The following is a 141,618-nucleotide window of genomic DNA, read 5'->3' as shown; positions in this document are numbered from 1 at the left end:
CAAACCTGCATCATGATGCTGCAGAGACATTGACAATCCTGTTGTGCCACAGCGGGGATGCCTAGAAGAATATTTAAATATATAAGAAAACAGTCAATATAACTTAAATGGAACACACAATACAGCATATATTACATGATCTATTTTGGTAAAAAAATAAAAATATATACCTATATAGAAATAGAGGAGAGCTACTTATGTATATGATAGCAGAAAGGCTGAAAGGATTACCACTAATGTTAATAGGTTGTGGGATGATGGAAGGTTGCTATTTTCTTTTTTTCTCTAATTTTTTTTCTAAAATTTATAATAATTTAAAAATATTTAATACATTAATGCTTAATAATATCTATAATATTTATAATAATATACTTTTGTGGGGGAAAGTTATTAAAAGTACAATGTAAGTTTAATATAATTCTATTGCTAAAGATGCATTAAAGAAAATAGGAGTTCCCATTGTAGCTCAGTGGTAATGAACCCAACTAGTATCCATGAGGGTGTGAGTTCGATTCCTGGCATCACTCAGTGGGTTAAGGATCCAGTGTTGCTGTGAGCTGTGGTGTAAGTTAAAGATGTGGCTCAGATCCCAAGTTGCTGTAGCTGTGGCGTAGGCCAGCAACTGCTGCTGCAATTCCACCCCTAGCCTGGAAACATCCAAATGCTGCAGTTGTAGCCTGGAAAAAAAAAAAAAAAAGAAAAGAAAGAAAAGAAATCTTTTTTTTTGGCTATACCCATAGCAGGCAAAAGATCCTGGGCCAGGGATCAAACCTCTGCCTCAACAGTGACCCAAGCCACAGCAGTGACAATGCCATGTCCTTAACCCACTGAGCCACCAGGGAACTCATAAAGCAAGTAAAAACTTAAATTTCATTCTTTAATTTTGCCTATGTACATTAAAATTATTTAAATGAATTTTATTTAGTCAAACAAAAAACAATTTGTACTAAAATAATGAGAAATAATTAACTATATAAAAAGAATCTGGGGTAAACTTCTTTTGTGACCAAAAAGCTACCAATGTTTTAATTCTAAAGGTTAGAAGATAGGAAGCTCATTCATTCATTCATTCATTCATGGGCTAAAAACTCAGTTTTCATTTTGTGTCAATACCTGTCCTCAACTGTTTGGAGGCTTAAAGTACATGTTGCTTGTACTTGAGCTGCTTACAGTCTACTTGGTAAGAGACCAAAAATGTCCCGACAACATAGTCCTAAAAATTAGACAGAGAACAGGGTATTAGGGAAAGCAAATGCCAGTGAGGAAAAGGTTATCAAAATTTTACTCATCCTTTGAGGCTCAAAAGGCCCCTCTTCCAGAAGATGCCTCTTGCTGGGCAGTGATTTCTAGAATTATTATCCCATCTCACAGGTGAGAACTCTGGTTAGCATCTGTCACAGAGCGACCCTCATTGAGGCCCAGGTGTCCTTCCCTTCCTTGTCCTGACCTTTGTTTCCTTCATCTTGGGTCCCGATGAAGTCAAGTTTATTTTGGGGACACCAGACTATGCTCATCTCTGAAGGAATGAGGAAGGAGAGGTGTGGAGCTAGCTAACAACATAGCCCAGATTAGTTTCCTGGTGTCGGGTGTGGAAGCATGGAAAGAGGGGCGACCCTCAGCCTGTTGATGAATAGCAGGACCCCTTCTCCTGCCCCTTTCAAATGGAAGTTCACCAACACCCCATTCTTCTAGTCTGTACCCCCGAGGAGAGGATTATCAATGAGAATATCCACCAAGTATCAAACTGCTGCAAGGTATGATGGGAAAAAATTCTGAACTAGGAGCCCAGAGACTTACCCTAGCCCCCAGGGGCTCTGCCTCTAACTAGCTTTTCTCTGGACCTCAGTTTTCTCATCTACCAAGGGAAGGGGTTCAACTGTTCAATATGTGAAGTGCACACATTCCCTATCAATTAGAAACCACAAGGTTCCTGAGATTATATGCTGGGGTTTTTCCTCAATCGTGAGTCATCTGTCAATCTCTGACCTTGCAAATACAAATTCCTCCCCATTGATAGAAATTAAAACACTTAATTCTTTTACAGGTAGGTTGTACACACTGAATGCTTGAGTGCAGTGCTGTCTGGAAAGTCGAGGCAAGGGAAGCAGCTTCTAAATCCCTCCAGAGATTGAAATGGAAAACAAGACAGGCTATGACAGCAGCCACGATTTCTTCTGTGAACAGACTAATGAATACAAATATCAATGTTAAAGTATGTGTGCATACTTTTAATTTCTTGCCTTTCATGGCAAATCACAGGGAATCCTTTACTATTAGCACTAAAGTGCAAGGTTATGAAGGAAGAGCAGGAAAAACAAGCATGGAACTTCAGCATTTTAGAGCTGCCAGTGATTTTAGAGATTAGCTCTCACTCCCTCATCCTTCCAAGGAGGAACAAATGAGGTGTCCAAGACATGGAACAGCTCATTCCAGCGTTAACTTCCTGAAGTATGCTCTCTCAGTTTGCCTCACCTAAGCCTACCTCAACTAGACAATACCTCCACCTACATGCCAAACAAACAAAACCCAGGAAAAGGAAAGACAATGAAAGTATCTAACATCTTTTCATGTTTCCTCCTTTACAACTAGAAGAGCCACGAAAGGGAAGAGAGTCCTTCAGGATGAACGTCTCTGAGACAGAAACAGTTCACCTCCTAAATCGTTCGCATCCAGAACCAGTTCCTCACCCCCAAGACACAGCTACACCATATTTCCACCCACTACCTTCCAGTCTCTTTACAAGGAGGCAAGCCCCAGGCTTTTAGAGAATAATATTGCACTTTAACGAATCAGCCATTTACAACCATGTTTTCAAATAAACAGGTGTTTACATTGGATGAACGCTAAAAATCTGTGCTTTTTACCAAGAAACACGATCTTCTGTTAATTTCTTCTCTCTTCAGTTCCCTGTGAATCCAGGCAAGTTATTCAAGAGCATCTCAGTGAAGAAAAAAAAATTGGTAATTTCATTTGAGAACTGTATATCTAAACTCGGGCAACACTAAAGATGTAAGTTACTGGAATCACATAAGAACTCATTTTTTGCACATCTGCTTTGCCTCACTCTTCAGATGGATGAGGTGTGCCTTATTGTTATGTTCTTCCTACCATGGAAAACACACATAGGCTGTTTCCATATCTCACCACATTTGATAATATTTTGATGTCCATACATTCCAGACCAGAACGCCCTAGATAACACATTTAGAATTCAAATGCACAGACTGTTAGAACTGAAAGGGACTCTCAAGCGCATTTAATTACATCTCCTCCCTTTGGGAGTTCCTGTTGTGCTGCAACAGAAACGAATATGGCTAGTATCCATGAGGATGCGGGTTCAATTCCTGGCCCCGCTCAGTGGATTAAGGATCTGGTGTTGCCCTGAGCTGTGGAGTATAGGTCGCAGACACGGCTTGGATCCCATGTCTGCGGTGACTGTGACTGTGGCACAGGCTGGCAGCTATAGCTCCAATTCTATTCCTAGCCCGGGAACTTCCATATGCTGAGGGTGCAGCCCCAAAAAGCAAAGACAAAAAAAAAAAATTTGTATCTCCTCCCTTTAACTAAAGAAACATAATTTCATTCCCCGCCCCCCCCCCCCCCCCCCGTCTCCTTTTTCAGGTTCTTTCCGCAGCCCCCACTGCTTTCCACCGTCAGTGCAGGCTTTCTAAACGCTCTCCAACGGTTAGATGGAGCTATTCCTTGGGAGTCAGCCCCTCCCACTCCAGGGCTGCCTCTGCTATTCCACTGCATGAATTATAGATGCAAGAGGTTACTAAAGCCTGAATAAGCAAATGAGTTCCCTTTCTTGACTCAGTGTGTTACATTCTGTCAATCAGGAAGGCAGGGGGTGGGGGGGAAGAGCAAGATTTAAGAGTTATCTGTTGCTTCCATAGTAAATTACTGTTCAAATTTATCTAAAATCCATTGTTGCTATGCAATGTACAGTCTAGAAGGAGCATTCTGGTCTTGAATTATGTGAGCAAGTCAGTCATCTGGTTCGTGTCTGAGAATTATATATGGCTAGTTGGCATGCATAATTTGGGGCAGCAGCCTTCTAACAACTGTTTTGATCATTCCGTGACAGGAAATCTGGTTGCATTAAATTCCTACCTTCTGCTTCCAGAGATGCCCATCCAAGCAGGCACTAATAGCTAATAAAGACTAACAGAGGAACAAAAGGGTGCAGGGGAAAGAGAATTCAATTTAATATTATAATTATTTGCATTAGAACCCTGCCTCTGCCCATCATTAGTAGAAAGACTTTAGGAATTACACTGGGTTTCTAAACCTCTCTGTCCTTATCTGTAGAATGTTGAACAGATCTAAACTTGATTTATATACACTGTATCACTGGGCCAATACTGTAATTTGTGATGATCAGTTAACACTGAAAATGAGATGACAATAATAAAACGTAAAGTGTTAAAAACGATGTGTCTGAGACCCTACTGGTCTAACTAGGTACACAACCCTGCTCAGAATTGACTAGTTGTGTACCTTGAGCAAATGTCATCATCTTTGTCTTTTTATTTTAGCTCATCATTAAAAAGCTCAAAATTATTCATAATAAAAGACTGGAATAATTAACTGAAATGATACACTAATCACCACCTAAGTTATTTTCAATATTTTGCTAATATTCTTTCATCTCTCTTTCCCAACCCTTTTTTTCCCCCTGAGGTATTTTAAACACTATCTGGGCAAGTTGTTTTAAAGATCTCTGTGCTTTAATTTTCTCATCTAGAAAATGAAAATAATAATATCGAATTCATGAGTAGAAATGTACTGCGTATTTAATAAATGCTAACTATTATTATTTATGATGGTACCTAAGTGCACCACCCCCTCCAAGGCGCAAAACCACTTTGCCGCTCCACGCGCGGGGCTCAAGACAGGAGCCTGCAAGAACCCGAGTCCCTCGTCGCTAAGATGGCGTGTGCCCCCTTCAGGCCGCCCTCCTTCAGAACAAGTCAATGTAAGGATGAATTTTGTCCTTCGCAGGCTCCCGTCGCAGGAGTCGAAACCGAGGGGCGGGAACAGGAAATGGGATTGGGTCGAGTTCCGGGCGCCCCAAGGAAGCTGAGAATTGCAGAGCGCGACCACTGGAATTGGTGAGGCAGAGCTGCGATGTTCCGGATCGAGGGCCTCGCGCCGAAGCTGGACCCTGAGGAGATGAAACGGAAGATGCGTGAGGATGTGATCTCCTCCATACGGAACTTCCTCATCTATGTGGCCCTGCTGCGAGTCAGTGAGTGTCCTTTCAGGCTGTGGCTGTGAAACTAACAGGGAGCTCGCGGACACTGCCCTCCAACTTTGATCCCATTGGCCTTTGGGGGCCTTGAACTAAACTAAGCGGTCGCTGGGCGCAAGGGACGTGCGAGGGCAGCGGGCGCATGCGCGACGCGGTTTAGGATCTGCTTGTGAGGGCTGGAGTGTTTTAGGGCACGCGGCAACCTGGACCTCGAGGTTGAATCACGGTCCAGGGTAATCACCCAGCCCGACCGTTTGAAATGAAAGCGCCTCAAGGGTTATCTCCCAGAGCAACTACCTCGTTTTGCACACAGAAAAACTTGTGTCTAGAGTGGATAAATGGCAGGCTCAAGGTCACTCAGCGATTTGGTGAATGATCTTGACCTAGAATCTAGAATTCTTTACTCGCTGCCAAGTTTCCTTCCATTATTGCTGACCTCTGAAATCCAAAAGGTTTTGTTCCTTTTATTTGTATGGAGGGCGGAGTAAATAATTGCTATTTTAAAAGAATGACGAAAAAAGAGTATGAGTTAATAGATTAATTTTTTTTTCTCTTGGCCACACAGAGGCATATGGAAGTTACCCGGCTAGGAATCTAATCTGAGCCAGAGCTGCAGCCTATGCCACGGCTGCAGTAACAGCCGGATCCTTAACAACTGCTCTGGACCGGGGCTGGAACCGCGCCTCCACAGAGACAAACCCGATGTGTTAATCACTGGGCCACAGTGGAAACTTCCTAATAGGACTGATGATAATACCTGAGAGTTTATTCGATTTTACTTTTGGTAGAAACTATTTGCACTGCCTGATCTTCACAATAGCCCTGGGAGAGGCAGGACATAAATCTCTGTCCACTTTGCAAATGAGAACTCCACATTCAGAGGGCACTTATGCAAATTATCAGAATTACCAGCACACAATATTAGATCTGGATGCAGTTTTATAGATCAGTTTTCTAGTTTTACTGATATGAATTTGAGAAGCACTTTGCCCCTCCGTCTCATTTTCAGTTCAGTGTTCTTTTCCTTGTTCCTTGCTGTATGTTAGCAGGTCCTTGATGAAGAGGAAGAGACAATTCAAATAAATGAAGGCCATACTAAGATCATCTTGTAGAGGGCTCCTTTTGGGCCTAGGGCCAGAACTCCCTCAAGTCTTGTCCCCTTAATCTGCCCCCTTCGCTGTCTGTGGTAATACTGTGCTTCCCCGGAAGAGGGAGCCCTGGTGAACAGGCCACCTCAGATTGTCCAGCTCCAACAGCTTTTTACAACTCCCAATTTATTTCTTCCTCTTTTTTTGGTTGACTTAGCTGCCGGTAAAATATTTGCTTCTTTTCAATGACCTTTGTATTCGATATGAGTTGTTTTTTTAAAAAAAATACAGAATACTGTTCCTTATGATTTTTAAATTGATACAATATGCATGTTATACAAGTCACTCAAAGTGTACAATTTATTGGTTGCTAGTGTAGTCAGAGTTGTGCAGCCATCACTACAATCTATTTTAGAACATTTTATTTCCGGGAGTTCCCGTCGTGGCGCAGTGGTTAACGAATCCGACTAGGAACCATGAGGTTGCAGGTTCGGTCCCTGCCCTTGCTCAGTGGGTTAACGATCTGGCGTTGCCGTGAGCTGTGGTGTAGGTTGCAGATGCGGCTCGGATCCTGCGTTGCTGTGGCTCTGACGTAGGCCGGCGGCTACAGCTCCGATTCGACCCCTAGCCTGGGAACCTCCATATGCCGCTGGAGCGGCCCAAGAAATGGCAAAAAAAGACCAAATAAATAAATAAATAAATAAATAATAGAACATTTTATTTCCCTCTGAAAGAAACACCATGTCATTACTGATCATTCCCATTTTTTGTCTTTAGGGATTTTCCAATTCTGGACATTTCATATAAATAGAATTGTACAGTACTATGACTTTGTGTCTAGCATAATGTTTTCAGGGTTCATCTATACTTTTTTATTGCCAAATAGTATGCCAATTTCTGGATATATCACACTTTGTCCATTCTTTTGATGGCTGTTAACTTTTTTTTGTGATTAGAATTTATTGTTGTTTTTAAAGACTGGTCATACTGTTGACTTTGTCAGCTTCTGAGAGATTTCCGTGTGTTCAGTTTAATATTAGCATATGTAACCAGCACTACCAGAAAGACTATCTCCAGAACTCTTTATCTTGTAAAACTGAAGCCATAGCTATTAAACAATAATTCCTTGTTCCCCCCTCCTCCCAGCTCCTGGCAACCACCATTCTACTTTAAGTCTTTGTGATTTTGACCAAGTATCCATCTAAGTGGAATCATAACAGTATTTGTTTTTTTGTAACTGACTTTTAATTTTGCAAAATGTCCTAACATTCATCTGTGTTGTGGCATATGTCAGAATTTCCTTCCTTTTTAAGGCTGAATGATATCCATTTGTATGTATATACCCCATTTTGCTTATCCATTCATTGTCCAAGTGTCTTGGGACACTTGGGTTGCCTCTTTATTTTATCTGTTGTAAAGAATGCTGCTGTGAACGTGGAGGTATAGATATCTCTACTCTTAGTTTTTTGAGGAAACACTATGCTGTATTCTATAGCAGCTAGACTGTTTTACATTCCCAGCAACAGTGCACAAGGGTTCCAGTTTCTCTACATCCTTGCCAACAGTGTTTTGGTAACAGCCATCCTAGTGGGTGTGAGTAGTATCTCACCGTAGTTTTCATTTCCATTTTCCTAATGATTAGTGATGCTGAGCATCTTTTCATGTGCTTGTTTTGGCTGTAGCCTTTTACACAGAACACTATCACTTCCTTAGATCCCTTTTACAACCCTTCCTTGTTTTCTAGACATTTATATCTACACCACCCCACTGGACCCTCATCATAACTGAAGTAGGACTGTAGCAGGTATGACCTAGAGCACAAAAATGGTGTACAGTCAATCAGCAGGGGAACCAAAATATGTGTCCAGCTCTTCTGGATCCCTGCCTCAGTGTTTTCCCCTACCCTCTGCCTTCTTTCAAATGAGTTTTTACAAGCAAAAAATGCCAGGACTTCCTGTTGTGGCTTAGCGGGTTAAGAACCCGACGTAGTGTCCTTGAGGATGTGAGTTCGATCCCTGGCCTTGCTCAGTGGGTTAAATATCTGGCATTGCCACATTTTGACCCCTGGCCTGTGATCTTCCATATTCCATATGCCGTAGAAAAGAGAAAAAGTGAAAAATCCCAATTTGTTTGTTTCTTCGACAGTTAAATCACATCGTAAAGGCTTGTCAGTTGAAGGAGGACTGGATTTACTCTTTATGGTCCTAAGAGGGAGAACTACCTGGAGAAGAGATTTTATATAGTGCAAGAATGAACTTTATAATAGTCCGAGCTGCATGACAGGAAATGGGCTGCCTTGAAAGACAGTGCATCCATTTTGCTGGGTGTGCACTTGGAGTTGTTTTGAAAAATGTGTTGAACTAAATGTCAGGTTTATTCCCCATTCTTAAAATTCTGTAATATAACTTGTAGGCTAATAGATCTGAAAACAAATGCTGGGTTTACTTTTCTTTCAGCTCCTTTTATCTTAAAGAAATTGGACAGCATATGAAGAGTGGGCATCACGTGTGAACGCATGATGTGAAGAGCCTGGTTACAGTTTCTACTCTTGTCTGCAGATGCATAAGCCCAGAGAGATGTAAGAGACTCTTTGAATGGACATAAACATTCTGCTTGTTAAGAACAAGTTTGGCTTTGGTAACTGACGTTTAGAGCTAAAAGATAAAGCCATTTGGGAATTAGGAAAAGATGTTTTGTGGTCATAGTACACCCTTTTTGCCTGTGATAATCAGCCTTCATGAATGTTGATATAATTGTAAATGATGTCAAACTCCATTTTCTAGCAAGTGTTAATTATAAGAGAATTATATCTGCAGTGGCACTGTCTTGTGAGTCATTTCTGTGTACTTTTTTACTTTCGTCTGGAGTATATTTGTTGAAGAGTTCCCTTCAATTTGTTACGTGTTGTGGAAGCCAGCACACAGTGCCATCATTTAAGCACAAGACCATTCGTCTATATTTTAATACGTGTACCAGCCAAGACAATAGGGCTTTTATTTGGCTTAACCTATGTTTTGCAACAAACTGACAGTCACTGGTGAGGCTATTATAATGTGACTGTTACTGAGTCCTTCTTGTTTGGGACTGGAGAATTTACTAATCCTGATAAAATGCCATGGTTTTCTGCTTAAGCAGTCTTTGCAAAAGGCAGTGTTACTGCAGGATGCCAAGAATATGTAATGGCACCAAAGGGGAAAATGTTATAGTTAAGTCAGATGCTTCTTGCAGTTTGTTGGGAAAAGGGGACGGTCCTTAACCTTCTTCCCAGATGCAACTACATTCATCTCCTTTTATCTAATTCTGTTGGGTTTACGTTTTTGTCTCTCAGTAACATGAGTATGTTGTTATGTTATGATTTTTCTGTTGTAGACCTTATCTCCTGACTTTTGTAGTAAGGATTTGTGTCTTTCCTCTCCTTGACTCCATCTCTCACACATCTCATTTCTTTTTTCTTCCAGTTAATATGAGTGTGATTTTGATTAGATTGATTTCATTAGGGCTCCAAATGCTGTTTGTTGTTTTCTTTTTCCTTTTTTATTTTCCTAGTTAGAATTTTCTGTGCACTTAACACACTAGATCAGCTAAACTTTTTGCCGTATGTCTAAATTGCTTATGGCATTTAGTATCAGGAGGTACACTGTTTTGTCTTCCTGAGTAAGCCTTTCCTGATGCTTTTGGACCTGTCCCAGTCTGGACTGATAGTCTTCTGTGCCTGGTGCCTGGCTGTACTCTGGGATCTCCCTTCACCACCATCCTGGGAATGCCTTTTCCCTCTTCTCTCATGCTGAAGCTCTTGTTTTCCATATCTCGTGGCCAGCGTGTGTCACTGAATCTCTGTGTTGAGTACAGTACCCCTGCCCATAACTGTCCGGTATCTCACAACCCAGAGAACCCTCTAATTTACCCTTGTCAGAAATAAAATTCTAATTTGGGGAGGGAGGTGGGGAAGAGAGGCTGCTTAGCTTTGGAGAGTTGCATAGAGCATCTAACTACTTAAACCTACAACCAATTTCGTTTTCTTTTTACAGCTGTACCTGTGGCATATGGAAGTTCCCAGAGTAGGGGTTGAATTTGAGCTGCAGCTGCCAGCCTCTGCCACAGCCATAGCAACGTGGGAGCCAAGTTGCATCTGCAGCCTACACCGCAGCTTGTGGCAACACCAGAACCGTAACTCACTGAGCAAGGCCAGGGGTCAAATCTGCATCCTCATGGATACTAGTTGGGTTCTTAATTGGCTGAGCCATAATGGGAACCCCCAACCAAATTTTTTTTTTTTTTTTTTTAGTATCTGTTCCTTCATGGCCTACTTTTAAAAGGTACACGACGTCACTAGTTCCCAAATGTTTTAGGGATTCTATGATGTAAATTGAGTTGTTTTGCTTTTCCTTCTGCTGACTCCAAATTTGGTTTTCTTGGGTCTATCATTTATTTACTGTTTGTCCACCTGCTTTCCAACTTCTGACTTTGTTGCTATTGTCCCCTTTCCTTTTCTATCCTTTTAGGTTTATACTTAATCTTAAAACAAAAATCTTTGATGTTGTTTAATGGAATCTCAGGAGGCAGAGGAATTAGAAGCTGGTTCTCAATCCAGCGTCTTTGCCCAGAGAGCATGTATTTTACCCATGTGTCGGGAGACATGTTTCTACAATCTTTTCTTAGCCTCTTTGCTTCTATTTTCTATGCTGAAAACTCCATCTTGTCCTGCTTTACTTTACCCCACATTCCTGCTTGAAAAACAGTTGCAGTGGTGGTAAATGACTTAAGAACCAAGACCTAAAGGCATAAGTTATTCATATGGTCACCTGAATGAGGACATAATGCGTTGGTCTAGGCATGCTCGACCTGTGCAGATTGGCAGCTGCTTGCACAGCATATGTCCTGTTAAAATAAGAGAAAGAGGAACCTCACGGCCCCCGGGGGTTTATGAGTGGTTGTTAGCAGAATGTGCATCAACAAGGAGACCGAGGTGCAAACCTAGGCACACCAGGTTGCCGGGTGCCATTTGCGGAAGCACAATAATGATTCTCTAGATGCTATGCATAGACAGCTAACACCAAGCTTCCCCAAACACTAATGATTGTTAAATGCCTAAAGGTCAGAATAAAAGCTTAACCATCTACAAGCTATGTGGCTTTTAAAATGATAAAAGAACTTTTAAAAATAATTTTTAAAAAAACTATATCCTGCATCTACAACCCCCTCCACACTTGATGTAATCCTAAAGAGCACAATAAAAGCAGTGTGGTTTCTTGAGGCAGTGCTCTTGGTCCCTGAGACCTTGAGGCCCCCAGTTCCCACCTTTAATTAAGATAAATGTCTCTATGTCTTGTTTTATTTTAACCTTTTTCTTAAGTTTCACAGCACCCGTTCTTCAGCCCTCACCTGCTGAGCTGGTCTCGGCACCCATGTGATGCTATGTTTCATGCTGGTAATTTATATGTATTCCAAACTTAAGAGGGTGAGTATATAGCACCATGGTCATAAACACTGGCTCTAAAGACAAGCAAACCTGATTTTGGGTCCTGGCTCCAACACTTAAGAGATGGTTGACTTTTAGCAGCTGAATGTCTGTATCTCATTTTCTTCATCTGTAAAATTAGCAAAATAGATACATCAATCTGCTTCACTGTGTGCTAAGGGTGATATGAAAGAATACAAATAGAGCAGTTAGCACAGTAGTGGGAGTTCCCTTCCTGGCTCAGCAGTAATGAACCTGGCCAATATCCATGAGGATGCAGGTTCTGTGTCGTAAGCTGTGGTGTAGGTCACAGATGCGGCACGGATCCTGCATTGCTGTGGCTGGCAGCTGCAACTCTGGTTTGACTCCTAGCCTGGGAACCTCCATAGGCCGCAGGTATGGCCCTCAAAAAAAAGGCACAGTAATGATGTTTGGTAAACTGGTTATTAATGGTTAGTCTTTGGTATAAGGTGTTCAGAAGTGACTGTGCTTGCATTCACTGCATTAATAGGTTTTGTTCCTGTTTCCAGATGCTGTGAGATAGCATACTTGCTATCTGTATATAAACTTCAAATGTACTGAGCACATTAAATTCATTATCTAAAAAAGAACCCTAACTAATCAGTGTTAATCCCATTTTACCTATGGAGGGTTTGAGACTCTGGAAGTTTCAGTGGCCAGTAAATAGCAGCTGGCCAAGGTTTAGGGCCTTTTGATGTTTATTTATTGTACCCTATCCTTTAGTGCTTGATGGGGTGTTACCCTGGTTCTGGCACATGTTCAAGCCAGAACAAGAGAAAATGTGACAGTGCAGTTTTTTATGGCTGACTTTTAAAAATTCAGGCTGTAAACTGTACCAGAGTGTCTAATACTTGTAATTAACAGTTCTGAAACAGTATATTAGAAAAAAGTTGGAGAGATAGATATAAGTAGATATGTATGTGTTTGGTTCGAATATGTAATATGAAATAGGAAAGAACCTAGCAAATTTGAATTGTGTAAACTCTTGAAAAGTATCATTGAAAGAAATGGGGATAATTGGGAGAAAATTTTTGTTAATTCTCCCCAAACAGGTTTGCATAGAGTGAAATACGAATTTTGCGGACTTCTCATTGTGGCACAGCAGAAACGAATCTGACTAGGAACCATGAGGTTGCGGGTTTGATCCCTGGCCTCGCTCAGTGGGTCAAGGATCCTGCGTTGCTGTGAGCTATGGTGAAGGTTGCAGATGCGGCTCGGATCTGGTGTTGCTGTGGCTCTGGCGTAGGCGGGCAGCTGTAGCTCCGATTCGACCCCTAGCCTGGGAACCTCCATGTGCTGCAGGTGAGGCCCTTAAAAGACAAGACCAAAAAAAAAAAAAAAAAAAAGTAGGAATTTTGCTCCTGAATTAGGCTAGTGTCCGGAGTTCCCATCGTGGCTCAGTGGTTAACAAATACAACTAGGAATCATGAGGTTGCGGGTTTGATCCCTGGCCTTGCTCAGTGGGTTAAGGATCCCGAGTTGCTGTGGCTCTGGTTGTGAGTTGTGGTGTAGGTCACAGACGCGGCTCGGGTCCAAGTTGCTGTGGCTCTGGCATAGGCCAGCGGCTACAGCTCTGATTGGACCCCTAGCCTGGGAACCTCCATATGCTGTGGGAGCAGCCCTAGAAGAGGCAAAAAGACAAAAAAAATAAAATAAAATTAGGCTAGTGTTGTGCTACCAGTGCATTTCACTTCAGACTGCTTTAACATCGCTCTTTGTAGTTCTTCTGTGAATCGAGTTAGCATTTCAATTACAGTGTGTTCCGTGCTTTACAGCTGGGCAAACTTAGGCCTAGATTTGGAATGAAGAACAAGTAAGGAATCAACTTTTTCTCTTCCCCCTCCTTTCCTTGAGCTGAGGCATCTCTTTACCTGTAAGATCCAGGCACCAGAGAGTGTTGTAGATAGTATCAAAAAGAAATCAGCCAGACATTTTACTCTATTTTGCTGTAACTTGATCACTTGATAAATTCTGCATGTAGCTTAGGTCATCAAAGAAGCCACTAAAGAGGAATTGGCAAGCTTTCTGTTCAAGGTCAGATGGTAAATACTTTAGGCTTTGTGAGCTCTCTGGTCCCTCTCACCTCTTCAGCTGCAGAGTGAAAACAGCCATAGACAACATGTAAACAGATGGGCACGGCTGTGTTCCAGTAGCGCTTTATGAAGAAACGGGGCAGGCTGGATTTGGTTTACAAGGCACCTGCTCCAAAAGGGCCGAATTTGGCCAAGTCTGAAATGGCCTCCACCAATACAGAACTGTTTTATTATTAGGTGAGATGTTTAGTTCTATTGCAAATCATATAGGGAAAATGATTTAACATAGGATCTGGCTCTTTAAAGTCCCAGAGGTTGTAAATTGATTCATCAGTTACTGACTTTCTACTCTATGCCATGCTCTGTGCTAGAAGCCGGGAATGAACAGTCATGAGACCACACTTTGGTTGTCTACAGGTCTTTAAAGGCTGCCAGGGAACTGGATATCAGAAGGGACCTCCCATTACTAGAGGTTCAGACTTGAAGGATTAAATGACTGGTTATCTATGGGGAAAGGGAGAGAGGGGAGGGTGAGGCAGGAATCATTGGTTGAGTGTTCAAATCCTTAAACCTGGATGCACTGTGGGGACTAGACTTGAAGGGGAGATCAGGGGATAAATGAGCAGACCTGTATGTATTGAGTCAGTCAGTGCAGTGCAGGGAAAAGAAAGAATTCAGGGAAGACCCTGGAGGTGTGGAGAACATCCTAGATGATCTGGGTGGACCCAGTGTAATCACAAAGGTCTTATAAGAAGGAGAAAGAAGGTTCAGAGAAGCTGTTACAAAGAAGCAGAGATTGGAATGTGGGCAGCCTCTTTTCCAGAAGCTGGGAAGGATAAGGCACAGATACCCCACCTTGAGCCTTCAGAAGGACCACAGTGCTGCTGATCCCTTAACTTTAACCCCTTAAGACCTGTTTCAGGAGTTCCTCTCGTGGCGCAGTGGTTAACGAATCCGACTAGGAACGATGAGGTTGCGGGTTTGATCCCTGGCCTTGCTCGGTGGGTTAAGGATCCCGAGTTGCTGTGGCTCTGGTCGTAGGCCGGCGGCTACATCTCTGATTAGACCCCTAGCCTGGGAACCTCCATATGCTGCGGAAGTGGCCCCAGAAAGGCAAAAAGACAAAACAAAATAAAACAAAACAAAACCACCTGAAACCTCGGACCTCCACAACCGAAAGATAATTTGTGTTGTTTGAAGCCACTAAATTTGAATAATTTATTAAAGCAGCAATAGCAAACTAAGACATTTATAGCACTCCTTTTTTTTTTTTTTTTGTCTTTTTAGGGCCACACCTGTGGCATATGGAGGTTCCCAGGCTAGGGGTCGAATCGGAGCTACAGCTGCCGGCCTACACCACAGCCACAGCCATGCAAGATCTGAGACCTGTCTGTGACCTACGCCACAGCTCACAGCAACATCGGATACTTAACCCACCGAGAGAGGCCAGGAATCAAGCCTGCAACCTGATGGTTCCTAGTCGGATTCGTTAACCACTGAGCCACGACAGGAACTCCTAGCACTCCTTCTTTCATTTCTTCTTATCATGGCCTTATCCTCTTTATATCTAGGGTAAACCCCTTACCTGTTTTGCTACCTTTTGCAGACTTTATTATTCACTCACTGTGTGATCATTCTTGAAATACTTCCTGGTCCTGGATTACCTTCTCTTTAAAAACTTTCTCAGCCATGACCATGGCTTTAATTGCCATCTATCTAGAAGAAACTCCCAATGTTTACTTCAGGTTGAAATGTTGGCCATGTTTGGGTATCCAGGTGCCCACCGAGTATCTCCAGCTCACAGAAATTTTCAGCTTAGCAGGTCCAAAACTGTACCCATTATTATTCCTTTGAAACTTGTTGCTTAATTCAGTAATGACACCATCAACATAGCTGCTTAAACCGGACATCAAAGAGACTTCCTTGAATCCATAATCACATCTCTGAAATCCCTTTTGCCATACACATTAAAAGGTTTGGAAATTAGGACATGGAATTTTGGGGTGGGGCGTTCTGCCTACCACCTGTAATAAAGGTTTATGGAGTTCCCTTTGTGGCTCAGTGGTAACAAATCTGACTAGTATCCATGAGGACGAGGGTTCTGTCCCTGGCCTCGCTCAGTGGGTTAAGGAACCGGCGTTGCAGTGAGCTATGGTGTGGGTTGCAGATGTGGCTTGAATCCTGCATTGCTGTGACTATGGTGTAGGCCAGCAGCTGTAGCTCTGATTGAACCCCTAGATTTGGGGGTTAGGTTGAGAGTTTCCTTCTGGCTAAATCTGCTTTCTCTGGAAAGTCATTGCTGACCTCAGCCTTCCTTAGTCACTCAACCCCACGGCCATAGCCTAGATTTAATTTCTTTCCTCCAATACAAAGAATGTAGCCCCATCAGTCCCCATCCTGGATCTATTCACCCTACCACCTAGTCTCTGCTTCACCACCCTCCTGCCTCAACTTATACTCTGTTAGCCATCATTGTCATTGTTCTTGCATATGCCTCCAATTCTGTTCCCTGCTTCTAGCTTCATTGTACTTCCTTGGCAAAACCCCACCCTGGTCAAATCCAACCCTGCCCTCTGTGCAGCTGAAAGTTTCTGGAAGGACAGAAACATCCTAACAGGTTCCACTTGGAAAATGATAACTGTTACCTTCAGTTGGGTCCTGCAGGACCACCATCATTCCTTAGCTCATTCTTTCTTCTCTATTCAACAAACATTTCATACCTTCTCACACTCTGGGATCTCCCTTCATCTTCAAGCTCAGCTGATGATATTGCTTCTTCTTGCCCTGAGAAAATAGAGGAAAGCTTCCATAATCTTTTACGCTATGATACCCACCCAACAGCATTTGTACCCTTCCTCCTATTAGGAATGTTGGCCCCTATTTAAGGCCAATCACACCCTGCATCAACTACCCAAGAATTTGCTCCAGCAACTTCCCCTCTTCTCTGTCATCCACTTTTCTTACTTTCTTGGATCACTGGCAATGGTATTCAAAAGGGCTGTGATTTCTTCTGTCTCAGAAAGAATTTTTTTTTTTATCAATTACACTTTAATTAAAAAAAAAATTTTTTTTTGTTTTTGTTTTTATGGCTGCACCTGAGGCATGTGGAAGTTGCCAGGCTAGGAGTCGAATCAGAGCTGTAACTGCTGGCCTACACCACAGCCACAGACACGCCAGATCTGAACTGCGTCTGTGACCTACACCACAGCTCATGGCAATGCTGGATCCTTAACCCACTGAGCAAGGCCAGGAATTGAACCCGCGTCCTCATGGATGCTAGGTGGGTTCATTACCTCTGAGCCATGATAGGAACTCCCAGAAATAATTTTTTTTTTTAAAAAAAAGCCCTGTTACCAATCTGTTCCCCCAAGGAGATGCTGAGATTTTGTGTGGGAGGTTGGGGTGGGGGATATTTTGGGGAAGAACACTTTAGAGAGCAAGAAAAACAAGTTTGGCCAGGTAGAGAAGTGGCACTTTGATGCAGCTGCAAATAGGGCGATCAACCACCCAGGACAGGCCTGGTTTTAGCACTGAGACTCCTGCATTCTAGGAAACCTCTCAGTCCTGGGCAAACCAGAATGTTTGGTCACTCTAGTTGCAACAGCAGCTTTAGTCATTCCCACAGGTATTTGATGCTGGGTGGCCCTTCAGCAAAATCCTGAACAAGGCCAGAGTGCCTTTGGCCTCTTTCATGGACTAGCCGTTGCATGGGGGCTGCTGGGTGAGTGTGTAACATTGGAGGCAGCTTCCTTCAGCTGAGGGCAGCTGCAGCAGCCAACATTCCGAGCTGCCAGGGAAATGAATTCTGTGGTTCCAAAGTTGAGATCTGGGTGGTTCACCACAGCATCTGCCATAGTCCTCTTGAATCCTTGCCTCTCGCCGTCTCCCATCCCATTTCTCTGCTCTCCATTAAGTGCCTGCATAAGGTTTGTTTATATTTTCACTTCCTTCCTCCCATTATCTCCAGAACCCAATCCAGTTAGGCTTGCATCCCCACCAATCTTCTGAGACTGCTCTTGTCAAGGTTAACACTGGCCTATCTTACCCTGTCAGCAGCATTTAACTCACTCTTATTGTTTTAACCATCTTGTGGGCCTTCTTAATTTCCTTCCTATCCACCCGTTTATTCCACTCATCCACCCTTCCACAGATTCTTTTGTTGGTTCTTCATCTCAAACTTTTGAAACTTGGAGTACCCTAGGCTTCAGTCCTCAGACCCCTTTATACAGTATAGATTCTGCACTGACACTTGGTGATCTTCTGTGAGTCCTTGGCTTTAAGTGACATTTATGGGCTTAGAACTCTCAAATTTATATCTCTAGCCTACACCTCTCCCCTTAATTCCAGATTTGTCTAATAACAAATTCTCAGTCTTGCCCTTTCATGAAACCTATTCCTCTCTCAGTCTCAGGAAAGGATCATTCTTTTTTTTCACTTTTTAGGGCCACACCCGTGGCATATGGAAGTTCCCAGGCTAAGGGTCGAACTGGAGCTACAGCTGCTAGTCTGCACCACAGCCACAGCAACGCCAGATCTGAGCTGGGTCTGCGACCTATACCATAGCTCTCGGCAACGCCAAATCCTTAACCCACTGAACGAGGCCAGGGACCAAATCCGCATCCTCATGGATCCTACTAGGGTTCGTTAACCACTGAGCCACACAGGGAACTCCAGGAAAGGATAATTCTATCTTTCCAGTTGTTTAAATGAAAAATCTGACCTCTTCTCACCAATGTCATTGCACCACCATGATCCAATCCATCATCATCTCTCTTCTGAATTACTGCTGTAGACTCCCTGCTTCCACCCTTGCCCCTCTGCATTAACTGCTTCAACATAACAATCATTGGCTCTCTGAAAATGAAACTAGTCACTCCTGCTGAAATCCCTCCATGACTTCCGGTCCTACTCATAGTAAAAGCTGAAGTCCTGCTGCTTGCCCACAAAGTTCTGCACAGTCCGGTCCTCGTTACTTCTTTTTTTTTTTTTTTACAAAGTGAAATATTCTTTTTATTATATCTACATTTTGTGTCATTGAAATCATGTTGTCTCCTAAAATTATTTTTTTTGTGGATTATGTATGATCAGGGTTCAATTTTTTGTTATTATTTTTTTAATAGTTATTTCCCCAATACAATTTTTTTCTACTGTACAGCATGGTGACCCAGTTACACATATATGTACACATTCTGTTTTTGCACATTATCATGCTCCATCATAAGTGACTAAACATACTTCCCAGTGCTACACAGCAGGATCTCATTGCTGATCCATTCCAAAGGCAATAGTTTGTATCTGTTAACACCAAACTCCCCAACCACCCCACTCCCTCCCCCTTCCTCTCCCCCTTGGCAACCACAAGTCTATTCTGCAAGTCCATGATTTTCTTTTCTGTGGAAAGCTTCATTTGTGCCTTGTATTAGATTCCAGATATAAGTGATACCACATGGTATTTGTCTTTCTCTTTCTGTCTTACTTCACTTAGTATGAGAGTCTCTAGTTCCATCCATGTTGCTGCAAATGGCATTATGTCGTTCTTTTTTATGGCTGAGTAGTACTCTATTGTGTATATATACCACATCTTCCTAATCCAATCATCTGTTGATGGACATTTGGGTTGTTTCCATGACTTGGCTATTGTGAATACAGCTGCGGTGAACATGTGGGTGCATGTGTCTTTTTTAAGGAAAGTTTTGTGTGGATATATGCCCAAGAGTGGGATTGCTGGGTCATATGGTAGTTCTATGTATAGATGTCTAAGGTATCTCCATACTGTCCTCCATAGTGGTTATACCAGCTTCCATTCACCAACAGTGCAAGAGGGTTCCCTTTTCTCCACACCCCCTCCAGCATTTGTTATTCGTGGACTTATTAATGATGATGGCCTCATTACTTCTTTATGATTATCTCTCCCTCATGTGCTCCGGCCATAGTGCCCTTCTCCTTGCACCCTCAAACAAACAAGACATGCTACTGTCTCAGGGCCTTTGCACGGGCTGTTTCCTCTGCCTGGAATGCTCTCTTTCTTTAGATTTTCAAGTACCTCACTCCCTCTCCTTGGGTCTCTGCTTAAATAGCATTTTTCCAGTGAGGCCTTTACCAACTTCTTCAAAGGTCACAAGATATTTCAGTTTGTGAAAATCCAGCAAGTTGTACACTTAGGATATTTGCATTTTTCTATAGTAACATTATATATCAAGAATTTTTTTTTAACATCAAAAAAAATTTTTTTTAATTACAAACTCTCTGGCACTCCATACCCCCTCTTCTTTATTTTCATTCCTGGCACTTACTTAATTTTTTTTCCTTCTTTATTTTATTTATTATCTGGCTCCCTTTGTCAAATATATGCTTAATGTAGAAGAATGCCTGGCACCTAATAGGTACTCAGTATTCTTTGAATAATAGAATTGAAGTAGAATGGAGAAGTTTTTAACTAGTTATGGGAAATGTGAGAGTAAGCTAACTGAAAGAAGGTCAGATGGTGTTGGTACTACCCCCCATTAAAATTAGGTGATGATGAAGTTGCAGTGCTTGGATGTGGGCTTTTTCTGTACCACCTCTCTGCTGCCCAAGCTCAGACAAGGTAGAGAGTTGGATTCATCCAGGGGTCATGGTTGCCACATGGATAAAGCGATATGACAGGGTCAGGGAGTGGCTGAAATAATGCATGAGGCATCTAAGCTGGTTAAGGAGGAAAAGGCAGAAGGAGCGGAAGGCCAGGAAGAAAACAGAGGGGTCAGTCCTGCTGAGGGCAGCTGCAGGAGTGCAAGCACGACAATAGCCCTGATAACCTGTTATGCCCCAAATACCTTTCCTTGCCTTTTAATGGAGAGAAAGGTTCTTGTCCTGAAAAACAATCCACTCATTTTGTGTTTTCCAAAGAGAGATGTCACCAACTTGTGGCCTGTTACAAGGTCATAGTTTGCTGGTTTTACAGCTAAGCCTATATGGAGTAGTCTGACCTACCACAATTTACTCTCCCTTTAGTATCATGGACATATTTGCACTTAGCTACTAGGAGGAAAGAAAGTAGCTAAGTGCAAATATGCCCATGATACCAAAGGACTGAAGACGAATTTTTATGGGACGGTGTGGAAATAAGACTGCTGGTTATGATATGGCAATGGACGTGCATGTGGTTCTTTTCCCAAAATTCAAATTACATTGTCTCTGATTATTTGAGCTGATGGAAGAGAAGCAATATATAGATTATTTAGAATAATAAAGATATTGCAAAAAAACATTTTTAGAAATGTGGTCAATAAGAATTAAAACCAGGAAATAATCAAATAAATTGCTCAGCTTCACATCATTAGTAAAATTCAACATTTATCTTTTTATTTTTTTCCAGGGTTGTACCTGTGGCATATGGAAGTTCCCAGGCTATGGGTTGAATTGGAGCTACAGCTGCTGGCCTACACCACAGCCACAGTAATGCCAGAATGGGCCTCGTCTGCAACTCACACTGGAGCTCAGGGCAACACTGAATCCTTAACCCAGTGAGCTAAGCCAGGGATGAAACCCACATCCTCATGGATACTAGTTGAGTTCTTAACCTGCGGAGCCACAATGGGAATTCCTTTAATATTTCTTTTTTGGTAGAAAAAGGATTCAAAATAACTATGTCTTCAGGTTTATGGGTAAATGATTTTCTGTTCACATAAAATTTTAAGAGTAAATTGTGCTAGGTGTCATTTATTTGGGAATCAAAAAGTGCATAGTAGGGACTATTGCAAGGATTTTTGTGCACAGAAACTTCTTGGCAGCGGGCTCCCTGACAAAGGAGAGATTCAAGAATAATAGGGAAAGGAACACTGGCAGAGTCAGGCATCATGTGCAGAGGTCCTTTCTAAAATAAGCTGCAAACCAAATCACATAAGAGGCTTTTAAACAAGACCCACTCAATCAGAATTGCTATAAATGGAGCACAGGAATTTTTTTTTTTCTTTTTTGGCCGCCCTGCAGCATTTGGAGCTCCTGCGCCAGAGATCAGAGCCACATCCTTGACCTAAGCCACAGCTTTGGCAGTGCTAGATCTTTAACCTACTGTGCCAGGCCAGGGGTTGAACCTGCATCCCAGTGTGCCCAGGACATCGCTGATCCCTCTGTGCCACAGCGGGAGTGGGAGCTTGTAAAGCGTCCAGGTGACTTAATTGGCCCAGGATCTGTTTTGGGTAACCAGTCAGTGAACTTGCCTTAAATTAAGGGCTCTTCCAATTCTGAAATTCTGGATTGGTTTAGGAATAAGACAAGATAAAACTACAAATGAAAGTAATTTTAGGTTGCATTAGTAAAATTACAAAATTAAGGTCTCCAGATTTGATAGATGCTTCAAGAGTGGCCACCTTGCCAGGGTAGAGTTTGGCAGAGTACTGAAGGTATCTGGAAACCATGCTACTAGAGGAAAGATTGAAAAAATTAGAGGTGTTTAGCCTTGAAAAGACCTATAGTAGGAATTTAAGAGCTGTTTTTAAAAACTAGGGAGTTCCCATCGTGGCTCAGCAGAAACAAATCTGACTAGCATCCATTAGGATGCAGATTTAATCCCGGGCCTCACTCAGTGGGTTAAGGATCTGACTACCGTGAGCTGTAGTGTAGGTCGCAGACATGGCTTGGATCTGGCCTCCATGTGGCTGTGGTGTAGGCTGGCAGCTATAGCTCCGATTCGACCCCTAGCCTGGGAACCTCCATATGCCATGGGTGCAGCCCTAAAAAAATAAAATAATTAAAAAATAAAACTACTGGGAGTTCCCACTGTGGCACAGTGAGTTAAGAATCTGACTGCAGCAGCTTGGGTTGCAGTTGCAGCTTAGATTCAACCTCTAACCCAGGAACTTCCATATGCCACTGGTGCAGCCATTAAAAAGAAAAAATGAATTCCCTTTGTGGCTCAGCAGGTTACAAACCTGACTAGTATCCAAAAGGATGCGGGTTTGATCCCTGACCTTGCTCAGTGGGTTAAGGATCCAGCATTACTATGAGCTGTGGTGTAGGTTGCAGGTGGGGCTCGGATTTGGCATTGCTGTGACTGTGCAGCCAGCAGCTACAGCTCCAAATCCACCCCTAGCCTGGGAACCTTCATATGCCACAAGTGCAGCCCTAAAAAAGCAAAAAAAAAAAACAAAGAATGCATACTTAAAAAAATAAATAAATAAAAGGGTTGTTGTATCAAAGAAATAGTAATGGTCCCAGAAGGCAGAATAGGATAAAAGTTTGGTACCTGAGAGGCAAGATTCCTTCCTGAATTCATTAACAACTACTGTGGGTTGGGCCGCAGAAGGGGCAGTTCTTCACTGGAAATGTATGAGAATCTGAATATAGATACTCTACAGCAGGGATTGCCACGGGGGTGGGGGAGTTCTTTAATTGTCTCTTTCCCTTGAATACAGGTATTATCTCACATTTTTCTGCCCCACATATTATCTTTACAAGGAAGGGGCTGAATTAATGACTGCTGAATTGAAGGTGGAAAAAGATTGGCTTTTGGACACTACCTGTTGATCAGGCCGTAAGTGAGCGCTGACCTATTGGGTTGGGGAGGAAGCAGGGTGGGCTCACGAAGAGACATATAGAGTAAGATCGGATAAATAGGAACTGGCCACATAAAAGACCTGGGGATGGAGGGGAGACTTTGAAAAAGTATTAAAGCATATGTGTTTAAACACACCACTTGTGTTAAACACGCCAGTGTGACTGAAGTATGTTGAGCACAAAAGACCTTCAGTTCTTTCAGAAACTCCTGTGTGCTATGTTTTCATACTTAGAGATCTTCCTGACATCTGCTGGCTAGTATACATACTGCAATTCCAAATTATACTACACAAGAAAGCCTTTGTAACAACCTGTTTTTTAAAGACTACGATAATAAATTAGAAAGAAAGCACCAGGTCTCTTCCCTACTCTCTTATATACAGCACACAGAAGACAATGAACGGTTGCTACTTGTGTGCACTAAGCATTACACCTCTGTTTATGTGATACCATTTGCCTGCTTTTATGTGTTCACAAAAACAGAGAAATCACATGTGTAAAAGTTGAATTAAAAAAAGTTGAGGGAGTTCTCATCATGGCTCAGCGCTTAATGAACTTGACTAGCATTCATGAGGATGCAGATTCGATCCCTGGCCTCGCTTAGTGGGTTAAGGATCGGGCATTGCTGTGGGCTGTGGCTCTGGCTTAAGCTGGCAGCTACAGCTCCAATTTGAACCCTAGCCTGGGAACCTCCATATGCTGAGGGTGTGGCCCTAAAAAAACAACCAAAAAAAAAGTTGAATAGGAGTTCCTATTGTGGCTCAGCGGTAACAAACCCAACTAGTATCCATGAGGATGCAGGTTTGATAACTGGCTTCACCCAGTGGGTTAAGGATCTGGCATTGCCGCAAGTGATGTAGGTCACAGATGCAGCTTGGATCTGATGTGATGTGGCTGTGGTGTAGGCCTCAGCTGTAGCTCTGATTCGACCCCTAGCCTGGGAACTTTTAAACACAATGTCTCATGCAATATTTTCAGATTTATAAAAGGTTCTTAAATTGTTTTCATAAACATACAGCTTGCTTTAGTCTGATAAGCATTCTGCTAATAATAAATGTCTGCATTAAGCATGTCTGATAATTTTCATCTTTTTCTCAGTCACATTAGTAGTAGTATTTTTATTTTCCATACATGTCTATAAAGGACAAAAATATAAAATTATTTTTAATATTACATAAAGAGCTGTACAATGATTCTGCTGCATTTGAAACAATGTTCCACTGGCAGTTGCCTCACCATGCAATTGCTCAAAATATTCATTAATCAGGTGACATTAAAAGATAAATTTGGGGAGTTCCCCTCGTGGCACAGTGGAAACAAATCCAACTAGGAACCATGATGTTGCGGGTTCAATCCCTGGCCTCGCTCAGTGGGTTAAGGATCCAGCATTGCCATGAGCTGTGGTGTAGGTCACAGACGTGGCTCGGATCCTGCGTTACTGTGGCTCTGGCTCTGGCGTAGGCTGGCAGCTATAGCTCCAATTAGACCCCTAGCATGGGAAATTCCATATGCCATGAGTGCGGCCCTAAAAAGACAAAAAAAAGAAAAAAGGTAAATTTGCGAGTTCCCATTGTGGCTCAGTGTGTTAAGAACCCTACTAATATCCATGAGGATTCAGGTTTGATCCCTGGACTCACTCACTGGGTTTAGGATCCGTTGTTGCTGAAAGCTGTGGCATAGGTCACAGATGTGGCTTGGATCCTGCGTTGCTATGGCTGTGGTGTAGGCTGGCAGCTGCAACTCCTATTGGAACCATAGCCTGAGAACTTCTATATGCCACAGGCGAAGACTTAAAAAAAAAAAAAAAAAAAAAGACAAATTTCATGAATAAAGGGTGACTCAGAGACATTGGTATGTAACATAGAAAAATGTGGGTTCTTGGAGGGTACCCATCTGTTAGGAAGGAACACTAGAATTTGCTCAAAGTTCTCAGCTCTGCTATTAATCATGTGACCATGTGAGTTGGATTTTCTTCTTTTTAGGGCAGCACCTGCGGCATATGGAGTTTCCCAGCCTACTTACGGGTTGAATCAGAGTTACAGCTGCCAGCCTACACCACAACCACAGCAACTCAGGATCCAAGCCATGTCTGTGACCTACATCACAGCTCACAGCAACACCAAATCCTTAACCCACTGAGCAAGGCCAGGGATTGAACCTGCATCCTCATGGATCCTGCTAAACCACAGCAGGACCTCCAAGTTGGATTTTTTTACTTGCAAAGACCAAAATCCAGTTTTGATAAATTTAGGAGAAAGGTAATTCATTAAAAGGATTATAGGTAGTTTAACATCATCAAGAGACTGGCAACTGGAACATCACCCATCTGTTCACTTGGTCACTCCACACAACTGGTGCAGGGGGACACCATCTCTGCTGAGGATTAGGTGCCACCACTTATTACCAAGGCCACAGATCCCTAGACTATCATGACAACCAGTATTGCTCAAACAACTACATCTTGCTGCATTTGCCATTGTCACCAAAGAGACACTTTGTTTCAAGATTCCACTTTGTTGTGTCTCCGGCTCCCAGTTCAAAGTTTAATTTGTAGTGTTAGGGTCCCATTAGGCAGAGAAAAAAAATCTGAATTTCAGCTTCTATAGTGAAAGGCATACTCTGAGTCCCAACAAGCTCGAGATGGGAATTAACGTTGGAAAGGAGCTCAGATACTGGGCAGCCCAAAAGATGATAGACGTCTGCTATGTTGACCCTGGACAAATCACTCTGATCCTCACTTTTCTATTAAACAAGGTAAATAAGATTCACATGGCAAAGGAGATACTGTATGTTTACTTATTGATTACACAATAAATACTAACTATATGCCAGAAGGCAAAATGAGCAAGTCCTCTCTGGTCTAAAGGAGGAGAGAAATCAATAGATAGCCAGTAGTAGGATAGAGGCAGGCACAGGCAAGAAGAGGGCTGAAAGAAGAGGGAACTTGGAGTTCCCTTTGTGGCTCAGAGGAAATGAATCTGACTAGTATCCTTGAGGACGTAGGTTCGATCCCTGGTCTTGCTTAGTGGGTTAAGGATCTGGCGTTGCCGTGAGCTGTGGTTTAGGTTGAAGACTCGGCTTGGATCTGGCATTATTGTGGCTGTGGCGTAGGCCAGCAGCTGTAGCTCCAATTCAACCCCTAGCCTGGGAACCTCCATATGTCATGGGTGTGGTCCTAAAAAGCCAAAAAAAAAAAAAAAAAAAGAAGAAGAGGGAACTTAACTGGTTTACAAATGATGTTCTTATATTTTAAGTACTTATATTTAAAAACAGATTTTCCTTGTAAATGATGTTTGTACCATTAATGAGAAAGACAGCCTGCTCTTGTAGAATATGGTTGTACTCCTTTGAAAGGCTTAGCTGTTTTATAGAAATGCCAAAATAATATTTGCTGGCACAAATCCAGAAACCTGAGTTTTGATTGCTTTTTGATAGATATCTAGACTGCCAGTTTCATACAGCAGGACACTTCAAAGGATTTAACATGTTGTAGCTTTGCCAGTCATTAATAATGAGATAAGCTCATTGTACTGTGAACCTCCCCTGTTCTGATCTGACCTAAGAGTAGTCTACTATTTATATGTAGCTACTGCGTCTTTGCTTATAATAAAGTTGGCCTTAGGCTTAGGCTGTGTAGTTTTGTTTTGTTTTTTTAATTTTCCATTTATAAAAGAGAGCAGCTGCATGATAACTTAGGCCTGACCCAGAATCTGTGATAATACTAAATTCATCATATGGTAATAATAGAATGTTTTTTATAGAACAAATTCTGTAGAACTAAGGACTAATATAGGTCAGTGGGACCACAGAGGTTAGCTATTACCCCAATCTGGCAGTTATTTCTTTTCTTTTTTTTTTTCTTTTTATGGCTGCACCTGCGACACATGTAAGTTCCCAGACTAGGTGTCGAACTGGAGCCAAGGCCCGTGCCACAGCCATGGCAACACCGGGTCCAGCCGCATCTGTGATCTACACCACAGCTGTGGCAATGCAGGATCCTTAACCCACTGAGCAAGGCCAGGGATTGAACCGGCAACCTCATTGTTACTAGTCAGATTCATTTCTGCTGCACCACAACGGGAACTCCTCACAGCATTCTTAAGTTAGACTTTTGTAGTTGACATTCTCTCCTAAGATCCATAAGTCTATATCCAAATGCCTTTTGATCTCTTCATTTGGATGACACACAGGCATTTAAAATTCAATGGGTCCAAAACTGAGGTACTGATAACTCCCCTCCCCCATATGTTCCACTGAACAATAGTTAGGGTTTCACTAACGCACTTTTGTGGGCCCAGTCAGTAGGTTAAGCTTGAAGACTGGGAATACCCTCTAATATCCTACATGAAGCCAGGCTGGTTTTACCTCAAATATCTCAAATCCACTTCTCTCCACCTTTACTACCATTACTCCAGTCCAAGTCTTAACCCATCTGACTACTTCCACTCTTATTTTTGTCTATTCTTTACAGAGTAGCTGGCCTACTTTGTTTTTTTTTTTTTTAAAAAGGTATCAAATCACCCACATCCTCCACCCCTTCAACAGCTTCCTTTTACATAAAATTTAAAAATATTTATCATGGGAGTTCCCATCATGGCTCAGTGGTTAACGAATCTGACTAAAAATCATGAGGTTGTGGGTTCAATCCCTGGCCTTGCTCAGGTAAGGATCCGTGAGCTGTGGTGTAGGTTGCAGACATGGCTTGGATCCTGCGTTGCTGTGGCTCTGGCATAGGCTGGCGGCTACAGCTCCAATTAGACCCCTAGCCTGGGAACCTCCATATGCCATGGGAGAGGCCCTAGAAAAGGCAAAAAAGACCAAAAAAAAAAAAAATTTATCATGGCCTACTAAGTGCTGCATGATCTGGACCCTACCTACCTTTAACTTCACTTACACTGTTCTCTGTCAACATAAGAAGTTTCAGGCAAACTGGACATCTTCCATTTACTCAAAGAGCAGCCTTCTCTCTTCTGTTCCACCCCACCCAAGAGCTTTCACACAGGCTTTCTCTGCCTCTCTTCTATCTGGTCAACTTCTTACCTGTATCTGAAAGGTCTTCCCAGACCCCTGTCCCTTACCCCCTAGTTTTAAATATGGGTTCCTTCACTCTACTTCACACAATTTTAAGTACATATTTATTTAAATGATATCTGATGACTGTCTACCTTCTCCACTTGAGAATTAAGAAGGACAGGAACTACATCAGCTTTATGCACCCTGGTGCTGGAATAATAACAGCAGCAGCAGCAGCAGCAGCAGCAACAACTAACACTTAGATGACATTTACTACATGGAAGGCATTGTGCTGAACACTATATGTAAAACTATTTAATGTATCCTCCCAGTATATTGTTTGGCCCATAGTCAGTGGTCAGTTTGTTGAATGAATAAACTCAGCCTCTATGTACACACCTACAAAGTTGCTACCTCCTCCCAGAAAAAGCCGATTACTCTGATAGATAACTGGTGATTGGAAGAATCTTTATATTGACCGCAGCTGCCTCCCTGCAATTTCCGCCCACTGATTCTATTTCTGCCTTTGTGGGGCTACGTAGTACAAGCCTTAACCGCCCTTATTCAAGCTCGACATCGCAGCATCTTAAGACTCATCCGCCGCCTTAGCGTCCCCTTTTCCAAACCTCCCTGCAGCGACTCCTCAAGCGTTCCCTTCCGCGGTGGTCCAAGAAGCCCAGCCAGCCCCGCGCCCGCCTCTCCCGGCATCCCCCACCTTGCGCGTCACGTGATGACGCCCGCCCCGCACCAGCCCTACAAATACCGCCCCCGGGCGGGGCTCCAAACGTGTCCGCCCGCCCCTGGCCGCGCGCCGCAGTCCTTCCCCGCTAACGCTGCGGCCCGGTGCCCGCGGCCCGCACTGGTGTGGGCAAGCGTCCCGGACAGCTCCTGGCGAGGTAAGAGGGGACGGCCCGAGGAGGCTGTGGGCCAAGTCGTTCCGCCCGCGTCCCTGGGATGCCCCGGCCCCGGACCTGGGGGCCGCCCCGGGAAGGGGCTCGGGCGCCTGGGGGCTACCTCCCCCGGACCTGGGGTGCTTCTCTAGGCGCCCGGCGGAGCTGGCGCCGCTCGGTGTTACCGGAGGCTGAGCACCCGGCCCCGGCGGGACCCGGAGAAGGTGCCCTCGGGCCGCCCACGGCCCAGAGCTCCCGCACTCTGCTGGCTGCTGGAGGCTCAGCTGCGCCGAAGAACAGCTGTGCCTCGGTTTCCCCTCCTGTGAAACGATCGGGCTGGGAAAGTGCATCTCTCCGGTTGCCTTCAGCCTTGAGGTTTTCCGAGTGTGTTAATGAAGTCGAAGAGAAAAAGCACTCTTGAGATGGAATAGAACCCTCACCTAGGAACGCAGGAGCGTCTGGGGCCGGGCATCTTGTATTTTCTCTGTTTTTTTACAAGCCTCTCCTGAGACTCGGCTTCTCCATATTTAAAATAAGATGATAACCCTAGCCCTGCCTCGCTCACAGGACTACAGTGAAGAACAGATGGGAAAGTGATTTGAAGAGCCAGAAGTCTGGAGTCAGTCAGACCTGGGTTCAAATCCTAGTTCTGCCACTTACTGTGTGATCTCGAGCCAGATAGTACCCTCACCTGTTAAAACAAAATAATAACAGTAATTAGCTCAGGAGATTGTTGTGAAGATTAAGTGTAATAGGGCTCAGCACAATGTCTGGGAACAGAAATGATCAGTAATTAGTGCTCTTAGTACAAGTAGTATAAAATCAGTAAACTAGGGAAGGGTGTGTAGAATCATCACACCTCCGTTTCTATATATTTAGTCCTAAAAAGAGTGCTGTTTTGATTTCACGAGAAAGAAGCCAAGTGGGATCCTTTGCCTTCTCATTTACAGTTGGCATGTGAACCAGTTGTTCCTACCAGATGAGTCAGGCAGGATGGGAACATTAATGTTCTGAAGCAGATCAGTATCAGGTTCCCAATGAGGGGAAAGAAAAGTGCCAGGCATGTGTTGCCACCCCAAAAAAAAGTGCAATATAGTGATTGACTGTCAGACCCAGCAGATGCCTGGGAAACAATTTAATCTAGCTTTCTCCTTAGGCTGCTCCTCAACTGCACCTGTGGCATATGGAGGCTCCCAGACTAGGGTCAAAAGGGAGCTGCAGTGGCCAGCCTGCACCACAGCCACAGCAATGCGGGATCTGAGCCATGTCTGTGAGCTACACCACAGCTCGTGGCTACACCAGATCCTTAAGTCACTGAGCAAGGCCAGGGATTGAACCGGCAACCTCATGGTACTAGTCATGAGGATGGATACTAGTTAGGTTCGTTACCGCTGAGCCATGGTGGGAATTCCTAGGCCCAGATTTGAGGACAGGATTTTGATTTTTCACAAGACCAGACAAAATGTTGGCACTGGGTAGTAAAAAGAACACATAGTATTTACCAGATGCTGTGCTTTCCCTGAATTATAACCCAATTCCTCATTTATACAAGTTATTTATGAACAGCCTACTATGTGCTTGTATACCTACTAGGAGCTGGAGAAGAAATACACAAGTACTCCTCTGCTGGTTCTCAATACATCTCAAAATAACAGTAAATTCCACCTCCCCTTGAGCCTTTCTCATAGCAGCTGGCCCCAAGGGACAGAAGCACACAGAGAGGCCTGAATTGTTTCATGTTCAGTAACAGCAGTCCCAGAGCCCTTGTTGAAGCCTGGTGAGATTGTAGAGACTGGAGAAAATGCTGCTTTGTCAGGGCTTTTAGTAAAGGACTTCCTGGGGCTGCAGTGCTTGGGTTTCTTTTTCTGGTTTCTGGCCTCTTACTGTTTTTAAATTTCTGAAAAGAGCCACCCTTACTACAGTGCCTTCATTATGGTTTCCATGGTTATCAGATGAATTGTATTTTTATGATAGCACAAGTAGCTGTTGAGAAATCCATGGTCAAGCAGCCCCAGTTCCCTGTGGATTTGTTTTCTGATGGTGGTCCTTTTTTTTTTCTCAGTTGCAAGACAGTCACACTATCCTTTCTTACCTCCCAGCCTCTTTACTTTTTCTTGTTTTCTTTAACAAACATACATCGATGGCAGGGCCAGCAGGAGTGGGACTAGAAACAGATAAAAACATGTATTGACCCTGACTTAGGGATCTCAGCATCTCTGTAGGGATGATCCAGGAGCATTACCACATGCAAGGGGCAAATAAGTGGGGCTCTGAAAAAGATGTAGATTACAAGCCAGTGAGAGCTTTTGGAGATGGAAGGATAGTGTCCTGGGCAACCAAGGAGACATCACACACTGATATGCTTTTCAAGGAAGGTGTAAGAAAACAACAAATTTCTTTTATGTTTCTCAGTCACATGGTAATAATAGATGGTACAAGAAGCATTTTGTGGGGAGTTTCCATTGTGGCGCAGTGGTTAACGAATCGACTGGGAACCATGAGGTTGCGGGTTTGATCCCTGGCCTTGCTCAGTGGGTTGAGGACCCGGTGTTGCCGTGAGCTGTGGTGTGGGTTGCAGACGTGGCTCATGGCTGTGGCTGCGGCTCTGATTGGACCCCTAGCCTGGGAACCTCCATATGCTGTGGGTGCTGTCCTTAAAAAAAAAAAAAAAAAAAAAGCATTTTGTTCTTTTCAGTTTGCCTTAATGAATGAGCCTTCTCTTTAGTCACCTATCATGGGCTTTGTTTAAAATGTCTGTTTTTTTTCTCATTACTCTCTTTCTGTTAGCTTAGTGATATATTAGTTTCCTACACAGTATTGTGTACGTAAAAGTAGAGACATTTGATTAAGATTTTGTCTATTTCATTTTGGATGTTTACTAACCTATATGTCTCATTTCAGCAGTTACCTTCTAAGCAGTAACATTTTTTTATTTTTCCAAATAATCTCCCCAAGTCTTTAATGCCCTTCTAAGTGAGTATTCTGATGGTTCCTATTTCCAAGTCCCCTAAGGGCTTAAAACAGTCCAAAGAAGTCTGTTTTACTCCCACTTTCCAGAGGGGAGAGAACTGCGGAGTCCGAGCAGCCCACCCACATCGTTTATGGTGTCACCATTGAAGAGCAGTTCTGCACAATCCAAGGATGTGTGGTGACTGCTGCCCGGTGCCCTTAATGCACCAGGTTCCTGCCAGCTCCATCCCAGGCATGCATTCCAAGGTTAGAGCCTTTATAGTTTGCTCAGTTACTCAGCCATTCTTCCACAGCACCGTGCAGTGGACCCTGTGTTGAACTTCTCGCCAGGCTGGGTTCCCCCAGTCTCCTGGTGAGTTCCCTTGCGGGGACACAGAGGGCCCTTTCCTACTAGCAGCCTTGGTCAGGGTCACCCCAGAACACCCAAGAGATTTACCTATTTTCCACCTTTTATCCGGGTTTGGAGGCTGAATCCCTTTCCTTCTTAACCCTAACCCAAGGCTTTTTGGCACATGGCTTCCACTCCTCTCCAGGCTTCTGCCTACTAAGAATACACAGCCTTCACCCAGGTATTTACCCCAGGACTTGATGTGTCTCCTCCCCTCAATTTTCATATGTGAGAGGAGTACTCTGATGGTGCTTGGGAAAGCATAGATCTGTTCCCCAGAGATTCTGTCTCCACTTACAGCCCTAAGAGAAGTAGGCATTGTTGCAAATTTATTTGACATGTATCCTGTTAGGGATTCTTGGGGCAAGTTTTTAATTTAAAAATGAAGGATTTTCAGTTCTCTCAACTTGTCTAAGATTCAAACAATAATCACTATGTTTAGTTCACTCCTTTTAAACTTTTAAAAATATGAACAATAACAAGAAGGTATGCAGGTAAAATCTAGCAATGTATAGCATAACAATTCTAAGGAAAATGCACAAGAAATAGATAACATTGCCAGGAATATGGCTCAGTGGTTAAGGAACCTGACTAGCATCCATGAGGGTGAGAGTTTAATCCCTGGCCTCACTCAGTGGGTTTAGGATCTCGAGTTTCTGTGGCCATGGCGTAGGCCGGCAGCTGCAGCTCCGATTCGATCCCTAGCCTGGAAGCCTCCATATGCTTCAGGTGTGGCCCTAAAATGACAAAAAAAAAAAAAAAAAAAGGAAAAGAAATAAAACATTGCCAGTACTCAGTAGCATCCCATGCCAAATCATAACCGCCTCCCCAGAAAAAAATCATCTTGACTTTTACAATAATCATTTCTTTGCTTTTCTTTGTGGTTTTGTCACCTGTGTTTGCATTTGCAAACAAGGTTGTTTTTTTTTTTTTACTAGTTTAACTTCCTACATGTAGAATCATACTGTGTACATTTTGTGTTTGCTTTTTTTGCTCTTGTTCATGAACTGAATCCATATCACAAGCACACGTATTTTCATCACTAACAGTGCTTCTTGATATTAATATGTCACAATATAGTTATTCATCCTGTGGGTGCCAGATACTTGTGTTGCTTATAGTTTCTGAATACCAAGAAGAGTGTAGCTAAGAACATCCTTAGGTATTTTCTATTATGTATGCGAATGTGTTTCTTTGGTTATATAATACATCAAAGTAGAATTGTTTTGCTGGATAATACCAAACAATTTTCCAAGTGATTGTACCAGTTTACTTTCCTACCAGCGATATATGAGAATTCCAGTTGTTTCACATCCTTGCAAGTACTTGGTATTGTCAGTTTAAATTTTTTAAGGATTGTATCTCTGTGGTTTTCCTTTTTTTTTCCTTCATTGCTACTGATGAGCATTTTTTTCCTGGCCTCTTTTGTAAACTGCCTATTAAGTCTTTTGCCTGTTTTTCAGTTTTTCTTAGTGATTTATCAGAGGTCTTTATAAAGTTTGGTTAGTGGTTCCTTGTCAGTATGTATTTTAAAATATCTTCTATTCACGACGCTTTTCACCCTCTTAAATGTTGATGTTTTAGACCCTATGCTATAGAAGCAGGCCCTGAAATTCATGTTCAGATGATGTATTGGGGATTTGTTTTCAAATGATATATTGGGAGAAGTGCTCAGGAAAAGGAGAATGGGGGAAGCAGAATGAGGAAGGAGGGAAGATGAGAATAACTAGGTGAGGTGGCCAGTTTCTGGTACGGGTAACCTCTGTCCATTATCAGCTGGCACTTCTGTCTGGGGCATGAGTGTGCTGGCCAGTATGGAGGATCTGGGTGGGGTACCAGTAGTACTCTCTCTAGTCCTCCAGTACATCCCCTTCTATGTTATATTCACTCCATCCAGATACAACCTCTGCAGGATTCTGGTTGGTCACCATTTCTGGGGCACCTTACAAGATGAAGGTTAGTGGGACAAACCACAATCCCTGCTGTTAGAGTTAGCCCAGAGATCTAACTAAAAACCTATCTTCTTCCGCCTCTACCATCTGTTTTCATTTCCCGTCCTTTGTCCCTTGAATATTGGAGAGAACTCAGTGATGAAGCCACCCGGCCTGGAAGTTTGTTTTCTTTTGTTCTGTTGTGTTTGACCACAGATTCAATGTTTTTAATGGTGCTAGGATAATTTTTAAAAGTTCATCTTCAGTTAGTTTTAGTAAGTAATGTTTTTCTAGGAATTTTTCCCTTGAAAGCTTTCAAAGTTATTTATATTGTTTATTTTTTTTAATGCCTGTGACATCTATAGCAACGTCCCCTTTTCATTCTGATTTCATTTTTATGCTTTCTCTCTTTTTTTTCCTTCTTGAGCTTCAGTAGAAGTTCCTTTCAAAGAACCAAATTTTGTCTTAATTGATTTTTTCCATGGTAAGTTTGTTTTTACTTCATTAAGTTCTGCTCTTTATTTATTTTACATTCCTTATATAAAGGTATATTTTGGCTTTTTTTTTTCTCTAGCTTCTTGAAATGGATGTTTAGTTCATTAATCTATATCCTTTTAATTGTTATTCTTTCCATTTGAGGTTAAACGTTTTTCTCCAAATACTGTTTAGCAAGAGCTCACAAGTTTTGATACATAGTATTTTAATAATTTATTTCTAATATTTTCTATTTTCCATTGTGATTTCCCCTCTGGCTCATAGGTATCTTAGAAATGTGTTTCTTAATTTCCAAACGTGAGTATTTTCTAGTTATCTTTTATTAATTGATTATAGTCAGCAAGCTTGTTCTGTATAATATTAATCCTTTAAAATTTGTTGAAATTTCTGTAAGGGTTCTTTTCTGATTATGGTGTGCTTGAAAGTAAAGTGTATTCTACAATTATTGGATTCAGTGTTACTGATTTTTGTCCTCTTCTAGCTATTATAGAGAGTAGTATTCCATTGTGTATATATGTACCACACCTTCCTAACCCATTAATTTATCCATGACATTTAGGATGCTTGCATGTCTGGGCAATTGGGAATAGTGCTGCTGTGAAAATAGGGGTGCCTGTCTCTTTTTGAATTGTAGTTTTGTCCGGATATATGTCCGGGAGTGGGATTGCTGGACCATATGGTAATTCTTTGAGTTTTCTGAGGAACCTTCATACTGTTTTCCATAGTGGTTGTACCAGTGTATGTTCTCTCTGACAGTGTAGGAGGGCTCCCTTTTCTCCACATCCTCTCTGGCATTTGTTGTTTGTAGACTTACTAATGATGGCCATTCTGACCATTGTGAGGTGGTACCTCCTTGTAGTTCTGATTTGCATTTCTCTAATAATTAATGATGTTGAACATCTTTTCATGTGCCCACTAGCCATCCTTGTGTCTCTTTTGGAGAAATGTCTATTTAGGTCTTCTGCGCATTTTTCAGTTGAGTTGTTAGATTTTTTTGGTTGTGGAGTTGTATGAATTGTTTGTGTATTTTGGAGATTAAGCCCTTATCGGCTGCCTCGTGTCCAACTATTTTCTCCCGTTCTGTAGGCTGTCTTTCTTTCTTCCTTTTTTATGGTTTCCATTGCTGTGCAAAAGATTGTAACTTTGATTAGGACCCATTGGGTTTTTTGTTTGTTCGTTTGTTTTTTCTATTGCCTTGGGAAACCGGCCTAAGAAACGTTGATACAGTTGGTGTCAGAGAATGTTTTGCCTATATTCCCTTCTAGGAGTTTTATGGAGTCTCCTCTTATATTTAAGTGTTTAAGCCATTTTGAGTTTATTTTTCTACATTGTGTGAAGGTGTGTTCTAGTTTTATTGATTTACATGGAGCTGTCCAGTTTCGCCAGCACAATTGCTGAAGAGACTGTCTTTTCCCCATTTTATAGTCTTGCCTCCTTGGTCATAGATTAATAGACTGTAGGTGTGTGCATTTATTTCTGGGTTTCTATTCTGTTCCATCGATCCGCATGTCAATCAAGCACCACACTGTCTTGATTACTATAGCTTTGTGATGTTGCCCGAATTCTGGGAGAGTTATATCTCCTGCTTGTTTTTTTTTCCCTCAGGATTGCTTTGGAAATTCTGGGTCTTTTATGGTTCCACATAAATTTTTGGGTTATTTGTTCTAGTTCTGTGAAAAATGCCATGGGTAATTTGATAGGGAATGCATTAAATCTGTAGATTGCTTTGATAGTATGGCCATTTTAACAATATTAATTTTTCCAATCCAGGAGCATGCCCTCTTTAATTTCCTAGATTAATGTTTCATAGTTCTCGGTGTATAAGTCTGTCACCTCCTCGGTCAGATTTATTCCTAGGTATTTAAATTTTTGGTGTGGTTTTAAAAGGTAATTTTTTAAGTATTCCTTTTTAAATATGTCATTGTTGGTATACAGAAAGGCAGCCAGTTTCTTTTTTTTTAATTTATTTTTTTCCACTGTACAGCATGGGGACTAAGTTACACATACATGTTTACATGCTTTTTCTTCCCATTGTTGTGTTTCGATGTAAGTATCTAGGCATAGTTCTCAATGCTACATAGCAGGAACTCATTGTGAATCCATTCCAAGAGCAATAGTTAGCCTCCATTAACCCCAAGCTCCCGATCCTTCCCACTCCCTACCTCTCCCCCTGGGCAGCCACAAGTCTGTTCTCCAAGTCTTTGATGTTCTTTTCTATGGAAATGTTCGTTTGTGCTGTATATTAGATTCCAGTTATAAGTGATATCATATGGTATTTGTCTTTCTCTTTCTGACTTATTTTACTCAGTATGAGCACCTCTAGTTCCATCCATGTTGCTGCAAATGGCATTATGTTGGTCCTTTTTCATGGCTGAGTAGTATTCCATTGTGTATATATACCACATCTCCCTAATCCAATCATCTGTCAGTGGACATTTGGGTTGTTTCCATGTCTTGGCTGTTGTGAATAGTGCTGCAGTGAACATGCGGGTGCATGTATCTTTTTTAAGGAGAGTTTTGTGTGGATATATGCCCAAGAGTGGGATTTCTGGGTGATATGGTAGTTCTATATATGGATTTCTAAGGTACCTCCATACTGTTCTCCATAGTGGCTGTACCAGCTTCCATTCTCACCAACAGTGCAGGAGGGTTCCCTTTTCTCCACAACCCCTCCACCACTTGTTATTTGTGGACTTATTAATGATGGCCATTCTGACTGGTGTGAGGTGGTATCTCATGGTAGTTTTGATTTGCATTTCTCTAATAATCAACGATGTTGAGCATTTTTTCATGTGTTTGTTGGCCATCTGTATATCTTCCTTGGAGAATGGTCTATTCAGGTCTTTTGGCCATTTTTCCATTGGGTGGTTGGCTTTTTTGCTATTGAGTTATATAAGTTGCTTTTATATCCTAGAGATTAAGCCCTTGTCAGTTGCATCATTTGAAACTACTTTCTCCCACTCTGTAAGTTGTCTTTTTGTTTTCTTTTTGGTTTCCTTTGCTGTGCAAAAGCCTGTCAGTTTGATGAGGTCCCATTGGTTTATTTTTGCTCTTATTTCTGTTGCCTTGGGAGACTGACCTGAGAAAATATTCATGATGTTGATGTCAGAGAGTGTTTTGCCTATGTTCTCTTCCAGGAGTTTGATGGTGTCTTGTCTTATATTTAAGTCTTTAAGCCATTTTGAGTTTATTTTTGTGCATGGTGTGAGGGTGTGTTCTAGTTTCATTGATTTGCATGCAGCTGTCCAGGTTTCCCAGCAATGCTTGCTGAATAGATTTTCTTTTTCCCATTTTATGCTCTTGCCTCCTTTGTCAAAGATTAATTGACCGTAGGTGTCTGGATTTATTTCTGGGCTCTCCATTCTGTTCCATTGGTCTGACTGTCTGTTTTGATACCAGTACCACACTGTTTTGATGACTGTGGCTTTGTAGTATTTCTTGAAGTCTGGGAGAGTTATGCTTCCTGCTTGGTTTTTGTTTCCCAGGATTGCTTTGGCAATTCTGGGTCTTCTGTGGTTCCATATAAATGTTTGGATTGTTTGTTCTAGTTCTGTGAAAAATGTCATGGGTAATTTGATAGGGATTGCATTGAATCTGTAGATTGCTTTGGGTAGTATGGCCATTTTTACAATATTGATTTTCCCAATCCAGAAACATGGAATATCTTTCCATTTCTTTACATCTTCTTTAATTTCCTTGATTAATGTTTTATACTTCTGAGCATATAAGTCCTTTACCTCCTTGGTCAGGTGTATTCCCAGGTATTTGATTTTGTGAGGTGCAATTTTAAAAGATACTGTATTTTTGTATTCCTTTTCTAATATTTCATTGTTAGTATACAGAAATGCGACTGATTCCTGAATGTTAATCTTATATCCTGCTACTTTGCTGAATTTCAAGTAGTTTTGGAGTTGAGTCCTTAGGTTTCATGTCATCTGCATACAGTGACAGTTTTACCTCTTCTCTTCCTATTTGGATGCCTTTTATTTCTTTCGTTTGTCTGATTGCTGTGGCTAGGACTTCCAAAACCATGTTGAATAGCAGTGGTGAGAGTGGGCATCCCTGTCTTATTCCAGATTTGAGTGAGAAAGCTTTCAATTTATTTGCTGTGGGTTTGTCATAAATGGCTTTGATTATGTTCAGGAATGTTCCTCTATACCCACTTTGGTGAGAGTTTTTATCATAAATGGCTGTTGGGCTTTGTCAAATGCTTTTTCTGCATCTATTGAGATGATCATGTGGTTTTTGACTTTTCTTTTGTTAATGTGGTGTATGACATTGATTGATTTATGTCTGTTGCACCATCCTTGTGAACCTGGGATGAACCCCCACCTGGTCATGGTGTATGATATTTTTCTTTTCTTTTCTTTTTTTTTTTGTCTTTTTGCTATTTCTTGGGCCACTCCTGTGACATATGGAGGTTCCCAGTCTAGGGGTCGAATCGGAGCTGTAGCCACTGGCCTACGCCAGAGCCACAGCAACTCGGGATCCGAGCTGTGTCTGCAACCTACACCACAGCTCATGGCAATGCCAGATCCTTAACCCACTGAGCGAGGCCAGGGATCAAACCCGCAACCTCATGGTTCCTAGTCAGATTCGTTAACCACTGTGCCATGATGGGAACTCCCGATCTTTTTGATATGTTGTCAGATTCGGTTGGCTAGAATTTTGTTGAGAATTTTTGCATCTATATTCCTCAAAGATATTGGCCTATAGTTTTCTTTTTTGGTGGTATCTTTGTCTGGCTTTGGAATTAGGGTGATGGTGGCATCATAGAATGTCTTTGGGAGTGTTCCTTCTTCCTCAACCTTTTGAAAAAGTTTAAGGAGGATGGGCATCAGATCCTCTTTGTATGTTTGGTAGAATTCGCCTGTGAAGCCATCTGGGCTTTTATTTGTAGAGTGTTTTTATGATGTATTCAATTTTATTTCTAGTGATCATTCTGTTCAGTTGGTCTATTTCTTCTTGATTCAGTTTTGGCAGGCTGTAAGATTCTAGAAAGTTGTCCATTTCTTCCAGATTGTCAAATTGGTTGGCATATACTTGTTCATAGTATTCTCTTATGGTTTTTTGTATTTCTGCAGTATCTGTTGTGATTTCTCCTTTTTCATTTCTGATTTTGCTTATTTGGGTTCTTTCTCTCCTCCTCTTAGTGAGTCTAGCCAGAGTTTTGTCAATTTTGTTTACCTTTTCAAAGAACCAGCTCTTGGTTTTATTAATTTTCTCTATTGTTTTTTGAATCTCTATTTTATCGATTTCCTCTTTGATCTTTATAATTTCCTTCCTTCTGCTGACTTTAGGTCTTTTTTGTTCTTCTTTTTCTAATTCCTTTAGGTGGCGGGTTAAGTTGTCAATTTGAGATCTTCTTTTTTGAGGAAGGCCTGTATTGCTATGAATTTCCCTCTGAGCACTGCTTTTGCAGCATCCCACAGATTTTGAGCGGTTGTGCCTTCATTATTGTTTGTCTTGAGGTATTTTTTAATTTCCTTCTTGATTTCCTCATTGACCCATTGTTTTTTTAGTAGCATGTTGTTTAGTCTCCATGTAGTAGGTTTTTTCTCATTTATTTTCCTGTGGTTGATTTCTAGTTTCATACCATTGTGGTCAGAGAAGATGCTTGAAATAACTTCTATGCTCCTAAATTTGTTTAGGTTAGCTTTGTGCCCCAGTACGTGATCAATTCTTGAGAATTCCATGCACACTTGAGAAGAATGTGTATTCTGATTTTTTTGGATGTAGTGTCCTGAAGATGTCAATTAAGTCTAACTTTTCTATTGTTTCCTTTAGGACCTCTGTTGCTTTATTGGTTTTCTGTCTAGAGGATCTGTCCATTAATGTGAGTGAGGTGTTAAAGTCTCCTACTATGATTGTCTTCCCATCAATTTCTCCCTTTATGTCTGTTAATATTTGTTGTATGTATTTGGGTGCTCCTGTATTTGGGGCATATATGTTGCTGATAGTGATATCCTCTTCTTGAATGGATCCTTTAATCATTAAAGAGTGTCCTTCTTTGTCTTTCTTTATGGCTTTTGTTTTAAGGTCTGTTTTGTCTGGTGTGAGTATTGCAACTCCTGCTTTCCTGTCATGTCCATTGGCGTGAAATAGTTTTTCCCACCCCCTCACTTGTAATCTGTATGTGTCCTTTGTCCTAAGGTGAGTTTCTTGTAGGCAGCAGATTGAAGGTTTTTGCTTTTTTATCCAATCAGCCACTCTGTGTTTTTTGATTGGAGCATTCAGTCCATTAACATTTAAGGTGGTAATTGATAGATGATTATTTATTGCCATTTTAAACCTCATTTTGCTGTTGATTCTGTGATTCTCCATTCTTTCTTTTTTTGGTTGGATGGTCTCCATCTATTTTCTGCTTGACTGTTTTTCTTTTCATTTTTTGTGAATGTAATGTTTGGTTTTGATTTGTGGTTGCCCTGTTTTTTAAGTATGTTAACCCCTTCCTATAATTGTGTGTTTTAGCCTGATAGTCCTGTAGGTTCAAACACTTCATTACCATACTAAAATTTAAAAAAAAGAAAATTAAAAAAAGAATCTATTTATTTCCTTACTTCCCTTGCCCACATTTTATGATTTTGATGTCTCTTTTTAATTTTATTTTGTTTTAAACATGTTCATGATTAGATCTGTATGCTGGCTTATTTGAGTGACTGCTCTCTAATTGTGGTTTCCTCCATCCTAGTTCTTCCTCTCTCTCTCTCTCTCTCTCTCTCTTTTTTTTTTGATTTAAAGAAGCCCTTTCAATATTTCTTTTAGAATGGGTTTTATATTGCTGTATTCTTTTAGCTTTTGTTTGTTGGAAAAAATTTTTATCTCCCCTTCTATTTTAAATGATATTCTTGCCGGATAGAGTATTCTAGGTTGCATATTTTTTCCTTTCAGCTCTTTAAATATCTCTTGCCATTCCTTCCTGGCCTGTAGAGTTTCTGTAGAGAAATCAGCTGATAGCCTTATGGGGGTTCCCTTATAAGTGACACTTTGCTTTTCTTTTGGCAGCCAGTTTCTGAATGTTAATCTTGTATCCTGCTACTTGGCTAAATTCGTTAATCAGATAAAATCATTTTTGTGTGGAGTCCTTAGGGTTTTCTCTATATAGTATCATGTCATCTGCATAGAGTGACAGTTTTACTTCTCTTCCAATTTGGATAGCTTCTATTTCTTTTGTTTGTCTGATTGCTGTGGCTAGGACTTCCAATATTATGCTGAATAAAAGTGTTGAGAGCAGGCATCCTTTTTTTGTTCCAGATTTTAGCAGGAAGCCTTTCAGCTTTTCTCTCTTGAGCATTATATTGGCTGTGGGTTTGTCATAAATGGCTTTTATTGTGTTGAGATATGTTCCCTCTGTACCCATTTTAGTAAGAGTTTTTATCATGAATGCACATTGAATTTTGTCAGATTTTTTTTTCTCCTTTTTAGGGCCACACCTGTGGCATATGGAAGTTCCCAGGCTAGGGGTCAAATTGGAGCAACAGCTGCTAGCCTACACCACAGCTACTGCAAGGTGGGATCTAAGCCTCATCTGCAACCTCCACTGCAGCTTACAGCAATGTCATATCCTTAACCCACTGAGCAAGGCCAGTGAATGAACCTGCATTCTTATGGATACTAGTCGGGTTCATTTCCACTGAGTCACAAGAGGAACTCCTCAAATGCTTTCTCTGCATCTATTGAGACGATCATGTGGTTTTTGACTTTTCTTTTGTTAATGTGGTTTATTACATTGATTGATCTGTGTATGTCGAACCAAACTTGTGAACTTGGAATGAATACCAATTTGTTGTGATTATGATCTTTTTTATGTGTTGTTGGATTCGGCCAAAATTTTTTGAGAATTTATGCATCTGTGTTCATCAGAGATACTGGCTTATAATTTTCTTTTTTGGTTGTATCTTTGGTTTTGGTATTAGGGTGATGGTGGCTTCATAGAATGTCTTGGGGAGTGTTCTTTCCTTTTCAATCTTTTGGAAGGACGGGTATAAGTTCTTCTTTGTATGTTTGATAGAATTTGCCTCTGAAACCACCTGATCCTGGACTTTTTGTTCATAGGGAGTTCTTTAAAAAAAAAACTAGTGATGGGTCTGTTCACATTATCTGTTTCTTCTTGATTCAGTTTTGGTGGGCTGCACGATTTTGGAAAGTTGTCCATTTCTTCTAGGTTGTCAAATCTCTTGGCATGTAATTATTTCTGCCATCTTTTTTTGTTAAGTTATGCAAGGTATATCTTTTCCCACCCTTTTAGTTTCATCCTTTCTGCGTCTTTGTGGTTTTTCTTTTATTGAAGTATGATTGATTGACAATGTTGTGTTAACTTCTGCTGTACAGCAAAGAAATTCAGGTATACATATGTACATTCTTCTTTTTATATCTTTCCCATTAGGTTTTATCACAGGGTATTGAATATAGTTCCCTGTGCTATACAGTAGGACCTTGTTAATTATCCATCCGTATATAATAGTTTTCATCCGCTAGCCACAAATTCCCAATCCATGTATCTTTTTGTTGTTGTTTTGTTTTGTTGTTTTGCTTTTTAGGGCTGCACCTGCAGCATATGGAAGCTCCTAGCCTAGGGGTTGAATCTGAGCTGCAGCTGCTGGCCTATGTCACAGCCACTGCAACGCCAGATCTGAGCCTCATCTGTAATCTACACCACAGCTCACAGCAATGCCAGATCCTTAACCCATTGAGTGAGGCCAGGGATCAAACCCACATCCTCATGGATACTGGTTGGGTTTGTAACCCACTGAGCTACAACGGGAACTCCCTATGTGTTCTAGTTGTGTCTTTTATATATCATATAATTGGGTTTAGGTTTTATAGCCTTTGCCTCTTAACTTGGACATTTAGTCCATATTCATTTAATATAACCACAGATGTATTTAGGTTTAAGTTTGTCTTCATATTTTATGTTTTCAGTGTGTTTGTCCTGCTAGTACTGTTTCACTTTATCTCCTTCTTTTCTTTCTGGGGTGTTACTTTTTATCATTTGCTTTTTTCCTTCTAGTTTGGATTTTATGCATTTGTTCTTTTCTAATGGTTACCCTAGAAGTTTTAATTTAACCAAAGTTGATAAATTATGGCAGTGATAAATATCCCTACTCTTCTTTTGGGTGGTACAGTGACCTTAAGACCACTTGAACTGTTTTTTACTCTTGGCACTTAGCAGTAGACTTGTAATACAGTGTGTCAGTTTTGATTAGAGTCATTTAAGAACCCACAGATGGAACAAATGAGAAGAGAGAGGAAAAAAGTGAGAGAGCAAAAAATTTACTTGAAGACTATGTGTCTGTTAATTTGTCAGAACTCTCTTGATTCCAAGTGACCAGCTTAGGTCCTTTTTTTCTTTTTTATTTATTTATTTTTTTTTTAAGGGGCCACAACCGCAACATATGGAAGTTTCTAAGCTAGGGGTCAAATCAGAGCTGCAGCCACTGGCCTACGCCACAGCCACAGCAACAGGGGATCCCCAACCCACTGAGCGAGGCCAGGGATCAAACCTGCATCCTCATGGATAATAGTCAGATTCGTTTCCACCGTGCTGCAAAGGGAACTCCAGCTTGGGTACTCTTAACTTTGAAAAGAAAATCTTTTGGTTTATAAAACTGCATAGCTGGATCCAGGGGCTCAGAAAATATTTTTAGAGTGCTGTCTCTCTCGGTTGTTGAACCTTGCTTTTCTTTTTTCTTTTTTTTTTGTTTTTTTGTCTTTTTGCCATTTCTTGGGCCATACCTGTGGCATGTGGAGGTTCCCAGGCTAGGGGTCTAATCGGAGCTGTAGCCACCAGCCTACGCCACAGCCACAGCAACACAGGGATCCAAGCTGCGTCTGCGACCTACACCACAGCTCACGGCAACGCCAGATTCTTAACCCACTGAGCAAGACCAGGGATCGAACCCGCAACCTCATGGTTCCTAGTCAGATTTGCAAACCACTGTGTCACGACGGGAACTCCCAGCGCTGCTTTTCTTAATTTGGTTTTATTCCTCAAGTAGACTCTTCTGAGTTGTCTCCATCACTGACAAGAGGGATGGGATATTCTGATCATCTGCTTTGGGTCAAATATTCATCCTCTGTGGTGTGGACTGAGTCACTCTGCATGATGGCCTCACCAAGACTAAATGAAGTGGAAATGGTTCTAAGAAACCAAAAGAGGGAAGGTGAGCCAGGCAGACAAAAGTTACAGCTAGCATGGTCCACTACACTGAGTAATGGCCGTAAGAGATACAAAGAAAGAAGAGGGGTAGAGGGGTTGCAGTTGGAATTAACTCAGTTAATCTGTGCAAGAAAGGAAGAGGAGGACATCACCTGTTCATGAGCCCAGTGCTAGGGAGGGAGGCGGCTCATCAAACAGTTCCTTCACCCACCCACCACTGGGAACTTTGGCACTGATGGTCGAGGACATCACAGCAGCAGAAGTGAGGGGTTCTTTAGTATGGGGGGGGGTTCAACATCTCAGCCATGGTTCTTGCTTTTCCCACAGCCCTTTCTAAGAGAAACTTCTATATCCCCACTCCTATTCATGGAGGGGCAGCCCCAGACAGCCATATTTCTACCATAAAATCCTGCTCTGTTCCTACCTCCTGGTCAAAACTTACTAAAGCAGAGATGAATGTCACACCCAAGAACAGCCAATTGATGGTCACACCAGGGATCTGTGATGTGACCTAGTGGGAAAAAAAGATGCATACTCTCTTAGATATTCAAAGGAGAGACCTAAAGAAGGACCCTTAGCTACAGAAATTGACACTGAAACAGTCTATCGAGAGAAGCCATGAGGTCGAGTCAAGCCTTTGAGGAGTCCTGGCTAGCTGACCTTAGGAGGAAGCAAGAAGCAATGAAGTAGAGAACATTTTGTGTCCATTCCAGGCAAGAGGAGAGTGGAGCAGACCCTTGGAGAGTGGCTAAGTCATGTGATGAGTGAAGACCCAGGTTCCAGCTACCAAGGGCCTTGGGGCTGCCCTTGATCCAGACCTTTCTAGATTCTTTCTGGCCCTACTACGGTTCTGTTCTTGGATTCCCATAAAATCCTGTATCCTTAATACCACATGTACCCTTAGGATGGGTTTTCCCTTATTTGCAGTCAAAAGACTCACTAGAACAGACATTGAGGACTTGGTGGCAGTGCCTGTATGGGTGGATTTCTGTGGCTGCCAGTGTTTTTCCACAGTGTGGCTGCTCTGAAAACTCAATCTCTTTGCCACCGGCTGATCAGCAGCTCTGAACCTTGTTAGCTCAGTTATAGTCAAGAGTCCTCTACACCGGAGTTCCCTTCGTGGTGCAGCCGAAACAAATCCAACTAGTATCCATGAGGATGCGGGTTCAATCCCTGGCCTTGCTCAGTGGGTTAAGGATCTGGCGTTGCCGTGAGCTGTGGTATAGGTCGAAGACGCAGCTCGGATCCCACATTGCTGTGGCTGTGGTGTAGGCCAGCAGCTGTAGCTCTGATTTGACCCCTGGCCTGAGGACCTCCATATGCCGCAGGTGTGGCCCTAAAAGACACACACAAAAAAAAAAAAAAAAAAATCCTCTACACCCACCTGCTTGTTCTGCTTTGTTGTCCAGGAAGAGGGGCAGTGAGCTCCACTCCATCTCTGGTCTCCTTGTTTCCTTTTCTCACTACACAAAACCCTAACTTGTTCGATATGATTAATTATTTAAGATGTTGGAGGGTTGATTGAGAGGCAGTACAGAAAAAGAGAAAGGAATTTAGGGAAAAGAAAGAGAGAATTCATGACCATTTGTCGTGTGTTTTCTGTGTGTCAGGCACAATGTTAAGTGATTTCCATTCATTCTCTGATTTTATTCTCACAACTCCCTAGGTATTATTACCCCCTACTCTTAGAGATGAGGAAGCTGAAACCCAGGATGGTCTGACTATTGAATGTGTAATTCTGGGTGGAATTGTTTCAAGCTGAGAGTGATGAAGGAGAAATGGCTGGGAAGCTGTACGTGGCTGAGTGAGAGGCCGGGGGTGGTGAGAAAGAGACATGCAGTCAGACCTAGGCGCCTGGGAGGCCAGACAGGGGCGGATTGGGGTCTGCATAAGGACTGTATTCATTCCTCGTTCTTGCTGCACTGCTCCTTGCTGGCCAGAGATCTGCTGCCGGGTAGAGGTGCCTTGATTCTCACAAATTCTGGCTTGAGATCCTACACCTTTTTGGCCAGGCTTCCTAACACAGCACTGCTATGTCACATCCAACTCAGACACTGTGTGATACTCCAATGCATCATAAACTGCAGGAATAAATTCATTCTTATGTCGTGATCTGTGAACTTATTTGTAATGGTGAGATTAGAAGGGCCTTTACGACATCATGTCACAAGTTAGGAACCCCAGAACCTCAGGGAGGAACCCAGGAGGCAGGCTCTTATACTGGACTTTGGACTCAGTCCAGGCTGAGAATGGCTGCTGTGCTGCTTATTAACTAAGCGAAAAAAGGAGTGACTTTATTCCCGGAATTGGGTACGCGAAGACCACTATGTCCTGGGTGGTGGAACGTGCTTATTGAGATGACATATAAAAAGCACCTGGTATTTACTAAGCTCCCACCACACCTTTTCTGTCCCTTCAGTTCACCCAGTGAATTAGATTCGAGACTAAAACCCAGGTTTTGGGTTTCCTCACCCAGTGGAAAGAGGATGAAAAGGGGAGAATGAAAGAGCAGTGCGTTGAAGGAGGGCAAGAGGGCCCTCTTAGAGCCCACCCACAACTCAGCGAGCACTGTAGGTGCATCAGAACATGGCGTTCTGATCTGTGTCATCAGAGTTCCAAGCTGAAAATAACAACAGTTGGTTATTTCTCAGGCTGAAGAGAACTGAGATTTGAAGAAATGATTAAAAAAAAAAAAAAAAACCCAGATGAGATTTTTGTCATCTTCAGAGTTTTAAGTTTTGTCTCGTTTTCCAATAGTGTGTATGCATATGTGTAGGTGTAGGAATGTGTATGGGGCTTTCATGGTTCACTATATATTTTACTCTCTGTGTACTTGCAAGCTAAGATCCGCAAAACACTACAAAATGTACTTTGAGTTGAAGAAGAATCTAAAATCATTAACCCATTAAAATTCCTCAGCTAATAGTTGGTAGTTATTTGTTCTGGGGTTTAGTAAACCTCAGTGATGGGGGAGGAAAATATCTCCCCCCCCCCCCCCCCCCCGCCTTTGTTAATACTAAATAGAGTTCTGAGCTGTCCTGGCTCTTTTTTCCTTCTTTATTAAAAGCAAAATTCCCACCACTTTGATACTGATATGGCCTCCCCTAGATAGGACATAAGTGCATTTTCTTCATTATACAAACATGGGACATGACTCCAAAGTTAAGTCCTCACCATCAATATCAGCCAGGCAGAGAGAGCAGAGCCCCAACTAGAAGCCAGTTGGGTCCATTTGTGTGATTCATCTCAGCATGGGGTAGCACCTTCTGTCCTGGGACTCAAAGCAGCTCCCCACTGCCTCCCAAATTAACAAAAACTCTGATCCAGCTGCCCTTTCTCCCTGACCCTCCGGACTCTAGGAGCTTTGGCCGGACTGAGCTTCTTACTGTGTCTTCAGCCCAGCAGGAAGTTCCTACCCTGGGGCTTGGCTGCCACTTTTCCTCTCCCCCTAGTCCCCCTTCATGCATTCTCTGGATGCTCCACTCCTACTCATATCCCAGCTCAGATGCCGGCTTGTCCATGAAGTTTGGCTTAATGGTTACAACCCCAGTCTTTGGGGTCAGGCCTGGCTTAAAAAGGGGGCTCTGCTGCTCTCTAGCTGAGTGATTTGAGAGAAGCCATTTGTCACTCTAAGTTGTCTCAGACTTAGTTTCTTCATCTGTAAAATGAAGGCAATAATACTTTAAATCGGTACTTCTTAAACATATGATGCCCACAGGTTCCCTGGGGAAACTGTTAAAATGCCAATTCTGATCCCATAGATATAGAATGGTGCCCAAGCATTGGCATTTCTAAACAGTTCCTAGGTCCTGGGAACAGCATTCTGAGTTGTATGGCTTTGATGAGAAGAGATGTTGAGAGAATAAAAGGAAATAATGCGTGAAAAGTGCTTAGTACTGTGTCCTTCAGAGGGTCATGCTAAGTAAACAGTTGCTCCTCCTGTTTTTGTTGCCTTCTGTTATGACTGGCTGATTCCCCAACTGGGGGTCACGGTTGTTGTTTTTGCGTGTGTGTGTGTGTGTGTGTGTGTGTGTCTTTTTTTAGGGCTGCACTTGCAGCATATGGAGGTTCCCAGGCTAGGGGTCCAACCAGAGCTGTAGCCGCCAGCCTACGCCAGAGCCACAGCAACGCGGGATCCGAGCCACATGTGCGACCTACACCACAGCTCACGGCAACGCCGGATCCTCAACCCACTGAGCGAGCCCAAGGATTGAACCCACATCCTCCCGGTTGCTAGTTGGGTTTGTTAACCACTGAGCCACGACAGGAACTCCTTGGGGGGTCATGTTTTTATTCTTCACACAAGGGCTTTCCCTCTTTTATGGCACTAAGTACTTTCTCCCTTGTTTTGTTTTGGTTTGGTTTGGTTTTTTGGTAGAGATAACTTTGTCTCTGACCAGACTTGAAGGTGGGGTCTTATTCCTGACTCCCTTGGTTTTATTTCTTTGTTTTTTGTTTCTGTTTTGTTTGTTCTTTTTTCATTCCACAAGGATCTGTGTCACAGTAGGTGTTCTATAGCTAATGGTTTGAATAGTCTCAGCTATTGTGATATACCAGGTAATGATGGTGATTATTCATTCACTCAGTAAGCATTTATTGAGCACCTCCGGGTGCGCCCAGCACAGGTTAGGCATAATACAAAGCAGCAATACAAAGCTTCCACCTTAAGGAGCTTACATTTTACTCAGGGGAGACCGGCGATGAATAAAAGTAGGCAGAAAATGTCTAATTCGTTGCCATGAATTTCTTCACAGTAGGTGTTCAGGCACTGGGCCACCTGGCCACCCTATGTCCACATGTGCTGTCTCACTGCTCACACACGTAGTCCCTGTGCTATAACTCGGTACTTCCTCACGTCCCCTTCCCCTACCCCACAGACCTACTCACATAAAAGCAGTAGTGAGCTGCACAGACGTAACTCAAGGTTTTGTTCCTGACCTCGACTTGCCAACCCATCACGATGCTCAGTGGCCTAAATGAACCATAGCAGCCGCCCTCTCAGAAGCAGTGGCAGCCTAGCCTAGACAGCAGAACAAAGCACAGCAAATTTGGTTCCAGGACCACATGTGACCAGAGTTCTGTAGAGTTTTCTCAGGGAGTTCGTTCCCAGTCCCTCCATTGCCATGTCATGCCCTTTAGATGTTAGACCAGCAAAGCCTTGGTCATTGACTTCTCTCTCTTCACTCTCCCTCGTGACTTCATGCCATCCGTGGCTTTAAATGTCATTCAGGTCTCTGTTCAAAGATCACTTCCACAGAGACCTTCCTTGACAAGCCTATATAAAACAGCTCACATGCATACACACACACACATATACACATATGCAGGCTCGCACATACATATCCCTTAGCCTGCTTTGTTTCTTTTTATAGCATTTATGTTACTAATTTTTAAATGTATTGTCTGCCCCTGAAGGTAGGGACTTTGTCTTGTTTACTGCTTGTCAGTACTTGGCACGGCGCCTAGCACAGTGGTAGACAATTGTCGTGAATATTTGTTGAATAAATGGCATTTTCCCCCTTTGGAAGTTGTCAAAGTCCTCATGAGGTGTAGCAGGGTAGCCATCATTAGCCTGTTTGCAGATGAGGGAATAGGCTCAGGGGTTAAAGGATTTACCTCAAGTCAAGGAAGCAGTCAAGGCAGCTCGTTGAGAGCCAGGTTCCGTGGGACTCATCTCCCAAGAGGGTGACCTCTGCTTTGCCCTCTGAGGCTGGGGACACCAGGTGGCCCAGAGGCATGTGGATCCCTCCAGTGTGTGGTTTGGTGGGGGCCATGCAGAAACCCTGAGTATTCGCACACTCCTGGGAACACATTGAAAAAGGAAGCGCTTGAAGCCTGCCTCAGGACCTGCTCCCTCCCATCCAAACAAGTTGCCACTGTTGCCTTTCCAGTTCTTTGCAGGTACAGGCCCTGCGGGACATTTGTTACTTTTAATTCCATAGCTCAGAGGCCACCATGGCAAAAAGAAGGGTCACAACTTGAATACCTTTTCTTTCTATTCACGTATAATTGATGTACAATACTATGTTAACCTCGGGTGTACAGCAAAGGGATTCAGTTACATATGTTTTTTTTAGATTGTTTTCCATTATATGTTCTTGCACGGTATTGAATACAGTGTTCTGTGCTATGTGGTAAATTGCTGTTGCTTATCTACTTTATGTACAGAAGTTTGTATCTGTTAATGCCTTACTCCCTCTTTATCCCATCGCTTTTTGGCAACTATAAGTTTGTTTCTATGTCCCTGAGTCTTTCTGTTTTGTGTGTAGCTTTATTTGTATTATTTTTTAGATTCCGCATATAAGTGGTATCACATTTGTCTTTATCTGACTTCACCAAGCATAATGTTTTCTAAGTCCATCCATGTTGCCACAAAGAGCTGAGCACTATTCCATTGTATATATACACCACGATCGCCTGTTGATAGGCACTTGGGTTGCTTCCATGTCTTGGCTATTGTGAATAGTGCTGCTATGAACTTTGGGGTGCATTATCTTTCTGAATTAGAGTTTTTGGCCTTTGCCAGATATATATCCAGGAGAGGGATTGCTGGATCATATGGTAACTCTATTTTTAGTGTTTTAAGGAATTGTCATGTGGTTTCCTATGGTAGCTGCGCCTATTTACATTCCCACCAGCAATGTAGGAAGGTTCCCTTTTCTCTCCAGCCTCTCCAGCATTTATTATTTGCAGGTGTTTGGGAGTTCCTCTTGTGGCTCATTGGGTTAGTAAGACCTGACCTGTCACTGTGAGGATCGGGTTCAATTCCTGGCCTCAATCAGTGGGTTGTAGATCCTACATTGCCACAAGCTGTGGTGTAGGTCACAGATGCGGCTCGGATCCCGAGTTGCTATGGCTGTGGCATAGACTGGTAGCCACAGCTCCAGTTCGACCCCTAGCCTGGGAACTTCCATATGCCACAGCTGGGGGCATGAAGAGAAAAAATGACACTTTTAAAAATAAATATTTATAGACTTTTGATGGTCATTCTGAAAGCTGTGAGGTGGTACCTCATTGTGGTTTGATTTACATTGCTCTAATAATGAGCAATGATGAGCATCCTTTCCTACGCCTGTTGGCCATCTGTACATTTTTTGGAGAGATGTCTTCTTAGGTCTTCTGCTCATGTTTTGTTTGGGTTGTTTGGATTTTTGATATTGAGTTATATGAGCTGTTTGTATATTTTGAAGATTAAGTTCTCGTCAGTCACATCATTTGGAAATATTTCCTCCCATTCCATAATTTGTCTTTTCATTTTGATGATAATTTCTTTTTGCTGTGCAAAAGCTTTTAAGTTTAATTTTGCTTTTATTTTGAGAGGTCAATCTAAGGAAATACTGGTATGATTCATGTCAGGTATGATTCATGTCAGAATGTTTTGCCTAAGTTCTCTTCTGGAAGTTTTATGGTGTCATGTCTTACATTTATGTCATGTCTTTAAACCATTTTGATTGTTTGCTTTTTGTTTTTGTCTTTTCTAGGGCCGCTCTCTCGGCATATGGAGGTTCCCAAGCTAGGGGTCTAATCAGAGCTGTTGCCATTGGCCTACACCAGAGCCACAGCAACGCAGGATCCGAGCCGCGCCTGCACCGTACACCACAGCTCACGGCAATGCCGGATCCTTAACCCACTGAGCAAGGCCAGGGATCGAACCTTCAACCTTATGGTTCCTAGTTGGATTTGTTAACCACTGAGCCACGATGGGAACTCCGATTTTGAGGGGTTTTTTTTGTATACAATGTGAGAGTGTATTCTAATTTCATTGATTTACATATAGCTGTCTAGCTTTCCCAGCACCACTTGTTAAAGGGACTGTCTTGTTTCCATTGTATAGTCTTGCCTCCTTTGTCATAGATTGACTGTAGATGTGGCTTTATTTCTGGGCTCTCTTCTGTTCCATGGATCTACATGTCCTTGTGTCAAGACTACACTGTTTTGATTATTGTCTTTGTAGTATAGTCTAAAGTCTGGAAGAGTGATACCTCCAGCTTTGTTCTTTTTTGTCAAGATTGTTTCAGCAATTCTAGCTTTTGCGGTTCAATATAAATTTTAGGATTATTTGTTCTAGCTCTGTGAAAAATGCTATGGGTGTTTTGATAGGAATTTCATTAAATGTGTAGTTTGCTTTGGGCCATATGGTCATTTTAACAATATTAATTCTTCCAATCTAAGAGCATGGGATATCTTTCCATTTCTTGGGGAGTTTTTGTTTTAGAATTTTATTGAAGTTTAATTATAATGTGTTAATTTACTGTATAGGAAAGTGATTTAGGTAGACATGTACCTGAACTGTTTCCGTATTCTTTGTCTTTATGGTTTAATCACAGGATTTTGAATATAGTTCCCTGTACTATACAGTAGGTTTTTATTGTTTATTTTTCCTATGTATAGTAATCTGCCTCTGCTAATCCCAAACTCCCAATCCACAAGTCTCTTCTCTATATCTGTGAGTCTTTGTTTTGTAGATATGTTCATTTGTGTCATATTTTAGATTCCACATATAAGTGATATCATATGGTATTTGTCTCTCTAACTTAACTTCGCTTAGTATGATTATCTCTAGGTCCATCTCTGTTGCTGCAAATGGCATTATTTTATTCTCTTTTATGGCTGTGTAGTATTCCAGTGTATATATGTACCACACCTTCTTTACATATGGTACATATATACACTGGAATACCACTTGGCCATAAAAAAGATTGTTTCCATGTCTTGGCTATTGTAAATAGTTCTGCAGTGAACATAGGGGTTCATGTATCTTTTCAAATTATAGTTTTGTCTGGGTATATGCTCAGGAGTGGAATTGTTGGATCATATGGCAACTCTATTTTTAGTTTTTTGAGGAACCTCCATACTGTTTTCCATAGTGGGCGTATCAATTTATATTCCCACCAACAGTGTAAGAGAGTTCCCTTTCTCTACACCTTCTCCCACTGTGAGGGGGTACCTCACTGTAGTTTTTTAATCAAAAATAAGTGGAACCTAAGCAAATAATAATTAATGATGATGAACATCTTTTCATGAGTCTTCAGGCCATCTCTGTGTCTTTAGAGAAATGTCTATTTAGGTCTTCTCCCCATTTTTCAGTTGGGTTATTTTGTTGTTGTTGTTGTTGAATTGTGTGAGCTCTTTGAACATTTGGGAAATTAAGCCCTTGTCAGTCTCATCATTTGCAAATATTTTCTCTCAGTCCATAAGTTGTCTTTTCATTTTGCTTATGGTTTCCTTTACTGTGCAAAAGCTTGTTAAGTTTGTTTAGGGCCCACTTGTTTATTTTTTATTTCATTTCTATTTCCCTTGGGAGACCGACATAAGAAAACATTTGTATGGTTTATATTGGAGAATGTTTTGCCTGTTTTCTCTTCTATGAGTTTTATGGTTTTAGGTCTTTTAAGTCTTTAAGCCATTTTGAGTTTATTCTTGTGCGTGGTATGAAGGTGTGTTCTAGCTTGATTGACTTACATGTGGATGTCCAGCTTTCCCAACACCACTTGATGAACAGACTGTCTTTTCCCCATTTTATAGTCTTGCCTTCTTTGTCATAGATTAATAGACTGTATGTATGAGGGTTTATTTCTGGCCTCTCTATTCTGTTCCACTGATTGTATGTCTTCTTTTGTACTGTTTTGATTACTGTAGCTTTATAATGTAGTCTGAGATCTGGAATGGTGATACATCCAGCTTTGTTCTTTTTTCTCAAGATTGCTTTAACAATTCTGGGTATTTTGTGATTCCATATTAAATTTTAGGGATGTTTGTTCTAGCTCTGTGAAAAATGTTATGGGTATTTTGATAGGAATTGCATTAAATCTGTAGATTGCTTTGGGTCATATGGTCATTTTAGCAATATTCTTCAAATAAGAATATAGAATATCTTTCCATTTCTTTGAATTATCTACAGTTTCCTTTATCTGTGTTTTATAGTTTATTCCTAGGTTTTGGGTGGTTTTTTATATAATTTTGGAAGAGATTACTTTTTTACTTTCTCTTTCTAATGTTTAATTGCTAGTGTAAAAAAATGCAACACATGGGAATTCCCATCGTGGCTCTGTGGTAACTAACCTGACTAGGATCCATCAGGATGAGGGTTCAATCCCTGGCCTCACTCAGTGGGTTAAGGATTTGGTGTTGCCATGAGCTGTGATAGAGGTCACAGCCACGTTGTTGTGGCTGTGGTCTGGCAGTTGTAGCTCGGATTTGACCCCTAGCCTGGGAACTTCTATATGCCGTGGGTACAGCCCTAAAAAGAAAAAAAAAAGAAAAAGAAATGCAACATGTTATTGCATATTAATCTTGTATCTACTACCTTGCTGAATTCATTTATTCTAATATTCTTTTGTGTGGAAACTTTAGAGTTCTCTGTAGAGTGTCATGCATCTGCAAATTGTGACAGTTTTTCCTCTCCCCTTCCAATTTGGATACCTTTTATTTCTTTTTCTTGTCTGATTTCTGTGGCTAGGACTTCCAATACTGTGTTGAATAGAAGTGGTAAGAGTGACATTCTTGTTTTATTTTTGAATTTATCGAGACTTTCAGCTTTTCACAGTTGAATATTAACGCTGGCTGTGGGATTGTCATAGACAGCTTTTATTATGTTGCGATATGTTCCCTCTGTACTCATTTTGATGATTTTTTTTAATCATAAATGGCTGTTGAATTTTGTTACGTGCTGTGTCTACATCTATTGAGATGATCATGTGGGAATACTTTTTTTTAAGTGTTGCTTGGTTATAGAAATCCCTCTTGCTACAAGATCCCCATGGATTAGTGCTGTGAAGATACAGTAAACACCAAATGGAATAGAGGATGTGCCACTTGCATAAAAGGAAATCCTCTTTAAGCTCAGAGGGCTCTTGAGGGGACAGTTGTTGGCCTCATTCTTAATTCAGCCTTGGGGTGTTGCCTAGAGTTGGGGACATAGGAAAGTTTGGAGGAAGACAATTTCTGAAGGATTTAAACATTCCTTGCTGGGAAATCCTTCTTTTCCTGAGAGGCCAGATCCAGGCCCCTTTGCTTCTCACTATGAGGTGGACTTCTTGGAACCTCAAGAAAACTGAAGCCCCAGTAGTTTCTGTGTCAGGAAGCTTTGCCCCAAATCCTTCCTAGACCCTCATATCATCTTGAGGGAAATAAACTGCCGTTTAATATTTGCAGAATTGTGAGTTTTTGCCTTCAGTGTTTGACCCAACATACCTCTCCTAGTAGGAACTCCTTAAAATACAGCCTGTGGCAGGCCACACCCTTCCTATTGAGGAACCTACAATACACAGAGCACAAGCTTCTGAGTTTGGCATCCAATCTTATACTAAATATACAGCAGAACTCCAATGGCCCCAAGGGGACAAGATGGAGAACAACCTGAGGAAGTAACTGGGAACTAGATTTCTGCTCAGAATTGGGCAATACTATACTGAATTGGTGCAGGCGAGTCATGGAATGGAGGGTCTCCAGGGTTTTCATAGCAGTGTTCTTGAGAGTTTCACACGCCTTTATGAGTAGAAAGGGCTTGGTTATGCCAATCCAGCACGTAATTACATTTCATGCACTGTGTGTGTCCATTTTGGGTTGGCTGGGGAATCAACTTACCCTAATCACTCAAGGACCCAGGCTGCCAGAGTAGCCATCATCTCAAATGTTGCCAGTCACTGTGCCGGAAAGGAGGGCTCTCTGGATGGTCTTGCACAGGCTGTGAAGTGCTTGGGTTGAGAAGTGACCCACATCCCTTCTTCTCAAAACTCATGATTAGTGCTGGACATGTGGCCTCACCCAACCAACACAAGAGGGACCAAGACTGCCATCCTATCATGTGCCCAGAAGCCGGGGAAACTGGACGTAGTTGGTGAAGAGCAGGAATTACCGACGATATATATGCATTCGATCTTTTCATCGGCACAGCAGACTTTGAGGTGGTATCCAAGGCCGAGGAGGTTAAATGACTTGCTCAAGGTCACCTGCCACTTGATCCCAGGTCTTCTGACTTTGCATGATACCTGGAGAGCTGCTTGTTAAAAGGGTTGAAGCTGAAGAAAGCCCTTTATTGAAGGTGTGGCACCCAAGTGTGGAAAGGGGGTCCTTTTCATTGGAGTCACTGGGGAGCTTGGTAAAAATGCAGGTAATTAATGGTTCTACTCCAGACATTCTGATTCTGGAGATCTGAATGGAGCTAGAAACAGGCCCCGGGTGATTCTGAGGAAGAATGGTCAAGAACCCCTGTTATATGAAGTCCCACCAAGTCTAATGTAAAGATTTTTCTATCTTCTTGAGCTCTGTAAGCTGCAGTAGTGCTTAATTATTTCTAGCCCATGTTGTTATCAGCTGCGTCCATTTCCTGTCACTTTTATCTCATCCCAGAATCCCCCACACTCTGTAAGGGCTATGTTGGCAAAACAAATGAACTGAGAAGTAAAAGGGATTTCTAGTTATTGTTTTTATACACAGTGAAACTTGAAGAATTTCTCTGTAGATGCAGGAATCTTGTGGGGGGAGGGCCCTTCAAACTGTGTTTGTGTAGTAAATTTACATAATTTGCAAAAAGGAATTAGTCATCTAAAAATTGGGGTGGAGGCATGATGGCAGTTCATTTCCGCTTATTCCATTACTTAAAAACATGGCTAGTAAGTGTGCACTTTGTGCTAGGTATTAGATGGTGTGTTTGGTTCTTGCTGTATTCTCTGTACTTCAGTTTTGATGGCCCAATGTATTCCTTATTGATGGGCTGCTATGGTAACTGTGGGAAATTCATTTGGACATAAGTTGGCAGTGCAGGGTGCCTAGGAAGGTCACATGGGGCACACAGAAGGTTCTCTGGGTTGAATGCTGATAGATAGGGAAATAAGTTCAAGTCAGCAGTGAGGTAGGATGGCGGTTTTCAGGGTTGGTGGTTGTAGTTTGAGTAGTTGTGATTTGGGTCTCTTACGTGCTCCTAAGAACTGGAATAGTGACTATTAGTAATAGGTCCCAGAGAGGTCCCTCCTGGGCAGGTTGTACATGGCTGTGTGGTAGCCTGTGTCCTGGAAGGCTGTCTAGATTAGGTGCCTCTCTTTTTTTTTTTTGGCTATGTCCACAGCATATGAAAATTCCTGGGCCAGGGATGAAACCCACAGCCCGGCAGCAACCCAATCCACTGCAGTGGCAATGCTGGATCTTTCACTTACTGTGCCACAGGGAAATGTCCTCCATTATATTCCTTTAGGGTTTGCTGATTCACTCTTGCACACCTGTTGGAGTTGGCCCTTGTATTAGGAAATAGCATAATGGATACGGCATGTCATAAAGTACCCAGTAGATCGTGCTCCCTGGAAGAACAGCATACAGTTATAATCAGAGGTGCTAATAAATTGGAAAGTGGGAGATGGGGGCGAGAACAAGAAGTCTAAGAAGTAGGTCAAAGCACTTACTGATGATCAAAATATACGCTTTGCAGATGCAGCAGGTGGCCCCGGTTAAGACGAGATTACCCTCTGGGAAGAAATGTTTGGGTGATGGAGAGTTTATATCATTTTATTGTAAGGACTTGTTAAAGTGGGGTTAACAATGTTCTTCTGGTGGTTTTAAACAGAAGTGGAAAAATAATAAAGAAGTGAAGCAAGGGACAGAGAAAATGATTGCAAGTGAACTCCTCTTAATTGGGAGATAAAAAATCTAGAAAGATATACACTTTGTAAGACACAGCATGATCAGAGGGCCATCTGTGATCACTGGGAGGAAGAGGCTATATCTGAGCTAGATAGCAGGAAGGGACTGTGCGAAGGGACAAGGCTAAAAGAAATGTGACATATGAAATCACTGAACTCAGAGAACCATGTACAGTCACCAAGACCTGATAGAAAGACATCAAAATAACATTTTATTTTATTTTATTATCTTTTTGGGGACATACCTGCAGCATATTGAAGTTCCCAGGCTAGGGGTCGAATCAGAGCTGTAGCCGCTGGCCTACACCACAGCCACGTCTGCAACCTACACTACATGGCAACGCTGGATCCTTAACCCACTGAGCAAGGCCAGGGATCATACCCAGGTCCTCGTGGATACTAGTTGGGTTCATTATCACTGAGCCACAATGGGAACTCCCAAAATAACATTTTAAATTAAATTACCTCATAAATGGAGTGAGCGAAGACCCTAGCTGGAGGAGGGGCCCACCTGAGAATGAATTGCATCGGAGTCCTGGCATCAGAGCCCCTCCCTCATGCAAATACCACTGTGATGAGAAAAGCAACACTCACACTAGGAAAAGGGCTATTAGAGGCAGAGATTTGAAAGGTCTAGGAAACATTTGGGAGGGCTGTGGAGTGTGAAGATGTGAAGCTCTGAGAGAAAGAATGAGTTATGTGAGAGTTGAACATAAAAAGCAGAATCAAGAGTTCTCGCTATGGTACAGTGGGTTAAAAATTCGGCATTGTCTCTATAGCAGTGTGGGTTCGGTTCCCGGCCCAGCTCATTGAGTTAAAGATCCAGTTTGCTGAAGCTGTAGCATAGGTTGGATCTGCGGCTCAGATTTGATCCCTTGCTGGGAACTTCCATATGCTGTGGGTGCAGCCATTAATAAAAAATAAATAAATAAATAAAAATTTAAAAAGGCAAAAAAAAAGCAAAATCCCCTTCTCCTAGTACCTCAGACATGTGATCTTGGAGTATCGGAGTATAAGCTATTGGAGTAACTTAAGGTCTCTGTCACTTAGAATGATTCTGTCTTTTCTGTTGCTCTAAATAGAGTAGAAGGAGTTCCCATCATGGCTCAGCAGAAACGAATCCAACTAGTATCCATGAGGATGCGGGTTCAATCCCTGGCCTCACTCAGTGGGTTAAGAATCTGGCATTGCTGTGGGCTGTGGTGTAGGTCACAGACATGGCTCAGATCTGGCATGGCTGTGGCTGTGGCATAGGCCTGAAACTGTAGCTCCTTTTCAAGCTATAGTCAGAAGACTGGGAACTTCCATATGCCACGGGTGCATCCCTAAGAGGCAAAAAAAAAAAAAAAAAAAAGTACAGAAGAGGGTCCAACACCAGCTCTTGGATCTTCGGAGATCAAGGTGTCCTGTCCCTGTGAAATAAACCCACGTTCTAGTGGAGGATACAGAATTGAGCTGAAAAGGCTTTGAAATCATGACCAAACCTAGTAGGAATAACCACGTCTGATCCATAGTTTGTGGTCTGCAAATACTGCTTCCATTAAAAGAAACCAGGACAAAAATATGCTCAACTGAATTTTGACAAAAGTAGAAAAGCAATTCAATGGAAGAAGTGTAGCTTTTTCAACAAAATGGTGCTGGAATAATGGGACAACCACAGACCCCCCAAAATCAACTTCAAATTAAACCTTATCTACCTGAATCAAAAATGGGTCATAGACTTAAAATGGAAAGGTAAAACCTAAAACTTTTAGGAAAAAGAAAAACAGAAAATGGTCAGGATCTAGAGCTAGGTAAGGGATTCTTGGACTTGACATGAAAAGCCTAATGCATCAAAGTATAAAAATGTCGTGTGGTGCTGATACAAGGATTGACGAGTAGTTCCATGAAACAGGATAAATCATCCAGGAATAGAATCACACTACTGTCACTTGAAATTTGACAAAGGCACCAAAGTAACCAATAGGGAAAGGAGATTCTTTTCAACAAACAGTGCCAGAATAACTGGATATTCACATTTTCAGGGGCTCCTGCTGTGGTATAGTAGGTTAGGAATCCTACTCAGCAGCTTGGGTCACTACATAAGCACGGGTTCAGTCTCCACCCCAGCAGTGGGTTAAGGATCCGGTGTTGCCGGAACTGTAGTGTAGGTCACAACCATGCCATGGATTTGATACCTGGCCTGGGAACTTCCATATGCCGCAGGGGCATCCATAGGAAAAAAAAAAATGCAACCACCACCTTGTACCATAACAAAAATTAATTCACAATGGATTGTAGGCCAAAATGTCAAAGTTAAAACCTCAAAGCTTTTAGAAAATTTTCAATTAAAAAACCACACATACTCTTTTTTTTACTTCTTTATTATAGTTGATTTACAATGTTCTGTTAATTTCCTGCTATACAGCAAAATGACCCAGTCATACATATACACACATTCTTTTTCTCACATTATCCTCACTCATGTTCCATCACAAGTGTCTAGATATAGTTCCCTGAGATTGAGAGCAGGATCTCATTGCTTATCCACTCCCAGTGCAATAGTTTGCATTTACTAACCCCAAACTCACTGTCCATCCCCCTCCCTCCCCCTCCCCTTGGCAACCATAAGTCTGTTCTCCATGTCCATGAGTTTGTTTCTTTTCTATAGGTAGGTTCATTTGTGCCATTTAATAGATTCCAGATATGAGTAGTATCATTTGGTATTTGTCTTTCTTACTTCACCTAGTATCAGAGTTTCTAGTTCCATCCATGTTGCTGCAAATGGCATTATTTTCTTTTTTATGGCTGAGTAATATTCCATTGTGTATATATACCACATCTTCTTAATCCATTCATCTATTGATGGACATTTGGATTGTTTTTATATCTTGGCTATTGTGAATAGCACTTCGGTGAGCATATGGTGCATCTGTCTTTTTCATTGAAAGTTTTGTCCCAGTATATGCCCAGAAGTGAGACTGCTAAATCATATAGTAGTTCTATATTTAGTTTTCTGAAGTACCTCCATACTGTGTTTTCATAGTGGTTGTACCAGTTTACATTCCCACCAACAGTGAAGGAAGGTACCCTTTTCTCCACACCCTCTCCAGCATTTGTTGACTTGTTAATGATGGCCATTCTGACAGGTGTGAGGTGGAACCTCAGTGTAGTTTTGATTTGCATTTTTCTAATAATTAGCAATGTTGAGCAATTTTTCATGTACTTGTTGGCCATCCATGTGTCTTCTTTGGAGAAATGTCTATTCAGGTCTTCTGCCCATTTTTCAATTTTTTTTTCCATTGAGTTGTATGTTGTATGAGTTGTTTGTATATTCTAGAGATTAAGTCCTTGTTGGTTGCATCATTTGAAACTATTTTCTCCCATTCCATAGGTTGTCTTTTTGTGGGTTTTGTGTGTCTGTCTGTGTAATTTCCAATGCTTGTAAGTTTGATCAGGTCCCATTGGTTTATTTTTGTTTTTATTTCTGTGCCTTGGGAGACTGATCTAAGAAAACATTTGTATGGTTGATGTCAAAGAATGTTTTGCCTATGTTCTCTTCTGGAGTTTTATGGTGTCTTATGTTTAAGTCTTTAAGCCATTTTGAGTTTATTTTTGTGCATGGTGTGAAGGTGTGTTCCAGTTTCATTATTTACATGCAGCTGTCCAGTTTTGTCGGTACCACTTGCTGAAGAGACTGTCTTTTTCCCATTTTATATTCTTGCATCCTTTGTTGAAGATTGATTGGCCATAGGTATCCTGGTTTATGTCTGGCCTCTCTGTTCTGTTCCATTGGTGTGTATGTGTGTTTTTGTACCAGTACCACACTGACTTGATGACTATAGCTTTGTAATTTTTTCTTTCTTTTTTTCTTTTTCTTTTTTTTTGCCTTTTTGCCTTTTTGCCTTTTCTGGAGCCGCTCCCACGGCATATAGAGGTTCCCAGGCTAGGGGTCTAATTGGAGCTGTACCCACTGGCCTACGCCAGAGCCACAGCAACTCGGGATCGGAGCCATATCTGTGACCTATACCACAGCTCACAGATCTTCAACCCACTGAGCAAGGTCAGGGATTGAACCCGCAACCTCATGGTTCCTAGTCGGATTCGTTAGCCACTGAGCCACAATGGGAACTCCTAGCTTTGTAATATTGTCTGAGGTCTGGGAGAGTTACACCTTTTGCTGTTTCTTTTTTTCCTTGGGATTGCTTTGGCAATTCTGGGCCTTTTATGGTCCCATATAAATTTTTGGATTGTTTGTTCTAGTTCCATGAAAAATGTGATGGGTAATTTGATAGGGATTGCATTGAATCTGTAGATTGCTTTGGATAATATGGCCACTTTAATGATATAATTCTTCCAATCCAGGGGCATGGAATATCTTTCCTTTTTTTTTTTTGCATCTTCTTTAATTTCCTTGATTCATGTTTTATAGTTCTCAGCATATAAGTCTTTCACCTCCTTGGTCAGGTTTACTCCTAGATATGTAATTTTGGGGGGTGTGATTTTAAAAGGGTTTGTAATCTTATATTATTTTTTAAAATATTTCATTGGTAGTATACAGAAATGCAACCTATTTCTGAATGTTAATCTTGTATCCTCCTACTTTGCTGAATTCATTGATCAGTTCAAATAGTTTTTGTGTGGAGTCCTTAGGGTTTTCTATATATAGTATCATATCATCTGCATAAAGTGACAATTTTACCTCTTCTTTTCCAATTTGGATGCCTTTTTATTTCTTTTGTTTGTCTGATTGATGTGGCTAAGACTTCAATACTATGTTGAATAAAAGTGGTGAGAGTGGGCATCCTTGTCTTGTTTCAGATTTTAGTGGGAAGGCTTTCAGCTTTTCTCCAATGAGTGTTATATTGGCTGTGGGTTTGTCATAAATGGCTTTTATTATGTTAAGGTATGTTCCCTCTGTACTTACTTTGGTAAGAGTTTTTACCATAAATGGATGTTGGATTTTGTCAGATGCTTTTTCTGCGTCTATTGAGATGAACATGTAGTTTTTGACCTTTCTTTTGTTGATGTGGTATATGACTTTTGATTTGTGTATGTTGAATCATCCTTGTGAGCTTGGGATGAATCCCACTTGGTTGTGGTATATGATCTTTTTTATATGTTGTTGGATTCAGTTGGCTAAAATTTTTTGAGGTTTTGTTGTGGTTGTTTGCTTTTTATTTTTTGTCTTTTTAATAATTTCTTTAGGGCCACACCTACCGCATATGGAGGTTCCCAGGCTAGAGGTTGAATCAGAGCTACAGCTGCTGGCCTACACCCCTGCCACAGCAACTCAGCATCCGAGCCATGTCTGCGACCTACAACACAGCTCATGGCAATGCTGGATCCTTAATCCACTGAGCAGGGCCAGGGATTGATCCCTCATCCTCATGGATACCAGTCAGATTCGTTTCCACTGGATCACAAAAGAAACTCCCTTGTTGAGGATTTTTGCATCTGTATTCATCCAAGATATTGGCCTATGATTTTCTCTTTGGGTTGTATCTTTGTCTGGTTTAATTATTATGGTGATAGTGCCTCATAGAATGTCTTTGGGAGTGTTCCATCTTCTTCAGTCTTTTGGAAAAGTTTAAGAAGGATTGGGTATAAGTTCTTGTTTGTATGTTTGGTAGAATTCACCTGTGAAGCCCTCTGGTCCTGGCCTTTTGTTTGTAGGGAGTGTTTTTATTACATATTCAGTTTCATTTCTAGTGATCGGTCTGTTGATCTATTTCTTCTCGATTCAGTTTTGGCAGGCAGTAGGTCCTTAGAAAGTTGTCTTTCTTCTAGGTTGTCGAATTTGTTGGCATATAATTTTTTATAGTATTCTCTTATGTTTAGTTGTATTTCCATAGTATCTGTTGAGATTTCTCCTTTTTTAATTCTTTTCTTTTTTTTTGCCTTTTTTTTGCCATTTCTTGGGCCACTCCTGTGGCATATGGAGGGTCCCAGGCTAGGGGTCGAATCGGAGCTGCAGCCGCTGGCCTACGCCAGAGCCACAGCAACACGGGATCCAAGCTGCATCTGTAACCTACACCACAGCTCATGGCAATGTCGGATCCTTAACCCACTGAGCAAGTCCAGGGATCAAACCCGCTACCTCATGGTTCCTAGTCGGATTCGTTAACCACTGAGCCACAATGGGAACTCCAATTCTCTTTTTTTTTAATTTGGGTTTTTTCTCTCCTTTTCTTGGTGAGTCTGGCCAGTGGTTTGTCAACTTTGTTTACAAAGGCAAAGTTGAAAGGCAAAGAACCAGCTCTTGGTTTTATTGATTTTTTTTTTCTCTTGTTTTTTGAGTCTATTTTATTGATTTCTTCTCTGATCTTTATGATCCTTCCTTGTTGACTTTAGGTTTTGTTTGTTCTTTCTCTCATTCTTTTTTGCTTTTTAGGACCACACCTGGGGCACATGGAGGTTCCCAGGCTAGGGGTCAAATCAGAGCTACAGCTGCCAGCCTGTGCCACAGCCACATCAGATCCGAGCCATGTCTGCGACCTCCACTACAGCTCACAGCAACACCAGATCCTTAACCCCTTAACCAAGGCTGGCAATTGAACCTGCAACCTCATCGTTCCTAGTTGGATTCATTTCTGCTGCACCATGATGGGAACTCCTTCTTTTTCTAATTGTTTTAGGTGGTAGGTTAAGTTGTTGATTTGAGATTTTTCTTCTTTCTGAGGAAGACCTGTATCACTATGAACTTCCCTCTAAGAACTGCTTTTGTAGCATCCCATAGATTTTGAATGGTTGTGTTTAAAACCCACAAATTCTTAGAGAAATGTCTGATACCATGTCCGGTCAGGAAATGTAGAAAATGAGCCAAGAACATCTTGACAAACCACATAGCACATACACTATCCAGTATTATTGAGATTGTGCCATAAGGACTGAGGAACCAAAATGAGGCTACAGTTGGTTCAATCTGAGCTTCAGTAGGAAGAGCAAATTCAGAAACTTGAAACCCGTCAAATGTGCTTACGTCCATGTGTTTATAATAATAGTTTAAACATGCACACACACACCAAATTGGTTACTTCAAAGAGTAATAGGGGAATGAGAAATGAGAGTCAAGCTGGCTTTTCCTCAGTGGACTATACCTCTGGCAGCCACATGGTAGATGAGGAGGAGACTCTTGTATTTGCTGAAAGTTACATCAGCAAATAAATCAAAACCAGATGATCCAGTTGGAATGTTGCTGTTTTTACCTCCAGGGAACAAATGGTTCTAGGCATTGGGCATCAGTGGGCACAAACATCAAAAAAGGGACAGCCAGACCTGTAGCATCTCCTGGTAAGAAGATACACCACCCCTTGTAGCTCTGTTAAGGGGATGGAACTTGAGTCTGGTCAGGCCTCCAATCCAGCTGACAATATGCAGGAGATATAGCTGACAGGGCAACAGGTTGAACTCTCCCTTGAGTTGCCATCATCAAAGTCCAGACTGAGAAACTTTGGTCACATGGTTCAGGTGTATCCACAGGTACATTGTAAAGAAAAGAAGGGTATGGAAGGGGAACCTGTAGATGGAATGGGACTCAAACACACAGCAAGCTAACAACCTTAAGCACAAAACTTAAACTATACCATCTAAGGATGCGTGCTGAGGTGATAAAACCACAAAGAAAGCTAAGGAAGGGGTTCCTACAGAGTTAGGAGGAATACATTGACCTTAAGGAGGGCTGGGGATTGGGATGGGGTACATAAAGAGGCTTCTGGAGTGGCTGGCAAAATTCCGGTTTTTGCTCTAGGAGGAAGTTAGCAGGATGTTGCCTTATTCTTTTTTTTTTTTTTTTTTTTTTGAGTGGGGGCGCACTTGCGGCGCATGGAGGTTCCCAGGCTAGGGGTTGAATCAGAGCTACAGCTGCTGGCCTACACCACAGCCACAGCAACACCAGATCCAAGCCTCGTCTGTGACCTACACCACAGGTCAGGGCAACGCTAGATCCTTAGCCCACGGAGTGAGGCCAGGGATCGAACCCACAACCTCATGGTTCCTAATCAAATTCGTTTGTGCTGCGCCATGATGGGAACTCCAGGATGTCGCCTTATAAAATTATTTGCTACACTACACATTTGCTTTGTGACCTCTCTTTTGTTTTCCATTTTGAAAAGTATGTGCTAGAACTGTTCTTAGGTTGCTGTCGGAAGCCCTCGGAGGCATTTAGTACTTGAGAGAGGGTGAGGGAAAGCTCTGTAGAGATGATATTGGGAAAGTGAGGGTGGGGGGAAGGATGTCAGGGATGAAGCCAGAGAAATAAACAAGCTAATGACCTGTGTCCTAGAAATAAACAAACTAAAGCCTTAGGCTTTATCCTAGAAGCTTTGGGGAGCCACTGAGGAATGTTACACTATGTGGCAGGACCAGTTTCATGTTTGAGAAAAATCTTCTTGGCAGCTGAATGTCAGATGGATTAGTTGGAGACAGACCTGGTTACAGGGAGACCTGTTAAGAATCTACTGAGTATCCAAACTAAAGGTGGTGAAGCCAGAACTAACACAGTGACTGAGAGGGTAGAGAGGAAAGACTAATTTGAGTCATAAATGCAGGGCTTGAGAGACTGTCTGGGAGAGAGAGGGAGGGAACGAGAGAGAAAGGAAATCAAGAAGGTTTCCCTAAATTTGAGGCAAAGTTTACATTCAATAAAATGCACAGGAGTTCCCGTCATGGCTCAGCAGAAATGAATCTGACTGGTATCCGTGAGGATGCAGGTTTGATCCCTGGCCTTGCTCAGTGGGCTAAGGATCCAGTGTTGCCATGAGCTGTGGTGTAGGTTGCAGATGCAGCTTGGATTCAGCATTGCTGTGGCTGAGGTGTAGGCCAGCAGCTGTAGCTCCGATTGGACCCCTAGCCTGGGAATTTCCATATGCTGTGAGTGAGGCCCTAAAAAAGCAAAAAATGAATAAAAATAAACTGCACAGAATAGGGGTGTACAGTCCAGCGAGGTTTTTTAAGATGTATTCACCCCTGTAACTAACATACAAGTGAAAATATAAAACATTTCCTTCACCCTCAAGGTTTCTCCTTGATCCCTGCCAGTCAGTCCGTACCTCATTCGAAAGCATCGTTCTGACGTTTATCACCATAGATTATTTTGTCTGTTTTTGAACTTCCCCGAAATGGAATCCTACAATCCATGGTCTTTTGTGACTGGTTTCTTTTGTGTTACATATTCTTTTTTGTTTGTTTGTTTTGTTTTAAGGCCCACACCTGTGGCATATGGACATTCCCAGGCTAGGGGTCAAATCAGAGCTGCAGTTGCTGGCCTACACCACAGCCACAGCAACACCAGATCCAAACCGTGTCTGTGACCTACACCACAGCTCATGGCAATGCCAGATCCTTAACCCACTGAGCGAGGCTAGCGATTAAACCCCCATCCTCATGGATACTGGTCGGGTTTGTAACCTGCTGAGCCACAACGGGAACTCCCTTATGTATTCTTAATTCATCCATCTTACTGAGTGTATTAGCAGTTCATCTCTTTCTGTTGCTGACTAGTGTTCCATTGTATGAGTTCTCCACTGTTTATCCATTCTTTTGCTGATGGACATTTGCTTGTGTCCAGTTTTCTGTCTGTTTTACTATTAGTAATAAAGCTGCTGTAAACATTCTTACAGGAGTTCCCACTGTGGCTCAGTGGGTTAAGAACCTGATGTAGTGACAATGCAGGTTGATCTTATGCTCGCTCAGTGGGTTAAGAATCCAGTGAGGCCATAAGCTGCAGTGTGGGTTGCAGATGCAGCTCGGATCAGTGTTGCCGTGGCTGTGGTGCAGGCCAGCAACTGCAGCTCTGGTTCGACCCCTGGCCTGGGAACTTCCATATGTCGCAGGTGCGGCTCTAAGAAGAAAAAAAAAAACTTTTTAACATTTGTATATAAGTTGTTTTGCAAATGTACATTTTTGCTAACCTTGGGTTTATATCTAGCAGTGGAATTTGTGGGTCACAGGATAAGTATATAACTATAGAAAAAACTGCATAACAGTTTCCTAAAGTGATTCTAGTATTTCATACTCCTGCCAGCAATGTTTGGGAGTTTTAGTTGCTTCACATCTTTGCTGCTTTAATGCTTTCAGTGTTATCATTTATCTCATTATGGTTTTAATACAAATTAAGTAACAATGAATACTAATGACGTTGAGCATCGCTGCAGGAATTTATTGGCCATTCATTTTTCTTTTATGAAGGTTCTACTCAAGTCTTTGCCTATTTCTTATTAGATTTTGTTATTATTGAGTTGTAGGATTTCTTAATGTATCCTGGATTCAAGCTCTTTGTCCTGTATGTTCTGTATTGCAAATATTTTTCCCATTCCACCATTTGTCTTTTCCTTTTCCTAATGATGACTTTTGCTGAACAGAAAATTTTAATTTCGATAGGCCAATTTATTAGTTTTTTCTTTTATGATTGATGCCTTTGGTGTTCTTAGTAATCCACCTAACCCAAAGTTGCAAACATTTTTTCCTAAATTTTGTTGTAGGGGTTTTCTAGATTTAGTTTTTGTTTGGCCTGTAATCAAACTCTAGTTAATTTTTTGTGTGCAGTATGAGGTATGTGTCAAAAGTTCATTTTTTTTTCTCCATATAACTATCAAGTTTTTCCAGCACCGTTTGATGAAAAGGCTTTTCTTCGCCCATTGAATAGCATTGCCATTTTGTCAAAAATCAACTGACCAATACATGTACAGATCCGTTTCTGGACTCTCCAGTTTTCTTACACCAACAGTACCCTGTGTGATAGCTGACATGTTGCAGGAGCCTAGATTATGTTGTGCTTTTTGTTTTTTTAAAGAGTGTTAAATTTTACTCTTTCTTTTGTGTGTGTGTGTATGTGTCTTTTTAGAACCACACTGGCAGCATATGGAGGTTCCCAGGCTAGGGGTCGAATCGGAGCTATAGCTGCCAGCCCACGCAGCAACAAAGGATCCCAGCCAAGTCTGCAACCTACACTATAGCTCATGGCAGCGCTGGATCCTGAACCCACTGAGCAAGGCCAGGGATCAAACCCATATCCTCGTGGATGCTAGCCAGATTCTTTAACTGCTGAGCCACAACGGGAATTCCTAAATACTACTCTAGAAGGCAGTCAGTTTACTGGCAGAACCCTTTGATCCTGTCAGGCTTGCTTTTATTATTGTAATTTGAATTCGTTCCCATGGCACATCCTTTCTGAGTCTCAGTTCTCAGAAAGGATGTGAGACTCCATATGCTTGTCCAGTGAATGCTCCATATTCTGGGCTGGAGTTCTGTGGTCTCCCAGCTCCATGTGATCTCTGGTACCACCAGGTCTGATGAAGTCCTGCCCTATGTGCGTGGCCCGCCTGGCCCACCCCGCCCACCCCTACTCTGTGCCACTTGCTCCGTCTGGGTACCCTGCTTCGCAGATTCCCGCCACCTCAGCAGCGCAGAACTCAGGCCCACGTGCTTGGCGGACTGCTTCTCTGCTTGGGCTCCATCTCCCTACCGACGGGTGAGAAGGTGCCAAGGATGACAGCTGGAGCAGTCGTGCACCCCCCTCCTGTTTCCCTGCTCTCTGAGATCACAGGCCTGTGTGACTTGCAGTTCAGGGCCTGAAAATATCGATTCCGTCACTTCATGTATTCTCTCCAGCTTTGTAGTTGCTTCTGGCAGGAGGGTGAATCTGGTTCCAGGTATTCTGTCCTGGCCTGAAGTGGAAATTCAGATTCCGTTTTGGATGCATTGCTGAGGTTTTAGTATCTGTGGAACATCTAGGTAGACGTGCCTGGCCAGCAATAGGGTGTTCAGGTGTGGAGCCTGAAGGAGCCGTGGCTGGAGATGGATTTTGTAGTCCTGAGTTCACACTGGTAGTTGAGCTGAGGGAATGGATGTGATCCCTCCTCCAGAATGGTTAGAGAAGGGATAGAAGAACGTTCTATTCCCTAAAGGCCTGAGAAGGTGGTGTGACAGAAGTGAGTGAGGAACAGGGGACACAGGGTCGCAGGCCACCGTGAGTAAAGTGGCTTTTATCTGAGGGCGTCTCAGCCTTTCCTCTGTACAGAACGCTTGCCAGTCTGGAACCACCGTTTGTCAGTGCTGCCGAGGACGTCATGGAGTTTGACTGGGTGATCGTGGTAGAAAAACCTATATACCTGGGCTCAGTACTCATCTGTACAGTCAAAACCACATCTGTCTTGAGGAGGCTAAGAGTTTTTTCCAGACCTAACCTTCTAGCCTTCTTGAGGGAGCTGACAAGTATGGTCATAATTTTTTTTTTTTTTGTCTTTTTGCCATTTCTTGGACCACTCCCATGGCATATGGAGGTTCCAATGGGAACTGTAGCTGCAGCCTACGCCAGAGCCACAGCAGCGCAGGATCCGAGCCGCGTCTGCAACCTATACCACAGCTCACGGCAATGCCGGATCCTTAACCCACTGAGCAAGGCCAGGGATCGAACCCGCAACCTCATGGTTCCTAGTTGGATTCGTTAACCACTGCGCCACCACGGGAACTCCGTGGTCATAATTTTTTATAAAATTGAAGGGAACACCTGGAGAGGTAGACAACTTGGTGATTAAAGTCAATGGTGAAATCTGCCCTGTTTCCAGCTTTTGTTTCTAGTTGTGTAGAGACTTTACGGGGTTCAGACTTGAAAGTTCCTCTGTGTCATCGAACTCAGCCTCCTTAGTTTTTAAGTGGGAAGACTGACACTAATAAGTAGAGAGAGCTTAATCTAAGTGTAAGTAACATAAATGCAGTGAAGCCGGCTTCAGCAACAGGGGGAATTTGCTGGAAGAGAACACAGGTTGCGATGAGATTCCAAAAGTGAGGATGAAGCTGAGCTTTGCGAGTGGACTGGAGTCCTGACCTAGAGTGCTGTAGAGACCCTGGGATGCCCCTTGTTTCTGCCCGCTTCTCTGCTTTTTTCCCCTGATGCCTTCTTCTCTCAATGCAGACCAGCTTCTTGTGTCTCCACCCTCCCCCACCCCCCAGAGAAATACCAACAGCTATTCCTGAATTTATAGCTTAGCCGTCTGTTCTCTTCCATTCAGGAAGGACATAAACCTGGTTCTAGAATCGCAACTCCAATTCCCCTAGTGGTCCTGGCAGCCAGTGGAGCCATCCCAAGTCCAGGCATCTGCAGCCAGGGAGCTGGGAAGGGTTGTTCTACACACACGGCTGCGGGAAGCCCCTGCTTCTGTAACCAAGTGGTGTCAACTGTTGGTGGCAGGGGGGATATTTTCTAGAGAACAGTAAGAGGGCAGACGGCTGAGCAGCCAGCCCACTAGATGTTTGGGACACGAGGGTTGCATCAGTAACAAGTGGCAGAGCCAGGACCAACCCCACAGCCTCTGATCCAGCAGCAGTCTCCCTGAGGTTGTCTCCCATGGGGATTTGGCCCATGATAAAGAGACATAGCTCTAGGACCGGAATAGCTAAAGGTGGGCTCCCTCCGTGCTAGTGCAAACCCTTTTAGTTACAAGTCACAGAAACCCACATCAAACCAGCTTAAGCAGAAGGGGGATTTCTTAGAAGGCTGTTGAGGTATTTCTCAGATTTGCAGGCCATCTTGAATCTGGAGTCAGTTCTACCAGGACACATGTGCACTGTTTTTGTTTTGGGGGTGTTTTGTTTTGTTTGACTTTTTAGGGCCACACCCATGGCATGTGGACATTCCCAGGCTAGGAGTCAAATCGGAGCTGCAGCTGCCAGCCTACACCACCGCCACAGCAATGGCAGGGTCTGAGCCGTGTCTGCAGCCTACACCACAGCTCACAGCAACGCCAGATCCTTAACCCCCTGAGCAAGGCGAGGAATCGAACCCGCATCCTCGTGGATGCTAGTTGGGTTCTTAACCCACTAAGCCACAACGGGAATTTCCTCTCTTTCAATTCTTATCTTTAGCGTCTCCTCATTTCTCCTGGGCTTCTCCACAAGGCAGGGAACGTGGCTGCCAGCAGTTCCAGGGTCATAGCCTTACAGTGTTTTTAAGAGAAAAGAGAGTCTACCCTACTGATTCCAGGTAGAAACATCCCAGGAAAGGATTCTGACTGAGTAGATGGGCTCCTGTGATTGGCTGGGCCTGGGTGCCCCTGGGTCAGAAGGCAGGCGATGTTTTAAGAAGAGGGACTGACCGTAAGCAGGGTAGACAAAAACCACTTCTCTTCTGTGTCTGTCTCCCAGGTGACCATGGAGGCTGGCGGCCTCCCCCTGGAGCTGTGGCGCATGATCTTGGCCTACCTGCCCCTTCCCGACCTGGGCCGCTGCAGCCTGGTGTGCAGGGCCTGGTATGAACTCATCCTCAGTCTCGATAGAACGCGCTGGCGGCAGCTGTATCTGGGCTGCATCGAGTGCCGCCACCCCAACTGGCCCAACCAGCCTGATGTGGAGCCTGCGTCTTGGAGGGAGGCCTTCAAGCAGCACTACCTGGCCTCCAAGACGTGGACCAAGAACGCCCCCATCTTGGAAACTTCCGTCTGCTTTTCTCTGTTTCGCCGGAGAAGGACGCGCCGTACCCTGAGCGTCGGGCCAGGCCATGAGTTTCACAGCCTAGGCAGTGCCCTGGCCATGTCCAGCCTATTTGACCGCATCCTGCTGTTCCCAGGTCTGCACGAAGAGCAAGGGGAAATCATCCTGAAGGTGCCTGTGGAGATTGTAGGCCACGGGAAATTGGGCGAAGTGGCCCTGCTGGCCAGCATTGACCAGCAGTGCTCGACCACACGCCTGTGCAACCTCGTCTTCATGCCGGCCTGGTTCTCACCGTTCATGTTCAAGGTGGGTGTCCAGTTCCCAGGGATGGCCTCTCCCATCCTGACTCTAGGCCTTGGCCTCTTCTCAGTGGGTCCGTAACTCCTTTTTTGTTGGAGTTGAGGGTTCAGTCATTATTCTTCTGACAACCTTCTCTAAGTTCTGCACCAGCTGAGAAAGAGGCACATGGAGCAGTAGAGATCACACTTTTGCTTTATTCCTGGCAAAGCTGTATTTTTTTTTTTTTCTTGTTTCTTTAGGGCAACACCCTCAGCATATGGAGATTCCCAGGCTAGGAGTCTAATCAGAGCCACAGCTGCCGGCCTACACCACAGCCACAGCAACGCCGGATCTCTGACCCACTGAGGGAGGCCAGGGGTCGAACCTGTGTCCTCACAGACACTAGTCATTTTCTTTTCCTCTGAGCCACGACTGGAACTTCAAAGCTGTATTTTAAAAAATGAGCCTTGAGGGAGTTCCCGTGGTGGCTCAGTGGTTAATGGATCCGACTAGGAACGATGAGGTTGCAGGTTCGATCCCTGGCCTTGCTCAGTGGGTTAAGGATCCGGCGTTGCCGTGAGCTGTGGTGTAGGTCACAGACGCGGCTTGGATCCTGTGTTGCTGTGGCTCTGGTGTAGGCTGACAGCTACAGCTCTGATTCGACCCCTAGCCTGGGAACCTCCATATGCCATGGGAGCGGCCCAAGAAATGGCAAAAAGACAAAAAAAAAAAAAAAAAAGAGCCTTGGACTAGAGGCCGAAATTGCTTTGTACTTCTTCCCTTCCAAACTGGACCTGCTGGGGCCACAGGGAGAGCAGCCAGGGGAGAAAGCCAGGTTCCAGGAGCCTGCCACGTGGTGACAGGAAGCAGAGAACAGGTTGGCTCTTCAAGACAGCGTTCCCAGAGAGATGGCCAAAGAGGAGAGGCTCTGGCGGCCAGGGACCTTCAGCCCATTAGCGCACCCTATGGAGGGTCAAAGAAGATCAAGCCTTTGCCAAGAGTGACTGGAGAGAGGACAACTGACTCTCAGGACCACATTCCTTCTAGGAATACAGAGCAGTTGTGGTCAAAGACAAGCGTGGGTCGAGGCGTTGGTAGCTCCTGGCAGAACAGTCTACAGCTTTTACGTTGCCTAGAAACTGATGGCAATATATAGATTGGGTACCTAGTCAACAAAAAATTATATTGCCACTCTTCTGCCAATAACAACGAAATTGTCTCTCAGGTTCATAATTATGCCACCAGTCATTTATGATGCACTTACTGTGTGCCAGGCATGTCTTTACAGCCATGATTAGGATGGGTAGTGTTGCCAGGCTTTATAGATGAGCAGACTAAGCCTCAGCAAGGGTCTCAGGCTTTGTAAGGGACCAGGCTAGGATCCAAAGCCTATAATCATAATATAGGCGACTTTCCGTCTGCGACCTCATTTGATCCCCACAGCAGTCATTTGGGGTAGAGTAGCTGTTTTGCAGATGAGGGACACGGAAGCTTAGAGCTGCTGAGTAACTTTCTTAAGTAGAAATTACTCAAGTCCAGGCCTTTGTTTCTAAGCACTTTTTTTTTTAAATGGCCGAACCCTGGGCCAGGGATTGAATCTGAGCTGCTGCCATGACCATTGCCTGCAGCAACCCTGGATCCTTTAACCCACTGCACCAGGCTAGGGAACAAACATGAGCCTCCACAGGACCCAAGCCACTGCAGTCAGGCTCTTAACCCACTGAGCCACAGCGGAAATTCCCTAAGCACGTTCGAAATTACATTGTGCTGGGTTCCCTGGAAGCTTAAAAGGCTCCTTGCTTTTTAGGGCTAGAGCAGTTGAGAAGGACCTATGAGGTTCTCCTGCGCCAATTTATAGACCCAGAAGAAGAGTGCATTTCCAGAACCTTCGCATTTCATAGACTAGTATAGTCATTTCAGCCTCTACTTCCCACTCCCAAGTGCAGCCACAGATCCCCAAGGGATGGGTCCTGGCTGTAGACTTGTTGGTAGCCCAGTGCACCATCCGGCTTTGCGCTTGGTGTATGCTAGTGCTCCATCCATGATTGTCTTGCATCTGAAAGAAGCAAAGGCCCAGATGATTTCACAAACATTTCCTACGACTTCTGAGGAGGAGTCGAGCAATGGCTCTGTGTCTCTGGAGAGCCAGTGTTTATCTACAAAGAGGATCGAGGAGTTCCCATCATGGCTCAGTGGCTAATGAATCCGACTAGGAACCATGAGGTTTCGGGTTTGATCCCTGGCCTTGCTCAGTGGGTTAACGATCCGGCGTTGCTGTGAGCTGTGGTGTAGGTTGCAGATGCAGCTCAGATCCCAAGTTGCTGTGGCTCTGGCGTACGCCGGTGGCTAAAGCTCCGATTCGAGCCCTAGCCTGGGAACCTCGATATGCTGTGGGAGCAGCCCTAGAAAAGACAAAAAGACAAAAACAAACAAAAACAAAACAAAACAAAATTGCACCAAGACAAAATTAGGTTAGCCATAGTGAAGGGCTGGAGAGGTGAAGGGGAGTTAAGTTCTGGGACAAGCTCTCAAGGGAGGTCCCTGCTAGGAAATATAAAAGTCATGCAAGGATTACTAAGTGGGATCAAGAGACACTCCCTCATTTTATGGTTCAAATACATCACATGGAACTTGGCGTGAAGTTCAGAAACAGTTCTTCCTCAGGGATACAGAATGGCAGGGCTTCTCCATCAGGCCCAAAGGGAGCTGAGTGGCTCAGGCGAGTTGTGCTGAGGGCTGAGCATCCTCCACCACCACCCCCACCACCACCCCAGGTGATAATAGCTAACTTTTATTGGGTGCCAGCTTTGTGCCCGGTGCTTGGTTAGCTAGTGAGCCCTATGCTGCAGACAGAGACGCTGAGGCTGAGAAGTAACATATGTGTCCAAGGGAAGACGTGGAAGGGGCAGAGCTGGGCACTGTGCCCTGCAGCCAGACCCCAGAGCCTTGCACTTAGCCACTGCTCAGTACTGCTCGCCCGACCATGGCAGAGCTCCCTGTCCCCTCTCTAGGGACGGGGCCTACCATCTCTTGCTGCATTTCTGCACTGGCATCAGTTCCCATGCAGACTTTCTCAGCATCTGTGGCCGGGCCGCCCACTACCTGCCCAGCCCAGGCAGAGCTCAGCCCCTCCAGCTTCACGTGGCTCTGCTCTGAGTCCAGACACCAGGCTGGCCTCTGGGGTGAGGTGCAGGGCAGCAGGCTTAGGTGGAGGCAGGCTTGCAGGGCCAAGAGAGGATGCAAATGAAGGGACAGCTCTGGAGGGTGAGACCCAGAGGAACACCCTGTAATGGGACACAGTGTTCGCATAACTGAGACACGACACTGGGACCCCTCACCCGTCAGACAGCTTGGTGAAGCTGGGCTTGCATCCCAGCCAGTTCCTGTGTCTGTGCAAATCTGAAGCTTTCCCCATCATTTCTGATCATCCCCAAAGCACCAGTCTCCTGGTCACCTCTGGTATTAACACATGTCCATCCTGTTTCACTCAGCATCCTGTGAGCTTTCAGCATCTTCCCCCTTCTCCATGGCACCCTTCAAACTTTTTTTTTTTTTTTTTGAGGTCTTTTTAGGGCCGCATCTATGACTTATGGAAGTTCCCAGGCTAGGGGTCAAATCAGACTACAGCTGCTGGTCTACACCACATCCACAGCAATGCCATATCTGAACCATGTCTGCAACCTACACCACAACTCACAGCAACACCATATCCTTAACTCACTGAGCAGGGCCAGGGATCGAACCCGCAACCTCATGGTTCCTCGTCGGATTTGTTTCCACTGCATCACCATGGGAACTCCCCCTCACACTCTTTATTCTCACTAAGTGCTCCATGAGAATTAGGGGAATTTCTTTGAGATTTGAGGGTGTTAGGGAGGGTCTTGCTACAGAGTATGACTTTTTCTGCCATTATCCATTTCACTCTGGTCCCTGCCCTTTGGGATTGGAAGGGGGGGAAGGACAGGCACCTCCAAATGATCTGCCCACTGATACAAAATGGCTCGGGAGGGGAACCAGCAGGATGGATGGCTCTTCCAGGCTCCACCCCGCCCCCCATGGAGCAGTTAGAGCTGTGCCCAGCAAAATAGATCTTATCCCTGTGACAACCTCTTTCTCTCATTCCTCAGACAACTTCGGGTCACGTCCAGTTTGACAACTGCAACTTTGAGAATGGCCACATCCAGGTCCATGGCCCGGGCACCTGCCAAGTGAAGTTTTGCACCTTCAAAAACACCCATGTCTTTCTGCACAACGTGCCCCTGTGTGTCCTGGAAAACTGTGAATTTGTGGGCAGCGAAAACAACTCTGTGACTGTTGAGGGCCACCCGTCCTCAGAAAAAAACTGGGCCTACACGTATCTCTTAGGGCTTATCAAGTCTTCTCCCAGCGTGCTTCCAGCAGAGGACTCTGATTCAGTCATGGCCCTGGACCTGGAGAGCAGAGACCAGGCCTGGAGCCCGAGGACCTGTGGCATGGTCATTGAGGGCAGCCAGAGCCCTACCAGCCCAGCCTCCAGCTCCCCCAAAGCTGGCTCCAAGGCCGGCTCTCGGGAGGCAGAGGTGGGCAGCGATGGGGAACGGGTGGCCCGGACCCCCGACAGCAGCGACGGAGGCCTGAGTCCCAGCAGTGAGGATGAGGATGAGGACCAGCTCACGTACAGACTGTCCTACCAAGTGCAGGGCCCGCGGCCCGTCCTGGGGGGCTCCTTTTTGGGCCCCCCACTGCCGGGAGCATCCATCCAGCTGCCCAGCTGCCTAGTGCTGAACTCGCTGCAGCAGGAGCTGCAGAGGGACAGGGAGGCCATGGCACTGGCCAGCTCCGTGCAGGGCTGCCTCATCCGCAAGTGCCTCTTCCAGGACGGGAAGGGAGGCGTCTTCGTTTGCTCCTATGGCCGAGCCAAGATGGAAGGGAATGTCTTCCGGAACCTGACTTACGCGGTGCGGTGCATTCACAATAGCAAGGTGCTGTCACGGGGCTTCCTGTACAGACCCGGGAGGCCTCACTGGGTCACCAGGAACCTGATTTCTGAGTGGAGAGAGAGCGTCCGTGGCCATATGCAGGAGAGCCGGGGTGGAGCTAGTCTGCATTTTTTTCTTTTTTTTTTGTCTTTTTGCTTTTTCTAGGGCCACTCCCGCAGCATATGGAGGCTCCCAGGCTAGGGGTCAAATCAGAGCTGTAGCCGCCGGCCTACGCCAGAGCCACAGCAACACGGGATCCGAGCCACGTCTGCAACCTACATCACAGCTCACAGAAACGCCGGATCCTGAACCCACTGAGCGAGGCCAGGGATCGAACCGGCCACCTCATGGTTCCTAGTCAGATTCATTAACCACTGAGCCATGACGGGAACTCCAATTCTGCATTTTTTAAAAAAATCATTGTCTTATAAGCTTATAACCCTCACTTGCGTCATCTCTGCCATCTGATTAGACAGGGCAGAAAACTATTCTTCCCTCTTTACAGAGGGCTGGCCGAGAGAGGAAGGTGACTTAACTCAGGATCACACAGCCAGTTAGAGGAATGGGGGCTGGGACCTGTGTCTTCCACCTCCTTTTGCTACGTTATGCTGCTTCTTGAACATGTCACCCAACTCCTAGGAAGAGGAACAAGGGCTCTTGAGCCTGGATTCGAGAAACTTTGGAGAGATAAGATTGCTGCCTTTGATCCAAACTGTAGGTGGTTCGAGAAGACTTCTTAGGTGAGGAGATGGCTAAGCTGGGTAGGACAAGGAGGAGAGCCAAGTTGGGTATGCATGTGGTGAAAAAGAGGTGCAATGTGAGGATGCAGGCAGCAGACATCTTGCACTGGGGCCTGGGTGTGAGGCTGAATTCAGCCACATGGTGGAGACAGACGGGGTGTGGGAAAGTGTGCAGGGGAGGTGAGCAGAAGCCACCTTGCCTGGGACCTGGAAAGCCCCATTGAGACGTGAGGACATCATGCTAAGTACCGCTCATCCCACCCTGGACGCTGTCAGCACCTGGTTCCTGCAGCCCCTTCGGGCACCGCAGGACAGTCTGCAGATCCTGTAAAAGGCTGGGGACAGGAAAGGCTTTTTTTTTTTTTTTTCTTTTGCCATTTCTTGGGCTGCTCCCATGGCATATGGAGGTTCCCAGGCTAGGGGTCGAATCGGAGCTGTAGCCACCGCCCTACACCAGAGCCACAGCAACGCCAGATCTGAGCCTCGTCTGCAACCTACCCCACAGCTCATGGCAACGCTGGATCCTTAACCCACTGAGCAAGGCCAGGGATCGAACCCGCAACCTCATGGTTCCTAGTCGGATTAGTTTCCACTGAGCCATGAAGGGAACTCCAGGAAGGGCTTCTAAAAGGAAAGACATGGTGTAGGTTGCAGATGTGGCTTGGATCCCGTGTTGCTATGGCTGTGACACAGACCGGCAGCTTCAGCTCCCATTCGACCCCTAGCCCGGGAACCTCCATATGCCTTGGGTGCAGCCCTAAAAAGAATGAAAAGAAAAAGGAAAGACATGGCCTTTTAGAAGGAAGCCAAGATAGCTTCTAGGTTTGGGTCTCACCTCTCCACTAATTCATTGTGAACATTACCTTCCTCTTCTCTGAAGTGGATATAAGCATTCCTGCCCTGCCTGTTTCACGGGGGGGTGGGGGGGGGGGCGGTGAGGATTCAATTCTGTGATGTTGGCAAAAGCACTTAGGAAACTGTAGGGCATCGTACAGATGTCACATGTGGGTCTTGCAAGTCTCTGAAGGCTTCTAGAATGGTTAATAGCAATTGCATCTTAATTGTATTTTCCCCCCTTCCAAAAAGGATTTCACATGGTGTTATGCTGAAGGCATCATATAAGACTGTGCTTTAGGGAGTTCCCATTGTGGCGCAGTGGTTAACAAATCCAACTAGGAACCATGAGGTTGCGGGTTTGATCCTTGGCCTTGCTCAGTGGGTTAAGGATCCAGTGTTGCCAGTGAGCTGTGGTATAGGTCGCAGACGTGGCTCGGATCCCATGTTGCTGTGGCTGTGGTGTAGACTGGTGGCTACAGCTCCGGTTAGACCCCTAGCCTGGGAACGTCCATATGCCTTGGGAGCGGCCCTAGGAAAGGCAAAAAAAAAGACTGTGCTTTAAACAGAGCATAAAAAATAATGATCAAATAAAAGGAGTGGGTGGTAGCTTTGGCTTTCAGGGGTACCACAATGAAAGGATCTGGGGTGAGCCCTTAAGGGAGGCTTTCCTCCCTGCATAGTTACTAAGAATGTGGTTCCAGGGAGTTCCTGTCATGGCTCAGTGGAAACTAATCCATCTAGGATCCATGAAGATGCAGGTTCCATCCCTGGCCTTGCCCAGTGGGTTAAGGATCCAGCGTTTCCGTGAGCTGTGGGGTAGGTTGCAGACAAGGCTCAGATTCGGCGTTGCTGTGGCTCTGGTGTAGGCCAGCGGCTACAGCTCTGATTCGACCCCTAGCCTGGGAACGTCCATATACCATGGGTGCAGCCCTAAAAAGCAAAGAAACCCAGAAGAAAAAAACAAAAACAAAAACAAAGACTCTGGTTCTACCCCTTAATAGCTGTCTATATTCCTTTGGACTGATGATACAACCTGCTCCAAGGTGTGGTAAGGATTAACTAAGGTCGTCTGTGTGTGTGTGTGTGTGTGTGTGTGTGTATGCTTAGCACTGTGTCTGGTGCATAGCAGGTACTCCATACATTTTTTTTTTTAACTGTTTTAAAAAAGCTTTCATGAAGGGTGGTGCCTGGGCCAAGCTGTCCAGGAAGACCAGGAGTTGGCAGGTGAAGTTGTGAGGCAGCAGAGGCTGCAGGAAGGCCCAGACGTAGAGAGGACACAGGACATTCAGGGATTTACAAGTAACCTCAGCAGCCAGAGACGAGGTGAGGGCTGCAAGAGGAGACGAGGGCGGGGTCAGCAGGAGCCAGTGAGTGAGGTGCAGGTGTCTTGCCAGAGAGATTGGAGTTGTCCTGAAGGCAGTGGGACCTCACTGTGAGATTTTAAGCAGAGAATTGTAACCAGCTCTGCATCTGGAAAGCTCCTCCTGTCAGCTTGGTGTAGGATGGAGGAGATCAAGATTGGAGACAAAATCAGTGAGAAGCAGTGAAATAGTTACGGTCCAAAGCTGGAGAGGAGGGGACAGGGCAGCCTGGGGAGGGAGCAGTCAAGGCTATAGAGCTTAGATTTCTGGCCGGAGTGACTGAGGCAGAAGCAGGAACGTGGGAGAAGATTAGGGTGTGGAAAGAAGTCATGTCGAGTTGGGAGCACCAGTGACCTCTGCACAGGTGCCCTCTGGTCACTTGGGTCTAGAGCTCTGGAGATGGGCCCTGACGTGCAGACTTGAAAGCCAGTGGTAGCTGGAGTCATCACGGCTTTGGTTTTACCCTCTTGAATCTTGCAGCCAGCTATTCCCAGTGAGTCTCCAGAAGGGTACCTGAAAACAACTGATTGTGATTGGTTTTTGATTAAACCCACCCCCAGCCTCGGGAACACGTATATGCCAAGTGACGTAAATACAAGCAGGGAGCTGAGGCCCAGAGTGCAGGGCCTGGTAAGCTGGTCCCAGGACCAAGGCCTTGAATGAGTGGCCAGAGGGCAACTGCCCGGCCTTGCCCTCTATCCCCGGGAAGGTGGAAGCTGGCCGAAGGAACAAAGAAATTAGTTCTTGCTTCTTTGGTTATCTGGTGGTAATTTTTAGTTTAGAGTCAGGTGTCTTGTGTAAGACGGTTGAGATGGAAATAAATTGTGTATACACATGGGTAGGGGCATGCTTTTTTTGCAAGGCTCAGATTTTCTTGCTGTTGTGAGGACTTCGGCGGTGAACCACAGGCTCCCGATTCCTCTGGCATTACCTGGGCTGCTTGCCAATGGGCTTTTGTCTGTTTTAGGTCCTTGCACCTGCTCCTCCATGCTCCCGCCCATCCCAGCAATAGGCCGCTGCCGTTGGTGGCTCTGGCTGGCTAGCCTGGTGGCGTGGTGGGTGGTAAGGGGTCTCTCGTATCCCAGTTTATCCTTAGTCTTAGGTAGGTGCTGTGTCCATGGGTTTAGCACCTTGGCAGTAGGCCCTTGGCAGTGGTCCTGCCTCTCCCCCAGCACTCAGGGGCTCTCCTGATTGAGGCCAAAGGTTATTTTCTCTTTTTTTTTCTTTTTTTAAATTTATTTTTTTTATCACTCAATGAATTTATTACATTTGTAGTTGTATAATGATCATCACAATACAATTTTGTAGGATTTCCATCCCACAACCCCAGCACATCCTCCCACCCCCCCAACCTGTCTCCTTTGGAAACTGTAAGTTTTTCAAAGTCTGTGAGTCAGTATCTGTTCTGCAAAGAAGTTCATTCTGTCCTTTTTTCAGATTCCACATGTCAGTGAAAGCATTTGATGTTGGTGTCTCACTGTATGGCCGACTTCACTTAGCCTGATAATTTCTAGGTCCATCCATGTTGCTAAAAATGCTGGTATTTCGTTCCTTTTAATGGCTGAGTAATATTCCATTGTGTATATATATATCACATCTTCTTCCAGGGTTATTTTCCTCCCACCTCCCTCAGGGTTAAAGGGTTCATTGTTCTCTTCCTTAACAGCCACAAGGTTTTGCTGACCTCACCACAGCTGCTGAAGGCTTGTTCTCTGGGAAAGTTAGGGGTGAGAAAGCCAGGAGGGGCCCAGAGCTTCTCCATGGTGGCTGATGTGCTCTCCCCCCTGCACCCACCAGGAGGGAGACCGTCTCCTGTCCCTGGTCCTGCCCTCAGTCTTTGTCCACCAGCACACGGTCAGGTCCATGGGGACGTGAATAAATGCCACTGCTCCCGGAGTTTCTCCTTTCTCACACTAGTTCACATTCGGCCTTTAACAACTCACGAATGTGTTTAGCTGAGCTCTTCTTACCAGTTTGGTTGGCATTGGCATCAGTTGAGGCAACCAAGTGTTCATGCCTCGTGTCCTTAGAGGCACCTGTTTCTCTTAGATTCTAGGCTACTTGGGTGTCCTGCAGCCGAGGCTCTCAGACGGCTTCAAGAAAGTTATGGTTTGGTGTCTTGTTCTAAGTGTAGGAGCAATGCTTTTCCCAGCTTTCTCCATCCTAAGCAGAAAGCTTCTCCTTGAAATTTTACTGCCGTTATTCTTTACCCAGCCCAGTTTTATCCTAGTGTAATATATTGTTAGTACATAGTTTACCTTAACATAGAATTTTATTGTTTATGTACAGTTGTTTAAAACAATATATGTTCTTGGAGTTCCCATCGTGGCTCAGGAGAAATGAACCTGACTAGTATCCATGAGGACTCAGGTTCGATCCCTGGCCTCGCTCAGTGGGTTAAGGATCCTGCGTTTTCCGTGAGCAGTGGTATAGGTCACAGACGTGGCTCAGATCCCACATTGCTGTGGCTGTGGCATAGGCCAGCAGCTACAGCTCTAATTTGACCCCTAGCCTGGGAACCTCCACATGCCGAGGGTGCGACCCTAATAAGAAAAAGAAAAAAATATATATTTTTTTTTCTAAATTTTTTATGTAATTAGTAAATATAAAAAGAAAATGTAAGTGGCTTTACTACATGCCCTTAAGAAGCTGTGCACTGGGTTATGGTACCTTGTTTTAAAGAAACCTCATTATCCTTATACCGGCACTTCCAGTTGTCTCACTGTGGAGTTCTAGTGGGCTTTCCATCCTAGAATGATGCCTCAGGAAAGATGCAGAATAGGCAGGAATGGGCTTTTGTCTTCAGAGTGAAGAGTGAAAAGGCAGGTTGGAGAGGTGGGGTCCTTACCCTCAGGCGCTCCCTCGGGCAGTGAACTGCAGCAACGGGGCGTGCGGAAGTGAGGGATCTGCACTTCACTCCATTCAAAGTAGCTGTGCCCCTGGCCCCCTGGGGAAATCTTCATGTAACCACAGTGCATGTAGAGTTTGCAGACCACTAAATCCCATCTCCTCCAAGCATCCCTTTTTTTTTTTTTTTTTTGTCTTTCTGTCTTTTTTAGGGCTGCACCTGTAGCATATGGAGATTCCCAGGCTAGGGGTCTAATCGGAGCTGTAGCCGCCGGCCTATGCCACAGCCACAGCAATGCCAGATTCGAGCCATATCTGCGACCTACACCACAGCTCATGGCAACGCCAGATCCTTAACCCACCAAGCAAGGCCAGGGATTGAACCTGCCGCAACCTCATGGTTCCTAGTCGGATTTGCTAACCACTGCACCAGGAAGGGAACTCCAAGCCTCCTTTTTCATTCTGCTCAGAAGGTGTGACTGGGAGTGCAGGGCCCAGCTTCGATCCAGGCTTTAGTGAAGAACCAGTTGGTGGGAGGGTGGCAGAGAGCCTACAGGGCAAGTAGGGAAGGGCACAAAGGTGGCTCAGTGGAGAGTGGCGGGACCGGCCGCAGTTAGACCGCACTCAGCAGATGGGGAGGAAGAAGGGTTCCCTGAGCCCTCTTACACATACCCTGTGACAGGAGAGTGAATGGCTCTCTTTTCTCTGCCCAGGTTGTCGTGCTCAGGAACCACATCCACCACTGCAGAGCGTCAGGCATCTTCCTTCGCTTGGAGGGCGGAGGCCTGATCGCTGGCAACAACATTGACCACAACGCGGAGGCCGGCATCGACATCCGGAAAAAGTCCAACCCTCTCATTCTGGTACTTCCTTCCACCTTCGTGCCCTTTTGCAGGGTGGCTCTTGGTTCTCACAGACCTTGTTTTTCTAAGGATGTTTAAGCATATGTTGCCATCTTGAATTTCCACTGCTTCCTCTTTGCAAGTGGTTCCTGCCCTTTTCTCTGTGTGTCCTTGTGACTCAGCATCTCTTTTTCTGTGTATTGAGAGTCACGTCCCTGTAGTCTCCCCCATAAGGAAGAGGACTGGATAGACAGGGACATTCATGGGCTATTCCCTCCCTCAGCCCTGAAATGCTCTCTTGGGCTCTGAGTTTGGTAAGAATAAAGATATCATATCTGCCCTGAAAAATAACTTGGGTCAAAAATAAAGCACACATGGATTAAAAATAAAGTTAGGGGAGTTCCTGTTGTGTTGCAGCAGAAATGAATCCAACTAGTATCCATGAGGATGCAGGTTCAATCCCTGGCCTCAGTCAGTGGGTCAGGGATCCGGCATTGCCATGAGCTGAGATATAGTTCGCAGACGTGGCTCGGATCCCACGTTGCTGTGGCTGTGGTGTAGGCCGAATGCTATAGCTCTGACTTGACCCCTACGCTGGAAACTTCCATGTGCCACCTGTGTGGCCCTCAACAGCAAAAAAAAAAAAAAAAAAATGTAGTTCATTCTTTACTATAGCAAAGACATTTAGGATACTTAGTTCTGAAGATTACTTGTCTCCCTGATAGCGTGAGGCCATAGTGAGTTTGATCATATGCCAGTGTGAAAGCCACTTAAAATCCTAGAGTGTGAGGCCAGTGACATGAGAAGCCTGCCCCATTTTTTTTTTTTTTTCTCCAGCCTTCTCTGAGAGACAAGATTTCACAGAAACTGGGAAACATGATAGAGTTTTTATGGGCTTGGAAAAATAATATTCACCCTTATGTCTAGTGCTTAAATGCCAGATACTGTTGTAAAGCACTTGGTATCTATGTATTTAATTATGGTTTAATCTTTACACAACCCTGTGAGATAGAATTACTATTATCCTCATTTTTTAGGTGAAGATGCTAAGGCACAAAGAGGCTAAGGATCTTGGAGTTCCCGTCATGGCTCAGTGGTTAACGAATTCAACTAGGAACCATGAGGTTTCTGTTCGATCTCTGGCCTTGCTCTGTGGGTTAAGGATCCAGCGTTGCCGTGAGCTGTGGTGTAGGTCACAGATGCGGCTCGGATCCCGCATTGCTGTGTCTCTGGTGTAGGCTGGCGGCTACAGCTCCGGTTAGACCCCTAGCCTGGGAACCTCCATATGCTGCAGGAGCGGCCCTAGGAAAGGGAAAAAGACAAAAAAAAAAAAAAGGCTAAGGATCTCGCCCACAGATCACATGTCTAGTGACAGAGCTGGGATTGGAATCCACAACTCACAGATCCTTACCCCACAGAGCAGGGCCAGGGAGCAGACCCACGTCCTCATCAATACTAGTTGGGTTCATTACTCCGGAGCCATGATGGAAACTCCTAAAACTGATTTTCTTTCTTTTTTCTTTTTTTTTTTTTAAGGCTGCACTTGTAAGTTCCCAGGCCAGGTATCAAACTGGAGCTGCAGGTGCCAGCCTACGCCACTGCCACAGCAATACCACATCTGGGCCAGTTTTGACCTATGCCACAGCCTGCAGCAACTTCAGGCCCATAACCCACTGAGCATCCCATGCATCCTCATGAATACCAGTTGGGATCTTAATCCACTGAGCCCCAGTAGGAACTCCTCAGCATTGATATTCTTTTTTTTTTCCTTTTTTTCTTTTTTTTTATTATTCAAATGAATTTATTGGGATATTCTTAACCTAGAATTTCTAGACTGCCCTTGCAAATGCAGAGAAAGGCAAGTTTCTAGCTATATTTCAAAAGGCACACCTAGCCAGTGTCCTCTCCTCATCCGATCCTCTCATTCTTTCTGCCTTGCTGCTGGTATGTGATGCGTGGCCTTGGCTTAGATTATCGCCACTGTTGTCACAGAGGTGAGAGGAGTTTGCCTTCTCAGGCGCAGAAGGACCGGCCTGCTTAGCAGGTGGAGGGGCAAGGGAGCAGTGCCCGGCTTTATGAAAGGGTGTGGGGTGGACACTGCTTACACCTCTCTCCCCCTGCTTTTCAACCCTGTGAGAAACTTCTCTAGGCAGTGGTTAGTCACCCTGGGGAGTTAGCCAGATCCTTCAGGGGAAAATCTGGAAAGTGAGTTAGAATAGGAGAGCTTGCAACATGATACCCTTTCAAGCAAACTGGAACTTGGTTTCCGCACAGTGATTTTGGAAGAGAAACAGTTAGCTTCCTAGTTTAAGCGTAGGGTTATATTCCGGCTGTAAATTAACAATTAGAGTGCAGTTATTTTATTATAATTTATTAAAATTTATTATAATTCTATTAAAATTTTTATCACTGTGCCAAAGCAGCTGACTAGAAAATTGAAAAACAACGTTTCAGGTGCGGCTCTGCCACAACCATTATGTCTGACTCTGGGCCCATTTCCCTGTAAGGCACAGAGAGGTATAGTATGAATTTCTCCAAGGGTAGGTCATTCACTATCTGTGACATCATGCCTCATGGGACACTTAAGCTCCCTGGGGCCGCACCCTCCACAGGCCCCCTGAGTGAGAAGGGAGGCCCAGTTTCCAGTGGCTGCCCCCTTCCCTGGGTGGTCCCTCCGGATTGCACTTAGCCAATGCTCCTGAGTACTAAGGTGCTGTCCCCTTCCTGAGAGGTGGGCACCCTGGGTGACGGGGCCTAGCCAGACGATGGTGGGTTTGGGGGCGTCTTGGAGGCTCTGAAATTTTCAGCTGCGTTGCAGGCGAAGGGCAAGAGCCCACAGCAGTAACTACATCCTGAGAGGCAGGGTGGGAAGGACTCCTCTCTCGGGAGCCTCCCTCACAGGTGTCCACGTCTGCCCGTGCAGAAGGCACGACAGCAGCCTGGTCCATCCTCTCTTTGGTGCCAGGGATCCTGCACCCACCTGGTTTTCTCCGCTAGTTTGGGTGCTGTGGGGTGGTGTTGACTTTGCTGCTCACTGGCGTGTCTGATCTGCCCTCTCTGGTGTCTGATGTTCCCTTGCAGTGTAACCAGATCCACCATGGCCTTCGCTCTGGCATTGTTGTCCTTGGCAATGGGAAAGGCATCATCCGGAACAACCAGATCTTTTCAAATAAGGAGGCTGGCATTTATATCCTGTACCACGGAAATCCAATCGTGAGGTAGGTGCCGCTGTCCCTAGACCATCCTGCTCACCATTCCCTCCTCCCTGTCTTTGCTTCATTCGAAACCGTTTTTGTTTACTGAAACAGCCGTGCAGATGCAAGCACAGATTTTACCCATAATCCCACCTCGGTAACACAGCTTTTTGTTGCTGATCTGTGTTCTGTGCTTTTGTGTGTGTGTTCCTTCTAATTAACTGTGTGGCCATTCTATTCAGCAAACACCACTGAGCACTTGTAATAATTTTAACAAGGAACACAAGGGGCAGAACCTGCTCCCTAGCAGCTTACTCTGGTCTGGAGGACACTTGGGCCCAGAATAATGCTAGGGTAGGAGTGGCATAGAGATTTCAGCTCACCTGAGCACTCAGGTCAGTTGAGAGTGACTACCTGGGGTGCTGTATTAAGATCCAAAGGTGGGAGTTCCCATCGTGGCTCAGTGGTTAACCATGAGGGAACTAGGAACCATGAGGTTGCGGGTTCGATCCCTGGCCTTGTTCAGTGGGTTAAGGATCTGGCATTGCTGTGAGCTGTAGTGTAGGTTGTAGATGCGGCTTGGCTCTGGCGTTGCTGTGGCTCTTGTGTAGGCCGGCAGCTACAGCTCCGATTAGACCCTTAGCCTGGGAACCTCCACATGCTGCAGGAGCGGCCCTAGAAAAGGAAAAAAAAAAAAAAAATCCAAAGGTGGAGTTCTCCTATGGCACAACAGGTTAAGGATGTGGTGGTGTCCCTGCTGTTAGATCCCTGGCCCAGGAACTTCTGCATGCCACGGGCACAGCCAGCAAGGAAAAAAAAAAAAAAGACTGAGGCTACATCTGACCTCAGCCTGAAAGTGTGCCCTGGTTCATCCGTGGTGTAAGCTGTAGGTGGGAGGGGCTGTGGATGTGCCCTCCAACTCTCATACAGTGGACTGTGATGAATGCTATGCAAGTAGTGCCAGGAGAGGGAGAGAATCATTCTGACTAGGGGGCTGTGGGAAGGCCTCATTTCGGAGGTGGCATTGGAATTTGACTTTGAAATGTGGGTAGAGCTTGGACGCTCATGGAGATGGAGAGTGGACGTCATAGTGGAGGGAGCAGCACGAGCAAAGGCAGCAGAGCACAGCAGATTTGGGGGTTAACATACAGGTTGCTGGGGGTTTGAGGAAGCCTGACACGTGGGTGTAAAACAGCTTAAATCAGGACTGGCCCAGACAGTGTTGGATCCTGTGGTCACTGCAGCCTGACTTTTTTATATCCTTGTGGCAGTCCACCTTTGCCATGCAGTGTTGTGGAGAGCTTTGTGCTGGGTGAAGAAGGCCTTATGTAGTCCATTGAGGAATGTAGAGTTTATTCTGTCTAGATAATGGGGAATCATAATTTGAGCAGAAAACTCACACGGTGATATCTGAGCTTTACAAAAATAGCTGGCATTAATGTGCAGCAATTGTATTCAGAGAACTTTTCCCTGCATCATTCCATGTTTTTTTCCATTTTTTTTTAATTTAGTAAGATAAAATTTTTATTTGTATGTATTTTTATTAAAGTATAGTTGATTAAAAAAAAAAAAACCAAGGAGTTCCTGTCGTGGCTCAGCAGAAATGAATCTGACTCGTATCCATGAGGATGCAGGTTCGATCTCTGGCCTCAGTCAGTGGGTTAAGGATCCAGAGTTCCCATGAGCTGCATTGTAGGTTGCAAACGTGGCTTGGATCTGGAGTTGCTCTGGCCTGGGAGCCTCCATAAGCTGTGGTTGCAGCCCTAAAAAGACAAAAAGAAAAAAGAAAAGAAAGTATAGTTGATTTACAGTGTTGTGCCAGTTTCTGTTGTACAGCTAAGTGACCCCGTCATACATACAGATAACATTCTTTTCCTTATGTTACTTTCGGTCATGGTCTATCTCAAGAGATTGGATATAGTTCCTTGTGCTCTACAGTAGGACCTCATTGCTTATCCATTCTAAATGTAGTAGTTTGCATCTTCTAACCCCAAACTCCCATCCCATCCCGCTCCCCACTACCTTTCCACGTTGTTTGACCTTTATATTTATATGACCTTTATGTTTATCACCTTGGACAGTTTCAGAACATCCCATTGTTTTGATAGTCCCTCATTTTCAATCTATTCAAAATAGATGTGGACGTCTTTTTTTTTTTTTTTTCACTGTTGTAGACAGCTTACTAAAAACAATTAGTGATCAGAGAACGTTTCTCCCCCATCTTTTGCATCATTGCTTTAAGATTAGAGTAGGTGTTTGCCTGTATGCGTGTTCTTTGTTTAACATACATAAAAAGGGTGTACAAACAGTCTCTGCTCCGTGGAGTTTACAGTCTCATGCTGGCGACAGACATGCACGAGTAGCCATGAGGGAAGACTCATCAAAGTGAATGCTTAGAGCCTAGTAGGTCGTCATGCAAGTGCCTAAGGAGCCCAGCTCTGATTTCCGCTGAGCAAGTCAGGAAGGGCACATGGGAGCTGACACTTGCATTGTGCTTGAAGGATGATAGGACTTGAGGGCCACAGAAGAGGCATGCTGGGCCTGGGGCAGTGAAATTTGAGGTATATCCTGGGGAAATGGGGTAAAAGATGTGGTATGTCTGGGCATGTGATGCCTGGGGGATTGAGTAGAAGGTCAGCCTACAAAGTGGGGTTGATGCTGGAGCTTGAATACCAAGTGTTGTGGGTAGAGGACTGGCCCTCCGTGTCTCTCCATTTCCTGATCCTTGGAACCTTTGCATGTGCTTTGCTTACATGGCAGAAGAGACTTGGCAGTGGTGATTAAGTTAGTTAAGGACCTTGAGGTGGGGAGAGGATCCTGGAATATCCAGGTGGGCCTAGTGTCATCACAAGGGTCCTTAGAAGAGGGAAGCTGGAGGATGAGCATCAGAGGGAAGGAGATGTGTCAGCAGAAGCAGAGGTCAGAGTTGATGAGGCCACAGGCCAGGAAATGGGGGCAGCCCCAGGAAGCTGGACAAGAACTGGACCCCTCCTGTAGCGCCTCTAGAAGGAACGCAGGTCTGCCCACACCTTGATTTAGCCCGTCAGACCCATTTTGGCCTTCTGATCTCCTAAAGAAAATAGTAAATCTGTGGTGTTCCAAGCCATTAGGTTCGTGGTCATTAGTTACAGTAGCCACACCCCAGACCTCGTGGGTACTGGGGAGCTGTTCAAGGGTTTTGAGCAAGGACTCTTACAACGAGATCAGGGTCTTGGGTTTTTAAAAGAGTTGTGTTGAGAGAAAAGGTTGTGCTTTTTTTCCTTTGTTTCTTTGTGATGATGATGGGAAGCTATGGGAAGGTACAGAATGCATTTTGAGATTCCTGGAGTGGCCTAGATAAGGCAAACCACAGCATGTTTGTTTGCCAGTGAGAGTCATATGTATAGCCTATTGGGTCTCTCTTTTTTGCCTTTGGCTGCAGGACTCAGACTGGCTCATCTGTATTTACTGTCCTACCCTTGGTTCTTGGAACAATGATCTGTCCCCCTTTGCTGAGGTTTTCTGATACCTCCTTTCTCTTTATTCTGCCCACCCTGAATATACACACACATACGTGTTTCTCCAAGTGGCCACAGATCCTTCCCAAAGGTGAGATTTGCATTAAAAGTATACCAGCCATGCATTTGCTGCTATGGCATGGCTCTGAGAAACATGGATGTGTGGATGAGGCATGCCCTAGCCCAGAGCCTGCATCTAACCCTGAATTCCAGAAATCTGGAGTAACCTCTGCTGATTCCATCATCGCCACATCCAAGCAGATGCTTTAGATCTGTCTGAGGAAAAACAGAGTGTTTTGTTTTGTTTTGCTTTGCTTTTTAGGACCGCACCTGCAGCCTATGGAGGTTCCCAGGCTAGGGATCGAATCAGAGCTACAGCTGCCAGCCTACACCACAGCCACAGCCACGCAGGATCCTTAACCCAGCTGTCTGTGACCTACAGAACAGCTCACGGCAAGGCTGAATCCCCGACTCACTGAGTGAGGCCAGGGATCAAACCCACATCCTCGGAGTTCCCATCATGGCTCAGTAGTTAACAGATCCGATGGCTAGGAACCATGGGGTGGCGGGTTCAATCCCTGGCCTTGCTCAGTGGGTTAAGGATCCGGCGTTGCCGTCAGCTGTGGTGTAGGTTGCAGATGCGTCTCGGATCCCGAGTTGCTGTGGCTCTGGCGTAGGCCGGCGGCTCCACCTCCCATTGGACCCCTAGCCTGGGAACCTCCATATGCCGCAGGTGCGGCCCTAAAAAAAAATCTGGTTTTCTTTTTGACAACGCATGTGATTGTTTTATGTTTTAATTCAGTGGATAGGTGATGGAGTTAACAGAAAAGAAGGTAAAGAGTAGCTGTTAGATACAAACAGAAGCTGGTAGGCTTGTTACAGGTAGGGTCTGATTCAGGCTGTGGACACAGATCTCTCCCAGACAAGCGTAGCACAACCTCCTAGGAATTCTTGACACCACCAAAACTTTACCTGTCATCATGCACAATGATGACATTCGTGTTTCTAAAGCTCCCTGGTGGCATGGAGGGTTAAGGATCGGGTATTGTCACCACAGGGTCTCAGATTGCTACTGTGACATAGGTTTGATCCCTAGCCTGGGAACTTCCACATGCTGCAGGCATGGCCAAAAAAACCACCCTGGTGTTTCTGTGTGGATAATGGTGCAGAGAGGCTTCAGGGACATGGACATCCTTGTGGGTCAGTGGTAACAAGGTTGCTAACTGCCTGGCATCTGGGGCTTGAGGAGGTGCTTCATGCCCCTGTGGACCTGAGCCATCTGGGAAGCCCACAAAAGGAAGCCCCCTTGATGGGCCTTGTCTTTGATCCATGACATGGGTCTGGTCTCACCTTTTTGTCTTCTTCCATTCTAGCCGGAACCACATTTTCAGGGGCCATGCGGCCGGCATAGCTGTGAACGAGAACGGCAGAGGCCTCATCACAGGTAGGAGAGGAATTGCCTGGAGCTGTGGCCGGCCAGGCAACCCCAGCCAAGCCCTGGCTTCCCACCAGCCCCGTCCTTCACCTCAACATACTGGCTTCCATGACAGTGGGTGGCACCCAGGGATGCCAACTCCATGCACTGGCCATGCTTATCAGGCAGGGGAGGGGGTGTCTGCTCCTTGCCAGCCTGGTGCTTACAGGATCTGAATGAACGGCTCACATGACAGTCAGAAACTTTTAGGCGGCACAAACCATCTGAATCCCTCCTCTTGGGTTTTGCTGCTCTGACAACCCATCCCCACTTCCCTCTGCCTGGCCAACTCCTGCTCATCCTTCGAGTCTGAGCCCGAGTGTCACTTCCTCAGGGAAGCCCACCCTGACCTCCCATCATACATATACACACTGACTGTACCCAGTAGGCTTGCAGGATATTTTACTTCATTTCCTGTGACCTGGTTAATGTCAGTCTCCTGTGCTGTGTTCTGGAAGGCAGGGATCAGGTCTGTCTGGTACATCCGTGTAGACATACAGCCTAGAGCATAGGCATACCTTGGGGCATTAAAGAGATCTAGTAAATATTGGGCCAGTGAATCCCCTTGACTGAATCCAGCCTTCCTTCATTTATCAGACACTTTTTGAGCACATACTGTACACAGGAGTTGGGGATACAGCCGTGAACAAAGCAGATAGGATTTCTGCTGTCAGGAACTGATTTTTAGGAAGCAAAAAAAAAAACATATATTGCTTTTCAAGAAAAGTCTTATCTGAGGGGGACAAGTGCTCTATAGATAATTAAAATACGGTGATAGGGGAACTGTGTGGGTTTTTAGGATTATATGGTCAGGGCAGGCCTTGCTGAGCAGGTGACATGTAAGCCAGAAGCTGGGTGATGGGAAAGAGCCCAGGAAAGGAGCCAGGACTCCACCTGAGGCCACCTGTGGGCACAGCCCTGGTGGGCATGCCTGAGCACAGAGGCCACTCACGTAACTGCAGTGGGGTCAGAGTGAGGGGTGAGCAGTATGGGATGGGGTCCCAGAGGCAGGAAGGGCCCTGCCACACACGGTCTCATGAGCCATGACCATCTCGTCACAGGAGGCTGAGTCTGCCCTGCCAAGGTGCCAGGGCAGCAGTGTCCCAGGACGCCCCTTCTACCTTGAGACTCTTCAGCCCCCTCACTCCCAGAGACAGAGAGGATGGGGGAGGGAGGTTGAGGACAAGCGAGCGCCTCCCTGGGCCTGAGGGCATTGGCTGGATTCTGCTTCAAGCCCTCCTGAGGACAGCCCCCCAGGACAGACAGCCCTGCCTGGCCTTGACTGAGGGACTCTAAAGCCAGTTTATTCCTGATCATCAGTCCTCCAGGCTGCTCGGCACAGTGGATACTGGGGCCATAGGAGAGCACGAGACAAACACAAACCTTGCCTTTGGGGAAAGCAGACAGCAGACAAGTCCCTGGAAAGTCAAAACACCAGACAAGAGTCACGGTGCTGCCGCTGACAGGGGAGGACCTAGGGGTCCTTCCACAGTTGCCTTTCTATAGGCTGTCCGGGCCCTTGTTGCCATCACTGGAGGTGGCCCTTCACTCTCTTCTCCGCCTCTTTGCATAGAAAATGTCATCCGAGAGAATCAGTGGGGAGGTGTGGACATCCGCCGAGGAGGGGTCCCCGCCCTCAGGAGCAACCTCATCTGCTTCGGCTATTCCGATGGCGTGGTTGTGGGGGATGAAGGCAAAGGCCTGATAGAAGGAAACACCATCTACGGTGAGGGGCGCGTTGCCAGGGGAAGTGGTTGGGCCCCAGACCCACCTGGGGGCAGGAAGCCCAGGTCCATCTCCAGTTGTGGGTGCTGAGAAAGTTTCCACCTTCCCCTGGGCCTCAAAGACCCAGTAGTTCATTTGAAGGTCACAGCCTCACAGCCCCGCTCAGAGGCATGAGTTACCTTTAATCCAAACTGACCCCATGGGGTCCGCAAAGCAGAGCGCTTTATCCTCGCCTAAAATGGCACAAGGCTGGGGTGGATCTTATTTAAGGACAGGGCCACTTCTGACACATGGGCATCTAACTCCTCTTATCCTTTCTTTTGATCCAGAAAACTAAATAGATAATGAGAGAAATCGGGCAATCATAGAAAGGAGAGTGTTTGCACTCATTCTGTGACTTTGGGCAGAGCCTCGATCTCTCTGGACTGCATCTCTAATAATAATCATAGCTGACCTACTTTCAGGCGCAAGACTCTTGCTAGGCCCTTTATATGCATGATCACATTTAATTCTCATGACTGCCTTCTGAGGTAGGTACAGCTCTTCAGTCCATCTTAAAGGTGAGGAAACTCATGCACAGAGAGTCTCAATAACCTGCCCAATGTCACACAGCTAAGATGTAGTAGGGCTGGGACTCAAACTGAGACCACCTTCATCTCTGTGGAGGGTGGGCTGGGCTAGATGGGCACGGCACGGAGGGCACCTGTGGCACTACCACCATGGGCCTGTGTGCTTTGGATCTGGAAGTGCGGCCTTGACAGCTCCCAGAGCACTTCTCTCCCATGGACTGATTCTAGTTATGGGACTGACCTGTTATTACCCCTCCTGTATGAAGGAGAAGCCTGCACCCGGGCCCTCACGTGCCTTGTCCAAGGCCATGTGCAAATCAGGGACTCTGTCTCCCAGGCCAGGGTCTTCTCTGCTTCCCCTCTCAGGCATCTCTCGGCGTCAGTGACGGGCTCCTTTCCCTGTCCCAGCGAATAAGGGCTGTGGCGTGTGGATGATGTCGTCCAGCCTGCCCCACGTCACCAGCAACCACGTCAGCTACAATGGCCTGTACGGACTGGCAGTGTTCAGCCAGAAGGATGGCTCCGGGGAGTTCCCTGGAGGCCACGGGGCCCAGGAGAACTTCAGCGAGGACGGCGATGCCATCCTCTGGGAGCCGGAGCCGGAGAAGGATGACGACCCGCTGCGGCGGCCCGTCACGGTAGCTCTGATTGAGTCCAACAGTGTGAATCACAATGGAGGTGAGCGTCTCTCCCCGCAGCTCCTGCTCCAAAACCCCCCTGGCTCTCTTCATCACCCTCAGGCCCTTCCAGCCTGGTACCCCAGCCCCCTGGACTTGACTCCCTTCTTTTCTGCCCCAGCCCCCACCCCACGCCGCCTTTCTCATTCTATTTCTCTTGCCTGCAGTTCCCTTTCTCCCGTTCACACATCCCAAACAACTCGGAGCTCAGAGCCCCCTGCGCCTGCACCCAGCCCTCCCCCTCGGTCGTTCCCGCCTTCACCTGTGCCCTCCCCCAGGCCCTGGGGCTGCTGGGACTGTATTTGGCTCTGCGGCTGTTTCATCAGCTCTGACAGGCTGTGAACTTGAGGCAAGGTATTGAATCCCACTCCTGTCAGTTCCCCCGGCACACACCTGGCATATGTGTTTCCCATCAAATTCTGAGATGCACATTTTGCACACGCTTGCACATTTCTGATGAGATGCCTCTGGCAGTTGACGGCAGATCATGGTTTAATTAGCAATGTTGTTTTCTTTCTTAGAGCTACAGAAAATATTTAAAATCCATGTTATCTTGATAAAAAATGATAGTAGGTATTGAATTGGGAAAAAAATAATATTGTGGAATTTTTCTACCTCTAGGGCTCCCCCTGCCGACCAGGGCAGAGTCCATCCTTTTCTTTGTGTGCCATCTGCTGAGATCACAGGTTCCCTTCCTGTCTATTCTTGGTAGAACAGTGGTGTCTCCAATGAAACTTGTTTCCTGGCTTTGCAGCTTGTGAAAAAAAAAATTTTTTTTTTTTGTATTTTTTTGGAAGGTTAAACATTTGCATAAATGTTAAATATATTTGGTTTACTGCCGTAAACAGTTTAGGACCAATTCAAAACAAAACACCTCCAGGGCTCCTGAACCTGGCTGATGAGCAGAATCACTTCCAGGGGGCTGATGGAGGAAGGCTTGTTAAAGATGTTCTTGGGCCCTAGTAACTTCATTCCCCTGGGAGTGGCAGAGGCAGGGGGCTGGCTAGCCAGTGGCCCCAGCCCACTTATCCGGAAAATGAGTTTTGTCCCCTCCGCCTGTGGAGTTCAGGGTTTCCTCCACCTGGCCATGCTGTCCAGTCGGACAAACAAAGCCACATCAATTCATAAATACTTGATGTATTTTTACTGTTCTCAACCAAGTCAGGAGAAGCAACAGGCAAGGGGCACCAAAAGCTTCGTGCCTGCGAGCTCACACAGCCTAGACTGCTCCCATATGACCCCATAGTCGTTGCCCTCCACACCCTCCTCCAAGCGCTGCCCCAGGCCTCTTGCTCCTGAGGTGGGTGGATGTCACCACTGTGGAGTCCTCTTCCTCACCCTTGGTCCACCTGCCATGCTGCTTCTTCCTGTCCAAGTCATGCCGCTCCAAACCTGCTTCGTGCTCGTTTTCTACAAGCACATAGTGTCTCTAAGAAATTTCTTAAGAAAATTTCCCAAAACAGTACTGAGGCAGATCCTAGCTCAGAATGGGAAGAGGAACAAAACAAATTTCTAGCAGGTAGGTCTGTCTGTTAAAAGGCAGAATGGGCAGCCTTGAGCAGGTAGTGAGCACCCCCCTTACACATGCAGAAAGGGTAGGATGAGGGTGCTACAGGAGGCATTCCAGAGCGGGACGAGAGCCGAAGGAATCTTCTCACATGTTTCCCTGACCACTTTTATGAGGACTTGGTCCAGGAAGAACAGTTTTCTTGCTGTTGCTTTTGTCATCAGCGTGGAAGGTGTAACCTCCAAGGGCTGGCTCTGTGCGTGCCACCTCTCCTCCCCCGCCTTCTCTTGGGTGCACAGGTCTAGGAAGTCTTTTCCTGCTGATGTTGTCAGCACTGACCTTGGGACCCCCCGTACTTTCTCTGCTCCCCTGTCACTGAACCCGTAGCCTCAGGACTCTATGTCCAGAGCAGTGAGGCACTGCACGTCATCACCAATGTGATCCATGCCAACGGGGACAGAGGCATCACTGTGGCCCAGAGCAGCCAGCTCACCCGTGTGGCCAACAACAGCATCTCCTGCAATCGCCAGAGTGGGGTCAAGGTCGAGGCCCAGTGCAAGGTGGAGCTCCGGGGCAATGGTATCTATGACAACAGGGGCCATGGCATCATCACCAAGGGTGACAGCACCGTCGTCATTGAAAATGACATCATTGGCAACCGGGGCAGCGGGCTCCAGCTGCTGCCCACATCCGACACAAAGGTGTGTGTGTGTGTGTGTGATGTATGTGATGTGTGTGCAACTCAGGGCACAGCCCTGGGAGAGCCCTCTTGCCCTCCCTGCTGAGTGGAAGCGTGAGCTCTCAGCACTCTGCAAGGGTGCTGCCAAAACCCAGCCTGGGAGATGCAGGTGGGACTTCATGCAGGAGGAGCCATGTGAGCTGGGCTCTGAAAGGCAAACAAGAGTTGCGGGCAGGAAGCTGGGGTGGGGGTGCCACCCAAGGCATTTTTTGTGGTCTTCAGGGCAAGATTAGGGCTATTTTAGCTCTCTTCCCCTAAGAAAGTAATTTCATACAAGATTGTAGTATGTTCTTAATGAGGGAAGAAGTCTTGTCTCAGGGCCTTTGCACACTCTTCCCTGTATAACTGGAGTAGCCTTCTCCCCCCTTTCCTACCTTGGACCTACGGCCTGGCTGTCACCTCCAGGAAGCCCTCCCTGCCCCTCTAGGCTGTTTGAGGTGCCCCTCCTCTGGACCCCTGCTAAGGTCCTCGGGCCCACCCGTAGGCTTCCCACAGTGCTCTGCGTCTGGTCCTTTGCCTGGTTCTCTTGCCCATGGGATGGTGAGCTCTGAGCTCCCTTTTTACACACAGCACTGAGCTGGGTGCCAGAGTGTCAACGCTGAGCCAGCTCCAGCCCCTGACCTTGTGAAATTACAGTCCCAAAGCCTCTCTTTGGCTTTGTGGTTCCATGAGTCAGTGACTTAGGCAAGGAGTGACGAATTCCTTGGTTTTACATCCAAGTTCTGTGGGAGCAGAGGAAGGGAGAGGAGGGCTTGCTCTTGCCTCAGTTGGGTCACCAGGGGCCCAAGCCTCTGGCCCCACCTGCCTTTCTGCCAGGCCCTCACACATGGCTCCTTCTTCCTGGGACAACTCTCCCCTGCTCTGTACCCAATAAACTCCTATAGCTTACCCATCACCTCCTCCAGGAAGCCTTCCCTGGTTCCCTCTGGGCTAGTCTCAATAGCCCTTCCCTAAGCTCCCATGGCTCCGTGCTGACCTATTTAGCATGATCTTACCCCTCAGTTTTATAACTAGTGATTCACTTACCTGGCTCCCCTACCAGTCTAGGAGTCCCTGAGGTGTGACAAGCTCTGGCTGCCTCTCCCAGGTAATAAAGAACCGGATCCATTCATTCCGGGCCTATGGCATTGCAGTGCAAGGCCACGCCAAGGCTCTGGTGCAGGAGAACATCATCTTCCAGGGCAAGAGCAACAAGACCATCTTTCAGCAGATTCCCAGCAACCAAGAATGCATCGTGCAAAACAACAAGTTCTTGGTCTTCAAGAAAAAGTAAGTGCGGGGGTTGCCCAAGCCCATTTGCTAGAACCGCAGGGAGTTCACTGGGGAAGCCAGGCCAGTGACTGCAGCTGCCCTTGCTTCCTGGTTCTGCCAGCTTTCGACTCTGATCAGATAAGGCCTGTGCTTGGGCTTTGTGTCAGGCCTGGGCTGAGGATCTGAACCTGGGCATAAGCTTTACGAGTCAGGGGTGGGAGTTCCCTTCATGGCTTAGTGGTTAGTTAACGAATCCGACTAGGAACCATGAGGTGGCAGGTTCGGTCCCTGGCCTTGCTCAGTGGGTTAAGGACCCGGCATTGCCGTGAGCTGCGGTGTAGGTCCCGGATGCTGCTTGGATCCCGAGTTGCTGTGGCTCTGGTGTAGGCTGGCGGCTACAGCTCTGATTTGACCCCTAGCCTGGGAACCATCATATGCTGTGGGTGCGGCCCCAGAAAAAGGCAAAAAAAAAAAAAACCAAAAAACAACAACAAAAGAGTCAGGGGTGGAGTTCCCATCGGGGCTCAGGTGAAACAAATCCGACTAGGAAACAGGAGGTGGCAGGTTCGATCCCTGGCCTCGCAGAGTGGGTTAAGGATATGGCGTTGCTGTGAGCTGTGGTGTAGGTCTCAGATGCTGCTCGGATCCCAAGTTGCTGTGACTCTGATGTAGGCCGGCAGCTATAGCTCTGATTCGACCCCTAGCCTAGGAACTTCCACATGCTGCCGGTGCGTCCCTAAAAAGCCAAAAAAAGAAAAAGAAAAAAAGAGTCAGGGATATGTCGTTTCAAATCTCACCTCTGTTAGTTACTGGCTGTGTGACCTTGGACAAGTTAGTTAACACCTCTGAGCCTTGGTAAAATACAGTTAATAATGGCTTTGTAACACCAATTTAAGATAAGTTCGTATTACCTAGCAGCATGTCTGAGTGTTAAGTGCTGCTGCCCCTTTTGTCCCTTGTTTTTCGTATTTCTGCCTCAGTGTAGTTGCTTCTCACTCACCATCCCCCTCCTTTTGGTCCTTCCCTGTTCCCCATGTTGACAATATCGCCATCCATGCTGTGCTGGCAGCAAAACCCTTGCCTCTCCTTCATTCAGTTACCAGGTCCACCTGATTCTGCTTCTAAAATGTTTGTGTCCCTGGCCCCTCCTCTTCCCAACTGCCTCCACCCTGGTTCAGGTCAGCACCCCTCACCTTGCCCCATGGCCCCTGTCACCACTATAGCCGTTTCAGTTTACGGATGGACTCTGTTCTGATTGGTTGCAAGTTTGCGATACTGGTTGTAAAAATAATGATTACTGCCGTGGTTGGAGGTAGCACTCCTGCCCTGTTCATCCCTCTGTCCCGTTGTAGCAGCTTCCTGCCCAGTTCCTCTGCCCCGTCAGCCACCCTGGACGCTGCAGGCTGGCCTCTGTGTCCTGCCAGAGTAATCTTTCTAAATCAGCTCTGGTCAGGTCATATGCATGGTCAGAAACCTTGGATGGAGCCTCTCTTTCTAGAGTAATCATCTCTACTCTTTTTGTTGTTGTTACATCCTTTCTCAGTGAAAAATATCTTTTGAGGAAACCCCCCAGAAAGTATAAGTAGAAATTCTACCATTTTCTTCCCATATCCCAACAGGTTATATTGCAAACTCCCCGGGGTCCACTCCCTCCTCCCGCTTTGGAGACCCGAGGGTACAGGGTACAGCCCAGACCTGTCAGCACCATGCACTGCCTGCTCCTAACTTCCTGTCTCTTCCTCACCCTTCCTCAGGAGCTCACTCTGCTGCCAGAAACAATGCTTGCAATTCTTTGAACATAGTCCCCAGGCTTTTACTGACCCCACAGTAGCCAACCTCTGACTTTACCCACATTTTTATAGTCCTACTCATGGTATTATCATAAACATAGAAGGAGTTTGCTTTGGCGTTCAGTGGTTAACAAATCTGACTAGGATCCATGAGGTTCAATCCCTGGTCTCACTAGTAGGTTAAGGATCTGGCGTTGCCGTGAGCTGTGGTGTAGGTCACAGACATGGCTCTGATCCCACATTGCTGTGGCTGTGGTGTAGGCCAGCAGCTGAGCTCCGATTTGACCCCTAGCCTGGGAACTTCCATATTGCTGCGGGTGCGGCCCTAAAACAAAACAAGAGAAGACATGGTTACTGACTTAAGAAATTTAGAATTTGATGTTTGTAAGAGACAGTTCCTTGTAACTTAAGACAGAAAGCCCTCATCAAAGCTTCACTATCCTTTGATTTGTCCCAAGGCTTCATCATCTCAAGAGGTCAAGAGACTGGAAAGCCAGCAGTTTCTATCCCCCCATGGATTTGCATTTTCCAGAATGCCATATAAAAGAAATAATACAGTCTGCAGTCTTTGGCGTCTGGCTTTATTTTTTTGCTTTTTGGGGCATATGGAGGTTCCCAGGCTAGGAGTTGAATCAGAGCTGTAGCTGCCAGCCTACATCACAGCCACGCCAGATCCTTAACCCACTGAGCGAGGCCAGGTAGGAAACCGGCAACCTCATGGTTCCTAGTCGGATTTGTTTCCACTGCGCCACGATGGGAACTCCTAAGTCTGGCTTCTTACCCTTAGCCCAGTGCATTTGGGGTTCACTTGTATTCATTCTTTTTGTCGCTGAGTGGTGCTCGGTTGTACAGATGTACCACATGGTTTATCCATTCATCAGCTGAAGGATATTTAGGTAGTTTCTAGACTTGGGTGATTATGAATAAAGCTGGTCTAACGCCAAGGGTCATACAGCTGGAAAAAAAGTTGAGGGTGGGGGAATGAAAGAAAAAAACAAAAGCCACTGGTCTTATCTAGATCCTTGTTTAAAGGTGGGGAACCAGGACAAGAAGGAATTAGTCCAAGGTTACATGCAGAACTGACGGGAGAGCTTGAACTAGAATTACATGTCCTTCTGCTCTCACTTAAGTAGAGAGATGCAACCTCCCTAGATTTAAACACCTGGACCCAGTGATCTTAAGGCAAAGATGCGGTTGTGCAGGGCATTCAGCACATGCTCTAGACGCTCAGAGTTCCCTCTCATTTTTGCACCTCCAGGTCTGACACGTGGCGCCTCGTGAACCCACCAGCCCGGCCTCACCTTGAAAACTCTCTCCGAGGCCCCTCTGCTGCCCACAGTGGGCAGAAGGTGACAGCCATGGCGACCAGGATCACCGCCCACGTGGAAGGTGGCTACCACAGCAAACGCAGCATCTTCTGCACGATCCTGTGAGAGTGGAGAGCCATGGGGTGGGGCAGCTCAGGGGCTGTCTGAAGATTCCAGAAGCAAGCACATGCCCTGCTCTCAGGCTCGGGCCCTGCCCACCGAGCTATGAGGCTGCAGCCTCCAGGATGGAAGTAGCTCTTGTGAAGGCGCTGGGCTCCTCTGTCCTCTTAGCACCACCCGGAAGAAAACAGGCCCCCGAGTCTTCTGCGGACTGAGCACAAGGTACCTCCAAAACCTTCAGCAGGAGGAACTTGATATTATTTTTCAAGGAGAAAATGGAAACAGAAGGTGGTGGGTCCCCAGGCCCTCCCTCGAGCTCTCGTAGAGCGTATGAAGAGCTGGGGGGAAGCGAGACGGAGACAGTGGGCAGGGGTCTCCGGTTGAGGTACAGGGAGCTGCGCTTTATACACCAAACCCCGCCTCTGCTCAGGGAAGAACGGCTTTCATTCTAAGGGAAGAAAGTGATTCTAGTGAGAGGCGGAAAGAGCCCAACTCTCCCCATTCCCAGACCTCGTCCTCAAGCCTCTGGGGACACGGCCACACCCTCCCTGCTGGCTGCAAGACGGGAGGAGTTGGGTTTGGTTTCTCTCAGACATGGAGGGGGCTTGGGACAGGCTGCCCCCGGGACGACAGGGACATGCTGGAAACAGGAGGGCACGGGTGGAGGCAGCTTCCCCACAGCGCCGGGCTAGGTGGTGTGGGCAGCCAACTCCACTCTCCCCTCCAGTTGCTCCCAAACTCAGGAGGAGGTGAGCAGGCTCAGTGCCTGCCGCACCAAGGATTTAAATCCCACAAGCACACCCGAACCAGCCGCCTTCCTGGGCCCTACACCAGTGGCGATGGACGTGCCCCAGGCCCCCATCTGTGTCCACATTCTCATGGATGCTGACCTGCCTTTACCGACCCTCCCTTGGTTTCCCACTCTGTGCCTTGGCTCACGCTCTCCCCTCTTCCAGGCGCGCCCTCCTTGCCAGCTGCACACACCCAGGTTCTCCCATCCTTCCAGGCTCGACACTGGACACCCTCCAGATGCACTGCTCCTCCTCCTCTGCCTCCTGTTCCACTCTCCTGCCCTGAGCTCCCTGAGGGTCACCATCTGTGTCCCCAGACCAGGGCCAGGGCTGAGGTAGCAGCCTGAGTGAGGAGAGGAGAAAGGGTTGTGCTGAACCAAACTGTGAATGTGTCAAAGTTCCAGGGCCAGACAGGTTCAGACCCGCTGCTCAAGGATTGAAGCCTGATGCAGGCCCGGCTGAGCCAGAACAGTCCCCAGCCCTTCGCTCAGGGCCTCACCAGCCTGGTAGCATCGTTGTCCTGCACCTCACAGCTGGCTTTCCAGGCTGGTTCTGCCAGGGCCCCCGGTGCTGCTCTCCCAGGTGGGGAAGGGTGGGGGCTTGTGGGAGCATGGGCTGCTTCCCTGAGGAATTTGAGCACAAGAGCATGGGCCTCTCTCCCCCCATCACTGTCCTTTGCACTTTTCTGTGGCCCCAGTGTGAGTCGCTGTACAAGATGCTGCCTTTTGATATTTTGTAAGAAATGACTTTTCTGTGAACCAAGTGCTTATGAAAATCTCAGTAACCAAAATAAAATTCTATATTTTAAAAGAGGCACTTTTGGGGGACTTTTCCTGGGTCTGGGTCTATGCGAAGGTTCCTGTGCACTAGATGCTGTCCCATCACTGCGCCACCTCCCCGAGGCACCACTGCTTCCCCTGAAAGAGACAGGAGACCCCGGGCCATCTTGTCCACTCAGCCTCTTCCCACAGATTCTGAATCCCAAGGTCTGTATCCTCGAGCATCAGTCAGGGACTGTAGTTGCAGTCCTGCATGCCCTGTGGGTTTGGTGAATGTCAACAGCAAAGTCCCTTGTGTGGGTGGCTTGATGGTCTGCAAAGGGTTTTCAGATCCATGGCCACATTTTCTCCAGCTTCAGTCACTCAGCATCTTATTGTTTTTGCTATATCCTTATGTCAGTTGAGAACAAAGTGCTTAAATGTTTTTAAATCCTATTTTATAGGAGTTCCCGTTGTGTCATAGCGGTTCATGAAAGCAACTAGTATCCGTGAGGATACAGGTTTGATCCCTGACCCTTGCTCAGTGGGTTAAGGATCTGGCATTGCCGTGAGGTCTGGTGTAGGTCGCAGATGCGGCTCGAATCCCAAGTTGCTGTGGCTTAGGCCAATGACTACAGCTCTGATTTGATCTCTAGCCTGGGAACTGCCATGTGCCATGGGTGCGTCCCTAAAAAGCAAAAAAAAAAACCCCAAAAAAACCTTACCAGATGGGTGATGATATTATGTCTACTGGCTCATTAATGTCCATAGTTTATTCAGATTTCCTTAGTCATTACCTAGTGTCCTTTTTCCATCCCAGGATCCTATCCAAGAACACTTAACCAGAAAGAAATGTTTAGGAGTTCCTTTTGGGATATAGTGGAAACAAATCCAACTAGTAACCATGAGGATGCAAGTTTAAGCCCTGGCCTCATTCAGTAGATCTGGCATAGCCATGAGCTGTGGCACAGGCCGGCAGCTGTAGCTCCAATTCAACCCCTAGCCTGGGAACTTCCATATGCTGTTGGTGCAGCCCTGAAAAAAAAAAAAGATAAAAATGTTTACAATTACATAACTACTATAAGTGAAAAGCTGGTGGTCTTAAAATACACTATTATAATGAAAATATCCACAGTATCACAAGCAAATAAACCAAATATTTGAGGGTTCCTCTTGTGGCTCAGTGGGTTAAGAACCTGACTGATAGCCATGAAGATGCATGTTCCATCCCTGGCCTCACTCAGTGGGTTAAGGATCCAGCATTGTCACAAGTTGTGGCATAGGTCACAGATGTTGCTTGGATCTGGGGTTGCTGTGGCTGTGGTGTAGGCTGGCATCTACAGCTCCAATTTGGCCCCTAGCCCAGGAACTTCCATAGGCTGTGGATGCGGCCATAAAAAGGAAAAAACAAACATCTGGGGGAAATTTGTTACTGCAGTTAGCATAACCTCATAGAGGCTCATATACTTCCATGGCACTAAAATCATCTTAAACTCCACATCCCATCAACAGTATATTAAGCACTGACTTGGTGAGGTTACTGCCCCTTCTTTACCGAAGGAATTGAGTTCTGAGTGCTGATGCCTACCAAGGCCCCGAAGGTGAAAGATCCCTACCAAATGTTAAGCACTTGTAGGCAGAGAGGTATGAGTGGGGCTGTGACCTAGGGCTTCTGTAACAGCAGCCGGGACACACACACAGCCCATCTTCTGCCAAGTCATCTGAAGGCAGAGTGGGAGGAACACAGAACATCCAGCTCATGCTAGCTCTTCTGTGGCTGGGGAAGACTGCTCTGCAGTAGCCTGCGCTGGGTGAGGGCGCAGGACTGGCTCTCCCACACAGCATGCCAGACCTGCCCAAGACAACCTAGTCCATCTGATTATTGTTTCCTTAATTAAGCCCAAATCTATGTCCCTAGCTAAATCCTACCCAATACTTCGAGATCTTACTTCATCACCGTTCTATGGACCCCCTTCCCTGATCTCTTCAGATCTTAGTCACGTGCCCCCACTCCATGCTCCCACCTGTGTTATCCCCATGGTGGCACCAAATCCTCTGCATGGAAAGTCTGTTCACTTGTTTGATCCTCCCTCTTCCCTTATGGCCTGTGAGGTCAAGCCTCGCTGATCCTCTATACCCAACACAGAGCAAACTCACTAAATGCTGGACGCATGGATGGAGAGACAAGGATACATACCCAACGCCATTCTTAGTATCGCTACCTTCTGGAGTCCCCCAAGGACGTCTATTCTCTGTCTGGCAACAACAAGGACCTACTGTATAGTGCAGGGAACTGTATTCAATTATCTTGTAATAACCTATAATGGTAAAAAATCTAAATCTATATACACACACACACACGTGTGTATAACTGAATTAAACTTTGCTGTACACCTAAAACACTGTCACTCAACTATATTTCAACTTAAAAAAAAAAAAGGACCAAATACAACTTCATCATCCAAGCCTCCAAGTCCTGCTGAGGCCACCACCCCCTGTCACCACAGGAGGTCCTGACTACAGGGAATGGTGGGTGGGTGTGGTGTGGCCAGAACACCTAAGAGCCAGTTGGGTCTTAGAAGAGCACCTGAGCCTACACTGTCCTCAGCAGCAGCCCTGGGCCCACCTTCTTCCCCACTTCCTCCCAAGAACACAGATAGGCTCTTCTCTGAATGGTTCCTCTTAGAGGACTCACACGGGGTCTGCTGGGCTTGTTCCAAACCTGAGTAGTCTCCCAATAAGAACACGCTTATCGCACCAGTTCTTTTTCTCCCATCCATTGTGATTTTTTTTTTCTTTCCCTTTTTGCCTTTTCTAGGGCCGCTCCCGCGGCATATGGAGTTTCCCAGGCTAGGGGTCCAATCGGAGCTGTAGATGCCGGCCAATGCCAGAGCCACAGCAACGTGGGATCCGAGCCGCGTCTGCAACCTACACCACAGCTCACAGCAACGCTGGATCCTTAACCCACTGAGCAAGGCCAGGGATGGAACCCGCAACCTCATAGTTCCTAGTCGGATTTGTTAACCACTGAGCCACGACGGGAGCTCCCCATCCACTGTGATTATCATCCTTTCTAAATGAAGTCAAGCCTAGCGTGGCCCTCTGGTGTAGTCACAACACAACTGTCACCACTGCTCAGAAAGCAGTTCTTGCCTGCGTGCGGCCAAAGATCCCGTCTGTCTTGTCAGGATGCTATTTCACTTCTTGGTTTGGGCCCATCATTCATGTCATCTACCCATCTCCTTGGATAAGAGGCCAATTCCAGGGCTAAAGCAGGGAAAGTACAAGACAGCTAGAATATCTTGTGCCAGAAATTATGGAGGCACCCTTAAAATGATGAAGATACAGGAGCTAGCTTGAAAGAGCTCAGGCCAAATATAGTACAATCTGAGCATCAAGATAAATGATAACAACAATATTCACAGAATAAGAATCTAAGAGTCCATAATGATAATTAAATGAAAAAAAATAATGAAAAGCATCTGCTTATACGAGAATACCTTGGGAGTTAGAAAAATCACTCACCATTTTGAAGCCATCTTAGTAACTGATTCCGCCAAAATCATCAATCAAGGCTAAAACTCAGTGATAGAAGTTTGATGAGGGGGAACAGGATATTTTCAGGCTTAAAGTGTATTTCCACAAATTACTTAAAAATTACAAAAAGAGAGAAGAGAGACGGGATTAGGATGGCAGAATAGAAGGACTGGAGCTCAACTTCTCTCCTAAAAACAACAAAATTCACAACTAAAGACTGAGCACTCTTCACCCAAATGGACCAGAAATCTTAAAAAAGATATCCTACTCCAGAAGAAAAAGAGGAGGACACATCAAGAGGTAGGAGGGATGATTTCACGATATAAACAACCCCATACCTCTGGGGTGGGAAGCTCCACAGACTGAAAACTAACTGGTTCACAGAGACTCACCTACAGGAGTGAGAGTTCTGAGCCCCACATCAAACTCTCACGTGTGGGGATCTGGCACAGGGAGAAAGCCCTGGAGCATCTGGCATTGACAGCCAGTGGGGCTTGTGCACTGGAGCTCCACAGGACTGGGGGAAACGGAGACCCCATTCTTAAAAGGTGCACACAGACGTTCATGTGCACTGGGTCCCAGGGCAAAGCAAAGTCTCCAAAGGAATCTGGGTCAAACCTGACCACAGTTCTTGGAGGACATCTGGGAAAACAGGGGTGAACATGGCTTGTGAGGGAAGGACATTGAAAGCAAAGCTCTCAGGAATATTCAGCAGCCATGCCTTTCTCTGGAGGTGGACATTTTGGGGAAATCTGGCCCCACCTGTCAGTCAGCTGCTGAGAAGCCCCAGGGCAAACAACAATCCAGATAGGATCACAGTCCCGCCCCTCAGTAAACATGCTGCCTAAAGACCCCTCAGGCACACAGCTGCCTCTAATCCCATCCAGAGACTAAGCCCCACCCACCAAAGGGATTAGGATTGGGTCCACCTACCAGGGGGCAGGCATCAGCCCCTCCCATCAGGAAGCCTACAGCAAGCCCCCATAGCGACTTCAGCCACAGGGGGGCAGACATCAGAAGTAAGAGAGGCTACAACCCTATTATCTGTAAAAAGTCACCACACCAAAAACCTATAGAAATGAAAAGACAGAGAACTGTAACTCAGATGAGGGAGAAAGGAAAAACCCCAGAAAAACAGCTAAGCGATGAGGAGACTCTAGGAAAAAGACTTTAGACTGTTGATGCTGAAGATGATGCAAGACATTGGAAATAAACTGGAGGCAAAGATGGATAACTTACAGGAAACACTGAGCAAAGAGATATAAGATATAAAACTTAAACAAGAAGAGATGCAAAATACAATAACTGAAATAAAAAATGCACTAGAAGCAGCTAACAGCAGAATACAGGAGGCAGAAGAACGAATACGCGAGGTGGAGGACAGATTAGTGGAAATTACGGCTGCGGAATAGAAAAGAGAAAAAAGACTGAAAACAAATGAAGAGAGTCTCAGAGAACTCTGGGACAACGTGAAACGCACCAACATCCGTATTATAGGGGTGCCAGAAGGAGAAGAGAGAGAGAGGAGGAGATAAAAAAAAAATATTCCAAGAGATAATAGCCAAAAACTTCCCTCACATGGGAAAGGAACCACTCACTCAAATCCGGGAAGCACAATGAGTACCATATAAAATAAACCCAAGGAGGAACACCCCAAGACACATATTAATCAAACTGACCAAAATTAAAGACAAAGAGAAAATCTTGAAAGCAGCTAGGGAAAAGAAATAACATACAAGGGAACCCCAATAAGGTTATCGGCAGATTTTTCAACAGAAACTCTGTAGGACAGAAGGGAGTGGCATGATATACTTAATGCAATGAAAGGGAAAAACCTCCAACCAAGATTACTCTACACAGCAAGGCTCTCATTCACATTTGAAGGAGAAATCAAAACCTTCACAGAAAAGCAAAAGCTGAGAGAATTCAGCAACACTAAACCAGCCTTACAACAAATACTAAAGGAACTTCTATAGGCAGTAAAGAACCAGAGAAGAAGGAAAGAAAAAAGAGCAGCAAAAACAAATCCAAAGCAATTAATAAAATGGCAATAAGAACATACATATCAATAATTACCTTAAATGTTAATGGACTAAACACCCCAACCAAAAGACACAGACTTGCTGAATGGATACAAAAACAAGACCCATATACATGCTGTCTTCAAGAGACCCACTTCACTTCTAGGGACACATACAAATTGAAAGTGAGAGGATGGGAGAAAATATTTCATGCAAACGGGGATCAAAGGAATGCTGGAGTAGCAATACAAATATCAGACAAAATAGACTTTAAAATGAATATTTTAAGGGACAAAGAAGGACATTACATAATGATCAAAGGATCAATCCAAGATGATGATATAACAATTTTAAATATCTATGCACCCAGCACAGGTTCACCACAGTATATAAGGCAACTGCTAACAACCTTAAAAGGAGGAATCAACAATAACACAATCATAGTGGGGGACTTTAACACCCCACTTACAGCAATGGACAGATCAACCAGACAGATCAATAAGGAAACAGAGGCCCTGAATGATGCATTAAACCAGATGGACTTAATAGATATTTATAGGACATTTCATCCAAAAGCAACAGAATACACATTCTTCTCAAGTGCACATGGAACATTCTCTAAGACTGATCATATCCTGGGCTACAAATCCAACCTTGGTAACTTTAAGAAAATTGAAATCATATCAAGCATCTTTTCCGACCACAACAGTATATGACTGGAAATCAACAACAAGAAAAAAACTGCAAAAAAACACAAACACATGGAGACTAAACAACATGCTACTAAACAACCAATGGATCACTGAAGAAATCAAAGAGGAAATTAAAAAATACCTAGCAGCAAATGACAACGAAGATACAACACTCCAAAACCTATGGCATGCAGCAAAAGCTGTTCTAAGAGGGAAGCTTATAGCCCACCTCAGGAAACAAGAAAAAGCTGAAATAAACAAGCTAACTTTACATCTAAAGCAGCTTGAGAGAGAAGAACAGACAAGACCTAAAGTTAGTCAAAGGAAAGAAATCATAAAGATCAGAGCAGAAATCAATGAAATAGAAACAAAGAAAACCATAGAAAAGATCAATGAAACAAAAAGATGGTTCTTTGAAAAGATCAACAAAATTGATAAACCCCTAGCCAGACTTATCAAGCAAAAAAAAGAGAAGACTCAAATCAATAAAATTAGAAATGAAAAAGGAGAAGGAACAACAGACATCACAGAAATACAAAGGAACATAAGAGACTACTATATGCAACTATATGCCAATAAAATGGAAAACCTAGAAGAAATGGACAAATTCTTAGAAAAATACAATCTTCCAAGACTAAACCAAGATGAAATAGAAAAGATGAATGGACCAATCACAAGAACTGAAATTGAAACTGTGATTAAAAAACTTCCAACGAACAAAAGTCCAGGACCAGATGGCTTCACAGGCAAATTCTATCAAACATTTAGAGAAGAGCTAAAACCTCGCCTTCTGAAACTATTTCAAAAAATTGCAGAGGAAGGGATACTCCCAAACTCATTCTATGTGGCCACCATCACCCTGGTACCAAAACCAGACAAAGATTCCACAAAAAAGAAAACTACAGGCCAGTTTCACTGATGAACATAGATGCAAAAATCCTCAACAAAATACTAGCAAACCAAATCCAACAATACATTAAAAGGATTATACATCATGATCAAGTGGGATTTATCCGAGGGATGCAAGGGTTCTTCAATATCCGCAAATCCATCAGTGTGATACACCACATTAACAAACTAAAGAATAAAAACCCTATGATCCTCTCAATAGACACAGAAAAAGCCTTTGACAAAATCCAACACCAATTTCTGATAAAAACCCTTCAGAAAGTGGGCATAATGGGAACCTACCTCAACATGATAAAGGCCATATGACAAACCCACAGTAAACATCATTCTCAATGGTGAAAAGCTGAAAGAATTCCCACTGAGATCAGGAACAAGATGATGTCCGCTCTCACCACTATTCTTCAACATAGTTCTGGAAGTCCTAGCCATGGCAATCAGAGAAGTAAAAGAAATAAAAGGAATCCAAATTGGAAAGGAAGAAGTAAAACTATCCCTATTTGCAGATGACATGATACTATACCTAGAGAATCCTAAGGACTCTACCAGAAAACGGTTAGAGCTCATCCACAAATTTGGCAAAGTTGCAGGATACAAAATCAATACACAGAAATCAACGGCATTTCTATACATTAACAATGAAAGAGCAGAAAAGGAAATTAGGGAAGCAATCCCGTTTACCATCACATCCAAAAGAATAAAATATCTAGGAGTAAACCTACCTAAAGAAACAAAAGACCTGTACTCTGAAAACAAGCCACTGATGAAAGAAATCAAAGATGACACAAATAGATGGAAAGATATACCATGCTTGTGGATTGGAAGAGTTAATATTATCAAAATGACTATACTACCCAAGGCAATCTACAGATTCAATGCAATCCCTATCAAAGTACCAAAGACATTTTTCACAGAACTTGAACAAAATATTTTAAAGTTTGTTTGGAAGCACAAAAGACCCAGGATAGCCAAAGACATCCTGAAAAAGAAAAATGGAGCTGGAGGATTCAGGCTCCCAGACTTCAGACTATACTACAAAGTAACAGTCATCAAAACCACATGGTACTAGCACAAAGAAAGAAATATAGATCAGTGGAACAGGATAGAAAGCCCAGAATTAAACCCATGCACCTATAGCCAACTAATTTGTGACAAAGGAGGCAAGAATATACAATGGAGAAAGGACAGCTTGGTCAATAAGTGGTGCTGGGAAAACTGGACAGCCACATGGAAAAGAATGAAATTAGAACACTCCCTAACACCAGACACAAAAATAAACTCCAAATGGATTATTAAAGACCTAGATATAAGACCAGACATTATAAAACTCTTAGAGGAAAACATAGGCCAAACACTCTCTGACATAAATGACAGCAACATCTTCTCAGATCCACCTCTCAGAGTATTGACAATGAAAACAAAAATAAACAAATGGGACCTAATCAAACTTCAAAGTTTCTGCACAGCAAAGGAAACCCTAAACAACACAAAAAGACAACCCACAGAATGGGAGAAAATCTTTGCAAGTGATTCAACTGACAAGGGATTAATCTCCAAAATTTATAAACACCTTCTGCAGCTCCATACCAAAAAAACAAACAAGGCTATCAAAAAATGGGCAGAAGATCTAAACAGACAGTTCTCCAAAGAAGACATACAGATGGCCGAGAAACACATGAAAAGATATTTAACATCACTCATTATTAGAGAGATGCAAATCAAAACCATGATGAGGTACCACCTTACACCAGCCAGAATGGCCATCATCAAAAAGTCTACAAATAGTAAGTGCTGGAGAGGGTGTAGAGAAAAAGGAACACTAGTACACTGTTGGTGAGATTGTAAATTGGTGCAACTACTGTGGAAAGCAGTATGGAGATTCCTCAGAAAATTAAATATAGAACTACCATTTGATCTAGCAATCCCACTCCTGGGCATCTACCCAGAGAAAACCACGACTCACAAAGACACATGTACTCCAATGTTCATTGCAGCACTATTTGCAATAGCCAAAACATGGAAACAACCTAAATGTCCATCGACAGAGGAGTGGATCAAGAAGATGTGGTACATATACACAATGGAATATTACTCAGCCATTAAAAAGAATGAAATACCAGCATTTCTTGCCACATGGATGGACCTAGAAACTATCATGCTAAGTGAAGTCAGCCATACAATGAGACACCAACATCCAATGCTTTCACTGACATGTGGAATCTGAAAAAAGGACAGACTGAACTTCTTTGCAGGACAGATGCTAGCTCACAGACATTGAAAATCTTATGGTCTCTGAAGGAGACAGTTTGGGGGGTGGGGGGATTTGCTTGGGCTGTGGGATGGAAATCCTGTGAAATCAGATTGTTATGATCATTATACAACTACAGATGTGATAAATTCATTTGAGTAATTAAAAAAAAAAAGATGAAACCAAGAGAGATGAGGCACTTCCCAGGAGGTCACAGAAAATAAGATGAGACTCCAGTCCCTGCCCCAACCCCCATCCCCCCACCCCCTGCCCACAGCCAGCCCCACCCATCTTCTGATATGTGTCCTAGAGGGAAAAGTGCTGTAGTTGCATAAATCAATGTATTGATGGAAGAAAAAAATTACAAAAAGAAAAAATAGTAACTTCGCAGCAGAGAGAGCATTAACCTCAACCAAGTAGTAAAAGTTAACATCTGTAAGAACTGGATAAACCAACATCACATGCCTCTATGATGCACTTGGGTCATAGCGTCGTGTCTGTGAATTCCTTGCCAGGAAACATATATCCTCAATCTAATCCTAAGGAAACACCGGACAAACCCAAATCGAGGAATACCCTACAAAACAGCTGACTTTACTCTTCAAAATGTCAAGGTTAAGAAAGGTAAAGATGGAGCTGTTTTAGACTAAATAACACCAAAGATGTGTGACTGGTGGAGCTCCCGTTGTGGTGCAGCGGAAACAAATCTGACTAGTATCCATGAGGATGGGGGTTCAATCCCTGGCCTCACTCCATGGGTTAAGGATCCAGCATTACTGTGTGCTGTGGCGTAGGTCAGCAGCTGTAGCTCCGATTCAACACCTAGCCTGGGAACTTCCATATGCATGCTGCTAGTGCGGCACTAAAAAGCAAAAAAAAAAAAAAAAAAGTCTGATTGGCAAAATGTCAAAATGAGCTGTGGGCTATAGATACCAGTATTGTATCATTGCTCTAGTTCCTGCTTTTGTTAAGTGTGATGCACTTACGGAAGAGAAAGTCCTCATTCTTAGGAATAAAAGGACAACACACGAACAGTTGGAGCATCTGGGTCAAGGATACAGAGTTGTTTGTACCATTTGTGCAACTATTTTCTAAGTATGACAGTATATCAAAATCAAGTTCTTACAAGGAGACACTTGAAAGAATTTTACCTAATCAGCTATCTCCAGGTTGGGCCCTCTGCAAGTATGGTAAATACACTTTCTTAGACCTCATTGCTGTTAAGTGTCCCGCGGGTCAGGACCACAGAGACTTGCCTCCAGCAAACAGACTTCATTTTGTTAACACCTGTAAGTTAAGATTATTTCAGAGTTCCTGTCGTGGCGCAGTGGTTAACAAATCCGACTAGGAACCACAAGGGTACGGGTTCGGTCCCTGCCCTTGCTCAGTGGGTTAAGGATCTGGCGTTGCCGTGAGCTGTGGTGTAGGTCGAAGACTCGGCTCGGATCCCACATTGCTGTGGCTCTGGCGTAGGCCAGTGGCTACAGCTCCAATTCAACCCCTAGACTGGGAACCTCCATATGCCACAGGAGTGGTCCAAGAAATAGAAAAAAAAAAAAAAAAAGATTTTTCCACTGCAAATCTTATGAAGGGTACAGGCATCTAGCCCATAGTCTCTTTTTCTTCAAAGAGTCTCTTTTTCTTCAAGCAACGTTATGGCAAATAACTTGGTGGGATCGAGGAATGCTCTTTGAATGTACTAGTGAGTGGGTTTGTAGAGCTAGGAAAAAGCCTAGTATGATCCCACTATTCTTTTACTGCCCAGGAAAGAAGGTGCAGCTCGTGGACGACACTCCACAAACACTGCCGCTTATACGTCAGGGGTGCCGAACTAGGCGCCCTCCCTGGACTTGTTGAAAAGGGCCGTCTTTTGAGTCTTCCAACCTACAGACCCCTTGATGTACAGAAACCTGCTTTGCAGTCAACCTCTGGGACTGCATCACCTACACCCAGTGAAGTTCACCCAGGACAAGTATACAGCTGACGCTTGGACCATGCAGGGCTTAGGGGCACTCAGCCTCTGCGCAACTGAAAACCCGCGTATAGTTTACGTCGGTCCTCTATATTGGAGGTTCCCTATCTGTGTGGTATGTGGTATTTATCATCGAAACAAATCCATATATAAAGTGGACACAGGCAGTTCAAATCCATGTTGTTCCAAGGTCAACTGTGTATTTACCATCCAGGCTTTTCCCCATCAAATACCCCTCTTTGCCTGAGTGACTGAAGACAGGCTGCTTCCCCACTAGGACAGACGCTGTTCAGAGGCCAGGTCACATGCTCTCATCTCATCTTTGCTGGAAATTAAGCCTCCAAGTGTCAAAACCATCAGAATCTAAAAAGTATTCATGAAAACCCATAGGCACATTACGAATTCTTTTCCCAGAGACAGATCAGGATGCTATTTTTTCCTCAATGCAAAGTCACATACTTGATTTTCTCAACAGCTGAGATAAAAGAAAAGCAAGCAGCATTTACCTTTCCTGCTCGCACCTCTGCTGGAGGGAGATCAAGTATGCTACAAGTGCCCATGACCCAGGGTCAGACACAAATGGGGACAAGTCAGACAAGAGCATGGAAAATGTGCACTTTAGGCCTGGCCTTGCCACAGAAGTGGCTCTAATAACTGCATCCTAGCACTCAAAGCAATACCAGGACCACATGTCCCAGATGAGTCATTCAAGACCCATTTGTACCATGTCTTCCCTAACTAATGGCCCAGCTGCTGTGTAAACATCCTCCTGTGTCATTTTCAGAGAGAGCTGGATTCTTTTTAATCATACATGACTGATAGTGTCCATTTCTGCAGTATAGCAAAGTGACCCAGTTATACATATATATGTGTGTGTGTATATATATATATATATATTCTTTTTCTCACATTATCTTCCATTGTGTTCTATCACAAGTGACTGGATATAGTTCCCTGTGCTATACAGCAGGAGAGAGAGCTGGGTTCTGTCTGCCTTCCTCCACTGCTCCTGGCCTCCAGCATAAGCACCACAGACCTCAGCTTCTCCCACTGCCTCAGAAGAGCTTGAAGAGCTGAGTCTGAGCATTAGCCACATACCTAAGTCTCTGCATGTCACAGCCTGTTCCTCACAGGGCCCCTCTGGACGCAGACTTGACCATCTGCCCTGTGCCAGGCAAGGCTGGTGGCTGTCAGCATCCCTTCCCATCTGCTTCTGGTATGGCTTCCTGTAACTAGAGCCTGGAGAGCTGAAACCTACTTCCAAAACACCCCTGCTGCTAGGATTCTAGATGCGAATTAGGTTCCTATGTATGTTCTCAAAGAAAAGGAAGCAAGACGGAGGCCAGCCTTTTGATCTTTTGGCTGTTTGTGCTGACAGGCAAGGAGGGGGAAGGAAGCGTAGGTACTGAAAGTCTGGGTGGCTGAACCAGCATTCCAATATCACATTACCGGCCTCATGAATTCAAGAAGCAGTTGAATCCACATTGCTTCATGAATTCAAGTAGCTCCTTCATGCCTGGCCGGCCACTCCAGCCGTGCTCTTCAACGCCTCAGTTTCAGTGGCAACCTCCTGTTTCCCACTCCTGCAGCCCTTTATCCATGTATTAAACTCCTTTCTCCTTAAGAATATCTAGAACCATTGGTTTTCTGTATTAAACTCTTTTGACCGACTCATAACCCCTCAAAAATGTGGCTTTCAGAGCTGACCCCTGCCCTCTCTGGGGTCTGAGCCAGGCAGAGCGACTGAGCTCATCTCCTCTGATCTGGCTGCACTCTGTTACAGCAGCCTGGAACTAAATTAGCCTGAAGCCTCCTCTCCCAGACCTGCCGGGCTGTGTACTCACCACGTCCTCCATTGGATCTTCCAGAGCTAAGCACAGCACTTCACATTTCTTTTTATTAACCTTTATCCACTAGATGTGGCCCAAGGCTCAGCCTGTGAGATCTTTCGCCTCCAGCTTCCGCAGACCCCACCCTCCCACACCCCACACGGGAACCACCTGCCATTTACAATCACGGCAACACCAAAGGAGGGAGATGGAGTCCAGCAGGGCCACCGCTTTCAGTTTCTTCTTAAGACCAGCACGACGGAGATGCTGGCTTCTGGCTTCGTACCTGTGCCAAGGCAAGGCTTCCTTTTTCCTCTTTCATAAAAATAAGAAAGCAAATGAACAGAAGGAGTGGCTATGATGTGGCCAAAATGGTCCATCTGGAAAGCACACCTCTAGGAGATCCTCTTCCGCTTTGACTGACGGTCCAAGGTCTGGGCTGGAGGCAGTGGGATGGACAGAGTGCCCAGTTTGTGATCCTCCTCCCTGCCCGCTGCCAGAGAAACCTTCCTCTTAGAGATCTTCAGCCTCATGGCTTTGGCTATCTCCATCATCCTAAAGGACAAATACATAAAACATGTAGAGTCTCCCCAGCGGGACTGCTCAGGGAGGCTTGGCAGGAGGGAGCGGCACATTTGTGCTTCAGGCCCCAAGGACAGAATCCCTGAGGTGGCCACAAGGAGCAAAGCTCCCAGCTGAGGCAGACAAGATCCCCCCAGAGCCATCAGCCTCCCAATTCCATGTGTTGCCTTTAGAAAATATCTGTATAGGTGATGGCACACCAGGTTATCTAGATCCTGTTGATAACTGTTTACTTCCTATAATAAGGTCTGGGCCTGTACATGAGAACAGAACAGGGTCCAGGATTCGCTTTCTCTTATGTGCTCAGCCTCACCACCCATTGAGAAAGCCCTCAGAATAAACCCCCTGTGAACTGCTGGAAAAAATCCAGATAAGGGTGTTCTCCTAGGCTCTCCTGGAACACCCTCAGTCCTTGGAGGTCAGATGCCCCTGAATCACCGACAAAGGCCAACACACCCACTTTCAGCATCCTGGGAGGTTCTGCTCCCTACGCAGTCTGAACCCCTTCTAGCAAGGCTACAAAAGGCTGAAAGGTCCCCTCTGCCAACCCTTCCAGTCTGGTCAGAAAAGCCCCAAAGGGGAATCCCTGCCCAACCACAGTTCTACTTTGCCTTGAACACCTTCCCTGGCAGCTCCTTCCATCTGACTCTGAGAAAGTTCTTTTTGCTAAGCTGAAATTGGGTTCTCTTACATGACTTCCAACCCCAGGTTACGGGCCTTGGGCCATACAGAATCCCTTTTCCCAGTAATAGCAATTTGGAGACTGGAGGCTCCTTGGTTACTTAGGGATGGAAGGTTCAGGTTTGAAGCCCAACTGTTCCCCTTCTTGGCTGTGTGATCCTGGGAAAGTCACTGACTTCTCTGAACCGAAGACTCTTCCATTGTTTCTTAGGGAAATCACAGCGATCTTATGACAGATTGAACATTAGGCCTAGCTAGCCAGCAAAGGCACGCGGTAATGGTTGGGTGCCCATCCTCTAATCATTATCCCCAGGTCCCTTGACAGTGCCTCATGCTTTCCAGCAGAACCAGAACTACATCGGGTGCCCTAAGGGAGCTTTGGCTTGTGTTGTGCTCACCTTTTCTCACTGAGCTTCAAGTCCCTCTGTAACATCGTCAGGTCAATCTGGAAGTCATTTATGTGCAAGGCGAGTATGATCACATAGGCGGTGATTTTTGCCTTCATAGAGTCCGAAATTACATTCCGCAAACTGCACATCAGTAGCAGTGAGAGAGACAAAATTCAACTCTAAGATAATTTATCCAAATCTGCAGAGAAAGCCGCACCCACACCCTCCCCAGGCACAACTAGAGCCTTGTGCTAGTGAGGACCCACCTTGTCTTCCCAGCCTGCTCAGCAGGGCTGCTAGGAAAAGGTAGCCCAAACTGAGTTGCTGGCGATTCTTTCAAGCACACTCAGAGCATCAAATACACTCAAGCAAAGGGTAGGAAAGAAGCCCGGGTGCGCTGCTTGGGGTTCTCTCCCCAAGGTCATCATGCTGGCCTGCCCTTTCTTGCAACGCTGCCCCTCCACAGAACTGCAGACATCAGAAAGGGGTCCTTTTAAGAAGTGGGTGATGTGGGGAGTTCCCGTCGTGGTGCAGTGGTTAACAAATCCGACTAGGAACCATGAGGTTGCGGGTTCGGTCCCTGGCCTCGCTCAGTGGGTTAAGGATCTGGTGTTGCCGTGAGCTGTGGTGTAGGTCGCAGACGCGGCTCGGATATGGCATTGCTGTGGCTGTGAGGTAGGCCAGCGGCTACAGCTCCAATTAGACCCCTAGCCTGGGAACCTCCATATGCCGTGGGAGCAGCCCAAGAAATGGCAAAAAGACAAAAAATAAAAAAAATAAATAAACAAAATAAAGTAAAATAAAATAAAAAAATAAAATAAGAAGAAGTGGGTGATGTGAATCTCTGTTGCAGCACTTCCCAGAGCCTTTAATGTCAACCTCTCCCAGAGGCTGCCTAAACTCACTTGACCCCAAGGCCCCCTAGAGTGGCAGTGTCCTCTTCAGCAGTGTCTCTGTGGACATCGACTGCAGTCCAAGCCCAGAGTTCCCCCTCTCAACACCCTCCCCCCTCCTTCCGCCTTTACAGGCAGAAGCCAAGAAATCAAGGCCCCTGACCTGCCATTGTTGTAGGTCAAGCAGGTAAAGTGCTTCAGCAGTTTGGTGCTGATGACATGGGGAATGCCAGGTCCCAGGGCACCTACAAGACAAAGTGGAACTGGATCATTTTCTTTTCAAACTCTCAGGCCACACCTCACCTATGAGCTGGGAGAAGAGGACAGCAGTTGGGCCACTGGAATGAACAGGAGCATGGAGGAAGAGAAGGGGACCATGAAACACAACAGCCCTTTCAAATCAAAGTGTGCTCAGGCGTGCTTCCACCTGCAGACCATATGTGTGCAAGAGATATTCATGATGGGACAGCGAGAAAAAAGAAAAATAGGCTCCAATGAGGCCTAAAGACACAGAATTCAAAAGACATTAGAAAGCAAAACAGGGAGTTCCAGTCGTGGTGCAGCACAAACAAATCCAACTGGGAACCGTGAGGTTGCAGGTTCTATCCCTGGCCTTGCTCGGTAGGTTAAGAATCCAGCATTGCCGTGAGCTGTGGTGTAGGTCACAGACTCGGCTCAGATCTGGTGTTGCTGTGGCTGTGGCATAGGCCAGCAGCTGTAGCTCTGATTTGAGCCCTAGCCTAGGAACTTCCATATGCCACAGGTGCAGCCCTAAAAAGCAAAAAAAAAACCCACACACACAAAAAAACAAAAAACAGTAACCTGGTGTGGCATAAGGGGATCAGCACCATCTCTGGAGCATGGGACTCAGGTTCAATCCCCAGACCAGCACAGTGGGTTAAGGATCCAGCATTGCCACAGCTGCCGCTTAGATGGCAACTAAGCTTGCATCTGATCCAGAACTCCATATGCCACAGGGTGGCCAAATAAGAAAAAAAAAGAATACTGCTAAAAAATGCTACCCATCATTTGAGCCTTCAGCAAGTCATAGCAGTGACATCAAAGATCACTGATCATGGAGTTCCCATCATGGCTCAGTGGTTAACAAATCCGACTAGGAACCATGAGGTTGCGGGTTCGATCCCTTGCCTTGCTCAGTGGGTTAAGGATCCAGCGTTGCTGTGAGCTGTGGTGCAGGTTGCAGACACAGCTCGGATCTGGCATTGCTGTGGCTCTGGCGTGGGACGGAGGCTACAGCTCCGATTCGACCCCTAGCCTGGGAACCTCCATATGCCGCGGGAGCAGCCCAAGAAAAGGCAAAAAAGACAAAAAAAAAAAAGATCACTGGTCACAGACTATCATAATATAATAATGTAAAAGTTCAAAATATTGTGAAAATTACTGAAATGTGACACAAAGATACAAAGTAAGCAAATAAGTACTGTCGGAAAAATGGCCCCAAAAGACTTGCCCAACACAAGGTTGCCACAAACCTTCCATCTGTAGAAAACACAGTATGTACAGAACATGATAAAGTGAAGCACAATAGAAGCAGGTGCGCCTGTATAGACTCTAGGCGCCCAATCACAGGAACAGGACTACATACACCTTATGCTTAAAACCAAGGGCTCCCTCTGGGTTCCCAACTCTGGGTAGATGTGAGTGTGCACCCTAGCTGCAGGCGACACAGCTTACCAGCAGAAACTGACCCCTCTCCCAGTCAGAAATAAGCTGACACAACAACGGCCACAAGCCTTCATGACTAAGGCCAATTGTTCTCCCCGTACAACTATGTTTGTCCAACTATCCCTAAGATGGTCATTTGATCTGACTGGATATTCAACTTTGCCTAACGCGGAACAGAAGTACTGACTGTGAGCAACCGTATAATCCAACCCTATCTTCACATGAGGGGGGCCCTTGGCGGGTTCTCTCAGTACGTCACATCAGCAGTACCAACAGGACTGTTTCACAGTTAACAATAAAGACCTGGGAGTTCCTGTTGTGGCTCAGCAGTAACGAAACTGACGAGTATCTATGAGGACGCGGGTTCAATCCCTAGTCTCATTCAGAGGGTGAAGGACCCAGTGTTGCAGTGAGCTGCGGTGTAGGTCACAGATGTGGCTTGGATCCCATGTTGCTGGGGCTGTGGTGTGAGCAGGTGATGGCAGCTCCGATTCAATCCCTAGCCTAGGAACTTCCATATCCCATGGGTGTGGCCCTAAAAAAATAAAATAAAAAATAAAGACCTGGACAGACATGTCCATTTTCTTCTCTCACTAAAGCTGATCTAAGAATTATAGACAAGTAACAGACTGGAAATAACTAGAATAAAAAGTCTATGTTGGACTTACTTTTCCGCTTAATCACTTTCTGTGCCCGAAACTTGATGAGGGTGTCCAGAAACCAGATGCACCGGGCCTGACGGTCTCGGCTCTCCTGATTTGATGGCAAAGACTTCAGCGCTTCAATGACAAAGGAGCAGTGACTGCAACAAGGGAGGAAAAAGGAGGAACACGTGAAACTGGCTCTGTCAGGAGCCATTCACTCCTTCACAATGAAAACAGCAGGCACATCTCACACCTCGCTAGTACACACACACACGGTCAGCAACTGAGCGAGGGCCATCCATCCCACCAGCTCCTTAGACGAGGAGGAGCATGATTCAGTGCAGGGACAGTAAAGGTCCAGAGAGTAGGTACTTTACATTTTGGGGGCGATATGGTCACCCCCACGGTAGTACAAAGGCAGCCATCGGTAACATAAATGAACGACCGAGGCTGTTTCCATTAAAACTGCACTGGCGGCGGGCCGTCATCTTTCCAATCTGCATGTGGCAGTCTGGAGCACTGGCTCTCAACTACTTGGGTGACTCCTAAATCCCTCCTCCGCCATGCAGTGCCTTGGGCAAGTTTCTGAACATCTCGGTGCCTTGGTTTCTTCTCCTGTAACTTAAGGCCAATGATAGTACCCTCATCCCGTGGATTTTTGTGGATTAAATTAAACAATGCTTGGCACACCTAAGAGCTCAGTTGACACTGGCTATTATTTTTATGTACTGTTCTACCACTATCAGGATCTTGGACTCACAGCAAAAAAAAGGCCCTTCAAAATCATCTCATGGGAGTTCCCGCTGTGGCTCAGTGGTAAGGAATCTGACTAGTATCCATGAGGATGCAAGTCTGATCCCTGGCCTTGCTCGGTGGGTTAAGCATCCAGCACTGCTGTGGCTGTGGCTGCCAGCTGCAGCTCCAATACAACCCCTATCCCGGGAAGTCCCATGTGCCTTGGGTGCGGCCCTAAACAAAACTAAAAAAAAAAATATGGTGTTCCTGTTGTGGCTCAGCAGTTAAGGAACCCGACTAGCATCCATGAGGACGTGGGTTCAATCCCTGGCCTCGCTTAGTGGGTTAAGGATCCGGCGTTGCCGTGAGCTGTGATGTAGGTCGCAGACTCGGCTGGGATCCCACATTGCTGTGGCATAGGCTGGAGCTACAGCTCTAATTTGACCCCTAGCCTGGGAACCTCCATATGCTGCAGGTACAGGCCGAAAGAGACAAAAAAATTGAAACAAACAAACAAACAAACAAAACACTGTCTCATATCAGCCTCATTTTACAGAGAGGAAAACAGGCTCAGAGAGGGGAAGATCACCTAGTCCATCGGGCAGAGCTTGAGGATTCAGTTTCCCAGACTTCCAACCCAGAACTCTTTCCCGCACCTGCCCCTGTGCCTCAATCACATTAAGACAATAAAGAACCAGGAGTTCCCGTCGTGGCGCAGTGGTTAACGAATCCGACTAGGAACCATGAGGTTGCGGGTTCGGTCCCTGCCCTTGCTCAGTGGGTTAACGATCCGGCATTGCCGTGAGCTGTGGTGTAGGTCGCAGACGCGGCTCGGATCCCGCGTTGCTGTGGCTCTGGCGTAGGCCGGTGGCTACAGCTCCAATTCAACCCCTAGCCTGGGAACCTCCATTATGCCGCGGGAGCGGCCCAAGAAATAGCAACAACAACAACAACAACAACAACAAAAAAGACAAAAAAAAAAAGACAATAAAGAACCAGTAATGAGCTCTTGTTTGGCAATGGATCTTTAGAGAGAAAGAAAAAATGTATTTTTCTAGACTTTGGATTCACTGACCAAAATTCCTCAAAATCTGGGCAACCAATCTAGGGCTGACAACTTTTTATTTCCTCAAGATGAAATGACAGAAAGAAAATTTGAGTTAAAAAAACCCCCACTATCATCATAAAAGAAAAGCCAGGGGGAGAGGGGTTTGGCCATGCCCATGGCATGTAGAGGTTCCCAGGCCAGGGACTTAACCCGAGCCATAGCAGGGACAACGCCCAATCCTTAATTGCTAGGCCACCAAGGAACTCCCAAGAAAAGCTACTTTAAAGGCCAAAAATAGGGGAAGGAAAGGAAATAATCTCTGATTTAAAATAAACTGTATTTAAGATACACTAATTTTTTTTTTTTGTCTTTTTTGCTATTTCTTGGGCCGCTCCCGTGGCACATGGAGGTTCCCAGGCTAGGGGTCCAATCGGAGCTGTAGCCACTGGCCTACACCAGAGCCACAGCAACGCGGGATCCGAGCCGTGTCTGCGACCTACACCACAGCTCACGGCAACGCCGGATCCTAACCCACTGAGCAAGGGCAGGGACCAAACCCACAACCTCATGGTTCCTAGTCGGATTCGTTAACCACTGCGCCACGACGGGAACTCCTAAAATACACTAATTTAACTTCAGAAAAGCTCACGGAACACATCACCACAGATGTACCATCCCTTCTGCAGGCACCTGTTCCCAAGTCAGCACCTGGGCCTCTCTTGTAACATTTTGCATCAGCATGACACTAGGGGAGGGACACAGGTCAGCTCCAGTACCCAGACCCAGGCTACAAGCCTTACCACCCTCTGCCCAGCCACACCAAAGCCAGCTCACCCCTTGAACACCGACAATAGGCCTGGAAGCCCAAACATTCAAGCTCGTTTGTGTTCAAATGCTGAACAGGCATACATCCTCACTGACCAACACCCAAGGTCCGCTTCATGTCTGACTACTGTTGTGTCCCAAGATCACTCTCCAGACACTCCAGCCACTCAAGTGGGGTACCTGTTCTCTTCGATCATCTTCAGTATTTGTTCTGATGTGACGTTCCTGAAAGCTTCAGACGGGCTCTCAAGAGCATCATACTCCGCAGGGGAAAGAACCAGTTATAGGTCAAGAAAACAACCTGACCGAGATGGAAACATCTAACTAGCTAGATCATCTTGTAGTGGCCTATTTAGAAATTGGCAAACATGGGGAGTTCCCAGCATGGCGAAGTGGCTAATGAATCCGAATAAGAACCATGAGGTTGCAGCTTCGATCCCTGCCCTTGCTCAGTGGGTTAAGGATCTGGCGTTGCCGTGAGCTGTGGTGTAGGTCACAGACATGGCTCGGATCCCGCGTTGCTGTGGCTCTGGTGTAGGCCGGCGGCTGCAGCTCCGATTAGACCCCTAGCCTGGGAACCTCCATATGCCGAGGGGGCAGTCCTAGAAAAGGCAAAAGACAAAAAAAAAAGAAAAAAAGAAATTGGCAAACTGAGGCTCAGAGAGGGAACGATCACACCATATATCTGGGCAGAGCTCAGGGACTCAGTGCTCCCTAATACTCATTCCCTGCCTGGGCTTTTCTGCCTTCTCTTATCACAGAGCCACTGAGGGCATTTTCCATCCAACTACAGCCACAAGTGTGGAAACTCTATGTTCCAACCCTTCTATTTACAAAACCAGTCTGCCCTGGACTTTCAGCACTGGCCAACTTAAAAGTTGTATTTTGACTCCTCACAGAAAATGACCTTCCCACAGAGCTGAGCTGGGGGCATTCTGCTTTGTGCTGAGGGATGGGTTTGAATCTCAAAGGTTAAGTAAGAGGCTGGTGCTACAGCAGATCCCTCAGCTGGTGAGGACGTCCCAGCAACGGCACTGGGGCAACCACAAGGGTTTGGGGATAGCTTCCGGGAGCATCGCAGGACCATGGACACCCTCAGAGAGTCCAGCCATGCCACTCCTCTGTGCAGATCCCCACTTGGAAACGAGGCGGCACTTTTCCCCCGCAAGAAGGATACGGTCTTCAAATTTATACACGTCTTCAGGCTTGGCTGCGTCGGCATGGCAGGGAGGGAGGTAGAGAGAGTCATCTTGCAAATCATTGTGGATGGCATCACTGACCAGGGCTGTTCAACAAAGGAAGAGCCAGTGTCAGCGTCTCCCTGCTTGGCTTCCACTTCCTCAACGTTCATTGCAACCCATGTGCTCGAGATCATCATTAGCCCAGAACTTCTCATCTGAACACGTCCGCCAATGTGGCCCGACCTCCCCGCCAGGCTAACGGCCTCTAGACTATCATGTCTACCCGTAACACAAAGCAAGGAAGGTGGATACAGCATGGTCCCCACAAGGGACTTGCAGTAGAGTCGGGAGAGAAACGTATGCTACTAAATATTTACAGTACAGTAGGAGAGACAACTGGCTGATCATTTGGAAAACTTTAAATTAGGTCTGTACAACAGACAAAAAAAAAAAAAAAAAGGAATCCAGCCCTACTCCCATCGTTTCCATCTGTGGGATGGGCAGAAGATCTCAACAGAAGGGAAAGCTGGTTATACAAGCAGCCTCTTACCCCAACTTCCAGCTGCTTACCAGTCACTCCCTTTGAATCAATAATATCCTCTGCAGCTTTAGCCACTGCACGATTCAAAGATTCACTGCCGACTTTGTTCATTCTCCTGGAGTTCAGAGCCCGCTTCTGTTTGGTGGTACCAAAGGCTTCAATGCACGAATCCATCTGTGCCAAAGACAACTCTGTCACTGCGGATGGCCTGAGAACTGCGACTCCAGCTGCGTGACTGCAGGGAAACTCTCGGCCTCTCTGAGCCATTAAAACCTCACCTATAAATTGGGCTAACTCATCTCTAACTACCTCAAAGGTTTGTTGTGAGAACCAAATGATATTAAGAGATTTGAAGCACTTGCTTTGTAAACTGCGATAAGCTATCTATGAAGCAACAGTGTCTCTACCTGTAAAAGGAAAAACTTGACTGGAATTAGGGTTGGTAGGTCTGGGCCACATGGCTTACCTAACCCAAGTACAGACAGTGCTAACAGAGAGCTCACTCTGGCTCTGAGCCTGAAGACAGCCTCACAGCCCTTCTCGGTGGCAGCACTGAAGATTCAGTTTGCCCTCCTGGGCTAAGCTAAGCTTTGTAGGAACCTTCTACACTGAAAATCCTAGTTTACTTCTGTCTTGACGTGAAGTTTCAACCAATATTCTCTAAAATTTGGACTAAATCCTGAGAACAAGTGTTAATGCTACAGGACGAGCCCAGAGAACTGGTTCCACATGCCAGCACTATGTACAGCTGCCCCAGAGAGGAGGCCTCTGCAGGTAGGAACTGTTCAAAGAACCACAGGCTGAATGAGCCGGGAGCAGCCAGGGAGACCCTTGTCTCCAACCAGCTCATTTTACTGATGGAGAAACCCCAGGCCTGGAAGGAACCCATGTTAGGTCTCACGTCTTGGTTCTTTCACACTTACCTTTTCTCTAAAAGATTTGGCCTGACTCTCCAGTGTTGACTCACTCTCAACTGATTCGTCTACAAAACACAAAATAAAAACAGAAAGAAAACAAACAAAAACAAACCGTAAGGCCTACAGATAATAGTGTTTCATTAAATCTGTTTAACAGTTAATTTAAGAAAGACAGCTTTCCTTGCTACAGGACTCGCTGGACCACAGCAGGAGGGTGTACTGGGAACACGTTAGGATGAGGCTTTAGTACAGAGGTAGAGAATGTGAAGCATCAATCAAGGAGTCAAGTGAAGGGGTCATTTGGTCCAAGCTCTTCATTTTACAAATAAGGAAAAATGAGGCCTCCAAGGGAAATGACTTGCCCCAGGTCAGTTCACTGGGATTAAAGCCAAGTCCTCATTCTTTTCAGTAGATGGTTTTGCCCTCCTTGTAAAAGACCTAAGGAGGGAGTTCCCTTCGTGGCTCAGGGGTTAACGAACCTGACTAGGATCCATGAGCATGTGGGTTTGATCCCTGGCCTCGATCAATGGCTTAAGAATCCAGCATTGCCATGAGCTGTGGTGTAGGTCGCAGATGCAGCTTAGATATGGCATGGCTGTGGTGTAGGCCAGCAGCTGCAGCTCAGAATCAACCCCTAACCTGGGAACTTCCATATGTGGTGGGTGCAGCCCTAAAAGGCAAAAAAGGAAAAGAAAAAAGAAAAAAAAAGACCTAAGGAGGAGAGAACAAGAGGGCGGAGTAGGAGGAGGTGGAGCTCACCTCTCCCTACAAACACATCAAAAACATATCTATATGTGGAACAATTCTCACAGAAAACTAACTGGAAATTAGCAGAAAAATTCCTGTACAACCAAAGCTGGAAGAAAGACTTCCACGTAACAAGGAAGGGCCAAAAAAAGGCCAAGGGTCAGGACCTCCAGCCTGAGAGGGATGTGAAAGAAAGAGGTCTACGTGGGCAGACCCTGGCCCTGTGGAGCTAGCAGGTGGAGCCTCAGGCTGGGTGTCTCCAGCCTGGGGTCCTGCGTGGAGGAGACAAGCCCCACCTTGGCTGCTGGGACAGACAGACGGGCTGGAGAGGCCTAGACTCTACTCGTGAAGAGTGTGCACCTGCTCCCTTGCCAACAATCAGGGCAGACAGAGCTTTGCACTGGGGGCTGCTGCCTTGCCGCCACACTCCCCAATCCAAATGGGGCAAACACCCGGCAAACACCACTCACTGTACACAATGAGATCTGGGCCAACCAACCTCCAGAAAAAGACCCGGTCTAGCAACTGGGAAGCAAACCCCACCCCTGACAGGGCAGCAATACCCATGGGCCAGAAAGTCACCTCACATCCTCAACGGACTTGAGATCCCCCAACACCAACCACACCCATCAAGGTGACAGCAGCCACCATGCCCTGAAGAAAACGTGACTGGTGTTCATATCAAAATGAACCCTCGCACTGAAGACACTGGACACACACAGCCTACCTCAAGACATCCCCACATAACAACACTCCTTCAAAACCACAATAGTTAACTGGTTCTCCCAAATTCTGAGAAACAGAGAAAGCAAGTAAAATGAAAAGGCAAAGGAACTGCTCTTAATTAAAAGAGCAATAGAAACACCCCTAAAAGAACAAACAGTGAAACATGGTTAACCAATCTATCAGACCCCAAATTCCAAAGATGGTAATAAAAATGCTGAGGAGTTCCCGCTGTGGTGCAGTGGAATGAATCCAACTAGTAACCATGAGGTTTTGGATTCAATCCCTGGCCTTACTCAGTGGGTTAAGGATCTGGAGCTACCATGAGCTGTGGTATAGGTCACAGATGCAGCTGGGATCCTGTGTGGCTGTGGCTGTGGCCAGCAGTGATAGCTCTGATTCAACCCCTTGCCTGGGAACCTCCATATGCCACAAGTGTGGCCCTAAAATGCAAAAAAAAAAAAAAAAACAAAAAAACCACTAAAATAATACAACACTAAACTCATTCTAAAAGAAATAGTGAGAGGTCTCCTATAAATAGTAAAGAAGATATAGGATGAAGACCAATTGGAAAATAATCACTTAAATAAACCAGAATGCAGATCAAAAAGAAAAAACATTTGTGAAAGCGATGATAAACACAAGGAACAGCAGAAGGATAAACATGAAGATGTAGGAAAAGGACATTAAAGCATAAAATGTGGGAGAGGAGAGTAAGAAAATCTAGACTTTTTTTTTTTTAAGAATGTGTTTGAGCCTGTATGACTATCAATCTAAAGAAAGGAGATACAGGAAGGGCTTAACATACTGGCAAAACAGGGCAACCACAAATCAAAAAACAATACACACACACAAAAACCAAAGAGAAGAGGACACAAAGATAAAATAATAGGAAATCATCCAACCAAAAAAAGAAAAAGGAACAAAGGAGAAACATAGAATCAACTAGAAAACAAGGTTTGAAATGTCAATAAATACCTATCCATAGTTACCTTCACTGTAAACCAACGATAATGGAAAAAATAAAAATCATTAAAAAAATAATTACCTTAAATGTCAATGGAGTGAATGCTCTAATTAAAAAGAATAGAATGGCAGCCTATAGCTTACAATATGCTGTCTTCAAGAGACATAACTTAGGGCAAAGGAACATATAAATTGTAAGTGAATGGATGGAAAAAGATATTTCATGTGAATGGAAATGGCAGGAAAGCAGGAGCTTTAATACTCCTATCAGACAAAACTGACTTTAAAACAAAGGCCATAAAGCAAGATAAAGAAGGACATTATTTAATGATAAAAGGATCCATCAAGAAGAGGGTATTATAATCGTCGATATATATGCCCCTAACACAGGAGCACCCAAATACATACAACAAATACAGACATAAAAGGAGAAATTGATGGGAATACAATAATAATAGAAGACTTTAATACCCCACTCACATCACTGAATAGACCTTCTAGACAGAAGATCAATAAGGCAAAATAGATTCTAAATGACACAATAGAACAGTCAGACTTAACTGATATTTTCAGGACATCACATACAAAAAAACAAAACAAACAAATAAAAACAGATTACACATTCTTTTCAAGTGCACATGGAACATTCTGTAGGACTGACCACACATTAGGGCACAAAACTAACCTCAACAAATTTAAGGGTATAGAAATTATTTCAAGCATCTTCTATGACCACAATGGCATGAAACTAGAACTCAAACACAGGGGGAAAAAAATGAGAAAAAAAAAAAAAAAAAAACAGACCAAACAACATGCTACTGAAAAACCAATGGGTCAAAAAAGAAATCAAAAAGGAAATTAAAAAATATCCTGAGGATTTCCCGTCATGGGGCAGTGGTTAACGAATCCGACTAGGAACCATGAGGTTGCGGGTTCGGTCCCTGCCCTTGCTCAGTGGGTTAACGATCCGGCGTTGCCGTGAGCTGTGGTGTAGGGTGCAGACATGGCTCAGATCCCGCGTTGCTGTGGCTCTGGCGTAGGCCGGTGGCTACAGCTCTGATTCGACCCCTAGCCTGGGAACCTCCATATGCTGTGAGAGCAGCCTAAGAAATGGCAAAAAGACAAAAAAAAAAAAAGAAAAAGAAAAAAGAAAAGAAAAATCTCAAATCAAGCTACCACCTAAAGACTTAGAAAAAGAGCAAACAAAACCTAAAGTCAGCAGAAGTAAGGAAATCAAAGATCAGAAAAATCAATAAAACAGAGATAAAAACATTAGGAAAAAAACAAATAAAACCGAAAGGTAGTTTTTTGAAAGAGTAGACAAAATTGACAACCTCTGGCCAGACTCACCAAGAAGAGAAAACCCAAATAAGTTAAGAAATGAAAAAGGAGAAATCTCAACTGATACTGTAGAAATACAAAAAACAAAAAAACAAAAAACAACCCAAAAGAGAATAATATGAACGATTATATGCCAACAAAAATTTGACAACCTAGAAGAAATCGACACCTTTCTAGAAATGTACAGCCCACCAAAACTAAATCAAGAAGAAATAGATCATTTGAACAGACCAATCACTAGAAATAAAACTGAATATGCAATTTTTAAAACTCCCCAAAAACAAAAGTCTAGGACCAGATGGCTTCACAGGCAAATTCTATCAAACATACAAATAACTTATATTCATCCTTCTTAAATTTTTCCAAAGACTGAAGAAGGAACACTCCCAAAGACATTCTATGAAGCCACCACCACCCTAACACCAAGACCAGACAAAGATACTACCAAAAAAGAAAATTATAGGTCAGTATCTTTGAAGACTGTAAAAGCAAAAATTCTCAACAAAATTTTAGCCAACCAATTCCAAAAACACATAAAAAAGATCATACACCACAACCAAGTGGGATTCATCCCACATTCACAAGGAAGGTTCAACATATGCAGGTCAAATACCACATTAACAAAATAAAGGTCAAAAACCACATGATCATCTCCATAGATACAGAAAAAGCATTTGACAAAATTCAACATGCATTCATGTGGGTTTAGAGGGAACATATCTCAACATAATAAAAGCCACTTATGACAAACCCACAGCCACTTTAATACTCAACAAAGAAAAGCTGAAAGCCTTCCCATTAAAGTCAAAAACAAAATAAGGATGCCCAATTTGTTTTAATGCAGTATTGGAAGTCCTACCCACAACAGACAATAAAAAGAAATAAAAGGTATCCAAACCAGAAGAGAAGAGGTAGAAGTGTCACTATATGCAGATGTCATGATATAGACAACACTGAAGACTCCACACAAGAACAACTTTATCTGATTAATGAACTCAGCAAAGTAGCAGGATACAAGATTAACATTCAGAAATCAGTTGAATTTCTGTACACTAACAATGAAATATCAGAAAAGGAATAAAGGAGTTCCCATTGTAGCTCAGCACATTAAGAACCTGACATAGTGTCCACGAGCAAGCAGGTTCAATTCTTGGCCTTGCTCAGTGGGCTAAGGATCCAGCATTGTCACATATTCCATTGTGTATATATTTCAAATTGTACATTAGTTTGTTGATGAAGCACATTTTTGTTTTCATATGTTAAAGAATTGTTAATATTGATTTATTCTAGCCATATATATACATTTCCAATAGAATATTACCCAGGGATAAAACAAGAATGAAATTTTGCCATTTCCAGCAAAATGCATGGACTTGAAGTCCATTTCCCTACTATGCTTAGTGAAATAAGACAGAAGACAAATACTGTATGACATCACTTATATGTGGAATCTAAAAAAATAATACAAATGAGTGCATATACAAAACAGAAACAGACCCACAAACATAAAAAACAAATTTATAGTTACCAGGGGGGTCAAGAGGAGGGACAAATTAGAAGTATGGTATTAAAAGATACAAACTAATATGCATAAATTAGATAAGCAACAAGGATCTACTGTGCTGCAGAGGGAATTAAGACTCAATGTCTTATGATGATATAAACTGCAACAAACAAACAAAAAAACACATCATATGCTATACACCTGAAAATAAAAAAAATTTTTTTTAAATAGGAAAAAAAATCTAAAAGCAGGCACAAGCATGAGGTATGTATTATTTACACAAAGCTCTCTAATCTCCCACAGTGTTCATACAAGGGGCAATATAATCTAGTGGACAGCTGCACAAGCCCTGAAGTGGCCTTGGCTTCATTTAAATCCCAGCTCTCCTATAAATACCAGCAGTATGTCCCTGGCAAAGTCAGTTAACCTCTATGCCAGTTTTGTCACTGATTAAAAAAAAAAAAAAAAAGGAATACCTACCCCACAGGGTTGTTATGTGAAATAAATGACAGAGTACATCAAAAGTGCTTAGAACAGTGCCTAACACATAGTAAGGACCCAATAAATGGTGTATTTTTTACATATGCTGGCTAGAATTAACCAATATTTACAAATTTTTTACGTGTAAAACAAAAATGTGTTTTTTTGGGTTTTTTGCTTTTTAGAGCCATACCTGCGGCATAGGAAGTTCCCAGGCTAGGGGTGGAATCAGAACTGTAGCCACCCGCCTACACCACAGCCACAGCAACACCAGATCCAAGCCGCAACTGTTACCTACACCACAGCTCACTTTACCCCTGAACCACAACAGGAACTCCCAAAAATGTGTTTAATCAACAAATTAATGAACAGTTTTCTTTGACTGCTTGGAAGTTAGAGCATTTGAAGTATAATTCATACATAGTTATAACTGCAAAGCAGGAAATTCTTAACCTAGAGACTCTGAACCCTTAGGAAATTCACAGATGGGCTTTGGGATGCCAAAAGACCTTTAAAATTATATGTAAATTTTTGTATATTTTTGAACATTACATATGTTTCCACGAAGTAGGTCCTGGTCCTTATGAGCTGCTTTGAGAGAATAAAGCTACTAGAACTAATGCCTCCAAAAGTATCAGGCAGATTCATCATGATCCTGATGATCCTTATCTACATCCTCTCCCACCATGGCTTTGTGGGGAACAGGAGCCCCCTGAATTTAATCCTTTTTTTTTTTTTTGTCTTTTGTCTTTTTAGGGCTGCATCCACGGCATATGGAGGTTGCCAGGCTAGGGGTCTAATCGGAGCCGTAGCCACCGGCCTACGCCACAGCCACAGCAATGTAGGATCCAAGTCGTGTCTGCAACCTACACCACGGCTCACGGCAACACTGGATCCTTAACCCACTGAGCAAGGCCAGGGATCAAACCCGCAACCTCCTGGTTCCTAGTCGGATTCATTTCCACTGCGCCACGAAGGGAACTCCATTTCTTATATCATTTTGAAAGATCCCACTCTAGCTCTAAACATTCTAAGATTCCAAAACAGAGTAGTACTGCAACTTCTCCCACTAGATCAAAGAAAAAAAGGCTCTCCACCCAAATTAGAAAGTGTAGAGACTTTTCATCAATATGAAAGTTACTGTCCAGCCTATAAATAACTCCTATCATCTCTCAAAGATTCTAAAACCTCTACCCCAACCAGAACAGTTAAGAATTAAAGGAGTTCCCGTCGGGCTCGGATCCTGCGTTACTGTGGCCCTGGAGTAGGCTGGCAGCTACAGCTCCGATTCGACCCCTAGCCTGGGAACCTCCAAATGCCGCAGGAGCGGCCCGAGAAATGGCAAAAAGACAAAAAAAAATAAAAATAAAAAAAAAGGATCTGGGGTTGCTGTGAGCTGTGGTGTAGGTTGCAGACATGGCTCGGATCATGTGTTGCTGTGGCTCTGGTGTAGGCTGGCGGCTACAGCTCCAATTAGACCCCTAGCCTGGGAACCTCCATGTGCCACGGGTGCAGCCCTACAAAAGGCAAAAAAATTTAAAAATTAAAATTTTTTAAAAAAAGAATTAAGGAGTTCCTGTCGAGGCTCAGCAGTAATGAACCCAAGACTAGTATCTGTGGGACGGGGGTTCAATCCCTGGCCTCACTCAGTGGGTTAAGGATTCAGCATTGCCGTGAGCTGTGGTCTGGGTCACAGATGAAGCTCAGATTTGGCACTGCTGTGGCTGTGGCATAGGCCAGCGGCTACAACTCCGATTCGACCCCTAGCCTGAGAACTTCCATATGCCACAGGTGCAGCAGCCCTAAAAAGACAAACACACAAAAAAAAGAATTAAGAAAGGCCTCCGATGGAAAAAGTATCAGACATGCCCTCCAATAATCTGCTTTAATCATTGCTCAACTTGCTTTAAGATTAATTTCTGGATCTCCAGTCTATCAACGTAAGGATAGGATCTGTGTCTCTTTTGCTATATCCTATGCCTGGAGCATATAGGTCATCAATAATTATTTGCTCAGTAAAAAGCACTCTTAAAACTTTTTCAAATAGAAAAAAACAACTTTAAAAAATAGCCACAAATGTTATTTTACAAATCAAAACTCAAAACGAACTCATCCAGCAAATATAATTCAGCATTTCTTTGAGTCCTCCTGACTGGGACATACCTGTAAACAGTGGCTGCATGTTGAACATTTCAGCATCATAGACTTCCATTTGGCCAGAGGTCTTGTTCAAAATTCCCACAAAGTGCCTGAATAAAGAAGAAACAGTACCAGTGCCAATGGATTACTCAAAATGTATTGTTAATAAACACAATCTCCTTTTCCTACTTAAAACTTCTCAACCTTCTTCCTGCCGCCATACACCTGAGGAATGCATCACCTGCTCATGGGTAACACTAATTCCCTAGAGCAGCAATTCTCTGCACGGGGAGAGAAAGGAGGGAAGGGATGAGGGGGTGGGGGTGGGGGAGCTACCAGGTGATTCTGGTGTCTGATCACATTTGGGCTCACTGCTGCAGAGAGAAACTCTGGGGCTAGAAGGAAGTAGACTTACACTAGCATTTCCTGCACGGACCAATTCTAGGGAGGCAAAGACAAGTAAAAACTTGGTAAAAATGAGAATATCGGTTTAAACTAGACAATCTCTTAAAGGGATGATAAAAAGTTCAAAGTTTCAAGCATATACACATTTTCTTTTTTTTTTTTTTTTTTTGGCTCTTTCTAGGGCTGCACCTGCGTCATATGGTGGTTCCCAGGCTAGGGGTCTCATCGGAGCTGTTGCGGCCGGCCAGCGCCACAGCCACAGCAATGCCTCAAGCATATACACATTAATCTGACTTCTGTCAGAGCAGTCTGGAGGTGCTCTGAAAGGGCCTTGTTTGTGGTTTAGGGATACATACTTTCACAGGGACACTGCCTGCATGCCAACCCCTTAGGTACAGACCATTCAGGCTGGAAAATCTTTATAGTGCTGAAGGGAGGACTAGAGGTCAGTAAAGGGCAGAGTTGCCCAAAGTCAGTCAATCTTTCCAGAGTCAGAGAGAAATCCTGGCACCTTGGACAGTACCAAATCCTTTTCTTACAGTTAGTACCAAGGCAGACTTCCGGTAAGCTTTGGCCTATTGATCACACATTCCAATTAATGAAGACTGCTGCCTTCTGTGAACAAGATGCTTAAAAACAAAAGACTATTATAAGTTAATGATGTGGTGAAAATTAATGAAGGTGATCAAAAAGTATAAACTTCTGGTTGAAAAAATTTTGTAATTAAGTATGGATGTTAGCTAGACTTACCATGTTGCCATTTTGCAATATGTACATAGATTGAATCATTATGTTATACACCTGAAACCAATGTCATATGTCAATTAGCTCTCAGTTAACAAAAACTCATCAAGATTGTAAATAAATGAGATTTTTAGGAAATTAAACAAATCTAAGTCACTTTTCATTTTCAGGAATGTCTACATGCTGGTGTGAAGGCCACTGGGTCTGGGAACACAGAAACTTGAGAAACCTCTCTAGATTTCCCCCATTGCCCCTAAAATAAAGGCAGAGAAGAGCAGTGCCAGAGCTGCCGCCACCACCCTCTACTCCCCGCAATCCCTTTACCCTGTCCCTACCTGCAGAGAGTGTTGCATTTGAGGGCTCCAGTCCCAAAATTGTTTCCCACATAGGAAAGTCTGTCTGTTTCAGCTGCCTAAAATGGAGAGGGGGAAAGTTCCATTACAACCAATGCTGAAAGATAATAAATATCTTGACTTCCCACAGCTGAGCAACCTCAGATACAGAAGCTTTAGACTCCAAACCACAGTAGATTAGAACGGGGAGAGCCTCTTTGAGATGATCCAGCTCCACTATCTTTAAGTGAATTTTGGGTGTCCCTGGGGAAAAAGCAAAAGGACTTTTGAAAGGGATGCCCCAGGTATTGCTGGCTTCCAGCTAGGCCAGAAAGTTCTTGGTGGAGCTTGGGAGAGAGGCTGAGCACGTAGAGGCATGCAACAAAATGATCCTGCAGGCAACCCCAAAGTCTAACCCCTTCTTGAACCTCTTTGCCACCTCTTCCATGACTGTTCCTTACATGCTCCCAGGACCATGGAAATGGCTAATATACTCCTCAATCATAGCCAAGTTTTCCTGCTTCCCCATGTTTGTCCTTGGTATCCTCTTCACTTGGAATATTAGCCTCAGCTGTCAAACCTTCCTCCATCCTTCAGGGCTCCAATGCATCCTGCCACAAGAAGGCATTCTGGCAAGCAGAGCGCACTGTACCCTCCCTCCCTAGAATCCTGAACTTTGTCTCATGTGTAAGTGTCCCCCACATCCAGTTCTCACTTCTCTAGATCAGTGGTTCTCAACCCAGGGAAATACCCCTATGGGGACATCTGGGAATGTCTGACATGCTATTGTCACAACGAGGAGGTGCTAGGTATATTGTGGGTAGAGACCAGGGAAGCTGCTAAACACCAGGGATGCACAGAACAGCCCCCACAACAAAGAATTATCTGGGTCAGAAGGTCAGTCGTGCTGAGATTGAGAAATGCTGCTCTAGATTATGAGCTCCCTCCAGGCCATGTCTGACTTAGTTGTCTCCCTAGCTGCTTACAGCCCAGAGCCACCTTGGGGGTTCAATAGATGGTTGCTGAATGAACAAATGAATAAAGGGCTATCATTTCACCATAAGTGTGAAACTGAATGGAGCCTGCTCCCACACACCAGCCTGCTGGGGCTCAAAGTTCTTTGAGGCTAATCTGCTATCCCCTGCTTTTCTCCTCTCACTCCCTTCCACACCCAAGGGGCCTCCTGAAGCCTGCAGAGTGGAGACAACAGGCTACTGCAGCACTTACCAGGATCCGCTGACTCCTCTTCCTGGGGTTTGTGGAATCATTGCTCTTGTACAAGGTGAAGCGCATGTTGCCTGGATTCTGCAGCTTCCCATTGGAGAACTGGACTGTAAGATTGTAGCACAGGAATGACATGAGAGCAGAAGGACCAAGAGAGTATGATGCAGAGGAAACAGACAGTCAATGAGAGGGAGTGACTGAAGGAATGGGGATGGCAAAGAGGCCCAGGTCCTGGCCCAAAGGAGGTTTTTTTTTGGTTTTTGTTTGTTTGTTTTTTGTCTTTTCTGGGGCCAAATCTGCGGCATATGGAGGTTTCCAGGCTAGGGGTCTAATCAGAGCTGTAGCCACCGGCCTACGCCAGAACCACAGCAATGCGGGATCCGACCACCACCACAGCTCACGTCAACGCCGGATCCTTAACCCAATGAGCAACTCATGGAATCAAACCCGCAACCTCATGGTTCCTAGTCGGATTCGTTAACCACTGAGCCACAACGGGAACTCCCCAAAGGAGGACTTAAGGAGATCCGGATCCAGGTGGGAAGAGGATGGGGAGGGGATGGGAAGGTAAGGGGAGGCCTGAGGAGAGAGGGGCTTCGACGGGAGGGAATAACTAGGGGAAATGGGACTAACTGACGAGGCCTGGACCAGACCTAAAAAGATAAAGAAAAATTCTGTCCAATGGAGGAAAGTAAATGGAGCAGGTTTGAGACTTGATGGGTGAGGAGATGACCGGGTCTAGGGTACTGGGAAGGGGTAACTGGTAAGGCCTCATTCAGCGGGAAGGTGGTGACAGAAACGCGGTGAGATGACAGAGGAACCCTGGCCGAGCCCTAAGTAGCAGTAGAGCCTGGAAGGGATCTTGGCCCAGCTGAGAAGGGGGACGGACCAGTAAGGGAAGACGAGGGCTGTAGATACCGAGACAGAAAGGGAGGAAGTTACAGGGAGCTCTGCTCCGGCTCCGCAGTCCTTACCCAGTAAAGCTCTCTGGCTCTCCTCGGGGTCTCCACAGTACAGCCACCTTGCACTCGGCAACACCTCCGCCGCCATCTCGCCCGTCTACCGCCAAGCGCAGGAGTTAAGACAACTGCGTCCGCTAGGTACACGCGGGTGGAGAAAAAAAAAAAAAAAAAAAAGAGGCAGGGCGGAAGAGGCGTGGCCTCTCCGGGCACCGCCCTGCGCACGCAGAGATACGTGGCTCCGCCCCCATCAGGCACCGGCCCCTAAGCGCTGTCTCGCTGAGCTCTGCGGCGGGCCATCCCCTCTCACTCTTCGCCCGCCCCTCCGCGTGGAGAGGCGGGGTCTCTGCGCTCCCTATGCCCCGCTCCTTCCTCCGCAGCAAGGCGCAACACGTGATTGGCCCAGCACTCGGCCTGCTCTTTACAGGTCGTGTGCCGCTAAGGAGCACACTACCTTCAAGTCTTGCTTTAGCGCATAGACGGGTTTCTTCGCGGCTGAGTCTAGGTAGGGTATGGTCTATCTCTACCACCGAGGCAAATAAGTCTTACTGACGCCTGAAAGTCCAAGTTCAAATTTAGAATTTTTCGATAGGCAATCCTTGCACGCTAACTAAATGTGGCGACTGGCGGAGACCGGCCGCTTTCCAGGACCTCCTTCCACACACCTGGATATCAATCCTTAAGCCCAAACGTGATCCACAATCCTGTAAACAGTAACATGACCTCATCTTCTCGGACCTTGGCACAGTACCACCTGTGGTTCAATCAACCCTGAGAGTATGGACCAGTGGGAGAGGCCCAGCAGACTCAAAGCTTCTGGGGTGGACTAGAAGGGGGAACCAGAAGGCATGGTCCTTTGTCCCCGCGGATTCAACCCTCCCTACCGCATGGGGAGTTATTAGGCAAAAAGGAGGATTAAAGCAGATCTTCAGCATGGGCCCAGGCTAGGACCCGTTTTTCTCAGTCAAAGGAGGGTACTGTTGAAGGGAAAGAACCAGGTTGACTCATCTGTGTTTTCCAAATTGCCTTCTTTTGAGACTTCCCCCTGCCCCTGCACGTACTTCCAAGATGATCTAAAAAACATTAACACCTGAGCTCTCCTTTTTCTGAGCAAATCTTTTCTAATTACCAAATCTCAACTTACAGAAAAATTGCAAGTACAGTGCAAAGAAATTTTCTGGCCCTGAACTTTTTAGAGTAAGTTATCAACCTGATGCCCCATCACCCCTGAAGACCATGTATAGTATTTCCTACAGACAGGAACGATCCCTAAATGGCTACACTACAGCCATAAAAATCAGGAAATTAACATTGCTACATTACTACCATATACTCATCATTTCCCACTTAAGTTCATCAGCTGTTCTGGTAATGTCTTTATAACAGAAGATCTTGTCCAGAATCACATGTTGCATTTAGATGGCATAGCTCTGTAGTCTCCTTCCACCTAAAACAGTTCCTTACTCTGACTTTGAATTTTAAAGTTCACAGGCCAGTTATTTTGAATGTCCTTCAATCTGTTTGTCTAATGTTTCTCTAATGTTTCCAAGTGATTAGCTTCAGGTTATGCATCTTTGGCAGAAATTTTACAAATATGATACTGTTCTTCTCATTGTGTTATGTCAGGTGATGTACAATTCGATTTGTCCCATCACAGGTTACAGTAACTTTGATCACTTAACTAATGTGGAATCAGCCATGTTTCTCCACAGTAAAGTTATTCTTTTCCCTTTGTAATTAATAAGTATATTGTGGGCAATTTTTTTTTTTACTATAGACTAAGTAAATATCCTGTTCACCTTCCAATTTATTCATTTATTTACTTACAAATATCAGTATGGATTTGTGGATTCTTATTTTATTCAGTAGATTGGAATCTGCTACTGTCATTTAGTTTCATGGTCAAATTTTCCCAGATTGGGCCAGTGGGAACCCCATAAGCTGGTTAGTGTCCTTTTAACATGTTCACATTATTTTTTTTGAACATGTCCTTTCTCTCTGGCCACAGTTTCAATTCATCTTGTACTTTCCCTGCCGCAGCCCAAAATCACTCATTTCTTCAAGGAGTTCTGGTTTCTTCTGGTCAGAAATGATACTTAGAAACCAGGATCTATGTCTGCTTTTGGGACGTCACTCCTCCCAGGCCTGAATTAGTGAATATATGTATCTAAACACAATTTTACAACTAAA

General features: G+C 44.9%; 3 protein-coding genes across 6 annotated transcripts; 2 read left to right on the top strand and 1 right to left on the bottom strand.

Annotated features, from left to right (window-relative positions):
* The first annotated feature begins 5,035 nt into the window (after positions 1-5,035).
* Positions 5,036-9,157, top strand: TOMM5 (translocase of outer mitochondrial membrane 5). The gene is made up of 2 exons (XM_047767957.1): positions 5,036-5,251; positions 8,799-9,157. The coding sequence occupies exons 1-2, from the start codon at positions 5,131-5,133 to the stop codon at positions 8,831-8,833; spliced, it is 156 nt and encodes a 51-aa protein (XP_047623913.1). The 5' UTR covers positions 5,036-5,130; the 3' UTR covers positions 8,834-9,157.
* A 20,022-nt stretch (positions 9,158-29,179) lies between these two features.
* Positions 29,180-104,595, top strand: FBXO10 (F-box protein 10). Of its 4 annotated transcripts, none has more exons than XM_047767956.1 (11): positions 29,180-29,297; positions 72,990-73,580; positions 77,681-78,514; positions 85,010-85,159; positions 88,220-88,356; positions 93,203-93,273; positions 94,877-95,029; positions 96,006-96,275; positions 98,169-98,482; positions 99,608-99,789; positions 102,820-104,595. In XM_047767956.1, exons 2-11 carry the CDS (start codon positions 72,996-72,998, stop codon positions 102,992-102,994), a joined length of 2,871 nt encoding a protein of 956 aa, XP_047623912.1. In that variant the 5' UTR covers positions 29,180-29,297; positions 72,990-72,995; the 3' UTR covers positions 102,995-104,595. The 4 variants fall into 4 exon arrangements, with proteins under 4 accessions (XP_047623912.1, XP_047623909.1, XP_047623910.1 ...); XM_047767953.1 differs by having other exon boundaries at positions 29,191-29,297; positions 99,568-99,789; positions 102,820-102,888; XM_047767954.1 differs by lacking the exon at positions 94,877-95,029 and having other exon boundaries at positions 29,191-29,297.
* Positions 104,596-117,784: 13,189 nt separating this feature from the next.
* POLR1E (RNA polymerase I subunit E) lies at positions 117,785-139,581 on the bottom strand. Its single transcript, XM_047767952.1, has 12 exons — positions 139,444-139,581; positions 138,473-138,576; positions 137,249-137,325; positions 135,789-135,874; positions 127,871-127,929; positions 126,977-127,121; positions 126,403-126,510; positions 125,406-125,502; positions 122,642-122,775; positions 120,451-120,532; positions 119,404-119,535; positions 117,785-118,297 (listed from the first exon to the last, which is right to left on the bottom strand). The coding sequence occupies exons 1-12, from the start codon at positions 139,517-139,519 to the stop codon at positions 118,138-118,140; spliced, it is 1,260 nt and encodes a 419-aa protein (XP_047623908.1). The 5' UTR covers positions 139,520-139,581; the 3' UTR covers positions 117,785-118,137.
* Between the last annotated feature and the right edge of the window lie 2,037 nt (positions 139,582-141,618).

This window comes from Phacochoerus africanus, chromosome 2 (genome assembly GCF_016906955.1).
Source record: "Phacochoerus africanus isolate WHEZ1 chromosome 2, ROS_Pafr_v1, whole genome shotgun sequence".
In the NCBI taxonomy this organism is placed as follows: domain Eukaryota; kingdom Metazoa; phylum Chordata; class Mammalia; order Artiodactyla; family Suidae; genus Phacochoerus; species Phacochoerus africanus.
This window is presented reverse-complemented; position numbering and strand designations above follow the sequence as displayed.

Excerpts from the sequence above, each read along its gene's own strand:
- TOMM5 (XM_047767957.1), top strand. The coding sequence starts at position 5,131 with ATGTTCCGGATCGAGGGCCTCGCGCCGAAGCTGGACCCTGAGGAGATG. Across the intron at positions 5,252-8,798 it reads TGTGGCCCTGCTGCGAGTCA|CTCCTTTTATCTTAAAGAAA; the intron begins GTGAGTGTCCTT and ends CTTTTCTTTCAG.
- FBXO10 (XM_047767956.1), top strand. The coding sequence starts at position 72,996 with ATGGAGGCTGGCGGCCTCCCCCTGGAGCTGTGGCGCATGATCTTGGCC. Across the intron at positions 98,483-99,607 it reads TGCCCACATCCGACACAAAG|GTAATAAAGAACCGGATCCA; the intron begins GTGTGTGTGTGT and ends TGCCTCTCCCAG. Across the intron at positions 99,790-102,819 it reads TTCTTGGTCTTCAAGAAAAA|GTCTGACACGTGGCGCCTCG; the intron begins GTAAGTGCGGGG and ends TTGCACCTCCAG.
- POLR1E (XM_047767952.1), bottom strand. The coding sequence starts at position 139,519 with ATGGCGGCGGAGGTGTTGCCGAGTGCAAGGTGGCTGTACTGTGGAGAC. Across the intron at positions 135,875-137,248 it reads AAATGCAACACTCTCTGCAG|GCACTTTGTGGGAATTTTGA; the intron begins GTAGGGACAGGG and ends TTCTTTATTCAG. Across the intron at positions 127,930-135,788 it reads CATGCAGCCACTGTTTACAG|ACGAATCAGTTGAGAGTGAG; the intron begins GTATGTCCCAGT and ends TGTGTTTTGTAG.